The sequence below is a fragment of the Lycorma delicatula genome, chromosome 1, assembly GCF_047948215.1.
Source record: "Lycorma delicatula isolate Av1 chromosome 1, ASM4794821v1, whole genome shotgun sequence".
Lineage (NCBI taxonomy): Eukaryota > Metazoa > Arthropoda > Insecta > Hemiptera > Fulgoridae > Lycorma > Lycorma delicatula.
In genome coordinates, this window is record NC_134455.1 from 156,262,689 (window position 1) to 156,398,995 (window position 136,307).

The 136,307-nt window shown below is 30.6% G+C and overlaps 2 protein-coding genes across 2 annotated transcripts; one reads left to right on the plus strand and one right to left on the minus strand.

Annotated features, from left to right (window-relative positions):
* Nucleotides 1-1,317: 1,317 nt before the first annotated feature.
* Nucleotides 1,318-27,376, plus strand: LOC142324623 (uncharacterized). The gene is made up of 3 exons (XM_075365475.1): nucleotides 1,318-1,415; nucleotides 12,599-12,933; nucleotides 26,632-27,376. Exon 3 carries the CDS (start codon nucleotides 26,704-26,706, stop codon nucleotides 27,262-27,264), a length of 561 nt encoding a protein of 186 aa, XP_075221590.1. The 5' UTR covers nucleotides 1,318-1,415; nucleotides 12,599-12,933; nucleotides 26,632-26,703; the 3' UTR covers nucleotides 27,265-27,376.
* Nucleotides 27,377-56,174: 28,798 nt separating this feature from the next.
* On the minus strand, nucleotides 56,175-114,555 carry Mcm3 (minichromosome maintenance 3). The gene is made up of 16 exons (XM_075365485.1): nucleotides 114,419-114,555; nucleotides 112,967-113,079; nucleotides 111,316-111,524; nucleotides 103,211-103,341; nucleotides 100,911-101,010; nucleotides 98,674-98,812; nucleotides 97,808-98,041; nucleotides 95,823-95,987; nucleotides 81,863-82,061; nucleotides 77,289-77,437; nucleotides 69,848-70,000; nucleotides 69,337-69,487; nucleotides 66,454-66,594; nucleotides 61,443-61,565; nucleotides 60,338-60,504; nucleotides 56,175-56,916 (listed from the first exon to the last, which is right to left on the minus strand). Exons 1-16 carry the CDS (start codon nucleotides 114,485-114,487, stop codon nucleotides 56,715-56,717), a joined length of 2,445 nt encoding a protein of 814 aa, XP_075221600.1. The 5' UTR covers nucleotides 114,488-114,555; the 3' UTR covers nucleotides 56,175-56,714.
* Nucleotides 114,556-136,307: the final 21,752 nt, after the last annotated feature.

Sequence of the window (136,307 nt, forward strand, 5' to 3'; positions counted from 1 at the left end):
GAATTATACAGTAATACCATCTAAGTTACAAGGGAAAACCGTATTATTAGCGTATATCACTCACGTAGGAAAATCGTGAAATCGTTTAACAAGATAGACTGCATATGAGGTACGTATAAAATTACTGTTACTACATGTAAAAATGAATTGACTGAAGTTCAAGACTAGATCTACATTTATTACAAAAGTATTTGAGGCGGCCAGCACGATTTTCAACCTAATAAGGTCAATATACTAGTGATTATAGCTGTAATTAAATTGTACTAATGAACAAATCATCACTAAAAACAAGCAAGGTTTCATTTTCTCCTTTTTCCCCATTTACTTTAACGTCTTTAGCTAGGACAATATCCCCTTTTAACTGATCCTGCTAAGTATTTTTAGTACGTACATCAGAATATTCATTTAAAAAAAAACCTACCGCATGCATTTTTTATCGTTTTCTTTTTTTTAATTATATCCCGTGAAAGTAAAATTAAAGTAACTGTCAACTTAATAAACGTTTTTATACTCTAACCGTTTTGATCAAATATCATACAACATTTGTATTAAAATCTCCTGGTTTCTTTTTATAGTTTCAGATAAAAGCATAATATGAATTTTTAAAGCTCTAGAATTTTTTTTGTTTTTTTGCTTGATAAAATTCACTACAGAAATTCAAAACCTGTACGAATATGAAAATGTAATTTTGTAGCGTACGAAAAATGCCATGCCTGACCGGAACTCGAACCCAGAACCCCCGGATGAAAGGCTGAGTCGAAAGAAATATACTAACGTAAAAAGTTTGAAAAATTATTTCCAACCATCAGTGGGCCGATATAATAAAATTATATTTGCTCTTTCAAAACCGTGCACCTACATCCGACACTAATGAAACTTAAAACTCATTAACAGCTGATAACAAAATTTATAGTAAGAACAATACAATTTCTCAATATAGTATAGTAATTTTAAGCTCATTCACTCAAGTAGTTTATAAAAAATTACTTATTACACCATTATTACAAACATTAAGTTATATTTTCTAGAATTTCCAGCGAAAGTTATCGTACAATTAACCACCAATGTTGAAGTACTTCGTAAATTGGATAATTAAAAGATTTTAAACGTAAAATATAATTTTAAAAGCGGTAAATAAAATGAAAAACAAAAACCGTTAGTAAAATCGGCAGACAAAAAAATTATAACTACGAGTACGTAAAGATAAAGTATTAATAATTAAATCAATAACGTATGGTACGATAAGAGTAATAATAGAAAGTAGGTCGGTGTTTTAAGTGGATTTAAGCGAGTTAGGTATGAAGTCATGAGAGCTTGTTTGGTTTCTGAACTACCACCCTAGTACAAACAAGTATAAGCAACTAGCAGTAAGTGCAAGGGAAAGCTCTAAAGGCGACCACCACAGATTGATAGAGGTGAGTTTTAATAAAACATGCAGATATGAACACACATGCACATTAATTTACAAGATAAACGAACACGGCACATTTCGTAGTAAATATTACAGCAATTAGTAAACGATTTTCAATAAGATATTAAGAAAAATTCTAAGATAAGCATTAAAGTTTTATTTATCTTCTTTCACGAATATATAAGGCAGACTTCCTTAACATGTTACATCGACTACAATATCACAACTAAAAATTTAAGGTTACATTAAATAAAAGAATAAAGAAATACAATTTTTATTCTTTTTGTTTTGCGCATTTCTGCACAAGACCTACTTTTCGTTTCCGACGGCCTCTCTATTTGTAGAGTACAACGCAATACATACTTCGATTAACGAATAGACCCTACACAAAAGCATAAAGTTTCAACTCGCTCACCGTTGTGACCCACTGCATCAATGCATACATAAAATATCCATAACACAGTCAACATAACCTTAAACGTTTTCTTCAACCTTAAATTGAGCGTAACTGAAGGACTGAACCGATCTTCATCAAACTCTCACATGCACGACTTCATATAAACTACTACAGCATATTTCAATTTAAATGAAATCGAAATTGCAGTTTTGGAGATTTTTAAGCCACAAATAAGTTTTAAGCGAATGATATTTTCATATTCCTCATACCTAAAAACGTAAAGGAAATTCAATTTCACCTCCAAATCCCAACGTGCGACCGAAAGTAACAATCTTTCTTCGAAAAGTCGGAATTTATTTTTGTTTTTTATTATTTTATTAATATTATATTAAACCCTTTCATTTCATTTTAATTTTTACCTTAGTTGACCCCGTAAGGGAAGACACACTCCGCCACCCGCTCCGTTCCGAACCATTATGGGCTTTACCGGAGGTCATCTTAAGAAATATGTTCATTCGAAAAAATATCACTTCAAATAAAAAGATTTCGATCAATGTTTTCTACAAGTAGGTTTTTCTAATAAACTAAAAATTTTTGTAAGGCCTTTGAATAAGGAAAAATAATATTCCGTACACCAGGCCACATCTGGATAACCCAATACAGGATGCATCTTCTTAAATTTCTCTGATGTATACGATCCGAAAAATAAATCAAGTTACATTTTTATTTTTACAATGTTACAAAGTGACTTAGATAAAAACTGGATATATTAATAGCAGGAGTTACGAACTGACAATATTACTGAAAACACATCATCGCATTTATTCTTTATTTTAATAAGTGTGTGTTGCACCGATGGCCATTCACTACTGTGTCTGTAATTGAATAATTAAGGATTTTCTTTAACCGCCAATAAAAGTATAGAGCAGTGCGTTCGATGAAAATAAAAGCTTGCTTGCACGTGGCAGACAGTCGCTGCGCAGGGCATTATATTAACCCACCGGGTTGGTCTAGTGGTTAACGCGTCTTCCCAAATCAGCTGATTTGGAAGTCGAGAGCTACAGCGTTCAAGTTCTAGTAAAGCCAGTTATTTTTACACGGATTTGAATACTAGATCGTGGATACCGGTGTTCTTTGGTGGTTGGGTTTCAATTAACCACACATCTCAGGAACGGTCGAACTGAGAATATCCAAGACTACACTTCATTTACACTCATACATATCATCCTCTGAAGAATTATCTAAACGGTAGTTACCGGAGGCTAAACAGGAAAAAGAAAGGGCATTATATTACTCTTTTCTCGTTATATTAGGCTCATTCAGAAACCGACTATTCCGCAATACAGCGTTTAATTATTTTCATAATAACAGAAAAATCCTTACCATAATTAAAATTTATTATCATTGTTAAATTTCAGGAAATAATTTCTTTAAAAAAAAATATTTAGCATACTTAAAATCAACTCCAAAAATCCTTCCATCAACAGAGTCATAAAATGAAAATGAATGACCACAAATAAAGGTTATCAAAATATCTCATTTGAGTTTATTTATATGCGTTTGTTGTTATGGGTATTAGTAATGTTGATGTTTATAGTAATAAACATCATCGTTAAATAATAGAACTATACCGTACAAATTATAATTTATTAATAATAGCTTTGTCATGCACTACTATCCTCTACTATAATGTAAACTGCTGAACCAATTTTTATAAAATAAATGCCAAATATCATTTTGAGGTGGTATTGACAATAAGAAACCCCAGAATATTCTACAAAAAAAAATCCAAAACCATTCTCTCTTCAAATTTACTATCAAATTAAAATAACATATAGCTATATTTAGGAATTTTTAAAATAACAAAACATTATGAAGAAATGAAATAAAAACTAATTTCCGACGGTTAATTCATGGAAAATTATCACAATAAACATTGAAATATTATATTCGTACTATTTCCCTTGAACGATAATTATAAGTAATTTTTCATTCATTAATCTTTAAACAGAAAACAAAGAAATTTACATCGCAGAAAGTTTACTCAAGATGTAAATCAATAAAGTTTAAAATTTCAGTTTTCTTTTAATTCATTTTTTAAGTAGTCGAATTTATTTTCCTTGTTAAGTACACAATAAATATTTCAACGCCACAGTAAAGTCAAAACCCATTTTGATGCTCATCATAGTAGAGGTGCACGTGGTTACAGAGGCACGTGGCTGAAACGCACAAAGACATTGTTTAAAAAAACGTGATTTTTATTTTATATAACAGTAACTGGAGCGTATAAATTACATTTATTTTATTCTATTTGTTATTTATTACTTCTTACGACTTTATTATATTTATTTACAAACATATGTACATTCTTTATTTATATTTATTTACATTCTTTTACAAACCGAACACCTATCTGACCGACACATTTTTGATTTAGCTAAAACTTTTTTTACGTGTTCTATACGACAAAAAAGATATACCTATTCGAGGATTTTTTTGCTTTTCACTTTTTGGAAAATAGAAAGGATTGAAAATTTAAGAATTTGGTGATTTTTGGCTTGTAGTATATTTTTTTAACCAGTCAAATGACTGAAAACAAAACAAAAAAGTATATTTTAAAAAAATGCATAACTCTGGTTCTATTTGAGCTACAGATTTCATTTTTTTTTTTCATTTTAAAGGTAAAAGAACGAGCTTTAATAAAAAAGTACTTGAAAAAAAAATTATTTACAAATTGAAATTGTTATAAATAATTAAAATGTTTAAATCGATTTTTAACAATTGCCCCCCCCCCCCACGTATCAAGTTTTTAATATTTCTATCCTTTCGAAAACGCTTTTTTTATCGATGGGGAAATAATTATTACTATATGAAAAAAATTAATTACTCTAGCGCGGTTCGTTACATCGGCGTGCGGGTCACAGCGCATGCTACTGAATCGCACGAGGAGTACTGACAGAGCGGAAACGGCCAATACGCAGCTGATTCGAAGTACTTTTTTATTAAAGCTCGTTCTTTTACCTTTAAAATGAAAAAAAAATGATATCTGTAGCTCAAATAGAACCAGAGTTATGAATTTTTAAAAATATACTACAAGCCAAAAATCATCAAATTCTTAAATTTTCAATCCTTTCTATTTTCCAAAAAAATGAAAAGAAAAAATCCTCGAATAGGTATATCTTTTTTGTCGTATAGAACACGTAAAAAAAGTTTTAGCTAAATCAAAAATGTGTCGGTCAATTTTCGACCAAATCTGTACGGTTTGTAAAAGAATGTCCCATAGGCATGATTCCTGTAATAGTTTCGAGTTTTAAGTATCATGCGAAAAGTCATTCATTGCCTTTAATCTGCCTATCCAAAATTACAACCAACATAAAACAAAATTTGGAAAAGTACGGCGGGTTTTTTTGGCACACAATTTTTTGTATAAGTTATACTGTTATTAAAATTACGTTTTATCTGTTTTTAACTAAGACGTAAATTGTGCGCTTCAGCCACTATAACTTTAGTTGGTGTACGTGAGACGGTAAACCGCGTAAACATTTATCTCCAATTTTTCAGATTTTCTCGAATAGACTCAATGTTCTTTATAAAATGCGTAAATATTCAAAAAATCAAAAGAAAAACAAACTTTGTTTCACAAAACACAAATCAAGTTGAATCGCATTTTTACACTCGAGTGATTTTTTTTCAAAAATCTTCATTTTTAGAACAAGAGAAGATGAATTCTCAAAAACAAATTTTACAATTCATACCAAGGAAATAAAATAATTTAATGAATTTTTATTTCAAAAAATTTGTGAACTGTCACTTATTATCATAACTGAATTATTTAGATTAAGGAAACAATGTCTACCTCTACCTCAGTTATTTGCGTGAAATGTATTCGTTACACGCGAAAAGCGTGCTGAAAAACTTACACTTTTTAAGTTTATATCGCCCTTCTTTTTCAATCATTTAACAATGAAAATATTTCATCAACACGCCGTAAAACGTGCTACTAATACGATACTGACACGCAACTGCAAACAAACTTGCGTTCAAAATAAATATTAATAAATTGCAGTTAAATTTTCCTAACTTTAATTTTTATGTCCATGTTTTAAAAGGGACAATTCGCCTGAGCATCAATAGAAAAATATTTTTACAGAAACAAATGTACAATTTTCATACAAAAGGAAAAAACTGAAGAATGTTCTCTGAATGTAGAGGGAAAAAATAAAAACAAATAAAACGAGAACAATATTGGGCAGTTGGATATCAGGTATTTAGTTTCCTCGACCGTAAATAGAATTTATCGACCCGTGTGCTTGATAAGGGTTCACTAGATACTTAAATGCACTGGAAGCTCACTAGAAATTTCCCAACAAGGATTTTTCTTACTCTTACAAAAATTCTACATAAGGTTTACTCTCATAAATAAGAATAATTTAATTTAATTTAAACCTTCATTCCACCCAACTGATTAAACAAATAACCCGAAATTTTCTTTTTGCTGATGTTGGTTATTTTTATGACAAACTGTTGGATAAAAATAATGATTTTAGAGAAATAAATAATCATTCATCTATAGCATCCAAGATCAAAAGTACACTGAAAAATCGCAGAATAACGCTCAATAATCGTTTAAAAACAAAAACGAAAGATTAAAAAAAAAATGCACGTTTTGACTATCAAACAATCATGTTCAGTAGATACATAAAAAGTAACACAAAGACGAAATTTAAAACAAAAAATCATTATGTAAAACATATTAACCAAAAATTAATGAAATTACAAAAAAAACATATTTAAAAAACACCCAACTCGGACTATAATTACGGAGAGGATAAATAAATATTTTATTCTGAATTATACATAATAATTTATACAAATCACGTCTGAAATGGCTAGGTATACTATTCCATGAAAAAAGAACTGCGCCAGCATTTGTCTGGATGATTGAAGGGAAGCCATATTAAAACCTTAATGAGGTGTAAAATAATATATGTATGTGTGTAAAATAATTATAAATCACAATTCAAAAAGCGTTAATGAAAGTCATTTCATGCAGAATTTTTTCTGCATGAAATGTTGTAAACATTCACAACGATCAGCTACCAAACAACGTAGCACTAAATATAGAGCGTTCAAAAAGCCAAACCGTACTGTCAATTAATAAATGATATACTCACATAAAAGGAAAGACTGTTGCAATCATATAAAGGAAACACTACTTACCATTATTTTAATGCTGCGAGTGTTGGAACTTTTGTTTTAAATCATAATTTAACTATTCTAAACTTTTTATCGAACACTTCTTGTAAAGTCCAAGCACTGAATCGACTTTACTTTTAAGTGTGAATAAACGCAAAAGATTCTTTTCAAATACTTGATGGATTTTGGTCCGTCCTTATATGAAGCTCCTCAGCAAAATAATAGGGTGCAAGGGATCACGGAAGTCGAAAACCTTTTGAAATTGTCCGATTAACAAAGATACGACTTTAAATGATCCTATAAAATTTGAACGGTGTGCGCGGGAGCGCCATGTTATTACAAATATCCAATCAGAGTTCTCACCATCAAAGTTCTTCAATGAATCGAGATAAAATGCCTAAACAGTAACTTTTTTTATAGAACATGAGAGTCATACATCATAACCTTAAAACAAATATACAAACACTAACTTCTCAGAAAAGAGTAGCTGTTCGTGGATGACCTCTTTATTTCTATCCTTCACAGACGAGAGTTTTACGAGTTTGTTGCTTTTTGCCAGGGTAAACGAGTAAAAGAGTAAACGGTGAAAAGGGTAAAGGTAAAAAGGGTGAAAATGGTGTAAAAGTTAAAATCAACCGTGAAAAATCTCAATAAGAACTCATTTTGAAAATGAGACTGCTGAAAATCTAATTTTTAACTCGCAATATTACCCTCTTCGAGCGAACTGTCTGCTAAAATTCTCCAACCGCTAACACCCACTAAGAAAAATAGTTTTAAGAACGTTTTTTTTATTCTGACTCCTGCCTCTTGACCGATTTCCACAAAATTTGGAAGCACTTTGTACGAACCTATCGGAAATTTGGAGAAACTGATTGCTGGATAAAACATTGCGTCGAAGTATTTCCGTGAATACTAACGCCATTACTAACATTTTAAAAGATTTCCTCGATAATAAGTTTAATAATTTATTATATAGGTTGAACATGATTAACAACACTTTTAGCACTTGAACCCTCTGTATTTAGTACCTTTATCAGCTCATTTTTATTTACAGTATTGCAAAAATCTTTTTGCAGTTTTAGGTTAAGTAAGAAAGTAAGAAACCTAAAACTTCATTCTACTTTGGGTTAAAATTTGAGGAAATGTAACTTTTTCTTACTTTGGATGTAATAAAGATTTAGTCTACGCGTACAATAATTTGTTTAACTGTATTTTATCGTCTTTTATAGTATTTTTAACGAAAGACTTAATGTGAATGAAATGATCGGTGAAAATATTTGAGTTCTGCCAGAAATCGAATCCGAATCCCCTGGTTAGAAGCCAGTTTTACAACTGGGCAGCCTGGGCCACTAAATAGTTAAAACTGGGCAGCCGGTGAACAATTAATAATAGATACTTATCACTTAATTGCATCACCATTGTACTAGCAATGGGCAGCCGGTGAACAAAAATTTAATAATAGATACTTATCCCTTAATTGCATCACCATTGTTCTAGCAATTATTTGTGTAAGGCCAGTGATTTTATTTGAAATGGGGCGGGGGGGCCCTATCCCCTCCGCCTGGTAAGAGTAACACTTCATTTCTGTAATCAACGCTTTAGTTGATACCAGAGTATTTCGAGGGTAGATTAATGTTTTGAATCTTAGTATACAAACTGAGATCGCTGGCAAAGGCTTTGTAAGTTTTAGGACTGAACGGGTGTCGTATTGATTTGCTCTTCGCTCACGCAAATTAATGCTAGTTTTTGAATTAATGCTAAGATAAAAACTGTGATGACTAGGTTATTAATTTGTATGAGATTTTGACATCATAATTTTGGGAGCAAATATATGTCAGTCTAAATCTTGGGATAAAGGAGATGGCTGGTAGAGGTCCTGTAGGTTTATTAGTGAACGGGTCTCGTATTTATTTGTTCTAGGCCTAAGCAAATCGATGCTAGTATTGGAATCGCAGAATATAAACTGCCTTTGCTAGCTTATTGATTTGTGCGGGTTAGTTAGTGATGTTACGCGTTTTTGTTTGCTATGGTGTCGATTAAAGTATACATAAACGCTTCGTAATTGCACAAAATTTTCTTTGTCAAAATTATTTTCTTTTAAAACGGCTTTTAATTTTAAATCAACCGAACTATTTTCCAAATTGTATTCCAGTTTTATACGGATGAATATTGTCTATTTTAAATAAACCCCAAAAGAAACAGAAGCAGGGAATAAGCTCTCTAACCAAGGGCTTTTATTTTTGTGCGTAGAATAGCAGTTTTCTAAATTCAAATACAAGGTTTTTGATAAAATGTGGTTTGAATTTGTAATGCCTCCTATTAATATTGAAGAAATTAGATTTCGAATACGTTAGCTTAAGTCCAAAGGATCTCCAAGTTCCGATAGCTTACCTCCTTGTAATATACTCAATTTGGGCATTGAGTATTTTCTAGTAAAATTGTTTACTTTATTAATTGTTACCGACATTATCCGAAATCATTTTTGTTAAATCGTAAAACATTTACACCAAAACCAGGTCAGGCTCTAAACGATCCATGTTCGTGGAGGCCAATAAACATAAGTCCAATTTTGGCTCGCTGTATGCTGGATTCCTTGAGAATCGCATTCGATAGAGAATAAAGCTCAGTTCTTGCCAGGTAGGATTTATGCCTGATAAAGGTTTGTATTCTAATCGGTTCATTTTACATGAAGCAATCCGTGCAGCAAAATCGGAAAAACAGGAGAGTTTAGGTACGACAATGTTTGACTTATCAATCAAAAACCTTCGATACAGTTCCCCACGATGCTATTTTCAATAGCTCTGTCCACTCGTGAGTTTCCGCCAGTCAGCAAACCTTTCTTTCTTTTTACTGTTTAGCCATCGGGAATTAACGTTAAGGTATTACTTCTTAGGGTGAATCAGAATGATACATATCATCTGAGGCCAACCCGGTGGGTTAGTCTCAGCAAACCTTTTTTCCCTGTTTAGTCTCCGAGAATCACCGTCAGGTATTACCTGAAGTCTCAGGTAAACCTTCGTCTCAGTAAGCCTAGTCAAAATTATGTACACTGGCATGTCTACATCTTTGGCAAACAGAAAACATTCTGTTCAAATAAATAAAGGCCTCCAGCAGGGTTGTCTTTTATCCCACCCTGTTGTTTAATATTGTAACTGACCCCGATTTTAAATTTTAATATTTATATTTTAATATTTGTTCAAAATTTAAAACCGGTGAAGTTTGTGGTGCTATTTGTGGCTTTGTCGAGTTCTTTTGGGTAATGAACCTTCTCAGGCTCAAGCTCAATTGAGTGCTGCTGAAGATTTTTGTCGTAAAGTTGGGTTAAACTTAAATTTTAATAAATGTTTTACTGGTTTTATTAAATATAAAAATAAATCTTATATTGTTTTAGATTCTGAATGGGTAGCGGGTTCGTGCTTTGAGGGTTGATGAAAGGTATAAATATCAAGGAGTAGACTTTTTCTTACAGAAAGGTGCTCCTGAATAGCAATTAAATAAATTACTTGTTGTTAAATAAATTACATGTTGTTGTTTCCGCTCAGTTTGAATCTTAGACCTAAACAGAAATTAAATCTTATCCTTAATATATTTTTCCAAGATTTATATATCAATTAATTGTATCTCAACCTTTTATTAAAACCTTCAGTTCTGTAGAGGATAAACTTAGATTAATCATAAAGCAAATTTTACATTTACATCATTCCATTCCTCCTGACGGGTTATTTTATTCCCGTAAAATTGACGGTGGTTTACGCTTGCCTAGACTTCGTAATATTGTTAAAATAGCAGGATGGAAAGCTAAATCTAAGCTTATCAATTGTCAACATCCATTTGTCCAGTATTATATAAACGCAAGTTCTACGGCTGAAAAGCTTAAAGATGAATCTGCCAAACAGAATATTAATTGGACACCTTTAGTCGGTGAAATTGATCGACTGAAGTCAAAATTTAAACTTGAAGTTTTTAAGTCGTGGGAGCAATGTCCACTGATGAGGAAGAGGCATAAATCATTTTAAACATAATCAAATTGGTAATTCTTGGCTTTACGAAGTTGGTCTCTTAACAGATTCCAGATATATAAGTGCCCTTAATCTCCGGACTGACAAACTTGGAACTAGAGTTGTGTGCGCACGGGCTTTACCGCCGAAAGTAATATTAAATATAGAAATTGTGAAGCAATTGAAACTCTAGGTTGTGTTTTAGGAAGATGCTCCTCTAATAAAGCTAGTTACATTAAGAGACATAATGAAATCAAGAACTTGTCGATACTGTCAATGCTCGTGATAATGTTTTACTCGCAGTTGAACAAACGTTCACTAAAACGGCGGGATGTTTATCCGGTTCTAGTGTTGTTCTGTTAAAATTACAGTCGCGTAAGGGAGACGACTATAACTACTTCCGCAAAAAATCAGGGTAGTTCATATGGGAGTGCGGCTATTACTGATCTTGTTGAAATGAGAGTGCTGCTTTTAGATACGTGTCATTCTCCTTTGGAGGAAAGTTGTCTTAAAGATCAATGGGGGTTGGTTTTGTTGACGATCCTGCATATTTAGGGCGCTTAAGGGCTGATTTCATTGTAAAAGATGAGTCTGGTCTACACGTTGCTGACATTACTGTGAAATTCGAGTAAGGTAAGGTAATACATTAGAGGAAGCGGCTACTGAGAAAATCAAGAAATATAGTGACATCGTCGATGAAGAAGCTAGGGTTTTCAATTTTTCACAAAAGGTTACTTTGGTTTCGCTTGTGTTTGGTTCGCGAGGAGCGATACCGATTGCTACGGTACAACGTCTTCGTACTCTTGGCATAACATCGCTAAGTTTATTTAAAACAATTTCAATGATTTGTCTTACATCTACACTTTACATTGTTTTTTGACATACTGACCACTAATTTTTATTTATTAATTTTTAAATATGCGAGTAGACTTAAATTTATTAATAAATTTTGGGCTAGTAATATGTGGCCGGGTTAAACAGACCAGATTGCATTTTGTTAATTTAAATAACCTCTAAATTCAAAATTTAAATCCGACCCGAGAATTTTCTTCCGTTTATGTAGCCGTTGGTTTTTGTTTAGGAATTCAAAATTATCGATCGCATTAATTCACATCCCTTTATGTTCAGTACAATCCTACTAAAAAAGAGGACAGGATACGGGTTTAACTTTCATCGTTGAAGTTGCCCGGGGCTTAAAGGTGTTTTAATGTCTTCATCTTGGCCGGCCTACAGTGATGTCAACCTTGAAAGAAGCATATTCTCATTTGTTTCAATATGTTCTTTTACTAGCAAACAAAAATAAACTACGCTTAGGACTGCATCCAGCACCCGGCTGGTAGTGCTAAGCGCGGTTTTAGGTAGTCTCTCCCCGTGGCGATCCTCCGGAAAGAGACCGGTGTCTCCACTGTGCGAGCCCCCCAGCCGGCGGTTTTAACTACTTTCTACGGTAACAAACATAAATAAACCAACAGATTTAATAGTTATTGGTGGAATAAAATATTATTTTATAAAAAAAACACACCCCGACTAGATAATATAAATATTAGTCTATCTAAAAGTTACAAATAACGAGTTATGTTTTAATGTCTTTCACAGGTTTTTCAGAAGAATATCAGATGAAACAAAAAAAAATAACTCCGAAGAAGAATCCACCGAACGAGGAAAAGAAAAAACCTGAAAAAGTTGCAGCACCAGATTACGATGATGATATGAATTCGGGTTTTAGTAGCTGGTTGCAAACGGGAGACGGTATCGCTTATATGAAAGCGTTCGTAATAATAAATTCACTCATCGTGTTCTTGTCTATGAGTTGGTCTCAGATGTCAACCACGGTACGAGCAATAATATCTTATTTTACTGAAGACCAAGATTAATAACAACGCCTTAATCAAAACAGCATACAGCGTAAATAATCTTCCCGTTAAAGTGAGGTATGTAAAGTAATGCATTCTACTAGGGATTTAATTTGCATAATAGAAACCACCGTTATGGATATATTTCTCCTCGTTTAATATAGCGTAAGACACAACACAGATGCAATCCTTAATTACTTTACTTGTTTTTTGTATTACAGACTATAATCGTTCACATAACTCCTCCGTATATCAGTAATCCTTTAATATATACACATATACATATCAATTATCTGGAGTCTTTCATTATTAATAATGATTTATAGTTACAACACCACATAAAAACATCATTATTCACTAATAGTATACTCATACGCTAAACTCGCTATCGCGTCTAGTGAACTCATGTTATTCTTTAACATGTAAAAGGTTGTTTCCAAGCCAATTTTAATCGCTAAAAGGCATAATATAATATTATAACAATTCAATTAGATTAAAAATGAATAAAAGTGTATAGTCAAGAAAGTTACACCGCCTAGTCAAGGCTGAGCACTTGACTAGGCGGTAGCATAGGGCCGAGCACTTGACATAACAGTCTCCAAATCATTACCGTTTTATGTATTAACTAATTCCCAATATTGATCAATTTATTTTTTTTAAATAAACCCAATGCTCAAAAATAATAATAAAACCAATTCAAACAAAAAAAAAAAAAAAATGTAATAAAGAGTAAAAAATAATACTATTTTAAAACTTTATATATATCTCGAGTTTAGAAGTTGGCACCAAATTAAAGACAAGAATTTAAGAAGTGTCAGTACGTATAAACTTACTGACACTTCTGATTATACAAAATTTAAAGAAAATTGAAAAATGACGGGTTTTATTTTTTTTAGTTCATACTCCAAGAGTAATCAATCTTTTTAGCTTTATTTAAAATACAAGAGCTATAAACAAGTAAATAAAATTAAAGACTTAGAAATATCCAAAAGCAATTTCGAAGAAAAATATCTACTGCAGCGCCCCTGGCGGCTTTTAACTGTAAAACTAATCTAAGAACCTGCTCGGAGGTATACCTATATGTACTGCAATGAGATTATACATATGTAATGTAAAAAAACAGCGTCAAAATCGGCCCAACCGTAAAACTATGATCTATAGCCGTAAAACTAGTCTAAGAACCTGCTCTGAAGTGATACCTATGTAATGCAAAAACCGCATCGAAATCGATCCAATCGTTTTTGAGTAAAATAGTAACAGACATATATATAAATATATATACACACACACACATAAAACCTCTTCCCCAAACGCATATACCGTCTTCGTTCCGTCGTGGATAAAAAACCGTTCTTACGAATAGAAAATCGCAAGAAACACACAAGACGAAAAATTCACGTTTTGATAAAAATAAAAAAAGGAATGTAAGACTATAAAGTAACTCGACCAACATAACGCCTCTAATGTTTGCTTACCCTCGACACACTAGAGTGAAAATATAGGCTGTCTGTAATATGGAAGTTAACATTTTTTTACGACAAATTTTCTTCAAGTTTCGCGTGATAATACTCTGAATATCAGAATGACTTCAGGCTTTATTTATTATTAAGCTATATTAATCCAACATTGATAAAAAAAAAATTAAATAATATTCCGAAATTTATAATGAAGTTTCGTTAAAAAAAAAATCGTCCGCTTAAATTACTATCTACGTAAGTTGTGAGGGGACGATCACAGATTCTTTCTCAATAAATTAAACAAGAATCATCAAAATGGATATGGTCGTAAGGATTAATCATTCTTTTACAAAATTACAAAATAAATCTCCTTTTACTAAATTACAAAATAAAAGTAACTCGACCAACATAACGCCTCTAATGTTTGCTTACCCTCGACACACTAGAGTGAAAATATAGGCTGTCTGTAATATGGAAGTTAACATTTTTTTACGACAAATTTTCTTCAAGTTTCGCGTGATAATACTCTGAATATCAGAATGACTTCAGGCTTTATTTATTATTAAGCTATATTAATCCAACATTGATAAAAAAAAAATTAAATAATATTCCGAAATTTATAATGAAGTTTCGTTAAAAAAAAAATCGTCCGCTTAAATTATTATCTACGTAAGTTGTGAGGGGACGATCACAGATTCTTTCTCAATAAATTAAACAAGAATCATCAAAATGGATATGGTCGTAAGGATTAATCATTCTTTTACAAAATTACAAAATAAATCTCCATTTTACACTTAATTTTTGATTGATACCTCTAAAAAGGAGGGGGAGGTTCCCAGTTCGACCGATACATATCTTTTTTTATATTTAATCTTCAATTTTAACTAAATCGCTTTCAATGTTTTACGTTTTGTATAGGAGGCTCCTCAAACCGTTCCGTTTCATGTTTCTTTCTGATATGTAATTTCGCCAAAAAATTAAATGAAATTAGTTTGAAAATTTAAGCTGAAAACATAATATACTCCTACGTTTCTGATTTTAGAGCCTTACCTCATCCTAATATTAGTATCTCTATTCCTCCTCTTAGTTTTATCACATCGAAAATTTCTCGCCTTCGTGTTTCTTACTTCTTTTTTCCTGATTAGCCTCCAGTAATTACCTTTCAGATAATACTTAGAGGATGAATGAGGATGATGTGTATGAGTGTAAATGAAGTGTAGTCGTGTACAGTCTCAGTTCGACTATTCCTGAGACGTGTGGTTAATTGAAAACCTAACCGCCAAAGAACACCGGTATCCGCGATCTAGTATTCAAATCAGTGTAAAAATAACTAACTTTACTAAGACTTGAACGCTGGAACTCTCGACTTCCAAATCAGCTGATTTGGGAAGACGCGTTCACCACTAGACCGACCCGGCGGGTTTCGTGTTTCTTAATAACGGCATTATTTCGTGCGAACGGCGTAGTTTTTAACCCACTGAAATTTAAATAAAAATAAGACTAAATGTTTAAAACATAATCAATAAGGAAAAAGTAAAACGCATTTAAAAAACTAAAATGCATAACATATCACTTTTTAATAATTTTTTTAATTTCACTTCGAGATGTCGACGGTGCTAATTCAGTATTTTAAAGTCAAAATTTAAATAAAAACTGAAAATGTTATTTTTTATTATCAGTCCTTTTTTTAAGCCGCGGTTACCATTTTACGTCAAATCATCTATTCAAACAACAGATTATGAAAAAACGGAACGAAAACCAATGAAATTTCTGTAGCCTGAAAGCGACTCCAAGAAGCTTTGCGAAGAATATTATTTTTAACATTAATTTATAAACAGTATATCACGAAGTTCTCCCTACATTTTCATAACCTCTTCTATTCGTGAAAAAATAATGGAAAAACAAATGTATAAACAAGCAAAAAGCATCCTAAACAATGTATAAACAAGCATCCTAAAATCCTTCGTTTGCGAGTTACGGCTAGTGAAAGAATTCTCACAGATTTAAGCTACCCCGGTGAATTGAAGTCGTATGAAATTTTTAGGACGTTAATTAAGGGGCAAAATTAATAATTTTTTATGGTTTTTGATCTGAAAATCTATTAAAATAGGTCCCAGTATCGATCTGCTGTATTTTTTAAGAAATCTGGAGTGAAAACTAATAAATTCGATTGAAAAACCCCTGCTTTTTATGTTTAACGTACAATAAGTTTGTTAAATAAGTAATAAACATAAAATTTACAGAGAATTTAATTCTGAACAAAATGGTGTAAGTTGAATTCAATAAAGCAAAGTTAGAAAATTTCGAGCTTTATTTAGAAACAGTTCATTAATACATCTATCAGAAAAGTACAAGATGTACTGTTAAAAATTTAAAAAAAACTGAAATAACGCAACTGTAAAATAAAAAATTACTTAGATAATAATTGTTTTATTAACGACAGAAATACAATTATTTGAAAAACGATTATTTAAAAGTTTGCAATAAGGAAATCTCAGCTAATCAACAAGCGCAATACTGTATTAGTGTTTAAATCATCCTGTAAGGTACATTATAATTTACACTGTCGTTTAAAAAAAAAATGTGGCCTCATCACAAAAAAAAAGTTGTTTAATAATAAATTAGGATCTGCAGAAATATTGTTCATTATAATTTCGAAAAACTCAAGTCTTCGATGCAGTCATCTTTCATAAAGTTCTCGCATCAGACGAATTTTGAAGGATTTGAAATTTTCACTTTTTAATGTTCCAATAACTGAACTTTGGCTAATGTTATGTTCTCGTGGTGCTGTTCGAGTCGAGGAATGAGGATTCTCAATAATTCTTGCATAATCTCTAACGATTTATTATTCGTTGCAGATCTAGACCTCCTTGGTTTTCCCCTACTATAAATGTTTCCTGGTTCTTCAAATCTTTTGATGGTTTTTGACACTGTACCTTTTAAAGTAGGATTACAATTATTAGACGTTGCTCTGAACAACTTACGAACTTCATTATACAACTGACAACAACTTACAAATTATACAACAAAACCAAAGCCCTCGTCATTAAAAGCGTAACCTCCTTTTCATTAAGTGACATGTTGATAGCAATGTTAGCAAGTAGCGCAGAAAAAAATTAATTCACTAAAAAGCAATTAACAAAAAAGGTAAAAAAAACGTAAATAACAAAAGCGGGTAACAAATGCGGTAAAGGTAAACAAAATCAATTAGCAAACCTATCACAATAAATTCTCATAAAAAACTAACAGTACAGTAATGAAACACTCTAAATGGAATATTACACAACAATGAAGTAAGCTTCATTTTGTAACTACAAATGTAAGAGACCATCAACGATCAGCTGATCAGCATGGTTAGGTGACAATACTTTTACTTACTCATTAAATTGGAATAAAACAATTTTTTGTTAAAAAAAATATTTTTTTTAAATATTCCTCATAACATCTTCAATACACAGTTAAATATACTTTTTAAATTAAATTTTAATTTATTTCAGATACTTTCTGTTTATTTAATTTTATTATTTGAACTTACTAAATTTAATCATTTTCAAAATTCAAACTTTATCCCACAGCCATTTTGGGTTCAGACATCGCAACAAATTTTTGTTTTTCTTGTCTTAAAAAGGGCCTTAAAAATAATTTATCACACAAAAGATGTTACCGTTTAAAATATTTGAGTTACAACCCCTGGGCCACTTCCTAGTAAGGGGCTGAAATTCTATTTCTCGTCAAAAGGTTGACCGATAACTTACCCTGAAAGTTACAGTATTCTATCTGGAACGGTTTTACAGTTGTAGAGGAGTTTCCGTCCTTTTGACTCGCTCTATTTATTTATTTATATAATTTTGAGGCTGTAGCACTTAGTAATAAACATTTTTTTCTTACGTTGCTACTTGAAAATGGTTTTAAAGGTTTCAATATTTTTATAAAGGACTTTCCAAAACCCAAGATCATAGTCGAAATATGAAATTTAATTTTTTTTAAAAACATACCGCACAATACAAACCGTATGCGCACGCGCGCGCGCACACACACATGCATATACATATATATATATAGTTTTAATCTAGTTAATTTAAAACATTAGTTTTTCAGTTTGCAAAAAGGTGTACTGTTACAACATCGGTGTTTTAAATTCGTATATAACTCGTTCACTAGACATCTCTTTATAATCAGTAAAGAAAGATATCGTAACTGATTAAATGCTTAAAGTTGATAAATTCGCAAACTAATTTCAAAAGGTTTTAAATTAAAAGATTAACTGGTAAAAAGTAAAGATCTTACTATAAAATAACTTAACTATGAAAAATAAACTGGGAATTAAAAAATGTTTTTAGAACTGAAACTGTGGAAATTCCTTTGAAATATGAACTCTGCTAATCAGACAGCCTGTGTACTCGTAAGACATTACAGCAAACAAAAACAAAGAATATTAAATAAAATTAAAAGAGGAAACAATTTAAAGACGTTAGAAACTATACATAAGTTACAGACTCTATGAACGTTATCTTTTTTCATGAAGACCTTCAAAGACTCGCTAATTAATAATACGGCATAAAGGAATTTTATAACATTAAATAAATCCTTCGTTTCAAAACAATTTCAAAACAAGGGAAAGCGTTTAATTTCAAAATCCTATTGAAATTTCATCGATACTTATTTATTTGACTTTATCCAATTAGTTAACTACCTACACGAAACTCATAAAAAATTCGATTAAAAATTAAGCTATAATCTTCCCAATTATTTCAGCCATCGATTATTTAAATACCAAGGTGTCAATTTATCTTTTACATATGTCTTCAGGGTCGTATCCAGCTCAAAACGGAAGAACAGCTTTGAATTTAACTTCTGTCATGGGGGAAGGGTATATCATCAGAGGGGTACTATGCAATAATAACAATAAAAAAAAGTAAAATAACTAAAAAAAAAAAAAAAAACTAAATCTTGTAACAATAGTTTGCAAGGATTAGATGCAAACTGTCTAACTATAGTTTCAACGAACTGCTCCTTGTTAGCGAAACCCATTGTCGGTGAATGCTTAACCCATTTAACTTAAAATGCAGCTAATCTAATTTAAATGCAGCTAACCCATTTAACCTGTTTTCACTAATAGTGCTTCTTAGTCATATTTTAGTTCGACGAAAGAGCTTGATAAAACTAGATGTACAGGGCTGTAAAAGCAATATCAGCAGAACCTTTCTAGTAGTCGGGGAAAATGATTCGCTCTTTTTTAAAACCTCAATTATGTCTGGGCGCTTCCTGTACCACATTTCATATTTTGAACAATTCCCTTTTTCCTTCAATGCCTTCTAAATTGTAGAAAGATGTACTGAGTACTTTCACTCCATTCCTCCAATGAAACATCTCATGTTACTGGATGGAAATCTATCAATGAAAACGCAGGTGATTTGTCAGCAGAAACTCTGACTTCTTAAGATAATATTATGGAATCCAAGTAAAGGATTATTAGTAGAGATCTTTCCAAAATTCGGATGAATTTTGGCTGGATGTTGCTGCTATGTTTCTGTCGGCCAGCAATACAAGCGGAGTTACCGTTATATGTACATTCAAATGACTGCGATGTCGCCTATTTTTTTTTAAACGGCAGTCGTGACGTAATCCGCATTTTACCGATGAACTCGTGGTATGTCAAAAACAATTAAAATTTTCTGGTCGGCTTTGAGTAGACAAATGTCTTCAATTGAAGTGCATTTGCTATGGGTTCCAGTATTGCGGAATACTTAGCAATTAATGCTGCTGACACAGTAATGAAGATCTGCACGCCCCTGCAAGCATTGATAAGCATTTTTTCTTGTTGCTGCATTTTCCTGTTCAGCTATGGTCTCTAATGCATTAACAATAACAACGAAGTGATTCTTAAAAACACAGATGCTCTTGTATTTGTCTGACCGCCTATCTCGCGATAACGTGTATTGCACCATTGACAAAATGCACTACTGGACTCGGCGCTCAGGGTGGCAATATTTTTTTCAGCCGAGCATCCGATATGAGGACGGCTACTTTTTTTGTTGTCCATCATAGAATCTGTGGTTCAAACTTTTGAACCATTCTTTTTACAATCGTTCCGTTTGACGCGTTTTTCCGCCCAAATATACTACGTAATTTGTACAGTTTAAACACAACACAGTTCGTATTTTTATAAGTTTTCCCGATAGTTATGTTCTCCTGCATCGTGTATTTTTCCATTACGAATAACCACTACTAACCGGAATATGATTACTACATGTGCTTCAGAGAGCGGTGCCAACCCAACAGAAAAAATGGCGCGCAATTTAAATCCTATGTTAACTCTAAGATACCCTTTTTATATATGTATATGTACACACATACATATACTGGATGACTTAGTGCCTTTTTTTATGATTTATTACAATGATTCACTTTTTTTTTATTAAATTTAAAAAAAATTACACAAAAATATGAGTGTAATATCTTGTTAAGATATATATATATATATATATATATATTTAATAAGAGGGCAGTCCAGAAAGTAACTTACGTTTGTGACTACCTAGGAGATGTGTGGGGATAGAGCCGCCACGGCTCAAAACGTTTCTACACTCAGCACGCATAAAGCTGTCGTAGCGTGCGGACAGTGATTTTTCTACTTTGTTCGTTGTGAATTACTGGAATGTGCGCTTCAATAAAAAAATCCCGCGAGTTATGAAGTGTGTACAGCGATTAGTTTTTACAGGCAAAAAACCTTAAAACCAATTGAAATTCATCGGCAACTTTGTGAGGTGTACGGAGATGGAATAATGAGTAAAGGTGGAGTGAGGCAATGGTGCATTCAGTTTAAAAATTACCGCACCAATGTTCATGATGAGGAACGCAGTGCAGTGATAGGCCTATAAATTTAGTAATTTGCACTTACTAAATTTTCAACAGCGGTCTGTTCACTCCTACATTTTAATGTACGAATGAATTGAATTTTTGAATGCAAAGAGCCTACATTTTTTATAACTTTCCTTTTTAATTTCCTCGAATCTGAGTCGTTTACAAACCAGATTTGTTTATTACATACAGCACTTTTTTCGGCCATGAACTAAAAGAACTAGCTGCTCGTTTCCGGTGACAAATTATGTTGCAATACAAGTTGCACCTACCTTCAATTCTCGTTTAACCTACACAGCTTTAAAGTAGTTTTCCTCATATATTATAAATTTAGATAAGTGTTTCCAATGAGTGGTTATAAATTTCTTGGGGTCTAAGAGGTAAGGCAGCCTTGAGCTCCTATCGGAGCTCAAGGGAGCTATCGGGAGTTATCATTCATAACTCCCTCGGTTAATTTGGCTACGCCGATTTCCAAGTTGCAGCTCCACATTTCATCATGCACATTCAGACATCTATCGTTCCGTAACACCATTTCACAAACTCGTAGGAGAACATCGCTCTGGTAGCCGGTCAGTTATTAATCTTATTGGTTTTAAAATACGAAAAGCCGGCCAGACTTTCATTTGGGAAAGGTGAAATGGTGGTTACTTGGCGCCAAATTCAGGTAGTAGAGAAACTGAAAACTTCCCGTCCGTGATACTCGAGTAGTCTGTAGCGAACTTCATAGTGGATCTGCGAAATTGTCATCTAAGACATCCGACGCATTTTTTTTATTTCCAAAGCGCATTTCATAGTATACTATTTATATTATACTGTTCCGAAGTTCTAAGACCTCTGTCAACAAAATTATTGGCGGTTCCAAAACATTATAATCATCACTACAGATTCGACAATGACCGTTTGAGTTTGTTTAGCTCTTCAAATAATCGAGAGCGCATACACTCCTGTTCCTTTGTATCAACATTTTACAAATTTTAGCCTTAAATCGTATCGTCAAAATTTCACCAATAATTTTTTATAATAATTTTCATCGTAAAGTTCAAGGAATATCAAGGCTGCAGTCATGGATGAATTTTGTACGTTAATTAATTGTTTTGACTGGTGCTTTATATACAAATTATGGAAACTCAGCCGGAAAATCACAATCGTATAAAAAGGTTAGGTCTTTTGAGTTCAAAAACCATGGAAACAATGTTAATCACAAATTCGTTCAATTTTTTAAAAAGTTGATCAGTCACCGATCGAATTGCATTCCTCCGTTCTAAAAATCTGCGCACTCCTTTCCGGCACCAATCTTTCTTCTTCAAATATGAGAGATTATTGAATACGGACCAAATTTGAAAGGCAACATATTTGCCACCAAATTTTAACGACATTGTGTACTCACACTTTTTAACATAAATCTGATGTCGGTACAATTTGATAAAAGTAAAAATCACTTTTTTATAATATTTTCTAAATTAATACTTTATCTCAAACATTTACTTTTCTGTTATTTATTTTTAATATAATATTTTTCTACAACATGAGACATATTAATCTAACAATTTTATTGTCAACATCATTGCTTTTCGAGAAGATAGATGTACTAAGTTTATAGAGCACACCGTTCAATATATAAACCCCAACATATCATAACAAAACTGTTGCCACGGTAAATCCGTAATCAACTGACGACAGAAAATTTTGTTCTATCTAATGTCCGTTATTTTTAAATCCTATACATTTTTTAACCTCTTCCATCTTTGCTTTTTTTTCCTAAGTAAAACGATAAAACTACGCCATTACAAAAAATCTACTCCTTAAACTCAACTGTCCTGGGAGTAAACTATTTTAATTTGTTTAAATAAATCGGTACCATTTAACAAATGTATTGTTTTCTTTCGATTTATCTTTCAATACAAAAATCTGAGATTCTGTAATAGCATCGAAACAGTTTTAATCTTGCAACCACGTATAACTGCGCTAATTACCTTGCGGTGAAGTTCTGTAAAACAAATAGAATAATTTTCTAATAAAAAATGTAAAAAGCACAATTAAAAAGTTTTAAAAATCAACTTAATCTTTTTTCTTAATTCACGTTTTAAATACCTTTGAATCTAGAAAAGAAAGGAGCCTGTGCATGTGTACTTTGAGGCAGTATTACATAATTCACACTGATAAAGTACATCGTTAAAAAGCTAGTAAGAGGCTTCTTTCTTGTTTAATGTTCTCAGTGAATATAGTTTTCTGCAAACTTAAATCACCGGGAACTACACACGTGCTTGATGCGGTGAAATTGCGAAGGGTGTCATTGCAATGGTGTAATACTAATGTATGTAGTGTGCAAAATGCAAGAAGACTTGTACATTTGTAATATAACTAATAATGCATGACTATTCCGTTAAATAATGTTTGTTCGAATTTAAATTTGAGCATAAATATCATGAAAATGGACAGTCAGATTTCCATTCAGTAACGTAAACGTATAGATTACCCTATTAAATTTTACGTTCGTAAATTTCTAACAACTTTTAGATAATATTTGAGAGACATGGATTTATTAATATACATCCAAAGAAGAGTCTGTTTTGCAGTTCTGATTTCGAAATCATTAATAGAAAAAAAATTTGCCGATTATAATTTACAAAACGCATTAAGAAAATGCTTTAAATTCTGAAACATTATTAAAGAAAATAACTCAAATTACTAACGTTTAAACTCTTTTTTTCCCACACGGACAGCGTTTAATAGATGGCCTACCTACATTTAAAAAAAAATATGTAAACAAATCCTTATTCTGATCGGTACATAAAAATACATTGTATAGATCACGTTAATATAAATTATAGGTATAAAAATAAATTATAAGATACAAAATAGATATATTTAAAATCCACATTAATTATTTAAATACAAAACAATAAGTAATATTAAGGTAAATACATAAAATATAAAATATTACTACAAAATTATCCACAATTCAGAAGCCGCTGTTGAAAATTAGTTTAAGCACATATTTATGTATACGCTAATGCAGATAAAATGAGTTTTTGAGTTTGTTTTTAATTAAAATTATTTAAGAATTCATTAACAAAATAATATTGTTCTCGTAAAAGGGAATCTTTTAATTGCATTTTAAATAAATTAGCGAGATTTTCAAACGATTCGGCAATTTACTAAAAATGGCAAAGGAAGCATAATAAGGCCTCTTTCTCCTAAGCCGAAGTATCGTGTTGAGTTATACGAAAACGGTTCCGTTGTCTGGTAAAATATAATTACTTTAAAAAAAAACCCGCTTAAAAAAATTACAAATAAAACACAGATATTTTTTTAAAATTCTTGTTTAAATACTTACTTATTGAAAGGAGTAACTTAATTCAGGGTATTACAAATCTAGGCGACAGGGAACAATTCTTCACTACTTTCTCAAACTAACATCTTTCAAAACAATATAATTCAATATGATGAAATTTACTGTCAACAACTGACATCCACTCGGTCTAACAAACTTCCTTCTGCCGACATTTAACAAATCTTGTAGAGAATGAGAACATTATACATAGAATTAATTATATGCAAAATGATTTTACTCGGTAGAGAATTATGGAAAAAAGCATATTAGTATTCAATTTAGAGTTAAGTTGAATCTAGATGTAACCAAGTCCTGTAAAAAAACATCTACTGCAACAAATTTAAAAACATGTTTTTGAGTGTATTCAATACAGCCGCTTCTGGTTATTCCTGTCACTACAAGACTTGTGTGGTTCTGAGCCAATGTAATATATAAGAACCCAATATAGATATTGTAGGTTTACAACAAGATTCAGCTTACAGTAAAAGAAATATAATCAGTCTATGAGAATTTCATAAATGCAATTTTGAACTCCCATGTCTTAGTTTTTTTTTTCATTATTACTAACTTAACTTACTACTTTACTACTAAGTTATTCCTTAATAATTAGTAACTTAAAAAAAAATAAATAAATACGGAACAAACCAACTCAAAATCAGCTGAAAGTAAATGTTATCAAAAAGGTTTTAATAGATAATGCATAAGTATCATTTAAATTTAAAAATATATCAGGCCGGTTGAAATACCCTTGCAGAATTGTTACAACCATCATGATGAAATAAATGCTTAGCAGCAAAGTAAAATGATGTACAAAAAAATTTTGAACATCTGTGTACTAAACGAAATCCTGTTCGCTGGAGAAATAGTTATTTTTCTTCCGGAAGATCTTTTGGAATAAAAATTGAAAAGTAAATAAAGCATAACAGAGTTTAAAAAGTATCATTTTACAGTTATAATGTAACGTAACAGTACTGCTACGAGAATGGTCTGTAAGTATACATTTTAAAATAGTATCGGTTTAATTTTAACATCAGATAGTTACAATAATTAATAAAATATTACTAACTTGTTAACAAAGAAACTAGCAATGTTGTTCTAGTTTCATAAATAAATCAAATACAAATATAATTACAAAAAGCTAATATTAAAAATTCATTAACTCTATATCCCACTACTTTTTTGTAGTACTACAGTTTGGCAATAACATTAAAAAATTTAGAGATTGTAACCGGTTTTCAGTAAGGCACAACAACATTATACAATACTCATCGGCTTAAATGTCAATGTCCATCTAATTTTAATACTATTATACACTGGATTTAAAACCACTTTAGAGACAGATACAACACCGTTGATAAGGAAGTAGCTGTACAAGAGCTTCAAAAATATATTTTTTAGGCGCACTACCAAATACAAATAGTGAGCCATTGTTAAATGTTTTTTTTTTTGTTTTTTTTTAATATTATTGTTAGGCTTTCGAACCATCCATATAGAATTAGATTTTTTAGAGCTACTTAGCAGCACCTTCGTCAATGGAGTTCCAATGGTAGTGCATCTTGAAAGGTATCGACTTGTACACGGTATCTAAAACTCCTTAATATTTTTAAATTAGGAAACTCCTTTAGTGTGCAATCTAACAAAATATTTTACCTACATAGTGTCTGTTTTAATGTTTTTTTTTTTTTAATTTAGCATGTCTGTAAATTTCAAATCGGTTCTCTGATTATATGTGTTACAACATAAAACTTCCATCTTATTTCACACAGCATATGATAAAGAAAAGCTCCATATCCTTCAAATATATGAAATTTACAAAACTAAATTTTCTAAAACAAATACGAGGTAAATAAAATATATTTTTTGATTACACAATTAATGGAGTTTCCTAAATTTTTTAATAAATGAACCATTAACAATAACATTGCTACCAGTAACACAACTGAAGAAGTGCAGTTCCAATCGGCTCTGAAAGATTCGATTCCATATAATTTGAAAGCAATTTTTTATCGTTTCTGGCTGTTAACAAATTTTGTCAAGCGGTACATTTTTAAGAAATTATTATTACCCCGTTTAATTTATGAACAAAATATAGAAAAATACGATGTGTAACTTTTTTTGTTTCAGATTAGATCTCAGCAGTAACTAGACTTTATAATAACATATAAAATACAGAAAAAAAGAAACGCAAACGATACGATGGCATTTACAGTACCGGGTATAGTAGTTGTTATATTTGTATTATGGTACAGTTTAGGAATCTGGCGATCAACAGATAGATACTTTAGAGAAGAATATAGAAGACATTTACAAGAATATCCAAAGGATAGATATTTACAACAAGCTGAAATTAATGAACGATCCAAAAATGAAAAATCCGATAAATCAAACGGGATGAAAAATGATAAATTTAAACAAGATGAAATAAATAAGATGTTTGAAGATGATTCTCAACAAACATTAAAAATGTTTTCACAAAAATATGAAACCATTTCACACCTATTAAAACATAAAGAAATGACAGAAAAGACAGAATTAGCTGATAAATATAAGAAGTACCAAAATACAAAAATAACTGAAGATGACTGGGAAGATGATAATGTTCCACCTTATCATACAAATACTGATAATGATGAATGTTTATCAAAAAGCAAAGACTGTCAAGAAATAAACATGAATACTCAAAAAGATTTAAATAAGCAGCATGAAAGTGAAAATGATTTCTGTCCGATCACTAATAATAATGACTGTGGTAATTAATAGTGTTAATATGTAAGAGTATAGTACGTTGTTTATGCTTTATGTAAATTAAAATTGATATTTTTACCTTAAAAAATAAGTATTATAGGTGTAAATATAATTATTTCATTCATCAGAGTTCAATTCATTCTAAATAATGAACATTTTTTTAATTAAAAAGATTACAGAGTTTGCGAAAAATAAAATATAAGAAGTACAGTTATTGGAGAAAATTTTTAATTAATGGTCAAGATGTAAGGAAGTTTATTGTAATATAAATACGTGCATATATATAAATTTATTAATAAAAGTATGATGAATCTCATTTTAAACAATTAGCATTTATTATATTCTTACTTTTTTTAATAGGAAGAACAAGTTTTCAAAATGTTACAGTCAAGTTATCGTTACTGTTACATAATAGTCACGTTATTCACCACATAAATAATTTTTTAATAACTTAAAATGTTAATTCAAAAGAAGAATGATTTTAAATTAGACAAAGCAAAGGGGGCTGAAGATGAAATAAATTTTTCAGTGCATACTTCCTAAAAAAAAAAAAAAATAACTAAAAAGGAAAAATGTAAAAACACTTACTGTTGATGATTAAGATAGAATTCATCATATTTAACTGCATAACAGGATAGAGGTTTATAAGAACTCAAAATATGTTTTATAAAATTTCATAAATAATATAAACATCTTTAGATTTAAGACAGCATATTTTATTATTTCATAAAAAAATTTAATGTTATTCTTGTATAATAAAGTCCTTGTCTTGTATAAGTCCTCTTGTATAATAAACAAATTCATGGCTAATATAAGGCTAGAATAGGGAGAGAATCAATGTTTATTTAAGGATACACAATATATTATTGTGTAAGTCAGAATCTCTGTTGCACAGTAATAAACAAGGCCTGTTACTGGAAGTATTTTTGTTAAATTTCCATTTGTATCAATACAAATCCTAGACATAATTGTAGAATCAAACTACGATAGCCATTACCAGTATTTTACTACATCAGTACAAAATATGAAATACAAGAGAGTTATTTTAACTAACACTTTTGCAAGATACTATTCATAGTTTACCAAAAGATGTTTTCAAAGGTAAAATACCTGTTAGAAGAGGAAAATCTAGACCATGCAAAGTAGTATTTAAAATATTCTAATTTACCACATGGTTCATAAACTGTAAATTTTTTATTCTCAAGTCTAGATGAATTAATACAAGTTCAAAATTGCTGTTAATTAATAATTTACTAATCCCACTAATACATTATACATTTTCAAGTCAAGTAAGGCATTCCTAGTATATGTAGCAGAGACAAAATGAAAGATTAAATCATTAACTACTCTGCCTGGTTTTTAATTTTTCTAAAAACCTAGAGGTACGTTTTTTTTCAACATCCAGGCTGTCTCAAAGTCTATAAAAACTAATTGTAACTGGAGACTAGTGTAAAATCATATCACAAAGACCAAAAATATATAATATGTACAAACAGAACAAAGATTAAAAGTTAATGCACTACACATACTATAAAGATCATTGGCATATCTATTAGCAGTAGAAACTTCTGTTAAAAAATTGTTTACCCAAACCCCTGTTTTATAAAAATTTGAGATTCAATTATAGGAAAAACATAAACAGAAAATTTTGTTGCACATATGTCATTTAATAAAAGTACATATAATACAGCAAATACCACTGTATTACATTTCCCAGTCTGGCACTATGGTGATGTCTTCTTCTGTTAAATATTTCAAAAGTAAAATGACTTCCCATTCGGATCTCTGGGGAAAGCAGCAGAAGGAGTGTCATAGAAAAGACAAAGCAGTGAGAATAGTAGATGGAATGTAAGAAAATTATTCTCATCAGGTAAGTTGGAAAACTTGAAGAGAAAGAAAAAAACAAATAATAATAAATAAAATAGAGAAAGATAAAAATAATATAGGAATAAGCAAGGTTATCTGGGAGGGATCTCTGGGGAAAGCAGCAGAAGGAGTGTCATAGAAAAGACAAAGCAGTGAGAATAGTAGATGGAATGTAAGAAAATTATTCTCATCAGGTAAGTTGGAAAACTTGAAGAGAAAGAAAAAAACAAATAATAATAAATAAAATAGAGAAAGATAAAAATAATATAGGAATAAGCAAGGTTATCTGGGAGGGAACAAGTTGAGAAGTGGTGAAGTTAACTTATATTATTCATTAATTGAAAGAGGAAAAAATGAAGCAGGAATAGCTGTAAAAAATAGTGTAGCAAGAAGAGTACAACAAAAAGTAATTTATCTGGATGATAGAGTAATGGGGCTTTAAGGAATGGAATGCAGCCATAAGATCTAGTAATAGTTCAGGTATACATGCCAACATCAGAGTATAACAATGAAGATATTGAAAAGATTTACATTGAGTTATTAGAAAATGAACAAGACTGCTGTAAAATAATTGTGGGGGACTGGAACACTGTGGTGGGATTAGGCGAAGATTGAAAGACAGTGGGCAAGTTTGTATTGGGAACATGAAATGTAGAAGGAGACAGGCTGGTTGCATCTTTTACAAAGAGAATTGTTCATTACAAATACATTTTTTAAGAATCATAAATGAAGAAGCTATACTTGGACAAGACCAAAAGGTGAATTTTTCTTTTAGAAAGAACATTTTTTGGTTGAAAATAGATACAGGAATGCATTTAAGAAGGCAAATGGGCTTCCAGGAGCAGTCGTAGGAAGTGATCATATTCTGTTAATGGTGGAAATGAAAATAAGATTAAAAAGAATTCAAACTGCAATGAAGGTGAAGAAATGGAATATAGACTCTTACTCAAGGTAAGAGGGAAAATGAATCAACAAAGGTAATTTGATCAAGAATAAAATTACAAGGAGAAATTTCACAGAGAAAGAAATCTGTTTGTATGAAGGCACCTGGGTAAAGAAACCTCGGGTAGCACAAGAAATAAGAAAATATAAAAATAAAGAATACAACAGAGCAATCTATCAAAGATTGATTAACAAATTACAGAGAGAAACACATAAAACTAGGGAAAGGTGTCTAAAAGAACGTAGACATAAAAAGTTTAGAAAAAAAAATATGACATGTTACAAAAGAAGGCAAAAAATGCCACTTAGGATAAAAGAAATCATACTCATAAAATGGGAGAAATAGATAAAAATGATAAAAGCGTTCATAAGAAGATGAAATAAAGAAACAATGGGAAGATATATAGAGAATGATATATATGTGGGGAGAAGGAAACGTGAAACACAGGAATCTGAGGTGGAAGAAGTTATGGAAAAGAAGAAAGGCTCACTAATTTTGAGATCTGAAATTATACAACTTATTAATGACATGAAGAACAGGTAAACAACAGCAGTAGATGAACTTCCAATAAAACTATTTAAAAATTTACAAGATGAAGAAATAGATGAAATACTCTCAATTTATAATAAATTTATTATACTCAATGTGCAATACAATTTATGATACTGTATTATGGCAAGACGATTTTGTTAAAACAATAATGATACCAATATCTATAACCACTGGAACCAAAAAATGTGAAAAATTTAGAACTATCAGCTTAATATCACATGCTGCAAAAATAACGCTGAGAATTATGAAAAGAAGGTTGATTACAAAAATGGAGAAGAATACTGGGAAAGAACAGAATTCAGAAAAGGAACAAGAGAAGCTACAGGACTGATAAGAATGATTGGAGAGAAATATTTTGAGAGAGAATGAGGATTGAACTTATGCTTTGTATATGGAAAAGGTATTCGACAGAGTACAGTGGGAAAAGTTATTTGAAATTATGAAAGAAAAGAGAATTGACTGGAAAGATTGTAAACTAATCAGAGAATTGTGTATGAAGTAAAAAGGAGCAGTGGAAATAAATGAAAATCTTGCAAATTGGAGAGAATTAGCCAGAATAGGCAAGGCTGCTGTTTACTAGCAACACTGTTCACCCTATATGCCGAGGAAATATTGAAAGAAGTATTATATGGCCAAAATGGAGTAAGCAGAGGTGGAAGAAATATAAATTGTGACAGATTTACCAATTGTACAGACACTCAGACATTACAAGGAATGATGAAAGCAATGAAAGTGGGGATGAAGGAATACGGAATGAAAATAAATGTGAAAAAATAAACGTTATGAAAGCAAATGAGAGAGAAGATATGTTATCTTATGTTTAACGTACCTATGTATAACATTATGTTATGTTTTCCTTATGTTGTATTAGCAGAAGGAAAAATTGAACAAATAAAATGATACATATATCTCAGGACAGTACTAACTGAAGACTGAAGAAGTAAAGAAGAGATTAAGATGAGAATTGCAATGACAAAGGAAGCCTTTCTTAGAGAGAAAAACCTACAATGCAGCAAAATTGATCTGAACCTAAGAGTGGTATAATGCTATGTTTGGGGTATACTTTTAAACAGTAGTGAAACTTGGACACTGGGAAAAAAGGAAAGAGATAAGATTGAGGCTTTTGAGAAGTGGGAAAAATGGGTGGACAGAGTAAGTAACATATACGTATTTAGAAGAATAAATGAAGGTATAACAATATTGTCAACTATTAAACAGAGGAAAGGTCATCACTTGATCACCTCCCTTACCAATTCACTAGGTAAAGCAGTCCACAAGCTTGTGTATCCCTTCCTAGATGAAGGTTTTCAGTTCATTGCGAAGCCACTTTTGCATTGCTTCTGTACGTCTAAGTCTATGGGAAATCTACAACTTTGCAAAGCACCCTTGAATAGTCTAAAAAAAAAAAGAAAGTTGGAGGGAGCAAGATTTCTGGATTGTATGGAGGATGTTACAGTGCTTCAAAGTACAGTGATTTAAACAGTGCATCGAGCCATATGCAGGTGGGCACTGTCATAAAATAACAACTCTTTCTTCAACATAACAGAAGTTGAGCTCGTCATGGATGATTTGATGAGCAGAATTATGACTAATGTTCAAAGAAGGTGTTAATGGTGCAAAGAAGGCAAATAACACGATAGGGATCAAATTTCACACTATAAGTGTAGACTTTTATGTTGTCATATAAAATGTATAATGAATTTCTACAAGTGTTATTAATAAGCTCCTGACAAACTGTTCTTAACACAGGCACTGACATTCTGTTAAAAAAAAACAATTTTACTTTAATTTTTTGAATCTGAATCCTGAAATTTAACAGAAAAAATATCATAACAGTATTCAATTCAAATGTAAAAGTAATAATTAATTCTATATTAAGTAATTCTATATACTGTAAAACCTATGGTGTATTATCAGTACTACAAACATATTCTTAGCACAATGGCAAAATCACCTAGCACTTTGATTGTTTACACTACATTATTCTACAACACATTACATGCTTATAATTTGATTGTAATACTTTCATGTATCTTTATAATTTGTGGTTACTCAGCCTCTAAGAAGTTAATAACAGTATTTTATTCAAACAGAACTAAATGTAAATTAGTATTCGCTACAAAACAAAATATGGATCAAGAGTTCTCTTTAACTTACCGTAATGATGAACACAGATACTAGGTTGATTTAGTATATTAGTTTTAAAAATCACAATACTTCACTAGACTGAAATAGTAAATTCAACAAAGTTTCTGTATGATCAATTCACTTTAAATGAAACTGGTTTGTTTCTTGCTCACAAACATTACCTTATTTGGTAAACAAAACTTTTGAACTATAATTGAACTTATCTTCCTAATGAATAATGAACAATCATAACCTATCATAGAATTCAGGTAATTTACACCTAATTCACTTCAATGAACTTTAAACTTCAATCTAGCAATCTAAGATTGACTACAAACTTTGTCACTAACCAGCTTACTGTCATTAACTCTACGCATGCAGACTACATTAAACCAAACTGTAAACTGAAATTAACCTTTAACTACTTAACACTTTAAACTGCAACTTCATTTACGCCAAAATCCACCTAATTTCATATTTATTTATCTGGTCTAGCTGTAAAATGAGATCCACTTTTGGATATCTGAAAAGTTCATACGAACTTTTACTAACAAGACAATGATAATATTTCAAAACAAATCACATTAATACAAAAAATAACTTGACTCAGAAAAAAACAACCAAAACTTTAAAATACTTATACAAAAGTGTACAACTTGTTCAACAAAATTAAACGAACGAACTTTCAGCGCTTAACAAGTGCTTCACTTCGAACAAAAAATAAACAATAAGTCCCTCACGTTAATCCGCCATGATCGTTTACATTCTTTTGGCGGTATATAGAATAACGATAACTACGTAAATAGATCGCTCTCACGACAATTCTTGAATTATAATTTTTATAGTACTAAATTTTATCGAAAGTTAAGTTTTAAATCTAAAGAAATATGACCGAATTTTTTAAATAGCTAACTTATAAAATAAACAACAATCTATAATGAAGTATGTTTGTTGTCCATATTTGTATTAAGATTTTTACATAATTACAATTTTACTCATAACATCAATAACCTTAAGTTGCCCTAATTAATTTAACAATACTAATTTTTAACAAATTAGTTACGTTAGGATTATTAGAATCACTTTTCAAACAATATATTCTCACTTTTCCATTACCGATGATTTAAGCCTTTTTTTAAGCTACAGAATAAACAAACAACGTTCTACTTACACTTTCAAGATCTTAGTTTACCAACTTTATATATATATACTTGTACATAATACGAAGAAACATTTACTTTATTTTTTTTAACTATTATAGTATAAAAAGTATTTTATTATCGATTTTAGTATGTTTTTGATCTTATTATAATACTACATTTATTGTATTTTTGTTTATTTTCGGACTTTCTTAAGCAGCAATAATTAACCTCGTTTTATATTGAATACGTTTATCTACATTTTTCTGTGATCTGAGTACAGCTTGTTTTGAAAATGCAATATATCTGAAAACAACTTGTGTTTTAACTTTCTTTTGATGTTTAGCCTCTGGAACCACCATAAGGTATTACTTCAGATGATGATGTGTATGAATGTAAATGAAGTGTAGTCTTGTACAGTCACAGGACGACCATTCCTAACCCATCGGGTTGGTCTAGTGGTGAACGCGTCTTCCCAAATCAGCTGATCTGGAAGTCGAGAGTTCCAGCGTTCACAAGTCCTAGTAAAGTCAGTTATTTTTACACAGATTTGAATACTAGATCATGGATACCGGTGTTCTTTGTTGGTTGGGTTTCAATTAACCACACATCTCAGGAATGTTCAAACTGAGATGGTAAAAGACCACACTTCATTTACATTCATACATATCATCCTCTGAAGTATTATCTGATAGGTAATTTCTGGAGGCTAAACAGGAAAAAGAAAGAAGAAGGTCAATCTGTTTTTGAGAAGTGTGGTCAATTGAAACCCAACCACCAAAGAACACCGGTATCCACGATCTAATATTCAAATCCGTAACTGCCTTTACTAAGATTTGAACCTTAGAATTGTTAACTTCAAAATCAGCTGATTTGCAAAGACGAGTTCACCACTAGACCAAGCCACTGGGTTAACTTGTGATTTAGTTATAACAAAGGTATTTAAATGTACTCAATAGAAAAATTATGACACTCCTAGCACAAAGTGTATTTTTTTAAAAATAATAATAATTAATTTATTAATGTTGATGGTTAAATTCCAGGTAAAGGAGAAGAATTTTTTTCTTTACTTATACTCATCAGTACAACTTAAATTAATCAGCAGGTAAATTTTATCGCTAATAAAAAAAAATTACAAAACCGTAAAAGATTAACTATTCATGCTGTAATAGGTATGTAGATCATTATACAGAGGGTACAAAAAAGAATATCGGGTTTTCAAAGCTATTTAATATAATTCTCTTACCTTTGAATTACAAAATGAAAGATTAACTCTTACAGTTTTCCCCTATAAGTGTTCAATTTGAGCACCTATCTTCACATGGCACACATCCAACCGATAGCAGGGTTCATTCTGTGCTTTAACCAGCATGACTGGAGTAATAGAAGCAACAGCTGCTTCAATTGATGCCTCAAATTGGGTAAATCAGTAGGTAATGGTAAAGTACATACAAGATCCTTTATAAAACCCAAAGAAAAATACACACGAGTCAGAAGAATGATCTTGGAGGCCACACCAAACAAGCTCTCTCATCTGGTACATGACAACCAATTCAGCAGTTGGGGAAAATGTACAGTTATCCCAGACAAAAGGTTCACCATCTTATTGCCAAATAAAATTCTGTGGTCTATGTTGCAATTGAGGAAAGAGTCGTATATGCAGAATTCCTGAATAAATAATTCCTATTATGCTTGCTTCAGCAGAAAAGAACGACCAATAAATTTGTTGTTGGAATATAGCACAGAAAATATTTAATTTTGGGGAGTCCCATTCACATTTTAAGAGCTCACGTGCATTTTTCTAGAAAAAAATGTTACTTTTCCACTAAGATGAATTATTAATTCATCATTAAACACAATATTATCAAGAGTTGTCAGCTTGCAACATTTTGATTGTAAAATCAACAGTCTTAAAAAACTGTTAACGCAGTAGTGGTATGACTGCATATGTAATCATTTTCTTAAAGCATTCTTCCCTGTCATCACTAGTTCACAGCTAGCTTTCCTAATGAAGTTTTTAGGACTACGCAAGACTATGTATGACATGTTCAAGATTTTCTTGAGACACCCTGTCATCCATACTCTTCCCTTTACACAGACATTTGATCACTTCAAACTGACTATACCATAGACGAATGTTATTGTTGTCTGGAGGACCACAATTAAACTTCCTACGTCAAACTTTAACTATAGATTCACATTTAGTAAAATGCAAATCATGTAAGGCTTTCTGTTCAGTAGTCACCGTTCTTTCTAATGCTGCTGTCAAGTGGAAAGACAGGAAATCAATCTACAGCCATACATGCAACTAAAACTTCTTTTTGCTCTTTGATTGTAGTTTTAAATTGATACTGTTCACCAAACCCAAGAAATAACAAATTAAAACCTTGATATTCTTTTTGCACACCAAGTACACTGAGGTTTAAATTAACCTAATCTCAGAATGGTCGACCTGAGACTGTACAAGACTACACTTCACTTACATCCATGTATATCATCCTCTGAGGTAATACCTTACAGTGGTTTCAGAGGCTAAACAGAAAAAGAAAAAAGTATACTGAGGTTTACACTTTTACATAGTCAATGATGACTTTAAATATTATTTTATGCTGTTCATTTATTATATGGTAAAACATTTTTAATATGTTGCATCTGTTTATGTTATTTGTCGAAATGAAATTGGTAAAATTCACGACTTTCACATGTTGAATGTAGAATTACAAGTTTTGGTTAATATTTTTACATATGTCCAACTTTTAATAAAGTGTTCTGCAAAGGTTGATTCTAAATGTGTGTAGTATTTGTTTTTTTTTTTTTGTATTTGTGAATAAATATGCATCAATCCTTCAAAGAACATTTAAAAATATAACAATTATAAGATTTGTTATGCTAAACACATTGTGCACTGTTGTAAACATTACAAGCACACTGAGTACCTTTTATATGCGAGGTGTGACTATTAAATAACGGGACTAATGCTGCTACAGAAGAACTGTGCATGCGCCAAATTTGTACGATCAACAGTTGTGTAGCATGAAGCCTTCTCTTTCGATTGTTGCCATTCCAGTTTCTGAAGACATATTAGTCTGGCCGTGGCCTTCATTTGGATAACATTTGTTGTTCTTGTTTTGCTGAAAAAATTATACGTGTTTTATTACAGCAAAGAATTGTCATGAAATTTCATATGAAACTTGGGAAAACCGCTACTGAAACTTATCTTTAATTAAAAAAAATATATTGCAATGAATGTTTATCATGTGCATGAGTTTTAACGTTTATCATGAGTGGTTTAAACGTTTCCAAGATGGCCAAGAAGACATTGAAGATGATGTTCACCCAGGTCGCCCTTCCATGTCAAAAACGGATAAAAGTATTGAAAAAGTTGATAATCTGATCTGATCTGACCATTTGTGCAATTGCTGAAACTGTAGGAATTGACAAAGAATGCATAAGGCAAATTTTACACAACAATTTTAACATGCAAAAATGATGCCTAAAATTTTCACAATCGAACAAAAAGAACCTTGTGAAAATGTTTATTCTGACACTGAAAGCCATTGAAAATGACCCAAACTTCTTGGAAAGAGTGATAACAGGTGATGAATCTTGGTTTTTCACTTATGATCCAGAAACTAAGTGTCAATCCATGCATTGGAAGGCATGAGCAAATCAAAATTCAAAAGCGATGATGATTGTCTTTTTCAATATTCATGGGATTGTGTACCTTCACTAGGTTCCTGAAGGTCAAACTATAAATCAACATTACTACCTTGAGGTCCTTGCTCAACTTCATAAAAAAATAAAATAAGAAAATAACGAATGGAATTGTGGAAGAACAAGTCATGGGTTCATCAGGATAATGCAGTGGCTCACACTGCATTGTCTGTCAAGATGTTTCTAGCCAAATATAACATTCCAGTGTTAGACCATCCACCTTGTTTACCTGACCTGGCACCATGTGACTTCTATTTGTTCCCCCAAGGTCAAATCTGCATTAAAAGGAACAAGATTTCAGACTGTTGAAGCTGTGAAAGAAATAGCAGCACACATCATGAAAGAGCTCACAGAAGAAGACTTGGAGAATTCAATGGAGAAATCACACGGAGCATTGTAGTGATAGAGAAAGGGTTTATAAATATAATATATTATATATATATAAATATAATATATATATTATATTAATAGGAGGGTTATATAAATATGTGTAAATTTAAAATAAAATATTTCACAGCATTAGTCTTGTTATTAATAGCCACAAGTCGTATTACCAGAATGACATACTACAGTATTTCTGGTTATTAAAAGCAAACTAATTGAATAACTTGTAACTCATTTATATAAAAAAATTAATATATTTTAAATATTAACTCCAAGATTATATGAGTTGCTTATTTGTTTAACAAACTAAAGTTGACTAGTTTTCTCTAATGAGGTATTCATTTTTATCAATGCTGCATTGCCATGTCTTAAAAAAGGCTTGTATTTATTACAACCAACACTTGAGACATTTTTGCCTGCATCCCCATAAGCTTCTACTTGATAAATTGTAATCTATCTTCAAACCTTAATGAAAACTGGGTTTGCCAGTTTTTCTCTACTCACCTCTACGCTTATCTACTACAACTAAGGTTATCTTTAGTAAATATTAGTTTTCCTTTAAGTACAATAACTTCAGTCTTTAAAAAAATGAATTTACTTCCTTGTATCAAAATGTTTAAATTACAAAATGTTTATTGGTAGCATATAACAACAGAAAATGATTCAATATTACTAATATAATGTAGGTTAATTATCTGTTTCAATTTTATATTTATTAGCATGTTTTTCAAGTGGTAATTATTAAAAATATCAACTAGGAAACATATATGAATTGCTCAGGAGAAAGGAAATAAATCAAACTTTTTGCTATAATCACTAAAGATTTGATTTTTAAATTGTGCTCTGTTTTTTGACATATTTTCCATAAATATATCAAGGTTTAGATACAAAAAAGATTAAATTACATGCTATGAAATGTTATCAAACATTAAAAAATAAATGGCAAAACAATAATCTAAGTCTAAACATATTTATTTACTCTTGCTCATCACATAGAGTAAATAATTTAATTACACATTGTTGAAGTAGATTCTGTTATTACTGTTATACATTGGTCTATATTATTACTACCTTATATTGACTTAACTATTGACTACTTATAAGACTGTATATTGTGTTTTTTGAATTTTTTTATCTTTAGATGTAACAAAATTATAAGGAATGTAGCTTATTTTTCTCCTTCTTTGGTCCTATTATTTACAATCAATATACCCTTCCAGCTGTTCTATAAAATTTCACGTTTGTCGTAACTTAAATATAAAGATTATGACCCATTTCTGTTAATATTTCTAATAACAATAATTTTAAATATGGAATATGATTTCTCCAGGCCTTCCATTCAATTGTATCAAAACTATAATAATTTTTTCTACGGTTATCAATTGCAGACAATTTTCGTTATTACATGAGGTTTCAAAATTGTTTTAAAATTACGTGTATGAATTTACTAGGCATATGTTTCAACATAGGAAACAGGTCAAATCAAAATTTTAACCTCAGTAGTCTTGACAGTTAACAGAATTTCAGAATGTGTAGAGTGTAATAAATAAAGCAGAATCTGTAAACAATTATTCTCAAGCAATATGCTATTTGTTTTTCGGTGATTTAAATTCCATTCCCTGGGATCCTACAATTCAACCATCACTTATTATTTTAGGCTGTATACAAAATTATACATAACCAGTCTGAATACCCAGTTTACCGCAGAGACCTAAAAAATCTGTGTTTTTTTTAAAAACACAAAAATATAAACATAAAAATATCATCTTATATAAACATTTGTGATAAGGCTGAATCACATTATCAGATATAGTTCACGTATTTTCTGTATTAAACCAATTGATTAACGCTTTATTATTCTTTTTTGTTTTTATATTAAAGTCCTTAAATTTTTGTAGTAGCAAAATATAAATTTTGGTACCAATAAATTCAAAATTCTTTTGCTCAAGTTTTTGTAATATTTTGATAATAATATATTTTTATATTTGGTATTACTATAACATTTTCTAAAATCATCTTTTAATTTCTCATACGAGGGTAAGTCACTTATTATCCGCAATGCAGTTATAAATTTTATTTCAGTACAAATAGGAAACTTACATGTACATTATTTTTCAGCATAGTCCTCTTGCATTTCAATGCAGTTGGTCCATCGTTGCACAAGCTTCTTGATGCCCTTATAAAAGAAGGTTTTTGGTTGAGCTGTGAGCCAGGAATGTACCACTTCTTTCACTATTTTGTCCAAGGTAAATCGATGGCGCCTTAATGCCTCTTTCAGTGGACCAAACAAATGGTAGTCAGAAGGGGCAAGATCAGGACTATATGGAGGATGAGCCGGTACTTCAAAGTTGAGTTTCTGGAGCATTTCAGCAGTGTGGGCAGCAGTATGTGAACAAGCATTGTTGTGCAACAACACAACACCTTTCGACAGCAGTCCTCGGCATCTGTTTAAAATTGCAGGCTTCAGCTTAGCAGTAAGCATCTCACTGTAATGCGCACTGTTTATTGTCGCGTCCCTTTCCTCATAATGTTCCAGTACTGGACCTTGTGAGACCCAAAAACCCGTAAGCATCAGTTTTGAGATGCCTGAGAATGGTTGGGTCTTGAACTTTTTTTTGCAGGGTGAATTTGGATGTTTCCATTCCATACTCTGCAGTTTACTCTTCCGCTCGTAATGATAGATCCATGTTTCATCACCAGTGATGATTCTGTCTAAGAAGATGTCCCATTCGTTACCATAGCGATCCAAATGTTTTTGGCAGATATCCAAGCGCGTTTGTTTATGCAACTGTGTGAGTTGTTTTGGAATCCATCTTGCACAGACTTTATGAAACCCAAGTCTGTTGTGGATGATTTCGTAGGCAGAAACGTGACTAATTTGCAGACGACGTGCCACCTCAACAACAGTTACTCGTCTGTCCTGTGTAACACTTGTGCGACCAGTTTTGAATTTTTCAATCAATTCGTAGACACTCCGTTGCGGCAACACACTGTTCTCGTACTGAACCGATGAACTCGTACTTCGATGAATTTTGGCCCCTGATACACCTTCCCACCACAAAAAACGGGATCACTGAACGTTGCTCTTTTTTGGTGCAATCAGAAAGCGGAGCATCCATGGTTAACGGCAAGGCAGCGATAATGGAACTAACCTAGCAGCATCAAACCTGCACAGACATAAAAAAAATTAAAACACGCATGCAACACAGCAGTACTACCAACATAAGCAAAAATACAACTAAATTGCCGATAATAATTGACTTACCCTCATATATGGAGAGACAATTGAATTCTAAATTCCCAAATAACATATTTCAGAAAAAATGTTAAAAAAGTAGTATTTTTGGAAGGGTGAAAAAACTGAATTAACAGTTGTAAAAAATCAATAAAAAGTTTACTTTTTATTTGAAGTTGAATAATTGACTTACCCTCATACATGTTATTCAGACTAACAAATACAGTTTTTCACTGATAATACATTATTTTCTTGTTCGTAAATTTCATATACATTTCTATTTCTACAAAAAATTATTTTAGTTATCCTTTCCTGTATATTTTGTAAATTTTCTATTAATTAGAATTTAAATTTTGGAAAACCACCTCAACATTAATTTTGAATTTAGGTAACCTAATTCAGTTTCCTGTTAAAAAAATCTGATGTGGACACCATATGACTTCCTTGAACGCGTATTAAATTACATACACATATTTTTTTTAAAAAATGAAAAATATGTAAAATTTATTTCATTAATAACTTATGATATTTTTCCATTTTTTTTTGTTTGGACAAATGCAATAGATTTTAGAGCGAGGGTGGACTGTATTTTTGTTGTTAGATGATGATGATGATAAAATAAAACACGCTTTGTGGTTCTTGATGAATGGTTGTATTTAATTTCTTTTTATACATAAATTTAATTGAATAATATCAAGAATTACTGTTAATATATATACTTCAACATTATCAAGTAACACTAAGTCTAAGCGTCCATCCAGACTGAAACAAAAAATAGACCGTACTGTACGGAATTCAACTTCGAATGAAGGTCACCTAGACCTGTATCTTTCAATTTACTGCATCCTGAATTGCATTTCAACTATTTGTTTCAATTTTTTTTGCTGGAACCAATCCCCAATCCCTCGACAATTAAAAGGTACAATTTTTTCTAGACATTGTTTTATCTTTATTCGATTTAAGAAGATAGTGCTTGTGCTTCCTGTGTGAGTTGTGTAAACGAGCTCAGACGTTCTGCCTGCAGTCTCACATTTTTGTAATTAACTTATAACGCGGGAAATCTTTCGAGTGAAGTAAAAAATATTATATTTTAGATTCACAAAATTATATATATATATATATATAATTTACTTATGCTATGTATATAATTAATACAGTTGATATTGTCATCTTTATATTGTATGGGGTTTTAATGATTTTTTTTTAGTTTTGTTGTCATTTTGTGTTTATCGTTTATTTTTACTTAAAATGCACATTTCTTAGACTCCATAATAAGTACTAAGAAAAAGAAAGGAAAAACTGAAGATAAAAACCGTGGATTCAAAGAGGAGTGGACTGAAAACTTTGCATATGTCCAAAACTCAAATGGTCTTCCTACGTGTCTTATTTGTCAAAAAAAACTGGAACATAACAAAAGGTTGAATTTAGAAAGACACTTTACAAATAAGAAAGAAATATTTAGCATTAAATACCCGGTTGGTGATGAAAGGAAGAAGGTGGTTGAGGAGCTCCGAAGGGGATATGAAAGAACATTTTTTTTTTTTTTAATAATTGGGTTCAACCTTCTAACAATGCCAATCTGGCAACTTTCGTAATTAGTCGGGAGATAGCTCAGAGGGGGGATCCATACATGGTTGGTGAATATATCAAGAGCTGCTTTTTAAGTGCCTCTGAGGAGTTATTTAGAGATTTTAAGAATAAGGAGGACATAATGAAAAAAATTCGAGATACCTTCGTTCGCTAAAACAGTGAAGGACAGAACAGTAAAAATGTCTGAACATTATAAGCCAACAAATCGAAGATCTGAAACCAGTCACAAGCTTATCAATAGCAGTTGATGAATCATCTTGTGATATAAATGACACTGCACTAGTTTCCCTTTTTGTATGATTATCTTCACTTCGGGCCCCAAAGAGGAACTTTTGGGATTATTGCCATTCAAAGGATAAACGCAAGGACTTGATATAGCAAATGTTGTGATTGAGTGCTTTGAAAAGCATCAAATACAATTTGAAAAAATTGCCTCAATTTCAACGGATGGAGCAAAAAGTATGACGGGATCAATAAACGGCTTTGTAACTGTTATGAAGGAAATCGTTAATCACAAGATACTTTCCTACCGTTGTATCATTCATCAGGAAGCACTATGTTCACAGATGTTTCCTGAAGATCTTTGCAAGGTGATGGAATTGGTGATTAATATTATCAACTCTACCATAGCTAAAGCTCTTCACCATCGCCAATTTAAAGAATTTTTAATTGAGATAGAGATTGAACATGCGGATCTTCTGCTACACAAAAGGTCCAGTGGTTATCTCGAGGAAATGTTTTAAAACGCTTTTTTCACTGTTTACCGAAATAAAGGCGTTTCTCTTCAACAAGAATACAAACTACGCAGAGCTTACTAATGAACTATGGATCCAAAAATGTTATTTCATGATGGAAGTTACTGCCCATCTTAATCATAAATTACAAGGAAAAGGAAATACGATCTTTTCAATGTTAGAAGTAATTTTATTCAAAGATTTTGAAAGAGAAACCTTATATCAATTACCATACCTATCAGGTTATTGTCGAGAAAAGAAGGTTAATATTGACATCTGTTATTTTAAAACAATATTGTTAAGTATAAAAGAAGTCTTTCTCAATAGGTTTAAGGATTTTAGAAACAGCAAAGCAATGTTATCGTTTGTTATAAAACAACTGAATATGGCGGTATTGGAAATAAATTTCTCCCCCTTTAATGTTGATATTGGACGGTTTGAGATGCAGTTACTGGATCTTAAAAATAAAGAAACATGAAGCTCTAAATTCCAATGGTTGTGTGCAGACCTAGAGCTATTGGAGAAAAATAAATGTGAACTAAGTTTACAGCACAAGCTTTCTGCCTTAAAAGATCTGGAGAGAAAAGTTATGTTGATTTTTAACACCTGGAAAAGCATTCCCAACTCATATGATCAATTGAAGAAACTGGCATTTGGCGTTCTTTCCTTGTTTAGATCTACATATTTATGCGAACAATCATTTTCAAGCATGAACTTTATCAAAAGTAAATTAAGAAATAGGCTTATCGATGAGAACTTAGAATCGTATCTAAAGTTAAAACAACATCATTCAAACCCGACTTACCCCTACTTTCAAAGGGAATGCATGGACATCGTTCACATTAGAGGAGAATTCAAATTTTATATAAAGAGTGCCTTTTGGAATTTTTTAAATAAATATTATCTTTATATAATATCTATATGGTATCAATTTTATTTAACACGTCAATGCCAGAATGTACCACTGGTGGTATGCAGTTTTGATCAAAAATAAAGAATTACACTTTTTGACCCCAGGTAAAAATAGTGCAAAACTAAATTTTTACTACTCGTATAATGTCGATAAACAATATTACAATATTTTTAATAAGCTTTATTATAGAATTATGAGCCATGCTACTTATTTTTATAAGTATATATGGTGTAAAAGCCATTTTATAGGACACTTTTCTTGTTTATATCCCCGATTTTCAGATAATTTCCTATTTACATTTTTTTTTAAATCCCGCACTATATAAATCTTACAAACTGTTCCGGCATCGATGTGTTAATGTACCGTTGGGAAAATATAAACTTTTTAGCAAAAAAGCTAGAGAATGTACGTATTATCCAGATTATTTCCATAAAAAATTCTTTACAGAAGCAAAGTTTACATTTTAGAAAAATGGCTCTTTGAATTAATTTCAATTTTGTATTTATTATATTTGGCTGAAAAGTTTGCCAACCCCTGACCTAGACCATCATAACCGCTCCTCACGGTAATCTGTTGCAAAACAATCATATGATCCTAGTTTGTCAGTGAGCTCTAGTACCCACTAGATAGCAGCACCCGACGGCTAAAAGTGGAATATAACATTGCTATTGAATTATTATTTATTGTAAAACTTTTTTAACAATTGGAGGTTAATAATTATTAATAAATCTATATATTTAAATTAAAAAAAGAAAAGGAGATGAAGTGGGATTTCAACCAATATGCCTTTCCCTTGCAAGATCCAAATATTTCATTAATTAAAATTTTATTTGGCTATAACTCTGGAACTAATGAAATAAGTACCACTTATGAAATATAGTTGAAAAGATCTCAATGAGGACTTATTACTGCAATTAAGAAAAATTCCAAAGTCCAAATCTTTTGAATTTTGGGCTTTTTTTGAACACTTTTGGTCCAGTCGATTGCAATGAAAAGGAGCGGTGCACAATTAGGTGTTACAACAGTCATAAATCCAATATTTCAACATTCTACGGCTAATTGTTTTTGAGTTATGCAAGATACAAAGGCACATACATACATACATAGAGACATCACGCCGTAACTAGTAATAATGGATTCAGAGATGGTCAAAAAGAATATTTCCATTGATATTTGAAAACCGAAATTTATCGCGACACAATACTTACTTTACTTCGTACAAAGAAGTAAAAATTAAATGAGTTAGAGCTAAAAACAAAAACAGAATGTTACATTTGTTAAAGGTGGGGAATAAATTTTTTAAAAATTCTAAAAATATTCATTCACAGGTTAAGGTTTAATTCGATTTTCTCTAAATCTAACACCCCCGTCTAATAAAAAGTAAACAAGAGCGTAAAAATTTTCAAAATGCTTTTCTTTGTTTAAGATCCAGGGTTTATAATTTTGAAATTGTAGACATTTTTGATAGGCCTATATAATATGATACACAGAATACCAAAAATTTTTAAATGATATATTAAGACCGAAGGGAGATAGAGCAAAAAGACGAAAAAAATACATGTTTATAAATCAGTTTTAAAAGCTGGGGGTTGGTTATTTTGAAAAAAAGATTTTTTGATCTATTTTTACAATTTAGGTATAAAATCTGTCAAAGTAAACGTTTTTCTAAAGTGCCTCTGAAGAAAATCGAAAATGGTTTTTTGCGATATCCCCATCCCCTAAAAGAATTTTGAGAAAAATTTAACATGACCAATACTTTTCCTGGTTTCACCTTTAGGTGTGAAGTAAATAAAATCTGAACTTATATACTGCAGAATATTGTCGTAATTAACTTTCAAGCTGATGGTTTAACTTTCAGTTGTTCATAGTATGCCAAAATTCTAATATTTTTAACCAATCAGTCCATTCAAGGATCTTTGTTCCACTCAAACAACTCATGTCGTTAAAAGTAATTTACCAATCTCTTATGGTTTCATGTTTGCTGAAATGAGAAAATTAATTTTGCTTAGTGCAATCGGACAAAGGAGCACTTAAAATTAATTTTTAAACACAACCACAAACAGCTAAAACCGAAATGATACTTCAAATCAACAGATTCTAAATTATAATTTTCAATTAATATTAAAAAATCAGATATTTCACCAAAAATCTGATGTGGACACCATATAACTTCCTTGTACCCCTATTAAATTAAATAAACACATTTTTAAAAGTACATAAAATTTTATTTCACTAATAACTTCTGATATTTTTTCTTTTTATTCTTTTTTTTATGGAATATTTTTTATTGTAAAAGTTTTTTTACAATCACGGGTTAATAAAAATTAAATCAATATATTTAAATTAAAAAAAAAAAAAAAATGTTTAAATAAATAAAAAAAACGAGTGAAATTTGATTCGAACCAAACGAAAAGGGAACTATTTCGATTGTTTTAAAGGGAACTTCTTCCCTTTAAAATCCAACTATTTCATTAATTAAAATTTTTATTTTAATTTCGATTGCAATCAAAAAGGGAGGTGCACAACAAGATGTTACAACAGCGATGAATCCAAAATTTCAACATCCTACGGCTAATTGTTTTTGAGTTTTGCGAGATATGTATGTACGTACAGACATCACGCCAAGTCAAAATAGATTCAGGAATGGTCAAAATGGATATTTCCATTGAAATATGAAAACCAAAATGTTTCGCAATCACAATACTTCCTTTACTTCGTACAAGGAAGTATGCCTTTTGAATTATTTCTTCTTTTTAGTTTCTGATGGGCACTTGCTACTACTATGAACTTCTTTTAAATTAAGCAAAAACAGTACATCTGAATGTTAACATTAAACCTAACACACGAATTTCTAAAGAATGGAAAGCAAAATAACATTATAAATTAAAAAAGTTAAATGTACTTTCAGCAGCCTAATAATCATAGTACAACTTTTTTTTCTCCTCGATATATAGGGAATGACATCAAAGGCGAAGAAATTAGCGGATAGGTGGAATGATGGCTTAATTTCTACACACATTTGGAAAGAATTAAGCTTCTAAAACGTGAAGGATATTTTCACATTGAAATGTATAAAATCTTAGAAACTAGACTTATGAGAAACTTTAAATGGCAAACCCCTATTCTTTTGATGACATAAGAATTTTATTTCTGTATTTCTGATATCCCATTCATATTTTTTTTTGTAGAAAAATATTCTATTTTTTATTACATTTTTGGGTAAAAAAAATTTGACGATGTTCTTATTCATATAATTTTTTTAAACCTTTAATATGCTATAGCCAACTTCCTTTAGACATATATGAGGTTTTTGAAAGAAAAGAAGTGTTTAAGCTTTTGTTGATATGGTTTCTCTAACATTTCAACACCAGGTGTCCTGAATTTATTACTGCTAGAGTTAAATTTGAATATTTGGCAAATTCAGTTTCCTGACATTCTTTGTAAGTGGTCATCCATTTCTTATAATAGTCCTGTATTTACTAATTTTACTGTGTATACAAATAACCAAAAGAAGCAATATATTTTACTTAAATACAAGTAAACCACTGAAACCTCCAATTCAGACTGCCCATTATGACAATGTACAACTCTTACTTAGGTTGGATAAATAAAAATTTATCTCCAGAAAGATAGATATAACATGAACCTTAAAACAATTAATGAGATTGAAATTGTACAAAGTTTAAGAGAGGCTATTAAGAAAATAAAATAAGCTCTTGCAATTTAGCTCTAAAAATCTTGGTTTGGTGATGAAAAATTGATGAGAGCAGTTTACACAAACTGATAAAATTCATACAAAAAATTCTATTAAAAACTATTTTGGGATCATGGTGTAAAAAAAATTAAAAAAGATTTTAAATTAAGAAAAAAGCCATTATTTATGTGGCAATAGGAAACAAATATGAAACCTGTAGACAATCTTTGAAAAATGTATTATCAATGATGGTTCCTTCGTTATTTATATAATGAGTGATTGTCAATCTTGGGGAGATATTTCAAAATCGATTTTCAGTCATAATTAATTTTTAATTAACAAGTAATTGACCAAATATCTACTGATGGTGAGAATAAATTTTTGTAGTGTATGAGAAAATACCAAAGCTAACTAGGATTCGAACCTAGAATCTGAATGAAAGGTAAAGACATTATCACTCTCCCAGAAGTTGGCAAATACAGTACACGAAATGGACAAATAGGTTATTTACAAACCTACTTGTTCCATTTCAAACATACGTAGAACATTTGAATGTACGTAATCTTATTATATGGGACTAAGATTCTTGAAGAAATTTCTAAATGACACTTGTTATACAAAGGCTATTTATAAATTAAGCTCTGGTCAAGTAATAAAAAATTTACTATGTACAAAAGTTACATACAATTTCTGAACACAGTACTCACCAAAATTCTACCACTTGTATTATGACATCAGCTTGTCTATTTTTTCTTCAAAAAATGCCATCACCAAAGTACCCATCCATGAGTCCATTATAGTTTTTAAAGTGTAGAGTAGCCAGTCAATTCTTCAGTTTGGGAACAGATGAAATAATGATGGTGCCAAATCAAGGCTGTAAGGGGCTGGTCAAAATTTACCAATTTAACTTGTTTAGTACATTCTTAGCAGAAGTAGTGTGAGCCTGTGTTGTCGAGTAAAAAAATTATTAGCTTTGTTAGCATCCCTCACTGTTTATAATGTACTCCTCTCCTAAGCTTTGTCAACATTTCACAATAAACTTCTGCGATTGTCATCATAAATTCTTCCAACCAAATTCCTTTAGTCCCAAAAACACAGTAGTATTTTTTTTTGAATTGGTTTGCTTGCACTATTCTTTTCAATATTAATGAACAAAAATCCATGTCTCGTCCTGCAGTAACACTGGCAAAAAATTTCAATTTCTTTATTCTGGTATTGCTGAAGAAAAGTCAATGCCACTCCCATTTTTTAATATTTTATGGACATCGGTAAATCATTTCAGTATCCATCATGTACAGTACTTACGTAAATCCAACCAGTCTGGAACAATTCTATAAAGAGTAACCGTGAAATTTTTACCAAGTTCAGTTGTGAAGTAGCATTTATCATGAACATGTTAAATTTCTTCCAACATGTTTATCACTCAATGGAATGTTGCCCTTCTCCTTCCTTGCCATATACACTAGTTTCTCCTTCCTCATTCTCTACAGTACCATAACTAGTACAATTACCAAAAACTACGCACAGCAGATGGTGGATCTCGGCTGCAGATGTTCCTTCTACTTGAAAAAAATGAATACGTACATCGCAGTTGGCAGAAGCCACCACAATCATGTCTGTACTTCATTACATACAACTTGACCAGTTCAAAACAAACTGAAGACTGACAGTACGTGTGACAACATTTAGCTGATGTCTCCTGTGTATGTGCTATGAATAAAAGTTTGTTTGTGGTGCCAGACTAAAGGTTAATTTATAAATAGTCAATGTATATTGATTACATATATCAGCTGCTTCAAATGTAGATTTATGAACCTAATCAATTAATCTTGTAAATACTGAAACATATTATCCAGTTCAGCTTTAACATCATTATCGCAGGTTTACTTGTTCTTCCTAATGTGTCCTAAACTCAAGATATAACATCTATATGTGTAACTCTGACAACATATATAATTTATTAATGTTCCAAAAATTCCTGAAATATTTCTATAACTTGTCACTTCTCTAAGCAATATGTCTGAATTTCTGTTATTTGCTTATCTTAAGTGATGGTAATACTGCTTAATATTACAAATAAAAATATAATACTTATAATAAGTTACTTCAAGATCTCTTCAATCACTTTTTTTTTGTGACTATTGTCAGCGATAGGTAACAATAGTGTAAACCTAGCACAGTGATGTGGTATGTTAGCATAGACAAGTATTTAGAATGCACTCAAAAAATATGTAGGGTCACAAATGTGTTCACTTGATATATTGTTGCAATTCTGTATAAGTTATAACATTTGTTCGAGAAGTTCTCTTTTGTGTATGTGAAGAGTATCAGTTATTGTCGATATTGGAGTTTGCTTTTTTGAGTGGTTAACTCTATGCTACTACAGAGGACCTTACGTGTTCATTGTGAAGTTGAAACAATTCAATTTACATATTGTAGGGGCACTATGTTCTTTTATAATATATTGATGGTTCATTGTATCCAGCCAGATATTTTTAGAATTTATCTATTTTCCAATTTTCTCTTAGTTCTTATATATAAATTAACATGATGTCATGGTTGTTGATGAACCTTTGCTAAACTTTAGTGGTCTAATATAAAACCTTTCCACCACCACTCACTATCATAGCAGAGTAAAAACATGTTTAAAAACTGTGTTGTAGACAAGTTTTTAAAATGAAAAATATTTTTGCACTAGGTTTTTAGTAATTTGATTGTAATCCCCCATAACAAAAAATTAAGGAAATTTATTTATAATCTTAAGATAATAGGTGTGATAAAAAATTAAGACATTTTCAAATTAGTTCAATATGTCATGAGTTGACAGATGACATGTTTCATTATTCCTTGTTTTTCAGGAGGAATGGGGGTGGGATGAGCGATTTTTAATGACTGTTTGCAAAGATTGGACACATCATTTCATGCATTTTTTTTAACATCTATTCCATGTTTAGGCCAGTGTGTGTAGTTTTACATCATGCAAAGAGCAAAACACTAATTTGATTCTTGGAATAAAAGAACTGAGGAAATGCTACCTGTATGGCAACTGTACACCGCAGATAGTTGATAATGTCTAAAATAAGACAACTATATTTAATCTAAAATATCATTATGTATTGATGTTTAATACCATTATCGCAGGCTTACTTTTTCTTCTTAATGTGTCCTAAACTCAAGATGTAACATCTACATGTGTAACTCTGACAACATATATAATTTGTTAATTAGATGTATTCTAAAAAAATTAAAACTATGTCAATTATACTGACTAGATAATTTGATAGTGTGTTAAAAAATATATAAACTTTTCCTACATGAATTTTTAGGGATTACCTAGGATGTCACCTACCAAGTACTTACTTCTACTGTTATATATATCCTAACAATGATTCCATTTTAGGAGCAAACTTCAATTGGAATTGCTTTCAATGTGTACAAATTTATTTTATCTCATCAATTGTACCAAATCTTCAGACTTTTAATGATGAACTGATTTTAGGAAACAGAATAGCCTGTTTGGGCAGATTGGGAAAATATAGGGGTTGCAAAACAGTTATCTCATATTTCTTTTTTAACAAAACTTAGATTAAAATGAAGAAACAATGAGAAAGCACATTGCCATGCTGGAACACACCATGATTTGGGAACGCCAAGTCTCAGACCTCTTCCTGTTGACATTTTCAGTCTTTATAGAACTTCAAAGTAGTAATGCTGATTTACAATTTATCCATCAGGCAAAATATTATACTGAATGACACCTTCACTGAAGACAAAATCTGTCAACACATCTTCGATGTACTTTTTTTTGACAAACATCTTCTAACCAAAACAAGAGACTGAACTGTACTTATAACATGGTAACCACAAACCAATGAATTTAGTTTCCATGTGATGAAAAATGCTTCATCATTTGTTATAATATTATTTAAAAATATCTGTCATCACTAATTTGAAAAAATGCTATAAAATGATTGCATTCCAATTTTTTTTTTGGGAGAACCCCAAAAAAAATTTGGTGGGAGAACCATGGCATGAGCTAACTGAAAAATTACTATAAAAACTGCAATTAAAATGCATAAATTCTTTGACTTTTGTGAGATGAGAGGGGTCTGTTGATGTTTATTTATTTATTAATATACATAGTAACAACAGGCTAACGCCCTCTTACAGTTACTAGTGATAAATAAATCTTGTAGCAAGTGAAAAATGACATGTCTGACCATGATTTGAATCCAGGACCTCTGGATAAAAGGCTAAGATGCTACCACTTTGCCTCAGATCGGCATAAATGGAGATGATGAAGGGTTACAGATCACAGATTGTTATCAAATGATTCATACCCATTTTTAAATCATGTAAACAACTCATAACACTGTGAACAACTTAATCATCAATGCAAGCTTGCATTAATAATTCATATTTTCATAAACAATTTTCCAAGTTTCACACAAAATTTCAAATGGATAAATTGCTCATTCTAAAACTGTCAGCATTTATGATTTAAGGACATTTCATATTTTGGACCATAGTAAATGAACGTTTTTGTAAATATTCCAAATTTATTATTAAATAATACTCGTTATTTTTAACAATAAACAAACAGCTGAGTTTTTTTGGTGGTTAAGTAATCAAAAATAAAAAATGAACTCTTAAAAAATTTCAGATTTTTGTAGCACTCCAAAGAAAATTTCATGTTAAACTAATCAATTTGTGATTTAATCTATTCAACATTTCAGGACATCATGTTATGCAACACTGAGACATTGTAAAGTGGCCAATGCAACCTGAAACATTTTTAACACAGCTACCTCTTGAGGCCAAAATTTAACCAACTTAAGCTGTTCAGAACAGTCTAACAAGTGTGTTTCTATTCAGTTTCTCACATTTTTTTCCAGTGATTATTTGAAAACTTGAATTTTTAGAAATCTTTTAAAATTTGATGTCTACATTGTACTAATCAATGCAATGTATGTTTTATTTCAGAATAAACCCCTTTTTTACATTTATAAAATATATATTAAGATTACAATTTTTATATTTTATTACGTGCATTTTATACAATGAAACCTCTTTGCCTAAACATCTTGCTGCTAACTAGTTTTATCCATATAAAAAAATATTATTCAGGTGAGGTCAACCCAGAAACTGACAGCAAAATATTATTAATTCAATAGAAACCTATGAAAAATGATTATCACTGATTAACAATTTAGAAAATATTAAGTGTTTAATATTAAACATACACCCTGAAATGATCTAGCAGGAGTAATTTATAATTAAATATATACGAGGTGTGTGGACACATGACAAAAGCAAAGCTTCTTATGGAATATTATATGAATTATTAATAGTGCAAAATAATGTATACACAAATGAAATTTTTTATTAATAAGAAATATCAACTATGAAATACACATATTAAGCACATATATGCATAAGCAATGTATAAGAGTGAGCTTACCAAATACGCATGTTAGTATCTAAATATAGCACTTGGTAGGCATAATGGGGGAATCAGCTAGCAGGTGACACTTTTTTGTTTGACTTGTTTTTTCTGTTTACTCCTCATCCCAAAGCCTGTGTTAAGAAGTTTTGCTTCAAAAACAAATATACATGATAATTTTATCACGCACATCATGATACTATACACTATAATTCCACTATGAGCTATAATACAGAGATACTCCCATTTCATTTGATTTATGGAATATAGTTACTCAACTGGTAATGTCTTACAGCAAATGTTGGAAATGTCCCCCATTTTCCTGAAGGCAGGACTGAACACTTTGACCCACCGGGTTGGTCTAGTGGTGAACGTGTCTTCCAAAGTCAGCCGATTTGGAAAGCCGAGAGTTCCAGCGTTCAAGTCCTAGTAAAGCCAGTTATTTTTTACACGGATTTGAATACTAGATCGTGGATACCGGTGTTCTTTGGTGGTTGGGTTTCAATTAACCACACATCTCAGGAATAGTCGAACTGAGAATGTACAAGACTACACTTCATTTACACTCATACATATCATCCTCTGAAGTATTATCTAAACGGTAGTTACCAGAGGCTAAACAGGAAAAAAGAGAGAGAGGACTGAACACTTTGCACAGTATTTTTGACACCCTTCATAGGACATCAAAACTAATGGAATTCATCTAAGCAGTAATGGCTCTCTCCAGGTCTTGAAGAGTACATGGGTTTGCTCAATATACATATCCTTTCAAAAAAACCCCAGGAAAAGAAGTCTGGTGATCAGGGTATTGAGGGGGCCACAGACCTTTTAAGTTAATGCAATCACCAAACATTTCTTCCTAAACTTCTATGGTGTTTTAGGATATATGGCATGGTGCAGGTAACAATAGTGTTCATCAGGCTGGAGAAGAGCTACAAATTGCGTAATTATAACCTAGTATGTCAAGGGTTTTGCAAAAAAAAAATATCAGGCCCACTATACATCATTGAGAAATCGCTACCTTCTGTGAATTGCCACTGTGCGCAGCGGCGATTCATATAAGATGCATGTATTTTGTGGTGAATATCTTTTGTTCTGACTACTGATATAACTGTAAATGATGAAAATACACATCATCACTAAAAAACATGTTATCCAGTATGCCCATCCCATTAATTTCCTCCTGGTTGATAAACCACTGGCAGTACCTTATTCTTTTAACAGTGTTTGGGGGTTACAGTTCCTGTACGCAATGTATTCAGTAAAATTCTTTATGCATTACCATACAACATTCCTGTATGCGATGATAATTTACGCAAACCTTTCCTTGGAGACTGTTCAAGTAATGAACGTAGTGTGATAAAATATAAAGAATACATTCCATTACTTTGCAGTAAAGTTCCCCTTTCCCTAGAGCAGAGAGTTTTAGTGCGTTTAATAACAGTAATTCAAAAAATTAATTTCAATACTGCACATATACAAATTTCTTAAATTAATTTAATTTACCATGTAAGCTCCAAAGCTTGTGCAGGGGAATATGAAATATTCTAGTGTTTGAAAAATGGCACACTTGACCAGGATTTGAACTTGGGAACTCCAGATGAAAGGCAGAGACACTACCAATCCACCATGGAGATCAGCTCATAATAAATATTCTACAATATTATTAATAATATAATGTAATTTTAATATAATATTATTAATTATTGAAATCAACTTTCTGAAAATATCATATAGCCAATTGAGATTAAATAACTGTGTACTGCAAATTAAAGAAACATATTTTAAGGCAGGTAACACTTGAAATATGTAAAACAAACTGTTAGGGATACAGGATGTAGGGGGTATACTGAGATGAAACGAATGGCATTAGATAGGGAATCTTGGAGAGCTGCATCAAACCAGTCAAATGACTGAAGACAAAAAAAATACTTGAAATCAGCTTTGAATCATATTCAATGTTTTATTAAAGTATAATACTTTCAATAAGATCAATTTCGAAGAAAATAGGCTGAAAATAGTCACTAAGATTGCTAATGTATTATTTAATGAAGATTGGGCATGATCTGTGCTTTTGTGGCTACAACAGCTTAAGCAAAACACAATTCTAAATAATTCATCAGTAATTTATATCTTTACTGATGAGTAAATATGAAAAAAATCTATTTTTTTTTTGTTTTTTAGCTAGATCCAATCACTGCTAGTCAAATTCTTTTGGCTTAAGAGTATCTTTTCTCCGGTTTTTTTCAAAAATATAAAATAATATGTTATTATTATTATTATCATTGCAGTTTTTGTACAAATAAATAACAAAATACTCATAATATGACTCATCTGGAGGAGAATAAAAACTTCCAATATGGAAACAAATATATTAAAAGTTGATCTCATTTTATCATTGAAATATCTATTACACAGTTAAAATGATTTTTCCTCCAAAATTTTATAAAAATGGATATTTATTTCCATTTAAAAATGAATCTGTTAAAAAAATTACAATATAATTCTATTAAATGAGTTATTCAAAATTAACAAGAAATATGTTATTAATGATACAACGAAATGTAAGTGAAATTAAAAACCAGTAGTTTAATATAACAAATGATCTTACTTTAACTTTGTGTACATAATGTTGGAAGAGTTAGAAATTACAAGTTAATGAGGCACTATAATTAATAAAATCTAAACAGTTTTATTTAAAAATAAATATGCCAGCATTTTGCTCATAAAAAATCTATGATCAAAAATTATTTAATTTCTATTACAATTATATGAGGAAAACCAGATTATAAAAATGTACATAATCACTAACAGCAGAGAGTGTCAGAGCTATTTACTTACTGTCCACTATCATTATAAATATCAATCTCTTATCATTGGAAGGAATTGTTATTTGTAAAAATTTAATTTGAATATAGACCTATAAAAACAGTGGTTGAGTTCCAGAATAATAAAAAATGATGAAATTACTGTTAGTGAATAGAAATACAACTAAAAATAATTTTTACACGATAAAATAACCTAAATTCTACATTAAAATTTAATATATACATAGCAGTTAGCTTAAAAATGTTACAGTTGCCTCTTAAGAACTAAACATTAAATATAGTTCTAATACAACAAACTAACTAAATAAGGAATAACATTCCATCAGCATACATAATCTGATTAGCTTCACTCATGCGATGAATAGCAGCAGCAGCTTCACCTTCAGTAAATGGATTGACACTGTTCTCTGCATTAACAAATTCCATTGCACGAAAATAAGTGAGGGTTTCTGTTCGTTCTGAACGAAATAAATTTGCAATACTAGTCTTGAATGATTGGAACCTATAAGGATGACAAAAAACAATCATTTAGTTTTTAATTAGCTTTTACTATCCTACCATAACTGCATGTATAAAGATGCAAATACAAAGAGTCTACCATTTTAACAGATCTGATATTTGACACTTAACTGAACCAATACAATTTAAATTCAACACACTGCTTCGTCTTATTCAAAATATGTTTGATTTTTAATCCAAAAAAACTACCAACACTAACATCATTTGATGCCAAGATGGAAGCAGCAACCACAGTTGCTGGTGAAAGCCAGAAAGTATCTGAAAATATTCCAATGGGCTCTAAACCATTGAAATAAATAAATTTGGTTTGATTTCTAGTGTAACCAGTTGCAACATAATCTAAGAAAGAAAAAAATGATTCGCCAAAAGACAAAGAAGTCTTTGCTTAAAATTGAAAGGGTTATTAAAATAATTAAAGTTAAATTATATGAATAACCAGTAAAAACAATGTCCATTTGAAAAAAATCGTTTACAACACAAAAATAAAAATTTATCTTTACAAAAACAAGAAAAGGGATTATAAATGTATTACTGTTTCACTTTCAGTTTTCCAATTTTCTTTAATTTTATTTGAAAAATAATATCAAATTGCATATCATTATGTCACAGGAAAATTGAAAAATCAGGCTTATTGCAATGCGGCCAACTAAAATTTCCAATTAGTTGGGTGCATTGCACAATATGCCTGGTTTTTCAATTCGCCTATATTAATTAGTCTATAATAAACTGAATACGCAATTGATAATAAAAAATGAAATAAGAGAGAATCTCGTTTTTTTATATTGATTAAAATTATATCCACTTTTCAATGAGCAAAAAAGTGAAAAATAAAACTTATAACATAGAGTGGAAGAGCCCTGTACAAGATCTCAAAAGTCTTTTAGGCAAAATATGTTGAAAATAACAATTTTTTTATTTTTGCACCACATTATGTTTTTGATAAAATGCAAAAAAGTAAGAAAATTGAAAAAAGATAAATTTTTAAATAAATAGGGTAATAAACAGGCATAAAAACATTCAAGAATACAATACAATAGGAGCTTATGTTAAAGTACAAATCTTTACTCTCCACTCTAGGCCATCATGATGCATATGAAAAAGTTGACAAAAACATCAAATTTTTTATTTGAAGCTATGACTTTCACATAATCGTACATATCACTATCAAAGCTTTTTGTCAAATCCATTCTGAGATATTGTACTAAAATTATTTTTTATCTTTTAATGCATTTAAATGGTGTTTAAAAAAATTTTTTACATAGTTTTTGTATTCAGTGAAACTTGATTTCTCACGACAATTAGATACTGCTTGGTCAAAACAATGTAATATTGAGAGAGGTCATTATTCTAGATGTAACTGTTCAGAATGATATTGTTAACTTTTGACTGGACTCTAGAATACACCGCTTAATGGTTTGTAAACATTTGATGGATTCTGGTAGCAGAAAGTTCTTATGTACTGGAAAGAAAGCTGTGTCAATGCTTTTAAAGCTGTAGAGATACAAAAAACATAATAGTTTTAATAATAATAATAATATTATTATTATTAATTAGGTACTAAGATACGTTTGTTAGATACAGAATAAGTGAATGCTGTATTTTGTATATGAAATGTATGTTAAGTACCATAACCATAATGGTTATCTAACAAGATAAAGCCAATCCTAAAAAAAAGCACTAAAACCAGAGTAATAGGGTCCCATACCAGACAGAACATGAGGAATAAAGTGGTTCTTGTTACCTTCTTCTCAGAGCTGTTTATGAGGTGTGATAAAAAAGTATCCGGCCTTAATTTTTAATGCAGTAACCAGATATATCATGGGTGGAGGACCTTTGTAAAATGTAACCTAACTCATATCAGTTGCATATGATTTACCATTTTACAGCATTGTAGCCAGTTGCTGCTTAGCAGTCATGAAAGTAAAGTGTGAGTAGTGCTTGTTGTTATAGCTGTTCAAAATGAATGAACAGGTCGAGCAGAGAATCTGCATTAAATTTCACCAGAAACTTGGGAATACACAAGTAAAGACAATAAGGAAGATTCTGTATAAATAAAGGAAAATAATAAATAAATAAAATAATATAACCCGAGATGAAATAAGGGTCTATGACTATGACCCTGAGACAAAGGCACAGTCAACCTACTGAAAACTGTAAGCACTCTGCAGCAAAAAAAAATAAAACCGGGTAATCATGATGTAAAGTAAAGGTCATGCTGACAGTCTTTTTTGATTATGAAGGTGTGGTTCATCAAAAATATGCTACTCAAAGACAAATTGTCAATAAAGAGTACAACATACTGTTCTTTATCAGCTAAAAAATGCTGTTCAATGCAAGAGATCACAGCTTTGGGAAAACGGTTATTGAAATATTCACCACAAAAATGCTCCAGTCATCACAACTTATCCAGAGATCTTTGGCAGAATGTGGGATCAAACAACCTCAGGAGGCTCCTTATTCACCAGACACAGCTCCCTATGATTTTTGGCCCTTTCCTAAGTTTAAAATTCCATTTAAAGGAAAGAAATTTGAAGAGAGAAAAGAGATCAAAAGAAGTGACAAGAGGACTTACGCTGCTCACTAAACTGACTTTCAAAAATGCTTCCAACAGTAGAAACATCACTGGGATACGTCTTACATCACAAGGGGCCAAATTTTAAGGACACAAGCCGTTGTAGGTTAAGTATTTTTGTTTTTGAACTAAGTTTGGATACTTTTTGATCTACCTCACACAGCTGAATATCAGCTGTAACCTTATAACAAGGATATATAGGGGGATAACAAACTGGTCACTATTAGAAAAGAGAAGCCTTAAATCCATCAAATCATTCATTTTAATTTGTTTCATAAAATGCTCAAGTATTTAATAACCTCCAACAATTGCTATTCTCTCAATCATTTTTTATTTGTTTATTGTGTTAAGATTATTAATACAATTATTACAAGCTGTGATAATTAAAATTTTACAGCTTGCAAAATCTGCTGTAGGCGAAATCTTGAGATACTGAGGATGACCTTACTGTACAGCCTAACCTCCTTGACCTTTTAAGTTGAAAAATTTAATGACATTAATTCCTCATATATAGAAGTAATATGACAAATTTGGTCAAAATCGGTTCAGTAATTCTATAGATACAAGGAGTGCAAGACCAAACACACACATGTACATCCAGAAAATTTCCACCTGGTATTTTTGGTTCCTTAGGTGTCAAAACGTCAAGATTCAGTGAAAACCGTATATGCCCAAATTAGACCAATTGCAATACTTTCCCTTCTAAAGCTATAGCGCTAGACAGAAAAATAAAAATACTTAACAAACTTTGAGAAACTAAATGAAGTCATTTACCAGAAACATTTTGCAATTAAAATGGCTAAAAATAAACACACCCACTTTAACATCTCACCTTTCTGATGTGATAGATGTTGCAACAGCAAGAGTTTTAAATGGTTCAGCTGTTTCTTGAGTAGCTCGAGGGCGAAGTCTGGCAGGAGATCCATGTTCATTTTCTGGTTCAAAATCAAATGGGTCATGTTCGTCTTGATCAACCTGTTCTTCAGTGGTCTCTGCTTCCTGGGGAAAGATAGTGATCCTTTATAGTTAGCCTGATTACATACTGTAATGTTCAGTGTGTGAATATATTTACTTATAAGAAAATATGACTAAAAATAAATAAATTAACTTATTTGCAGAAACTAAAATTGTACAATTACTAATTTCTCACACATGGTTAGAATTAAAACTTAGTATATGAGAAAACATCCACAAAAGTTTAACACACATCAGACTCACACAGTAACAGTTTGGTGATAAATTACATTATGCAATTAAAATATATACTTTATAATTTTATGGAAATTCATTTATTTTTATTATCTTTTGGCAATTTCTGTATAACCTTAGTTTTCTATCTTAATGAGAGTTCATATTTCTTGAAAAGTCTTCTAAAACAAATTGTTCTACATTTTCTACTTTAATTGGATTTGTTCTTACCTGGTGAAGTTCAAAAGATTCATTTTATTTTTTGGAAGCTACTCAACTGTGTAGTTTTACTTGTCATCAACTGGCATTTTCAGCTTATTTTGTATCTTTTAACATAAATTACATTTATGTTTTAACAATTTTTCAAGAAATACTTTTCCTTTTCAATCAAAGAACCTACTGTATTTTTTGTTAAATATTTTTAGAACAAAAACTTGGGAAGTTAAGGTATTAATGAGTAATTAATAAGTGAAGAGAGAATTAATAAATGTTAATGTAAATTAGCAATATTAACTTTTTATTAATAAGTGTTAGTATTTGATTTAATTACATTTCTGTTGATTACATATGCAGGGGGTCAATAAAAATTTGATCTTTTTGTAGCAAACAGCTAATAATGATGATTAATGATCGATTAAATTTTCCCATCACTGGTTTAGTTTATTTTTTGTATAACTGATGACATGGTGTGCAATAGTTCAGGCTAAAACAGCTGAACAGTATATAACTAGTAAAAAGGAATTTCATACTCTTTGTCTGCGAGTTCTTTTAGCTGGCCGACCAGAATCAGTTTCTTCATCGTCCTCACTGTCACCTTCTTCTTCACTTTGATCTTCTGCTCTTCTCCTCTTTTTCTTTTCTCTTTCCAACACCTAAAATTATTTTTTTTAATATAAATATAGTGTTAAGAAATATAAAAATTCAACAATTGGTAATAAATAAAAAAAAAGATAGGAAAGTAAACACAAGAGGTAACTGATAATTAAATTTTATTAGGTCACAATCTGATAAAACTAGATTTAAAGTAAAGTATATTAAAGTTTACTAGATGTAAAGTATATTAAAAGGTGAACATTAAGCAAATTATTGTATATTAATCACTTCAAATGACAATGTAATTTCTAGGACTAGTGTTTTATACCAAGTTACCCTTACAACCTTTTTAGTTGTAGCAACTAACATACACATTAAGAAAATATTGAGAAAAAAATGAGTATGTTTTATCATTTACAATAACTAGGGATAATTCATATATTTTTTTCATATTGGCCACTGCTCATTCGAATTTGTTAATGACCATGGCATCAAACTTGAAAATATGAACAAGTGAACTAACTCGGTCTTCTACACTCTTGAGTAAATTATCACTGACATATTTGTAGGAACAAAAGTTGGCCTACTTAAAATAATGTTACAAATGTCATACATATTTTATATATTTTTTAATATAATTACCTACTGTAAAAACCAATAACAGGGATAAGGAAAAGGAGTGTGTGAGTAAGGATAAACTTATTCAGGATCCACAATTTTAGCTTTGCTTGTTATAAGTTGAAAACAATATGATGGATAATCAAGTACTTTATCTGCAGTAAATGAAGCAAGTGATAAATTACATAATAAAACATTCAATGTTTCATAATTTGATTTCAAATGTAAGATATATTCAATACTTTCAACATATAAATAGGTTGCTCGATAAGTCCATGTAAAAGTAACGAAAACATAATTCTGTAACAAAAAAAATCATTTGCATTTCTTAACTCCTTTCTATTGTGTACTTACTCCAACAATGTCCAAGTTTTTTGATCTTATCCTTATAGTATAATTTTTTATAATAGGCAGATGTTTCAACAATATCTTCGTCATTTCACACTTTGTATTTAAAAATGGATAACAGTATGAAGCTGCTAAATCTGACTAGCAAGGGGGAATGCGGAAAAAATTTGTAGTGTAATCTTAACAATTTTGCTATCGCAACTGCAAAGATTGAGTTGGTGCAGTCTCTTGGAAAAAATCCTTCTTTTTCAACAGGGATCTTTTTTCTTATTCCTCATTTAGAAGCAGATGCATAATATTGCCAATTGTTGTTTTACCTTTCTCTAAAAAGCCAATGAAGTCTGTTTTTCAATTTCAGGTTTGTATGTATCAGAATTTCATCAACTGTTATGAAACTCCGCAAAAATTTCTCTCGATTGTATTGAAACAGCCCCAAACCATGCTTATAAATGTTTACTCATTCATGCTAATTAGTTGTGAGAAAATATGGTAACCATCCTGTGTATGCAAATATTCATGTAAAATGATGCACTTGTTTATCTGATATGTCTATTGCTTTAGCAACTCTACATACTTCAATCTTCTATCCTTCAATACATCACAAAATTTGTCAATATTCTCTCTGCAATTGTACCAGGTCACCTGGGGCATTTAGTATCATTTGTACCCATATCTGCAGTTTGGAAATAATGACCGTAACACATTCTAGTCAATGGAGCTAATTCATCACAATATCTACCCAGCTTGGCTTCAGTTTCCTGTGCAGGTATGACATTTAAAAAAGTATTATTTGATCACCACACAAAATTTCAATTTGCCTATTTTTTACAAATCACACACAAATTCTTCACCAACTTAATCTGCCAACAACAGAATATTATTGTATCTGACTGAAACGTGGTGGGTGCTAGTAGTGTAGATTCAGGAAACTAATACTCACAACACTGATGAACAATGAATAAGTGCCATCTCTCATCTCTTAACTTTCGATGAACTTATCAAACACCCTCATACTTTATAAACAATAAAAAAAAATCTTTATAAAACAAAACCATTTTGTTTTTAACATTTTCAAATATATTAACAATTTACATTTATAAACCACAGGTCCTAAAAAGTTTACTTTTATTATTAAACTTTAGTTCATTATGTGATTTAATAAAGCTACTTACTTATTTCGCTTTTAAAATTGTACTACCTTTCGACAGGCTGAAAACCCAATTATAATTTAACAGTTAGCATTGTCCAGCCTCAGGCTGATCATTCATAAGACAATATCGTTATATTAAGAATTCAGGTTGGATTGTCCCCAACAACCAAATTCTGAAACTGAACCAAGATCTTGAAGCATCACAGAAAATAATAACACACGACTGACATTAATGTTAACTGCTCACTCAAATTGAAGTTTGGGTTTTTGGCATTCTACCATAAAATAAATGAATCCATAACTGTTTTACTTGAGTAACTAAATCAGATATTGACCACTGGCACCATTTTAAATACATTTGAAATTAAAAAATACTTTTAAATGTACTATACTTGCCAATATGTAATGTACTGTTCTGTACTTTAATTCTGAATGAAGAGTGCAATCAATATATAAAGTGTAATGCATTATTGAAAAGAAGTAATTGCATGCATTATGTTTGTACACTGCACAACGTTTTTAGAAGGCGTAAAAACAGAATCAAGTAGTTGCTGACAGTGAGTAACAAGAAAAGAGGTCTTTGTTCATATGTCAGGTAATAATTTTACCATATTCTTATCTTTTTGTATGCTTTTTTTTTAATTTGATTATGAACTATATTTTAAATATTGTTCAAGTAGGGTAGCAACAGATTTTGGATAAGTTTGTAGAACGAAGTTTTCACAATTAGTTTAGTTTGTTATTATGTCAGGAGAGGACTGTTCGGATTAACATTGGGTGCCTATCACTATCATTTATACACCTCTTATTTCTCCTGCTAGAATATACAAAACTTATGAGTAACCATAAATGAATTGTTTTTAGAAGTGGAACTACCTAAGTCTCTTCACAGAACAAAGCTATTTATGTATAACAAATGTTTAAGTGATTAATCCACAAGCAACTGTAAGCTGTCATTTTTTTTAACCTTACTCTAGTATACTTCCCTAAATGGAAAAAAGGTATTTATTTTTTTCTGCATGATTATTTTTCATGATAATAAAGTATTTTTTATATAAAAATAAGCTCTTTAGTAAGAACAATAAACTACAAATATAATTTTCCCCGCCTGAAACATTTTGTAACTAGAACAATCAACCAAGGGTCATTCAAATATAAACTGGAATTTTGCTGCACAGAGTGAGGAAGAGCAGTGAATGTGGTGGCCTGCTCAGGTAGTTAGTTGGATATATGTGGAAGGGGGAAAATGACCAGTGACGACCATAGTACAACATTCCTATGTCAATAGCAGAATGTCTGAGCAAGAGGTACTATCGTCTGTTGCACATTGAATTATAATCTGATTTCTAAAGTCAAATCTTCTGAAATTTTTACTCAATTCCGTGCAGTTTAGAAATGCTGCCCTACCAAAAACTCAAATGTTTAATTGGGCTAAAACGTTTTTGAAGTGGCTGTGATGCAGTAGAGAACAAAAGTGGGGAGATAGCACTAATCAAGGCCAAGAAACCCTTGTCAGCTGGAAATATTCTAGCAGCTATGTTTTGGGACTTGAAAGATGTGGTGCTGATTGAATGAACAAAGGATAGTAAATGCAGCATAATACTGCCAGTTATTGGATGATGACACGGCTACTTATCTCAACTAATGACATCGACAACAGATTTACACATCCTCCTTTTCAATGACAATGCATGGCCACATACAGCAACTCAGACTTGTGGTACTTACTAAAATTCATTGGACACCTCTTAAACACCCACTCCCAACCCTGTAGGGGGGAAGACACCCACCTTGTGATGTTACCAGTTGCCACACCACCCTCTCCGTTCCAAGCCCTGAGGGGCTTAACCAGAGGTTGTCTTTAGACCTTCTAACCGATTACATCTTACAATCAGCCAGGCCTGTCAGGATGCCACCAATGTAAATGCCTCAGCAGACATTTGCATCACTAAAATACATATCAAATTTCATCTTCACGTAAGCCTCAAATGGACATCTTTACATCCAACCTAACATGATTCCCTCAAAGTAACTGACCGAAACCGCAGAAGCATGAACCCTGCGCCTAGTCCAGATTTGACAAGACCATTTGTGACTGTGAACACCTAAGAAAAAAATGAACAAATTTACAGTTAAATCAGTGCTACACTCATACCAATCAAAATTATGTTTTACGCAACATAGAAATTCTGACCTACACCCAAATAAGTCAACCAATTTAGGTCACCTAACAAGGGGAATGCAACCTCATTCCGGTCCGCACAGGAGCTGCTAGACTAGCTTTATACATGCAACATGTATAAAGTATCAAATCAAGATTTTTAATATTACACATACTTGTGTAACATAAATGCAAATTTACTGGTACAGATTTTTTCTGAATTGTAAGCTAATGAACTACATTATAACTTTATTGCAGAAAATAAAAAGTCAAATGACATTCCTAAATATTATACTTACGTTAAACAAATCTTACATAAAAATATGGTAATAATAGTAATTTTTGAACCATAATCAACTCTTGTCCTAACAACTTAACTATTACTTATATAGATATTGCAAAAATATAATAACAAAAATGTAGTTATACTTATGAATTTATAAATACTAAATGGATGGACACACCATCCAATAAACATGAGAACTATTTGGGTGCTGAAGAAAAAAAAGGATTCTAAAGATCCTTTTTTCATCAGCTATAGTCTTGTTGTTAGTTACATCAGGTATTTTTGAATTTCAAATTTTGGAATATGACAACAAAAATTTAAATAAAAATTTGTATGACTTAAGTAAAACCCCACCTCCCTATAAAACATTAAGTTGTAACATACCCTTTTGAAGTAAGCAAACTGAACAAGTTGGATTGCAATATCAGCATCTTCTTTTTCAACATTTCTAGATAAACGAGCCTTAGCATGAGCTGTTGATAAACGAATGAGTGTTTCTAATGTTCGCACAGTAACTGGCTGGGTCTGTAATAATAATAAATATAAATTAACCATTATTTGTAAAGGCTTCAAGAGAAATTAATGTCAATTACTAATAAAGCCGTAGGGCTGAAATACAGTGTGTCTGCAGTCATAAGGATTTTCAGAACTATTTATTTATTTATTTATTTTACAAATCACTAAAAATATAAACTAAATTATAAAGCATCTCACAAAGTTTTTTTAAATCATACTTAGTATGATCTGATATGGCTTCTGTTTCTTGCCCTAAACTCATTTAAATCAGAGTCCAGTTCTTACATATACACAAAACACAATATTAGCATTATTGATTCTGCTTTTTAACATTCACTACCAATTATAAGAACTGTTAGATGTTGTATACTGCTAGATATAACTTCATAGATAAAAATCTGAAGTATGAGATCTCAAAACTGTGATGGCCATGCCTTCCCTTCCTACCTAGCACCATGTATATACCAAAATGCCATACTCAAAAACTCACAACCATAGTGCAAATTATATTCATGTCGTTACAAAGGAGCAAAATATAACATTTTCTCCTAAAATTTGGGGTACTGAATATAATTTCAACATCTCTGGTAAGTTTAAAGAAATTGAATCGTTTTAATTTTATCAATGTGAGAGCATACCATATATTCACTTTGGACCTGCCCTTTTTGTATTCAATAAAGGATTGTTGTTGTTTGTTAGCCATAACCTTGCATGTACAAGGTGCTATCCAAAAGTTCGGGGAATTTTACCATAAAAATAAAATAGCTTACCATAACTTATAATTTCCACTGTCTCCTTCAAAGTAATCACCTTGGGCATTGATATAGCGATCCCAGCGTTTTTCCCATGATTCCATGCGTCTGGAAGTCTGCAGCTGTAAGTGTTCAAAGCACGTTCTGCGTTTCTTCCTGAATCTCCTCAATTGTGTTAAAACAACGGCCTTTCAATTGAAATTTTATTTTCGAAAAGAGAAAAAAGTCACACAGGGCAAGGTCAGGCGAATAGGGTAGGTTGGGAATCACTACCCTTTTTTTGGAAACCATGAAATTCCGAATGGCTAGCAATGTGTGCGCGGGCGCTTTGTCATGGTGCAGAACCCAGCTGTTGTTACTTCACAGATCTGAATGTCTGCTTCTAATGCTTTCACGTCAATGTGTGCGCGGGCGCTTTGTCATGGTGCAGAACCCAGCTGTTGTTACTTCACAGATCTGAATGTCTGCTCCTAATGCTTTCACGTAACCGCTTCAAAACTTCACAAATAGAACATCCTTTTGACAGTTTGACCAAGGAGAACAAATTCCTTATGGATAATGCCTTTGATGTTGAAAAAAACAATCATCATGGACTTCACGTTGCTGCAAACTTGGCGTGCTTTTTTGGCCGTGGTGAACTTGGCAACTTCCACTGCGACAACTGCTGCTTAGTTTCAGGGTCATACCCATACACCCATGTCTCATCACCGGTTTATGATGTTGGAGATGAAGTTAGGGTCATCTCTTGCTGAATTTTTCAATTCACTACAGACAGCTACGCGATTTTGTTTCTGGTCGCTGTTCAACAGTCTCGGTATGAATTCTGCAGCAATGTGTCTCATGTTCAAATTGTCTGACAAGATGCATTGCACGGACCCATATGACATTTGTACAATTGCACAAACATCATGGATTGTTTGTCTACGATCTGCAACAATAGCCTCTCGCACTTTCACGATGTTTTCTGATGTTGCGCTTGTTGATGGTCTTCCTGAACGCTCATCGTCTTTGACTGTTGTTCGTCCATCTTTGAATCGTTTATACTACAAACACCACAAAAAGGTTTAACTTTTACTCATAGCATTGTCACCAAATGCTTCTACAAGGATGCAATGGGTTTCTGCACCAGTTTTTTTAAGCATGAAGCAAAATTTGATGCAGGTTCTTTGCTCTTTAAAATCTGCCATTTAGAACTTTGCCGAAGCAGTATAACACAACGTTACACAACCGCATGAAAGTCAACAATGCAGCCTCTCACCGTCACAGCTGTTGGAACACTGATTCACAAAGAGTACTGTTAGCTACATCTAGCAGCAGCAGGTCGTACCAGCAATGGTTTGTACGCGAAATTCAAATTTCCCGAACTTTTGGGTAGCACCTCATATATCATTGAACACAACCAGGCACATGAAATTAGGCTACCACAATAAGGCCAATTTCACACTAAAAATTATTTTCTCTAACAACTTTGACAACTCTTTCTCACTGGGCATGTTTATAAAATATCTTTTCAGGTTAATGTGTGTAATATCAAGTCTTTTTCAGAACTTTGTAAAGGCGATAAAAAATGTCACAAATGAAAGTTAAAATTTGATTTCTAAGTCTATTGTTTGAAAATGGCTAAGCACCAATCTATCTTAACTTCTGAAGTACTTCTCCTATACAGCTTCAACTGACTTGGCCAGCTGGAATATCTTGTTTCTAACAAAACATTGAAACGAGTGATCCCTTCTCGTTTTGTCCGTTACATGGTGTAGTATTACCACTGCTGACTCCCTATGCACATAACTGAAGCTCACTAATATTTCAAAACTAAGTTTCTCATGGCTTAAAAATATTTTTTGTAGGCTACTTTAATAGTTTGAAACTCCAATGAACTTTACATATTTAAGAATATTTTTATCATTAAAATAATATAAAATTAAATCTCAAAATACTATTTTTAAAGGTATATACATTTGAACACTTAAATTACAGCTTATATTTGGTTGCAACTTACCCTAGCAACATCTGACTCAATCAGATCTTGTGAACGTAATCGAGAATATTCTTCTGCTATTACTTCTGATGCCTCTTCTGTCAAAACTGGTTTAAGAACCTTTGCAATATGAATGTATTTTCGCATAAATTTCAAACTAAATATCTGGTCACTAAGAAAAAAAGAAGAAAATGATAACCATAAGTCTATCACATAATAATAATAATAATTCTCATAAAATTATTGTAATAAAATTTCCTTACTATCTACTATTTTTTATGTTACCAGATTTTGCTTTTTGTTCTAAAATGTAAAGAGCAATGTTATAAATTCCACATATGTATATCTTCACCATCTCAAAACTAATATTTAGAGCAAAGAAATAAAATAAATAATAATCAACAAAAAATTGCAATTAAAAACCATCATACTCATAACATTACACACTTTTATTATTGATATGATTTTGCAAATTTTTTGTTATTTACTACAAAAAACATTTTTTTAAATCAGTTAAAGCATAAACACATACGTCTTTTTACGTGATGAACCATGAAGTAAAGGATCATATTTTTCAAAAGTAGGAGTATCCATTTCCATTTCAGAAGTATCTATATTCTGTGTAGCAAGCATATCAATAGATGATCCCATAGGAAGAACTTCTCCATCTTGCTCACCTGGATTTCTGAAACCAATTACCACCTCATTACAATTGGAATTTTTTTTTAAAACAGAGAAAAAAACTAATGTGGATGTTAGGAAAAAATAAATTTATAAAATTTTATGAAATTTTTTTTTTAGTTTCTAAATAGTAAGTTTTAGTTAGAAAATGGGTTTTATTTTTTTAAGTGTTAAGCAGAAATTGATTTTAAACGGGTGAACAGAGAATACTTTTCTAAATATTTATGCAACTTTTTTGTATAGGTAAAAAGATTCATACCCACTCATCTACAAATCTATTCTTAACTAAGATCTTAATTACTGTTTTTCAGACCTTACATTCATGCAAATCCGTAGATTGTTGTATAACAAGAAAAGTCATATAATACAACTATTGGATTTTATGCTAATGTGAATATGTAAAGAAAAGCAGTATACACAAATTACATTAATAATCCACCATGGCCCATTTACTCCTTTCACTGTCTTAAGGATACAGACCCTCACTGAAAAAACAGCTTAGCTGTTCCTTGCTTAGCACACACTTAAATATGCCTACATATAATAGAACTTATTAATAGAAGCAGTCTCAAAGTTCAGAATACCCAGTCTACAAAATCAGTCTATCTGGACTGAACCAAACATTCAAAACTTTTAACAGTAATTCTGAAGAAAAAATAAAGAGAAGTATAAAAATAATATCTTGAGTGCTGTGTGCCTTTCAATTTAATTATTAAAAGCCATCAATAACATTACCACCAAAACCATTTTAGTAGTTATTTAGTTAAATTTATTTTAGTAGCCTAAGTGTGTAGTAGTGGAAATTGTAATGCAATTCTATCTTGTAATAGGTACCAGATTATTTTAGAGGAAAAATAGTTTTCAGGTTTTATTTTAAATTTTGTGTGGTTAATTAAGGAATCTAATAAATTAATCTCAAACTGGATGACTAAATAAAACAGGGACAACAAACATTACTTCTATTAATGTTAATCTAGACTAACACAATCTCATCAAGTCTATATTATACAGTTCCTACAGTATGCAGCATTCTGTTAACACAAGGTTTATAAATAAAGTAATGAGACCAGTTTTTTTGGCAGCCAAATTGGCAACACTGTAAAGTTACAAGTAAACATATGGTTATATGAACAGCTGATTTATATTAGGTATATATTAATTTTTAGTCTATTGTTGCCACATGAGATGTAAACAAACTTTTTGTGAAACAAGTTTTTGTTGTGCATTACAAAAATGAGTGATACAAATTATGAGCCAAATTGTGCAATCAAATTTTGTGTTAACTCTGAGAATGCTACTGAAACTTTTTTAAAATTGAACACATTGAGATAACGCTATGTTACGAGTCCAAGTTTTCAGGTGGTATAAAGCATTTTCAGATGGCCAGGAATCAGTTGTGGACGATCCACTTTCTGGAAGACCATTAACCTCAAAAAGTGACGATAATGTTGAGCAAATCAGAGACTTGATATGGTACGACCGGTGAGTGTCAGAATGTTTGCAAACAATTGAATTTGAACCGTACCACAGTCCATCAAATTTTGAAAAATGAATTGGGCAAGAAAAAAATTTGTGTAAAATTGGTTCCAAAAAACCTCTCTGTTTAACAGAAGAAAAAAAAACCGGGTGGAAGTGTGCCGTGATCTTCTAGGGCAAATTAAAACCGATTCTGATTTTCTGAAAAAATGTTATTACTAGTAATGAATCTTGGATATTTGAGTACTACCCAGAAACAAAACGCCAGAGCAAGGAGTGGCACACTTCACTCACCACGTCCCAAAAAAGCAAAAATGAGCAATTTAAAAATCAAAACCATGCTAATTTGTTTCTAAAAATAGTAATGGCATTGTCCATAAGGAGTTTTTGCCCACGGGACAGACTGTAAATCAATATGTTTTCTGAGAAATTCTTGAAAGACTGTGAAAAAGAGTTGCCCGTGTGAGACCAGCCATCAAAGACAACTGGATGCTGCATCATGACAATACACCTTGTCACACTGGACTCTTAATCAATGAGTTTCTCACAAAGAAAAACATTCCTGTAGTTTCTCAACCACCTTATTCACCTGACTTGAGTCCCTGCGACTTTTTCCTGTTCCCGATTTTAAAAAAACACTCAAAGGACACCATTTTGGAACAATAGAAAACAAAAAAACTTGCAACTGACCATCTGAAGGATATTCCAGTTTCTAAGTTCTAACACTGCTATGAAGAGTGGGAAAACCACTCTTCAGAGTGTTGTGTGGCTTTCCAAGGGAACTATTTCGAAGGTGATAGAGTCCATGTATAATTGCAGTGTAAATAAAAAGTTTTTCTGAACCAGTCTCATTACTTTATTTACAGATCACATATGTTCACTACCATGCCAACAGTTTGCACGTGGGTGAAGAATATCATTTATACTTGTTATACTTGCAAATTTACAGTCGAGTTATTCTTGTTATCTTATCTCAACTGGAGTGTTGGGATAATTTTTTGTTATAATGTAGCTTTCAGGGAAGTCCAATTTATGTTACTATGTCACAAACCACATTTGTGGTTTTTAAATATTTTTTTAACAAATTGCTTAATTTCACTAAAGAATATTAGTAAATTCTCAACCAGATGAGCGTTTTCCTTAATAATAATTATTTTCTATCAATATTTTGGAGTTAAATTAAATTTTTTATTTAATATGGTAGAAGTTGTCTAACCATTCATGGTCTGTCTCATATTACAATGTTTATTCCCTGCATGTCACTCCTCACTCATGACAGTGGTACTGTCTATTACTTTCTACAAATCACCCACTGCTACTACTTAACTCATAATATTTAATTCATCTGTCATTCAGAAAATGTGAAAAAAGAGTATATTTATAAGAAGATAAGATATGCTAAAAATTTAATCGCAAAGTTCAAAGCCAGTAAGATTATTTTCATAAAAGTTACAATAAAAAATACTTTTTCCCATTTTTTTAATGATAACAATAAAAATGTTTACAAATGTTTCTCAAAATAATTTTTAGTGATAAAAATTAAGGACATTTCACATTCAAATGCAAACACTTGTAACTCTCAAACATCTGCAAGTAGGTTTTATGTTTCATTTTTAATTGAGAAAGGAAAGAATGACAAACAAAAGTTTTTATTAAAAAAAAATATTATAAAAAATAATGGTTGTGCAACTGTGTCTTTGTTTACTGTCAGCTCGTACTGCGAGGCGCCCGTACTTGAACACACACACACACACACACACACACACACACACACACACACACACACGTCCTATCTGCTTCCATCACCTTTCATTACGTTGATCAAACGATTTGGTCAAATGTAGTGCTGTAAGTGATTAATTATCTTTTAAGTGTATTAGTGTTATATTTTTTTTATTTCCTGGAATTAGTTATATTACTAAAATTAATTATATTAACAGTATCATTTACTGGAATTAAAATAAAAAACTACACTTTTTAATGTCTAAATTAGGAAAAAATACAAGTGCTTCATGTGCAGAATAAAGAAATATTAATGAATGTGACAGATCACATGACCAAACAAGCAAAAAATGGACAATATTTAATTAATCCAAAAAATGTTCTTTAATGTGTGTCAAAAACAACAAAGGTATTTGTTACAACACTCAAAAGAAATAAATCTGAAGGGAAAAAGGGGCAAAATCAATCTTTTGCATTACTGCGTAAAAAAAATTAAAATGGCATAAAAAAGTTACAGTCAGATAGTTTTGATATGGGCGCTATTAGACAGTTAGTCTGTAATTATTATTTAAATGAACATCATGTTCCTACACTAAGAAAATTCTGCTGAAATTGAAGAGAAGGAATGTTTTGTGGAGGTAAAGATAGTTTAAGAAAGTTTTTAAGGGCAGAAAAGGAAAACATAGATATCTCCTTATAGAAAAGCACCACACAAAATACAAGCGATTTCAATTTTTGCGTGTTATAAAAAAGAAGGCCGTCCTATTGTCTACACATATGAAACCTATATTCATGCAACTCACATGCATGCCAAAGATTGGAGTCTAATTAACAATAATGTAAAAGAAATGAAAAGTCCATATTCAAAAGGATCTAGGGCATCAAAGCAGAGACCTTGAAATGGGATTCATTCCTGGCTGCTTGGCCATGTAGAAGTCAACATCAAAGGCTGGTGATTACCACAAGAAAATGAATTTCCAAAATTATTCTAAATGGATTAAAGAAAAGGTAATGCCAAATTTGCCAGAAAACAGTGTGCTAGTAATTGATAATGCTTCTTACCACAATGTGGAGTTAGACAGGGCCCTGAGTTCATCTACTAAAAAAACTAAATGCAGAAATGGCTAAGAAATCTCAATATTTTCTTTAGAGGATATGCAAAAAAAATTGGATTATACAAAACAAGGACCATCACAAGCATTATGTTATTGATGAAATTCTAGCTGAAAAGGGATATACCATTCTTCGTCTCCACCTTACCATCCTGAATTAAATACAACAGAGTTAATTTGGGCTGTGTTGAAAATCTGGGTAGCAGAGAACAACATTACTTTTAGACTTGATGACGTACTGTATCTGTGCGAAAAAAAAGTTCTGAAATTGGAGCAGCAAAATGGAAAAGAAAGTGTGTTCATACTAAGGAGGTTGAAGAAGAATATTGACACGATCAGGGAATTATAGAAAACATGATAAATCGTTTGTAATAAATGTGGAGAATGAATCAGACAACTCCAGCTATACAGAAAACAGTGAAGAAGATGATGATAACAATGACCTATCTGGATCTGAATTGATGGAAGAAACATTGTACAAATTGTTACGATAAGATAAAATATGCATATTTTACTAGTTATACTAATTAGAATATAAAATAACATAACATAAAAAACAATACTATTAGAAGAAAACAATAAGTAATGTAACTATAATCACAAATAGAATGTATACCATAACTTTCATAGTGAAATTCTTTTAAAATCAGCCTTGAATATTTATTACAATATTCAGTGTAGATTTAAATAAATTAAAATCATTATAAAAATATTGAAATAGATTACTGGTATTAAATTAAATAATTACAAGTTACTGAGTGTTACTAAGATAATTATTTTTACACAAAAAAAAAAAGGAACTATTGATACAAGTTTAACTTTAACAATAAACAAGAGAAGGAACTGCTTATATTTAAGATTTTTTATAAACATAATGGCAATAACAAAACTGGTATAAAAGTGTGTGAAACCTTGCAGAGCTAACATATGACTAGTTTTTAGTTGGCCATACAGTACCGAGTCTCAGGACTGACTAGTATGGAAGACCACGAGTGGATAGACAACCTCTATTAACTGGCTTATTTGTATTTCATAAATATTTATCCTTTTTTCATATTGTCAAAATCTTATAATAATGATACAAAAACAAACAATTTGAACATCACAACTTGGATTTATTTATCTATTATTATACATAACTATACCTAGCAAAAAGCAAAATAATTTAAAGCTTATCTGATGTAAGCTTTTAGTGTTAGATTTGATGGTGAGTGAAAGTTACAGTAGTTAAGTGTATTTGTACGTTTTAAGTTAGTAAATTTACAAAAGCAGTCATCCTTTTTCAATATATACCTTATTAGTTTTAATAGGAATGTTTCTCAATTTGTAAAAAAAAGGAAATAGATTTTTGGATACTATTACTATTATTATACTTTATTGGCCATTTGAACACAGAATATTTTTTTACATTTTTGTTGGGTAGGCTGAATCATTGTAAGGTTTTGTCATTTCTTCATCCAATGTAATAACCTACCTGATTTTAACTCTATTATTACTTGAAGGAAAAAAAGATCATTTCATGCATTTTCTTATTTTAACATTATTCAAACACTAAACTGCATATTCATATAAAAATATGATTTATTTAAAATCAGTGTATTATTAATGCCATACTTTATAGTCAAAAATTCTCATTGCTATAGTAGAAACTTTTAATGTACAATTACAATAATTGAAACACAATTTTATTGCACTTACTTTTACTGTACAATGTATGAAGTACTAAATCTTGTAAAATTATAAGGTGTAGGCTACATAAAAAATAAAAATAAGAAATTATCACATAAGTCTATAGTTACAGGAATATATATAGTATATTAGTGTTTTTTTCAAAAACTGAATTCGCACCACAAGTATGGTTACCCCAAACAAACTATAACATATTTTTTAACGAATATATTATCATGTGTTTGCAGCTTGACAAGGATACTGAGATTAACACGTAAAAATTTCTTTAAAAATAATTTATTACTCTCAATTTATGAAATAAAATAAATATGTAATATATAAAATAGCAATTTAAAATAAAAACAAAATTGATTTAACAACAAATTATAAATACCAAAAATTAATTAAAAGTTTTATAATGACTAACAGAAACTAATACTAAATTTATTTTTACTTTTACAAAAGAGCTGTCGTACACTTTAAAAATGAATATAATATAGTCACTTTCACTCCTGTTCACCGAACAGCTTCTTGTTTTCAATCACTGTTCAAAATGGATAGTGATGCATTCTTTACTCATTGTTACCAAACACTTTCTGTTATTGCTTTTACTGCACACTGCACCAAACTCGATCTTGAAAAAACTAACTCTTTGCTGGTCCCCAGCAGTATTTATACCTCCTGACCTGCAGTACCAGTAACCGATCCATCTTTTTGATTGTTCAAGTGTAATAATTTTCTTTGCCATTCCTTGTAGATTCTTTTTTCTTTATTTTCTCTCTTTCTTCTTTCTGGAAGCTTCTCCACCCACTACAATATTTAGTTTTATGTAAATAACAAACTAAACTGTATTGCAGAGATTTCTGCCATAATGCATTACTGTGTCCTCTAATTGTTCACAGTAAATCTTCCCATGCTGTAGTTATTTAAATTCTGATATTTATAACATTTTTAGTAAAAACGTATGCGTTATTGCACTATTGTGGTTACAACACAATATGTAAAAAAGGTTAGTTAATCATTTAACTGAAGGGTAGGTACAAAAAAATCCCATTTAATTTTAATTTCCAATTTAAATATATATATTAAATTTATTTTACAATGCATTTTTGTATTACTGTACTAATTTAAAATAAAAAATTTAGACCATATTACTAACGAAAACGAAATTTGATTCTAACATTTCACAGAAAATTTAAATATATGAATTTAAAATATTTAAATATTGGCTTACAAATATCCATATCAAACAGGGGTTTTACTATTAGTATGTAAAATATCAAATCAAAATATTAAAAAAAAATTTAAACCAACCTGTATCTATGCATTCGAACAATGTGCTCTGATATCATATGATCATGCTCTTTGTCCACAAGATCAAGCATCACAAACAACAAATCAAAACGAGACAGCAGTGAATCTTGTAAACCAATATTCTCCATAGGCGTCTTATACTGGTCATACTGTAATAATTTACAACGTATCTAATATTACACTTTTCAGTAAGATATAATAAAATATTATTTTCCATTAAAATGTATAATTTAAATAATGTAAAATATAATTAACAGTTGTTGCTGTTAGTAAACTGAAAAAAAAAGATAAAAAGTATACTTCACAAGGAAAAATAATATTCTGTAAATAACATTGAAACAAAATTTCACTTTTTGCTAGTTTCAAGAATGTTAATTGCTGAATTTTGTAATTTTTTTTATGATGATTTCAAATATGTAAGTGGTTTCTTTCTGTTAAGCATAGTTTGTTTTTTTTTTTAATTACCATCTTTTGTTGTAAAAAAGAAAAATCATCAAGACAGTACTATAGCTATATTAAACATGCAATTTCTACATGCCTAATGTCAGCTTTTTTTTGGGGGATTTTCTGGTGTTTGCAATGGGTACACCATCAGTCTTGAGATTCCATCAGTAGTCAGCCAGCATGCTTGGGTTCCATTTTCCCTAGTAGCATGTTTCCATTGTGGATATATTCCTGGTGAAAGTGTTCTTCATGTTTGTTACTCACAGCTCCAAGGTTGGTGGGAAAAAATCCAAATGAGAATCTATGAAGTGGATCTTTAGTGACATTACATCATAGTGCTTTATAGTTTTTAAGAAATTCAGTTATTATTTTTTTTTTTTTTTTGTAATTAACTGCCTTATGATTTCCAAAGAAATTGCTTATAAACGTTTCAAAAGATTTCCAACCAGCAACCTAACAAGTCATTCAAAATATCTTCAAATTCAATATCATTCATTAGTTTCCTTATTTGTGGTCCAACAAATATACCTTATCTTATTTTATGTTAGCATCACTTATATCAGTGAACTTGTGTTTTAGAAAGTATAATCCAGTTCCATCATGATCCATGAATTTGCTTTAAAATTTTTTTTCATAAATCTAACTTAATGTGTACTGGCAAAAGGTAAAATTTTCACGTTTTATTAATGCTGGACTCACAATGTTGTCTCCTACAATCAATGTTTCTCTTTTTGGCCACTTTTTTTAACATAATGATTCTTTCTATCTTTGCTGTCCCACTAACACAAGAAGTAATAAAATTTTGTATGGACCCAAGTTGTAAACCAAATAAACTATCATTTTCAGATTTATACAAATATTTCTCACACTGAATCACATCCAACTCAAGCTTCATATTTTCATATGACTCCTTCATGTGTGCTGCACTAGCTAAAGGAATTGATGGGATATTATTTCCAACATGAAGAAGAGCTGCTTTCAAACTACGCTTTGTAAAGTCCATAAAGATGTCAACCACCATGATTGTGCATATGTCCCACAGCTTCTAGTAAAGAATCCACATCATTACAATAAATTATATCCACATACTGGAATAAGTAACATTCAAATCCACACTGCCTATCGTGCATTTATTTTAATATTATTATAAAAGATTCCATCCTTTCAGTTATGATGTGAAATTTCTGACTGATTCTTGAATAAATTTATATCACTAACAAGATCATTTAATTCTAACTGATTAATTGTGATTCAGTATCTGTATTTTCTAAAAGGTTTGGGTCTCTCCTTTGTTCATCATCCAATAAATCTGCACGATTTTTAACATCAACAGCTTCATCTTCATCTAATTCCCATGTTTTTGGTGGTACTGGAATTGGAAACTGTGGACTATGAGACACTGGTCTTATAGCAGAGAAAATATTAGATTATTTAATGCCTAATCTTAGCCGTTATCCCTGATATTTTCAAAAACAATAGTCTGCGAAGTGATCCTTTGGTTTTCTCCAAACCATTGGAATTGCAAATGTCATGTGACGAGATCCATTCAACCATCCTATTAACAGCATTACCCATGAACTGCAGAAATACAAGGAGCCCAGGACCAGTCCTGATCACCTGCATTACAACCAAAATATAATTCATATGATTTGTTTTTAAATCAATGGAGTTATATTTCTCCTCTGAGCTTTAATGTTACCTCACCACAAATGTAGCAGAAACTGTCTGGATAGTTACCGCAACTGTGTGCCACTACTATGAAAAAGATCACTGCAATATACTAATAAACATGTATTATAAAAGTTTAAATACTCTATACACACATTAATATATATATATTGATATATATTTTTATTATTGATATATTGATAATATATATATATATATATATATTGACTTTAAAGGGGAAAATAAAATCACATAAATGTTACAGTAATGAGAGCTTGCGCTTGATTAATGTAGAAATTTTTCTTAACTAGCATGATAATTTTGTCCAAAACAAAATTCATATACACTGTGCAATGTGTAAGATACCACGTGACTAATGAGTGACATAATTACATTTTGAAAAAATACATGAATCATATGTGTATCATTTTAATTACTGTGTTCATAATAATAATAATACTTATTTTTCAATTTAAAAAATTATTGTTTATTTAGCAACTTAAATGATGCAATGTACTGTATGTTCAATGTTCATGTACATGTACTTGCTGGAAAATAGTAATTACAAAAAAATGAGAACGATAGGAAAATTCTGACTTCATAATCAGAATCAGCACCAAAAAATACATAAGATTCAGCAAACCATGACCATGTAATAAAATCTTGTTGACCAGTCTAATTACAAAAAAAATTATAAATAGTTTTTTTATTTTAAATAATGTTTGTTTTGCTCTGTAAAATTGATTCACTTACGGGAACGTTCTGAGATTTTTTTCTTTATAATAGTTTATCAAATCTCAAAATTCTGATATCAGATCCCATATCCTACTTGCATTTGCACTTTTTGCTTCAAAAAAGAAAATATATGTGCTAAACAATGTAACCTTGTCCACCGATATTTTTTTGAAATTGTATTAATAATCAGAGGTATTGTTTTCATTGTATCATAGACTTATTAGCATCTTCTCTTTTTGAATACCAAATAATATTACCTTCTCTTTAATTGTAAACTGTTTTCTTTGCTCAGTCTATGAAATACTAATAAATTCTAGCTAACAATTACATTTCTATTTTAAACATAAATAAATTCAACACTAAACAGCAAATAATTTTAATTAAAAAAAATATGGGAAAACGGAACCTCAAAAAATGCACATGGATAAGAGTGAAACCGAAAACAAATACAATAAATGAGACTCTAATAATAAAACAAAGACTGAATAATTTATATACATCAATATTACCAGATGGAAAAACTGAATCTGTGAAAAAATGCAATATTTCATTCAGTTTCAAAGTACAATCAGGTATCGCCAACTATAACAAATTTCTTATACTCTACTGAATTACAATTTAATTTAAGCATTTAGTATCTATTCTATCTATTGCCATTATGAATATAACATCAAACAGTATATTAAAAAAGAAATATAATTTAAGAGTTTTAGATGTATTTCAATTCTTAAAAACTTGTCTTAATTTTAAACTGTTACTTAAAAAAAAATCTTAAATGGAATATCTAATACAAAAGAGAAGAAAATGGGGTGGTAGGGGAATAGGAAAGAAAAAATTGCACATAATCACTTCTGTATCCAATCATACATTTCATAAAGGTTTTAATTTCATAAAACTAGATTCGAAATGTAGCAAATAAAACAGTTCAAAATTTATCGTTTCTACTTTTGTTACTTCAAATATATTTAAAGAAAAAGCTGAATAATCTATTCATTTTATCAGTACACATACTACCACAGTTGTGACATTTTATAAACAATAATGAAGACTATCGCATAAGACCAGATATCTATACTCCTAAAAGTAAATAGCATACAAAATAACATTATATAATGATTAGAATATATAGTTTACCCAACATGGCTATGAAATATGAGAACTGCATAAAAAATTATGCTTAGTGAATTTTACACATAGTAGCCCAACAAATAAAGCTATAAAAATTATTTCACTTAACTACTGAATTTGCATTATCAAAAATTTGTTAATCATCTTAGCCCACAGGTTAAACATTACAGTGATCATACTAAATGGTAACTGTTTAGTTCACTTTCCATAACGGGATGTTTTTTTCACATTAAACAATCCAGACTTACTTGCTGAGGCTGTAACTCAAGAATATATACTAAACAGTCAAATGATTAAAATGTAAATGTACAGCAATTATTAACATTATAACAAATTAAGAGGAAAATGTTAATATAAGAAAGACAAAAAGATTATATGATACTGAAAAGATTGATAAGGTAACAGCAGTAAAATTTTAACTTATTAATATGCAAACATTGCAATAAATTATGCAGAGAAATAATATCTAGGACTAACAATTAAAAATCCCGAATGTTATACAGTAACACAGAAAAGATTTAAAAAGAAAATCAACTTTTTACAAATTCTCAATGATCATCAAATGGTAACTAAAATAATAATAGATAAAAAGAGCTAACCTTTCCATAAACAGGATTAGCTGCAGCGAGAACAGAACAACGAGCATTTAGTCGAGCTTGCACACCAGCTTTAGCAATAGTAACACGACCCTGCTCCATGACTTCATGTATTGCTGTACGATCCATGTCAGACATTTTGTCAAATTCATCAATGCAAACAACACCTCTGTCAGCTAATACCATAGCTCCAGCTTCCAACCTAGTAACAAAATTCTTATTTGAATCACACAAACTTGATTTTAACAGTCATCTACATATGAAGTACAAGACCCATCTTCAGAGTCTCTGAAAATTATGTTCACTAAACAACCAGTATCTATGATAAAAATATTAAAGCTATCACTTATTAATTTCAACATCACCACTATATTTTAGTAGACTAGACGCTCACACTTAGTACTTTCAGGTCAATGAGGAAAGCAACAGAAAGCCACATATCAACCTATACCTTGCGTACTTAGTAATGCATGAGATGCATTGAGTGTGGGTTGCCACTCACCATCTCAGAAGTAGCTGACATGAATGAAAATAAACACCTGCTTTTAATGAAACTTACTGATTAAATTAATCTTGGCTCTAATTTGAACTTAATAATATTTAAAAAATATACTAAGACCATCAAACCCCTCTCAGAAAAGGATTTTTGCAATTTTCTTACTTGAAAGTAATTTTATTAAAAATAAAAAATAAATTAACGACAATTTAATATCCATAAAATTAAATCTTGTCTAACATAATTTTTCTTTTTAATAAAAAGAAAGAAAGAAAAAAGAATTTTTTTTCACATTTTTCAATTATTGTTATATTGTTTTTACACACACACACATATATTTTAAATTATATTAATATAAACTACTAAATACAGAATACAAGTAGGCTAGTACAGAATACTGAGATAAGATGTACGCGTATATCTTAATTTTATTATGAAAGTACTTCACAGGATCCTTATCCTAAGTTATGAATGAAATATTTAATTAACTGCTTATTAAAAATACTAAAATAAACAATCTACATGCTGTAATGTTTGTTATTGTACTGTAATATTATAATGAAAATTGTGTATTAATTTATTATATGTGCTATCTGTTCAGTTTTTATAAGACTGTCTCCCTTAAACACTATCTGATAGTATATCAAATGAAATTTTGTCTGTATTTCAATATGTAATATTTCTCTAATATATTTCATGTTTGGTCATCTTTATTAATTTCTAGATTTGTGTTAACATCAGAAATAGAATGTTTACTGTTTATTAGATGGTCTGCCACATTAGATAAACCTAATTTATTATTTTTGTAAGTTCTACAATAGTTAAAAAACACAAGGTCTCTTCATAAAATAACTGATCATTTTTAATTATGTGCCAACAGAGATATTTACTGACTTGCCATTGGCAGCATTGTATTCCACATAACCTTGCCTGTAACCAACTGTTCTTGAATTGTTGATATCCTGTTGATATTCTCGTGTTATTGTTATTTGAGCAACATGTTTAAGCATGAGTAGCAATTTTTGTAATGTGCAATTTTCAAGAGCAAACATTCAACGTAAAATTTTGCGTGAAACTGGGGAAGACTTTCACAGAAACATTTCAACTTTTGGAACAAGCTTACAGAGATGATGCTCTGGGTTGTAGGCAATGTTACAAATGGTTTTCATGTTTTAAAAATGGTTGTCAGTCAACTAAAGATGACCATCGACCAGGAAGGCCTTCGACTTCAACTGATGACACCCACTTTCAGAAAATCAATGATCTGGTGTGTGCAAATTGCCACTTGACTGTCACAGAACTTGCAGAAGAGGTAGCATCTCAATTGGATCATGCCATGACATTTGACTGAAAAAATTGAACATACATCTAATTGCAGCAAAGTTTATTCCTTGTTTGATGATTGTACAGCAGAAAGAACATCAAGTAGATGTCTATCGGCAACTTCTTGAACAAGCCAATGACAAAACATTCATGCAAAGAATCATACCAGGGGACAAAAGCTTGGTTTACGGCTATGACATCAAGACAAAAGTTCAATCATCACAATTAAAAAAATTGGCAAAAGATCTTCTACACCCCAGAAAGCACATCAGTCTCAATTCAATGTCAAAGTGATGCTTGCTCTGTTTTTTTTTTTATTTTAATGGAATTGTGCATTTTGAGTTCTTACCTCAAGGTGAAACAGTGAACCGTGCACACCATCAAGGCTTTTTAGAATGGTTATGTGAAAATATCCACAAAGAGGGACCAGAGTTATGGCAAGACAACTTATGGTTCCTTCATCACAACAATGCACTCTTTCACACTCAGCTTTGTCAATTCGTCAGTTTTGTGAAAAAAAATCAGATGACTGTCCTCTCTCAGCCTCTCTACTCACCAGACCCTGGCTCCTTGCGATTTTTTCTTATCTCTGAAATTAAAATCGGTGATGAAAGGATGCCGTTTTGAGACTATTGATGACATTAAAGCAAATTTGTCACAGACCTTAAAGGCCACTTCAAATTAAGTTATCCAGGACTGGTTTGTGAAGTTGAAACACTGCTGGGTGTTGAATTAAGTGTGTGAATAGGGAAGGGGAATACTTTGAAAGGGAAAAGAACCAATAATCTGTAAAATTAATAAAGATTAAAAAAAATAAAGTTCAGTTTAAGTAATATCATATCCATTTTCAACTTGTATATGTTTTATGTTTATTTCATTATTTAACTTTCTGTTATGTGTGTATTTGACTGCTCTATTAATCATATCTGTATATGTATTAATTTTATGAGACCGAGGATGATTTGATTTTTTATAAATTGTTATATTATTAGATGCAGGTTTTCTACATAATGTCACAATTTGGTTGTCCTTGTTTATTTTGATATTGACATCTAAATAACTTAACACTTTATTATTATCTATTTAAATGTGAATTTAAAATTTTCATTACAGGAAATTAATCTGTTTAATGTTAGATGTTCATTGTTCAAAACGGGGTTAATGAGAATATCATCAACATACCATGTCTGGATATTATATGCAAGAAAATACCTTACCTAAGTTTTGACATACTCATGCACTCAGTAGCACTCATGTAATAAATTAATATGCAGTTTTCATTATACGTATTACAGTAATAGAAAAAACATTAAACCGCGTACAATGTTTATTTTATTACTTTTTAATATGCAATTTAATTAGATATTTCAATCATAAGTAAGGATATGAGAGTACTTTCATGATAAAATTAAGGTAAGATATGTCTTACCTCAATATTCTGTACTAGATTGTTTATATTAATAGAATTAAAAATATAATTTAAGAGTACAGAGAATATGAACCTTAAAAAGCATAATTTAAATTTAAAAAAAAGTGTATATATATATATATATATAAATAATAAGCTGACAATTTGTTAGAATGCAAATATAGTATTTAAATTAACAATTAATAAAATCCACCTTACCAGCACATTGATATGTTTGGCTTACTTGAAAGCCATCATCAGGAGTTAAAATTAATGTATTAAAGTCAAAGTTTAAAAATCGTAGTTAAAATTTAAAAACAGTCATGACTTTTTAGTATATACCCTAGTAGGATCATGACTGTTTTTAAATTTTTCCTATGATTTTTTAAACGTTGACTTTAATGGATTAATTTTAACTCCTGATGATGGTTTCCAAGTAAGCCGAAAGATCTAAAGAATATTTCAACGTGGTGCTGGTAAGGTGGATTATATTAAATTTTAATTTATTTATTTAACATATCAGTGGTACCATATTTGAGAAATTAAATATAGTATTACTGATTGCAAAATAATTTAGATTTTGGAAGTTTGTAATAATAATAGAAACATTAATACACTCAAGAAATATTGCATTTATACATATAAAATTATGAACCACCAGATCACATTCAGATGGTTTAATTATAGAAACAAAATAAAAATACAATCTAATGACTGGCAATAATGATGAGAGCAAAGGAAAATGTGAAATATTGCATCATTCCAGTACTGGACAGCAGAATTTGCATATTCATAATAAATTTCAAAACTTTTAAAACAGAAATCAATTTTGACAAATTATAAAAGATATATATTTCAATGTAATTTCAATACAAAGTGTACAATTCAATACTAAGTGAAAATGCGGGATCAAATGAAAACTATTATTAGAAATTAATATGTTAAGTTTAACTTATCTAATTTCTGTGGTTTGATGGTTTTTATTTCATACAATATTAAAGATATACATATAATATAATTTTACTAAAATTTATCTTTTTACAATTCACATTATTCTTCTATATTACACTTTATAATACAATACATTCAATAAATTTAAACAAATAATACCTCAAATTATATTTAATTCCTAAATACACAACAGTAAATTGAACAAATTCCAATACGATAAAGCCATGTTAAAAACAAGAGAATTTGCAGAGATTCTGAATAAACCAAGAAATTAAATAAGGATACTGCATGAAAAATTGTATGAACACCGAATTATAAAATACACACTAAAAATTACAAAAAAGTTTAAGACACTCATTTTTGATTATACAAGGAATTTAATTGAAATTAATATAGAGAAAATAAATATTAACTAAAAAATACTCATTAAATAAATATCATTATTTGATCAGAATTAAAAATTAAAATTTTAGTAATTATGATGAAGAATTTATTAAAAATGCAAGTAATTATGATGCATAATTTATTAATTAGAAACAATATAATAATAGTAATAACAATTCACATAAAAATAATTTTAAACAGCTTCAAGAAAGTTTGGGTAATAACATAATACATTTTTACACTTAACAAATGTCAATTTTAATGATAATAGAAAATTAATCATTACTAATGTATTTAAACTGAACGTAAATGATACTAATCAAGTTAACATTCTTAAGAACATCATCATAGATCTAAAATAAATTCAGACAGAATGAATCCTACATATAAAGGGCAATTATGTAATATCAGATACAATATCCAAAAAATTAAAAATTCAAAATCTACTAATAGACCATTCATCAATAAACAAATAATTTACCAATTAAGAGACAACTTAAATCCAATCTTTTAATAGTAAAATCAGATAACACAAATATATCAACTATCACATCAGTTGAAAAATATAACTTAATGAACCAACTAACAAATTTCTAAAACTGGCAAAACGATTAATAGAAAAACTCAGATCAATTTTTTAGTTATAATAATAATTATTTAAAATATCATTCTAGATTTTATCCTTTTGAACCGATTACCCTAAGTTAACTACCAAATATTCATAAATTAACCATCCCAATGTGACCTTGAATCAATTGTACATCTGCTTCCTGTTATATCCAAAATAATAGATAAAATTCTAAGGAAAAAATAAATCTACCTAATACAGTTAATCCTTTGCAGGTGGCGATGTTTTATAGCTGTGGGTGGAAGACATTTTAAAAAAAAGTTCATATAAAAACTATTTAAAGTAACTTACAACAAGCATTCATGCATAAAAACAATATATAACTTGTGTTTTTGCTGAATTCTGCCACTAATCTGGTTAAGCAACACTGTTTAATTATCTTGCAAGACAAAGCTTATGTGAAAACAGCCGTCCCATTGAGCGCACTAGAATTTGGAAACTATAGGTGATGATTTTGGTTACGTTACATTGAGTTCTTTTCATGTAAAAGACACTGAATAATAACAATGATGGTAAAATAATGACAATAGCAATTTTGAAGAAGTAGTGCACCTAGGCAGGGAATAATATAATATGGTTTTATTATTATAACAATAATATAAATATTTTTAATCATTTCCTTCTGAATTTTTGTCTCAAAAACCTTTTTGGAATTCAATCGAAGCAAGCCAAAAATGAAATTTTGGAAGGAACAGTTTGTAAACAAATTACTTAAAAAAGAGCGAAAAACACGGAAAAAGTAATGCATGCGTCTTGTTACATACACACGGCCAAAATGGTTCCCAATCATGTTGTATCAGGAATTCATTCCCACCTCAAAATGATTTTAAAAAAAACATCTCCTGGAATTTGTATGTAACTACATGAAGACAAATAGCTGATCAGATTCAGAGACTCATATATGGGTTTCCAACCTCCAGCACAAGTATAGGTAGCCCGTATATGGGTTTCTGTCTGCAAAGGGTTAGTATAAAAAAAAAATGGTTATGAATTAGTAAATAAATTAAAATGTTTAAGCGTAATTACAGACACTAGGATTGTTATGGCAATCCTAGGATTTAGTTATGACATAAATAGCATGTATCCTAGTGTACCTATAGAACGTATCATAGTAATAATAAAAAATAAATTAAGACGTAACTAAGTAAATCCAAAATTTATTAAAGGTATCATCACTATTATAAGAAATAAATGTCAACAAAACTATTTTGAATTTAATTAGGAATATCATACACAAAGAAAAAACTTACTTATAGATTTCCACTACCAGCAATTATGTCAAAAAATATGCACTTGTACACATAAAGTTTTAATACGGACATGGTATATTGAGGATATTTTCATTATATGTAATCCAATAATATTAAAAAAATTAAATTCCCATAATGAAAATTTAAAAAAACACATTTGAAACAAATAATAGAATGTTAAATTATTTAGATGTCAATATTGAAATAAATGAAGATAACCAAATTGAAATACCAGTATATAGAAAGCCTACATCTAATAACATAACAGTTATTTTTTTTGTCTTCACTCATTTGACTGGTTTAATGCAGCTCTCCAAGATTAGCTATCTAGTGCTAGTCATTTCATTTCGGTATACCCCCCCCCTACACACCACATCACTAACAATTTGTTTTGCATATTCCAAACGTTGCCTGCATACACAATTTTTTTCTTCTACCTGACCTTCTAATATAAAAGTGACGATTCCAGGATGCCTTAATATGTGGCCTATAAGTCTGTCTCTTCTTTTAACTATATTTTTCCAAATGCTTCTTTCTTCATCGATTTGCCGCAACACCTCTTCATTCATCACTTTATTTTTAACAATCTCCTATAACACCACATTTCAAAAGCTTCTACACAATCCTGACAGAAAGGTCGTTTCGCTGTGCTATTCGGCATTTTATGTCACTCCTGCTTTGTCCATCTTTAGTAATTCCACTTCCCAAACAACAAAATTCTTCTACCTCCATAATCTTTTCTCATCCTATTTCACATTCAGTGGTACATCTTTGTTATTTCTACTACATTTCATTATTTTCGTTTCTGTTCTTGTATATTTTCATGCGGTATTTTCTTGCGTATGACTTCATCCATGCCATTCATTGTTTCTTCTAAATCCTTTTTACTCTCAGCTAGAATTACTATATCATCAGCAAATCATAGCATCTTTATCTTTTCACCTTGTACTGTTACTGTGGATCTAAACAGTTCTTTAATATCATTAACTGCTAGTTCTATGTAAAGATTAAAAAGTAACGGGGATAGAGAACATCCTTATCGGACTCCCTTTCTTATTTCTTCAATTATTACTGTTGCTGTTTGGTTCCTGTAAATGTTAGCAATCATTCTTCTACCTCTGTATTTGAACCCTAATATATTTAAAATGCTGAACATTTTATTCCAGTCTATGTTATCGAATGCCTTTTCTAGGTCTATAAATGTCAAGAATGTTGGTTTTTTTTCTTTAATCTTCCTTCTAATACTAATCTGAGGCCAAAAATTATTTCCCTTGTCCCTATACTTTTTCTGAAACCAAATTGGTCTTCTCCTAACATTTCTTCCACTCTCCTCTTAATTCTTCTGTACAAAATTCTAGTTAAGATTTTTGATGCATAATTTAAGCTAATTGTTCTGTATTCTTCACATTTATCTGCTCCTGCTTTCTTTGGTATCATGACTATAACACTCTTTTTGAAGTCTGACAGAACTTCCCCTTTTTCACAAATATTACACACCAGTTTGTATAATCTATCAATCGCTTCCTCACCTGCACTGCGCAATAATTCTACAGATATTCCATCTATTCCAGGAGCCTTCCTGCCATTCAAATCTTTTAATGCTCTCTTAAAATCACATCTCAGTATTTTTTCTCCACTTTCATCCTCTTCGACTTCCTTTTCTTCCTCTATAACAGCATTTTCTAATTCATTTCCTCTGCATAACTTTTCAATATATTCCACCCATTATTAGATTTTAATTTATGTACCCCAAAATTTTCCTTAACTTTCCTGTATGGTCCATCTATTTTACCAATGTTCATTTCTCTTTCCACTTCTGAACACTTTTCTTATATCCACTCTTCTTTCGCTAGTTTTCACTTCCTGTTTATAGGTTTTTATTATTTCTTAATTGTCTATAGTTCCTTTTACTTTGTTCATCACTAGCATTTTTATGTTTTCTATGTTCATCCATCAATGGTAATATATCGTCTGAAATCCAAGGTATTCTACCAGTTCTCTTTGTTCCACCTAAGTTCGCTTCTGCTGATTTAAGAATTTCCGTTTTAACATTCTCCCATTCTTCTCCTACATTTTCTACTTTATCTTTTTTACTCAGATCTCTTGTGTTGTCCTCCTCAAAAATCTCCTTTACCTCCTCTTCATCAAGCTTCTCTAAATTCCACCGATTTATGTGACATCTTTTCTTCAGGTTTTTAAACCCCAATCTACATTTCATTATCACTAAATTATGATTGCTATCAATATCTGCTCCAGGGTAAGTTTTGCAGTAGACGAGTTGATTTCTAAATCTTTGCTTAACCATGATATAATCTATCTGATACCTTGCCGTATCGCCTGGGTTTTTCCATGTCTCTTCTATTATGATTCTTAAACTGGGTATTGGCAATTACTAAATTGTACTTCGTGCAAAACTCTATAAGTCGGTTCTCTCTTTCATTCCTTTTGCCCAGCCCGTATTCACCCACTATATTTCCTTCTTTACCTTTTCCAATGCTTGCATTCCAATCTATTCCAACTATTATTCCATATCCAACTATTATCAAATTTTCATCTCCTTTTATGTGTTTAATTGCTTCATCAATTTCTTCGTACACACATTCTACCTCATCATCATCATGGCACTTGTAAGCATATAGACATTAACAATCGTTGTCGGTTTAGGTTTTGATTTTATCCTTATTATAATGATTCTATCGCTATGCATTTTGAAATACATTACTCTCTTCCCTATCTTCTTGTTCATTACGAAACCTACTCCTGCCATCCCATTATTTGAAGCTGAGTTAATTATTCTATAATCACCTGATAAAAGTCATTTTCCTCTTCCCACCGAACCTCGCTAATTCCTACTACATCTACATTTACCCTATCCATTTCTCTCTTTAAATTTTCAAACCTACCAACCTTTTTTAGACTTCTAACATTCCACGCCCCGACTCGTAGAATGTTATTTTTTGATTTTCTGGTGACCCCTTCCTTAGTAGTCCCCACCCGGAGATCCGAACAGAAGACTAGTTTACCTCCAGAATATTTTACCAAGGAAGGCACCTCCATCATTGCTATATGAAAATGCAGACAGCTACATTTTCTTGGAAAAAAAGCAGCTGTAGTTTTCCATTGCTTTCAGCTGCGCAGTACTCAGAGGACTGAGTGATGTTGACATGGCCATTTAAGTCGTCCTGACCTACACCCTTAACAAATACTGAAAGAGCTGCTGCCCTCCTTCAGGAATCATACCTTAGTCTGGCTCTCAACAGATACCTCTCCGATGTGGTTGCACCTTCGGTCCAGCTACTCTCACTGAGCACTCAAGCTCCCTCACCAACGGCAAGGTCTCATGATTCATAGAGGGAGCAGTTCATAAAAAATCAAATCACCCTCCATCTCATAAAATTAACACATAAATGATTAATAGAGCAATCCAGACCACACATAAAAACAAGAAACATTAAGTTACAAAATAAGCATATAACAGTTGAAAATGAGGATGATACTACTACTACTCTAATTAATAATATTAAAAAAAAAATCAAACCATAACACACCAAAAAAAAACTTACTACCTTACAACCAACACACAAAAAAGTGAAAATGAATTAATAAAGTATTTATACACAATATTACCAAAAAATTACTAAAATTTAAACCAGCATACAAACCTAATAACCACAAAATAAAATATTTAAAAAACAAAAATAATAATAAAGTAAACAATCTGTGTGAAATTTATAAAATTAAATGTAATGACTGTGATGATATTTATATAGTAAAAACAAATAAATCAAGTTGATTATTTTAGTACTTTTAATTTTTAATAAATAGTTTAATTAAATTTTTCAATCATAACTTAGGATGTGGGATCCTACACAATAGTTTCATAATTTAATAAAGGCATGAAATGTCTTATCTCAATCATATGTACACTAGGTAGTTTATGTTAGTAGAATTTAATGTGTAATAGGTATATAGTGGTATGTATGTATGTATGTGTGTATGAATGTGTATATATATATAACTGTACTGCTAACATATCTATAACACTGGATCCTATCTATCTATAATTGATACATTACAATTATATTTGCATATCAAGAAGAATAAATAAAATATTATGTATGACTTAAGAAGTAAAACATAAAATAAGAAATAAAAGCTTCATTAATAGTAAATAATATCTTGTGGTATACCAAGTTCTCTTCATATCCAAAGTCACTTCCAGAACTAAGTTGGCCCTTTTGGTACTAACATCAAGATATAAGGATATTCATAGTTTTATCAGGAAATATCAACATTTGGTTATCAGGATATCTGTAGTACTGTCGAGTAATACCAACATCCTGTTATCTAGATGTTTCAATTTTTTTAGTCAATATGCTATCTATTGAGGAATTGGAAGAAAATTACTGCAGACAAAATGTTTGCATTTATTTTAATGCTACTGAGTATGGATGTAAATAGAAAACCTACACTGTCCTATTACTGGAATACAAAGTCTACTAAGAGCACGCCAAGGTTCAGACAAATGTTTAGCTTAAGTCAATTTCAGTTCATTTTAACATTTTTCCATATTACAGATACCAAAGACATCCCAAAACCTGGTGAACCAAAATACGATCCTTGTGCAAGAATTCAGCCATTAGTTGATCACTTCAATAGAACATCTAAACATTACTCCTAATAAATTTATTTCAATTGATGAACGCATGATCACACGAAAAACTCTCTCAGCTGCTTCAATATTTACTGGAAAAAACCAACAATGGGGAGTTAAGTTATGGTCAATTTACGACTCTCTTACTCACTGCTGCCTAAGTTTTTTGTGTATAAGGGAGCTTCTAAGGGAGAAGAAAAAACATTATAAAAGCAAATGGGTTACGGTTTTAGGTTGTAACAAAATTATTAGATAAGTGTGGATTGTTCAGGAAAGTTTTTCATTTATTTATTGACAATTTTTTTCCATTCTATTCCTTTGGCTAAACATTTCTATGAAAATAGTACTTTTGTGATCAGAACTCTAAATAGAAACAGAAAAGGAATCCCAAAATGCATGTTAGAAAAATGTAATATTGGCCAGAAAAAATACCTGTGAATGCTTGGATTTAGAGAAAAAAATCTCAGAAACACCAAGTGTTACTTTTGTCTTCTGATGCTAAGACAGGCACTGACCAAAGAACAAAATCATTTGAAACATAAAAACAAATAGCAAAAAAAAAAACAAACTATGATAAGAAATTACAATGAGTATATATGGAGGGGGGTAAATTGATGCATCAGATCAAATGTTCTATCACAATTTAAAAGAAAAATGTTTCACAAAGGCTTGGGAAAAAATCACTTTCAATATCATTGGTAGAATGATGTTGAATTGTTACATCCTATATAAAGAAAACACAGACAAACCCCTTAAAGATTAGATTTTATTTTTCAATTATTGAAGAATTGTCGCAAGATAGGCCGATAAGTAGAAGTGAACAAAATTCTCTAATTAGTACTGGCAGGGTTGTTGCAACGCCTAATATGTTAACAGATGGAGATGCCGGATAAAATATTAATTTTTTTTGGAAAAAACACTGTTATAGAGAGAAAAGAACTTTCAGTTTGCAGTGCAACTACCACCAAAGCTGGTAGAAAGAAAAAAATCAACCTTTCAATGTATAAAATGTAATGCAGGTGTGCATCCACTATATTTGCCACATCATACTTGGTAAATTTTTGTGTAGGTTTATACGAAATAATTTAGGCTAAGAATTGTTTTATGGTACTCAATTTTTTGTTATCTAATAACTTTGAAATATGTGTTTCCCCTGTAATGCTACACAAGTAAATGCAGCCTGTAATGCTAATACAGATAAAACACATTTGAAGAACTGAAAACTCAAAAACCTGGTTTTTTCAACGTTAACATATGACTTTTTTATTCTTCATCAGATTTCCTTAAAATTTTGTGATTGTATATAGTTTTTTGAAATAAAATGTATTATGCCCAGCAATTTTTTTAAGTGCATTTCAACAAGTCAAATATATTTGGCGAGTCATTTCTTTATATTTTTATTTGCTTTTTTCTTTTGTTAATAAATTAATTATTATAACAGAATATTTATTTATGCAAAATGTAAAAAAAAAAATCAAATTTTGCTAAAAATATTGGTTTTTAGAGGAAAAAAATGTAAAATAGTGACTAACAGCCAAAATCGGGTCTGGTATTTCTCAGTAGCCCAATCACAAAATTCGCTGGTGATTTTTTGGATTTTTTTTCACTCTGGTACCAAAAGGGTTAAATGACTTCTGTATTAATGAAATTTCAAAACTTTTCTTTCTCTTTTATCTAAACTATTCAGTTTTTCTTTTAGTATTTTTACCTTTTATTTATTTTATACATTTAATGCAGACATTTTAACTTACTTCACATTCTTCAATTTCTTGGAGGCTACTCCCTGAAATGTTTGTAGCGCCATCAGGTTTTCTCAGAAATAAGTTTTAAACTTTTCTTTATTTTTTGCCAATTTATTTATACTGTTATCTGCAAGTTATCTTATATGAATTGTAGCATTATATGATTCCTTAATGATAGATTCTGCAATGCTAAATATACCAAGCCTGACCAGGATTTGAATTCCAAATATTTAGGATAAAAGTTAGAGAGACTACCCCATCATGTCAATAAATTATTTTTCAAAGAATTCTATTTTCATGTTAAATTTCAGATTTACGACTGCATTAATGATGTTCAAATTTATATCATTTTTGTTAATATTTTTACGATTACTTAACTAAATTATACAATTCTTTCTCTCTTTTTTATAACTGCTTTGAATTTAATTACAATGCAATAATGGTATTATCAAAAAAGCTTAGAAAGCTGTCAACACACAGAATGGGATGGATTACCAGAGGGCTTCTGGCTTCCTATGAAGATTATTGTGGTATACTACCCCTTCACTGCAATATTAGAAACATCAACACTATTTCAGAAACCCAGGTGTGATTACTGGACACCTACATGGTTACGCTTTCTAAAGTTTTACATGTAATACGTATATTAGAAACACATCAAACATTTTTTTATTTGACACCCAATTTTATGAGTTGGATTTTGGTTTCTCAGTTAATAAAAGGTTTGGTATTACCATAATTTTTATTTCTTCCAATTAACTTTATATGAAATGTTGGTCCGTTTGTAGCTGTAAGAAGCAACCAAAGTACCCAATTATGAATATGTTCATGATTAATGTAAGAATGACCATGTCTCTCCTTACCGAATTATCCATCAACTTAATTTTTTCTTTCCCCTAAAATGCACTTCTTATATAAACAATAATATTTATGAACTTTCTAAAAGAGATTACTATGGCCTTTGTTGAAATGTCAGCTAAATTTTATCATAAACATTTGATAAAGCTGAATCTCTTGTTTTTAAGGAAAATCCTGGATGCAGATCCATGAGTAGCTACGTGTATACATTTATTTTTAATGATATATATTATTGAAAAGTAATGTATAATAATCACTATTTATGCTACCTTCTCTCTCCAGTCTCCTGATCAGTGGTAACAGCAGCAGTCAAACCCACACCACTGCTGCCTCTACCTGTAGTAGTAACTGCTCGTGGAGCAGTAAACAAGACATATCTCAATAACTGAGATTTAGCAACACTAGGATCACCAATTAATAAAACATTGATGTCTCTGAAATTCATAAAAAATAAATTATTATAAAGACTGAGAACAATACAGAAATAAACATTTAAAAGTAAAAGAGGAAGACTGCTTAATATTATAAGACCAAGTGTGAAGAAAAGGTTTTTAAATAATAAAACATTTACCAGGGCATAATGTTTAGGATCAGACTGTAAATTTTCTCCAAAATAGCAACTTTAACAAAAGCCAGATTGAGGCTCCACAAGGTGCACCTTAATATATTCAGAACAAATAGGAGAAATTTGTCCTGTGAACTGAATCTAAACTTCACAGCTTCATTTATCATCAAATCACACTTATCTAGATCACATCTAGAGTTGTACCTTGGGACCCAGTCCCACCAAAGGTGACCCCTTGATAAAAGGTCTTTTAAGGAATACTCCATGGCTGAACCAAGCAACATCAGAGTTCAGTGAAGGCAGGATTTGGACATGGTGGGCTGTCACTTAGAAGATAACATGCAACTGGAAGCAATGGAATGCACCAGCACTAAGTACATGAACAAGAAAAATAAAAAGTCCAAAATCAAACCAAAGCAAATCACACGCAATGTAAACTCGCTCATGCAGACTGGTAAACTAAAAATAATAACTGATCTAATGAGCCAACACAAAATTCTCATCATGGGTCTGTAGAAAATAAGAAACATTGACCAGGACACCATGGAATCTCAAGGATACAGGCTCTACAAAGGTATACCTGGGAAGAGAGTGATGAAAGATGTCCTGCATTTTAGAACAGGTATTTTAGTCAGCCTCAAAATAATAAGCTCCGTACAAGAATTCAAGTCACAAACACCAAAAATCTCAACACATCCTAAAAGCATATAATAAAATGTACACTATAATAAATATCCATGCACCCACTAATAATAAAAATAACTCTCCAAAAGGCCGTAAAGAAACAGAAAAGTTCTGGGATCTATTCAACATGACTATAAATAACATCCCAAAAACCATGTTAAACAATTAATCAGACTTCAATGTTTACTGCAAATAAAATTGGCATCAAATATCATTCAAAGACAGAGATTATGTCCCAAAAACCAACACGATTAAAAGAAGTCAACATAAATGATAATAAAATCAAAATTGTAACCCAATTCAAATACCTCGGAGAAATAACAAACAACCTAAATGAAAAAAACCTTGATCTAAACAAGAAATGAATTAGCTAATGCTCAAAAATTAACCTGGTACACTTACAATAAAAAATGCCTATCAATAAATGCAAAAACAAGACACTACAACACAGTTATAAAGTCAGAAGCCACTTATGCAGCAGAACTCTTCCACCTGAATGAACAATCAAAGACAGATGACTCCAGAAAATCAAAATAATTGGAAAAATGTGCATCAATAAAAAGTATCAGAAAGACGGAGAGCGGTGGATTGTGGCCAACAAAGTCATGTACAAAAAACTAGAACCCATCACCGATACCATGTGTAAAAGGAGACTAGGTTTCTTTGGACATATTATGAGGATGCAAGATGCATATGGATCAGAGAAATAATAAAGAATCTGAAGGAAATTGGCCTTACATAAGAAGACAAGAGAGATAAAATAAAATTAAACAAGAAAATTAAGAACAAAATCACACATTTCACACTAACAGGAAAAACTCACAACACGAACAATTTCAACATTAGAAAGGACACAAAGATCGGAACATATGAAAAAGTACTCGAAAGACCGCAAGGTTCAAACAGTCCTATCTAAAAGATTTGGATATGGACTGATGAAAGTAATCCTATGCGGTCATAAAAGACAATAATAGTAATAATAATAATTTAAAAAAAAACATTTACCCTCTTAGTCTAGTACCATTAGATAATATTTTTTCTACTCCTCCAAGTAGTAAGCAAAGAATAGCTTTCTTAATGAATTCATGACCATGAATTGAAGGAGCAAGTGATTTTGCCAAATGATCAAAAATATCTGATTTCTTAGCCAATTTTCTACATTTTTTAATATCTTCTCTTGTTATATGAAGATTTGCTTCTTTACTAAGAAGTGAAACATTATTTGCAATCAATATAGTCCTAAAAAAAAGAAATGTGCATAAGTAAAAGAAAAAACAAAAAGTAACTATTCTAGATTTAAGATGATTATAAACATTTCAAATTTCAAAATTTATAATTAAAATTTCAGATGAAACTTTGAAAAACTTGCAGCACACTGGATGCCACTTTCTGTTACTTTAGTAACAGTTTAATCGTTTTTCAGGTGGTAAATGTTAATGTAAATTTAATGGATTTGGTTATATGGTAAAATCTACTTACTTTTACAAAATTATTTCTATCCCAAAAAGAAAAAGTCTGTTATTGTTAAATTCATCCATTAAAAAAGAAAAGAAACAAATATAATTTGTCACAGACTAAAATAGTAAACAAAATGCTCATTCATATTATTTGACATGTTTTTTCCTTTAATGAAAAATTTTTTTTTTAAAAAACCACTTATACCTGGTTTCTTACTGCTCTAACATTAGAATATACTACCTAATTTATATTCTTTCACTTGTCCCTCAAGAACTAGTCTAGTGAATAAAATTGTTTTATATAAATGGCGCAGCACTAATTTGAAAACTTCAAGAATGTTAAAAAAAATTTCTCTAAAATTAATGCAATATGTTTTTTCTTTTTATTAAGTAATATTTTTTAATTAAACTTACCTGAAAGTACCAGTAGTAAAGCTACCTTGTTTTGCAGGGAGACATCGATAATTACCAACTATTTGCACTCTATCACCTGGCTTACATAAGTCAACTAAATCATTATCTACAACAACATCAACAGACCTTGGCAACTGTCCTACATATAAAATAATTGATCGCAATTAGTAAAAGTTAAAAAAAAATTTGTACAGTTGGTTCCTTAAAAAACAAAAGTATGAATTAAATTTAATAAGACGTTTTAAAATAAAATTCAAATAAAATTAAAAAATATATAAAATAAAATTGAAGTAAATAAAATACTCAAACATCGACATGCTAAATGTCAGACACAGTTCATATCCTGTGTACCATTCTGAACGCATTAGTAAAAGTTAAAAAAAAATTTGTACAGTTGGTTCCTTAAAATAAAAAAGTATGAATTAAATTTAATAAGACATGTTTTAAAATAAAATTAAAAAATATATAAAATAAAATTGAAGTACATAAAATACTCTAACATCGACATGCTAAATGTCAGACACAGTTCATATCTTGTGTACCATTCTGAACGCATATAAAATACATACAAAAAAAAAATTCATTTGTTACTATCATGTTTAAAACCACTAATCACAGACGGAAGTTTACTTCACACATAATATCAGACATTTTTTGACATAAGAGAACAATTTCATTACAGTTTGACAGAATTAATCATAAAAAATCATTTAGAGCAATTTAATTTAATTTGCCAACAAATTTTTCATTAGAATGAATATAGCTGGCCAACATTCTTCAACATGAACATTTGTTCATCCTTCTCAAAATGAATGGTACCACGTCTTACTTTAGTGTCACTTATAATATTTGGCCTATAAACCTCATATATTCGCCTGTAGATATCAGCCGCAGAATTGTTTTTACCGTCAAAAATCAGATTACTCCATATATTTCACACTTGGCAGGATCATGTATTGTACCACTCATTATAAATTAATGAACATAAACAACAAAATGACTAAACTACTGTTGCTAATAGCTGACAATTGATTGAGAAAACCAAGCTACATAAATGCCATCCGTTTACATTACACAAATAGGCAGAAAATTCAAAACTAACCTTCAAACATGTCATATACATAAAAGGCAAAATTAATTGGTACAAATGGTGGTATTTTTATCCTCAGGGACAAAGGATCACTTAGTTTTCTGTATCCATTGCACGACCTTTCCGAACAAGAGGATTAAATTGACGTGTAATTAATTAAGTGTAAATTGAAGTGGTTCAAACCCGATAAAATTATTGGTATTGTAAAAATTGGCCAAGTTTTTCAAATACTATAACCCATTAAAAATACATGAGATTTTAGTGAGACTAATTACATAATAATATTACATGTAATAGTATTATGTATAATTTATGGAATATTTTTAATTATGTGGATTTCCCTGCCTTATTTCTTTACTATTCCAATCAGCTTTTACTTTGGTTTGGGAAATGGGAATTTGCTACTATACTTTTTTTTTCTTGTCCATTTTATATCAATTGAACTTTTGGGTTGCTCCAGGGGCTCCATTATTTTGAGTATGGATATCTTCAAACCAATAGTTATCCAGTTGCTGTTGTCAAGTTGGTTATTTTTCTGACAAAACTAATTTTAGGAAATTAATATGATAAGGGTCTTAAATAAATTTATTTAATAATCATCTTTCTTTCACACATCAGTCTGATTAAAAAAAAAGAAAAAAGAAGTTATAATGACAAAGTTCAATTAGTTCTCTTCTCATTCCTGAATTTCTACAAAAGATCTGTCAAAGAAAATTCACTTTAATGAATAGATTTTTGTTGAGGTTTTCATTAACATGAAGTTCAGCTCACTATAGAAATTGAAAGGCTTATATTTTCACATTTATGTACAAATATTTTATCACAGTACAAGCAAAATGAGTTATACTTTAAAAATATTAATAATTTTAAATTATATTTTACAATACAAAATGTATATAAATGAGCTTTTTTTTGTTACAGAATATATTTCCTTTCCTGTACTCTACATTTACTTTGAACATAACTAAAAATTATAATCAATAAACTGAATACAGAAGCCCTCAAAGACAATAAACATTTAAATAATTTAATTAGGACTAGATAGGTTTAAGGAGTATTAACTACAAAAATAAATACAACTGTCAAAATTAAAAATTTTCACTTATTAAAAATTTAACACTACAAAAAAAGTAAATAAACAAATTACCTGCGGGTGCTCGCTCAGGCATTTCTTGAATAGTCAATGTTTGGTGATCCTTATACGAAGATAAGCCATATTCAGTTTCTAATGGATTTCCATCATCATCCTAAAACAGTAAATAAAGTAAAACAAAAATATTCTCACGAAAGTATAACTCGTCAATATGCAGTATATTGGAAATACTTCCAATATTTCCTTATAAAGAGTAAATTAAGTTAAATACAGAGTCCACTAAATACAGACCAGACAGTGTAAAAAGATAAGTATTGTGAACAAACTCATTGTTATGAGACAATAAAACATCAAAAAAAATTTAAACAGTTTATTAACATTAAAATATTTCAAAAATGATGTTATACATTGAAAATCAAGGCAATTCAGATGTTTTTTTTTCTTTTCTGACATAGTTATGTTGAAAATAGAATTTTCAACTCAACTTTAATCAAGAGTATTGATTTGATAATTAGTTGCATTTAATATTGAGTACTTCAACTTAATCAAAATAATCACAAATTTTAACAGTTTCTTTATTAAGTCTTTGATATAATGAACAGATGCAGCAAACGTAACTCCCACATTTTGAAGGTTTATTTAAAAAAAACCTAAATGAGTTACAAAAAAATCTTTTCATTATGATAAAATACATATAATGCTGTTTTTTAACTTTTTACCATTTTTGCAAACGTCTCTGAAATGCCAACCATCATTTGCGATACATTGTCAAAGCCTTTCTTGGGAGTTATTCAATACTCTCCAGTATATCTTGAGAGGAATGGTGGTGATTTCTGGTCATATTGCATCCTTTAAATGAACTTTGAGGACAATCTCCAAACACTTTTTTTTAAATATCCCCATGGAAAGAAATCACAACCGGTCAAATCTGGTGACTGTGCAGGCCACAATAATCCCCTTGTAAAGAGATTAGATGACCAGGAAACATATCTCTGAAAACTGTGAGCAAATATCAAGAAATGTGAGCTATGGTTCTGACCTGTTGGAATCAAACATCTTGAATTTCCATGTTCATCTAATTCAGCCCAAAGAAGGCTCTGTAGAATCTCTACATATCAATCTGAGCTCAGAGTAACTGCAACACTGTTGTCTACAAAAAAAAAGAAAAAATTTGGGTCCTATACATTTATGTTATATTGTACACCAAACAGTAACCAAAGTACTGTGCAGCGATTTTTGGTGAAGTTTGTGAGGGTTTGTTTTGATCCAGTAACAAAGATTTTGTTTATTTACACTGACAGGGAAATAAAAATGTGTTTCGTTGCTAAACATCACAATAGCTGCAGATGCCAAAATTCATTACACGAACTTTTACAACAATGCAGTCCCTCTCACTTAATTCTTGTGTGGCTACCATTTTATAGGGGTGCATTTTAAGTTCTCTGTGGAGAATTCTTCATACACTTTGATCAGGAATCCCAAATGCAAATTATGTTGACATATGGAACCTGGGGGGGGCGACCGGAACGTCACTAGGCAGGTGTCTTCCCCTACAGGGTTGGGATGACCAATGGAACCTGTTGAATATTTCTCGACCAAAGCATATACAAAAGGCTCACTGAGTTGCAGTCGCAAGTTCATTGTTTTTGATAAACATTTCAACAAAACCATGTTCTCCCATCCAAACCATGGTAGCAACTAAAAATAGCAGGACTGCCATTAACTAGGGAGACTCTGCCTATCTAAGTATCCCCACCAAATACGGCACAGTGACATTTTCAAATGTGGGAGGTAATTCTGCCACACCTTATATTATTTCAATTTTTCATTGCTTTTTAGGATGATCATATTTCTGTTGGTAAATTAACATTTTTTGTTATAATTGAATATTTCCACTTATAGTCACAGCTCCACATATGAACCAATTGTAAATAATTGGCAAAAATGAAGAAAACATATAAAATAAAAATTGGGAGCAAAAATAACAAAAAAAAATTTAAAGATTACTATAAACACTAAAACCACAAAAAAAAAGCAGGCATATTCAATTTTTTATGGAACAATCAAATTTTCTATGATACAACAAAAATATAAAAGAAAAGCTTACAAATCTATTAAATTTTTAATAAGAGAATTAATTGAATAAGTACAAATCATGAATGATCAGCAATTCTGCAAAGAACCTGATTGAAGGTATAATTAATTATACCTATGTTACAAGTGCTATATTTTTGATAAGTGGAGTTTTATTAACAGCTCTGCCCTCACAAATGTCAGTCTGTGGAACTGAAAATACTGTCACTGAAATATACTTGTAGTTTTATATTTTAATACATACATGTACCCATACTCACTTTTGTAGGGTAGACTGCACTTGTGGGAAATGCTTCTAAAGAAGTTAAATCTGTATAATGGCGCTCCATAATTTTCTTCGTCACAGGACAATAGTGTACACTTCGAACAACTTTCGGTCTTATCAGAGAGCCTTAGAGAGAAAATAAACAATTTCTAACAAATATTAAATAAAATAATTACTTTAAAATATATATATATATATAAAACACAATATAATTTGTTTGCAAGCATTCAAGATTTACTTAACATGTTGCCTTACAAACTAACACTACCTTTCTTTTTAACAAGCAATCTCGTATAAGTATTTTATAAATTTGAACAAAAGGGGAAAATAACAGAAAAAATAATAATGTACGGCTGAGTTCATAGTTATACGTGTGACATGTCTACTAGCCTTAATAATACATGTTTTCAGCAATGAAAATAGGGTACTTTATTATACAGGAAAAGTAGCAAAAATAGTTATGGAATTTTACTGGAATGCCAATAAATAATTTTCTCGACATTTAAAATGTGAATTTTTATTCCGGGCATTAACAACTGATTATTTAGACAATGAGAAAAGTAATAAACAATAAATATCTCATGAAAACATTATTTGCACTCAACAGTATTATGAATCTAAAAATAACCACCAAAATACAGTTAAAGAATGCAAAGGTTATAAAATTACCTTCTGTGGTTAAATTAACCATCATAAAAAAAAATCATGTTAATTTTTCTAATTATTTGGAGAGATCAGTCTCATTAGCACTCATTTGGTTGACCATTCATTAATCACTTTATAACAGATATAAAACAATTAACAAAAATTTCTCCTTATGCAAAAATATGCTAAACTTAACTAATCCTTGCCACTAAAAAATCTTTAAAGATATGTCTAAATCTCTTTGTAGATTTATTAAGCAAAATCTAAGGAAGATGGTTGGTTTCTAACCAGTTACTGTCTGCTAAGCAATTATTTAAAAATGATCATTACTGAGTAAACACAAAACACAGAATATGCCACCAACATTAATTGGCTTTCATGTCTGAAATATCAGGGTTCCCACTAAATTTTAACATCTACTTTTCCTGACTTTCACGGACCAATTTAGTAAAGGTTTCCTGACTCTCATAATCTATGCTATTGCCATTTACTCCGCAAAATATATAGATATTATTTTTTTGCAGCCTCCACCATCCCCATAGCAATTCACCTCACAAATTTTTTTTAATTTATTACATTCATTTTTAAAGTTTATTTTTTAATGAATTTTTTACAATATACATTTAAAATTACACTATTTTTTTTTTATAATTGTTTCAGTAGATCTAATTGTAAAGTACAAAAAAAAACAACAGTATTTAACATTTCTTGTATGAAAATGAACATCTTGGTAACTCTAAAAGTAACAAAGATAAGAAATAAAAACTAAGGCAATTTTTTAAAAATAATTGGCTCATACCTAAGATTGCTAAAAATTTTTCACAAAACCTAGCCTACATTATTTTGCAAAGTAAACAAACAAAATTTTTAATAACTTGGTTTGGATAAAAATGCTAAGAAACACAGATTTCAATTTAACAAAGAATATATGTATGATCACAACTTAATGGAAAACTAAAATCACTGTCACTAAATGTAATGCAGATAAGATAACTAGAATAGAATACCTTATTTTATAAATAAATAAAAAAAAAATGTTATTAACATTTATTTGAAAAATATTGTTACTTAATTAATAATTAAAAAACCCACTTACCAACAATTCTTTTACACATGTTCAAGCACTTTCAAAATAAAATTCCATCATCAGCAACTAAAAAGTTTTTTTTTGTTATAATTGCATTAAAACTAACTTATTTTTCATGTGAATTTGTTTCCATAAAGTAATAGAAAATAACAGTGCTCGTCATAGTCTAAAATTGTGTCTACCGTTATGATATAACGGTGGAGACATTCACAATAACAGGACGTTAAGTCGACACAATTTTAAACTTTGATGACCACTATTATTTTGTATTACTTTACATAAAAAAAATCACACAAGTAAGTTTTAGTTTTAATAAGATTATAACATAAAAAATGTTTAATTCCCGATGATGGAATTTTATTCTGAAAGAGCTTGAACAAGTACATAAAAGAATTGTTGGCAAGTAGGTTTTTAATCACACCAACAGGCCATGCTTGATAAAATTATTATATTTTATTACATTTATTGTAGTTTATTTGCAGAATGCCATCAAACTGTGGTGCAAGGCATACAACTATCACAAAACATAATTTAAAAAGTTGCACCAATATCTTCACATGAATTTAAGTATAACTTATTTTGTACAAAATTGAAAACCCACATAATCTTAGCCTTAGAAACACTATCTTTATAATAAAAAGAAGCAATTGTGTTGTCATTTTGTATAAATGAAGTTCAGGATTCAAATGTATCATTTACTACTGAAACAATAATAGAAACAATATTACTCTGACTAGAAGATCCAGGCAAAGAACACACAGATGTATCACAACCACCATTCTCACAATTATTGATCAAAGTTTTGGTCTGCTAAGTAGAAGTACCACTGGGAGACAAAAACATTTTCAGTGAAGGCTGAGAATTCCTTATGTTAATTATTTCATTATGCTGCTTTCTTTTATCATGTGAAGTCACTGGCTTTCGGCCCAATCCAAAATGTTTTTTACACAAATCACAAAAAGCGTGGTACACATCTGTCTCTTCTGAATCAACTGTATTCTGGGTGTAAGTTTATATCTAACCACTGGTCATTAACAGTCTTTTTAGATATCATTTAAAAGCAATTAATTACCTAAAATAAAAAAAAAAAAAAAAACATGGTGGTTTGAGAGAAATCCCAAGAAAACAGTTAAACTTTAAATTTTTCAATTGTAATTTTTTGTTAAAATTTCATTTCACCAGTGAAAAAATTACCTGCAATTTTAAATATTCCTCCTTTAATAGAAAAGAATAATTGGGGAATGTAGTAAGAACAGGACATGTTAACAGCTGCTTGAAGTATGTAGCTGCAATGTGCTGGGCGATAGGGTTGCCACTTCTTGACGCTGGGAAAGTATATCAAATATATTTTGGCATTACTTAAAAAATATTTTATTAATAATTAACATAATCTTAATTCGGTAACAAAACTGCAATTCTCTGAATTTTTTTGCAATTTTTCCTGACTAAATTTATATTTCCTGAAATTTACTGCTTGTGGGAACCATGAATATTAGATAATCCAAAATCAAAGAAACAATTTTTGGAATACCCTCTATCACATAAAGATTTTGAATTGTCTTGAAAAGAACAGAACTAGAATTAAAGAGCAGGAGTGCACAATTTTTTGTTCTTTTATCTAAGTGTAAATCACTACCTTTATTCCTAATTCGATATCTATTTCATAAAAAAATAAATAAATAAAAATCATAAGTAATAATTTTAATTCTGTTAACTGCTTTCACTTAAAGCATCAACTATTATCAAAAACAGTTCCACGGGGTGAAGCATGACTAATACCTTCTTTGAAGTCAGCACAGCACTGGAAGAAATGAGATGATTTTACACCATGGTGTTTATACACACTTTGTATTTAGTACATGTAATGGGTAACTGAAATAACATATCATATGTTTACAGTTAATTCTTTTAAAAGGAATAAAAGAATGATACTAATTCAGCAATCATTTTGGTGACTGAGACAGGGGGCCAAACTGCAACACCAAAAACAATCCTGCTGAGTAAGAAAACTGAACAATAGTTTCATTGCATAATTTGAAAATTAGGCAAGTGAATATTATTCACACGTTTAAAACACTGAACATATAAAAGCTGCCACATTCATAAATCCAACTCATTCAATAAAACCTTCACAAACTTTAAATTAATATAACCAACAAACTATATTATGATAAAATAAGATTTTGTGTGTACGTTATTACAAAATCAAACCATACTGTTTTGCTCTAAAATGCCTTAATACAATGCAAAGCTTTCATTATTATTAAATATTTATTTTACCAACATAATTATATTCCCACATAAAGTATGTCATCTCTTGAGGCTCCCTCAAAAAGTCAAAATGAATTTTTAAGAAACAAAAATGGACTGTCAGATCATTATCTAGCACCCTTAAGTATGAATTGTGTAGACCAGTGATTCCCAAACTGTGCGCCGCAACTTCTTCACAGGGGCACCGTGAAATGTTATAAAAGCTTCATAATTAATTGAACCAAGACATTAACATTTGGCCTAATTAAACAAAAAACAAAGTGAGAAGCTAAAAATATCTTAATTATTTTTTAAGTGGTTTGTTTTTACTTGATCCTGTATAAAAGTAAAGTCACTGGCGCAGAATATTCTAGCAAATGCAAGCCAGCAATGCTGCGCCTTCTCAATCGTGCCACATGATCATGCTAGACATGTCAAAATGCGTAGACCCTTCATGACAGATTTCGACTGTTCTGGAAGATCTTGCAGAAAGTATATAAGCAAGAGTTGCCAGCTCGATTCAGTCAATCAGTTTATAATCTAAGTCTAGTGAAATTAAAGTCAGCACTTCATATAAATAAACAGTGATTTAAATTAGTTCTTGTAGTATAGTTAGTGTTATATTACTTCTTGTTGTTGTCCTTGATGAATAGTTTTGTGATTTTTGCTCTTCTATTTTTAATGATGGACCGACTTTTGAACAGTAATAAACATAATAGTGCAGATAAAGAAAGTATGTCTTCAACCAGTGGCATGACTGTGAAGAAACAAAAATATCATAAATATTATGATGGTTATTTAGAGCTTGGTTTTACATCAACAGAAATTAATAGTGAAAAGAGACCACAATGTCTATTGTGTATGAAAGTTTCGGCAGCGGAGTGTATGCTTCCAACTAAATTGAAGAGCCATTAGGAAACTAATCACCACAGCATGGTTGGCAAACCTCGTGATCTTTTTGCCAAGAAGTTAAAAGAACTGAAAAAATAAAAAAATTCTTTTTTTAAGACTGCATCAACACCAAACAACACTCTGCTAGCATCTTGCAAGGTGGCTTACAGAATCGCGAAATACAAGACGCATCATACCATCACAGAACTTATTCTACCAGCTGCTATATATATGGTGAACATCATGGTTGGTGAGGCTGCTAGAAAGCTGCTTTTAAAAGTGCCTTTGTCCAATAACACAATTAGTCTGAGAATACAACATATGGCAGAGGATATCAATCAATTAATTGAAAAAATTAAAGGAATGGAATTTGGATTACAGCTAGATGAGGTTACACATAATAATAAGGATGCTCATTTGATATGCTATGTACGGTTTATGGATGGTAATGATACTAAAGAAGACCTTCTGTTTTGTAAAAATATCATTGCAGGAGCAAAGGTTCAGGACCTATTCGAGATTCTTGATACACTCATTTCTGAAAATAATTTGAATTGATTTAAGCACATTGGTACTGATGGAGCTTGCTCTATGTCTAGCTGCTATGGAGGATTACAGGCACTTAGTCAAAGCAAATCACCAAATGCACTTTGGACCCATTGCATTATTCATAGAGAAGTGCTTGCATCAAAGCATCTGAGTCCTGCACTGAATCAGGTGTTAGAAGGTGGTGAATGTAGTAATTTTATAAAATATTGTCTGTTGAAAACAAGGTTTTTTAAAAACTGTATGAGGATATGGGAGCAGAACACTCATCTTTGTTGTACTATAGCAGGGCACAATGGTTCTCTTGTGGTAATGTTTAACAAACCTTTCAATTACTGCAATAAATTATTATTTTCCTTAAAGAGGAAGGATACAAAGATGCAGAAGATTTTACTGATGCCAATGATTTAATAAAACTGGCATATGTATGCAACATTTTTGAAAAGCTGAATTCTCTTAATGTCTCTCTGCAGTCAACGGAAAAAATATCAGCTTTTATAAAAATAAAAAACTCAAACTATGGAGAAGAAAATTGAAGGCAAAGATTGTTTTTTAATATTGCTGCAATTTTTGACATCAAATGAACTTGATCTTTCTCAAGATATAAAAACTATGTTTGAAGGGTACTCATCACAGCTAATTAATTATCTGGTTTGAGAAATACTTTCAAAATGAAAATTTCAAGAGGTTTGCATGGATTCAAAATCCATTTAACACAAGTGCTCCGTCTGAATTTACTTCTGCAGAAGAGAATCTTATAGAGTTATCTTATGACAATAGTTTGAAAGCAAAATTTGGCTGCATGAAATTGACAGAATTTTGGATTTCAATAAAAGATGAATATCCCTTTCTGAGTGATAAGGCTCGGCAGATTTTAATTCAATTTTCTACATTGTATTTGTATAAAGCTGGGTTTTCAGCAGTCGCTGTAATAAAAAGCAAGTATAAAGCAAAAATCAACGTGGAAAAGGAAATGAGGGTGGCCATGTCCAGTTTAATTCTACAATTTGAGAAAATGTGCAGTGATTTTCAGGCTCATTCACCACATTAATTATTAAAATTTAATGTTAATAAAGTAAAAAAAAATTATTAAATAACGAAGATACAAGAGTTTTTTATTTTTATCTCTTTCTTACGAGTAGTCTACCTTTACTTAGGGTAGGGTGCAATGGAAAAATTTTAATTGAAAAAAAGCACCGTGACAAGGAAAAGTTTGGGAATCCACTATTTATAAAATTAAATGTAAATTTATTTATGTGTTTATATCAATGAATGTGCAATCTTTTTTTAAAAAGAATGGTCATTTATTTTTTTTAAATACAATTAAAAGATTTTCTTTTATGAAAACAATATAACTGTCAATGAATTTTTAAATACTATTTTTAAAAACAACCTGATTTTTAAGCATACCATTCAACATTCACACAAATATATATTCAAAATAGTTTTCAATAGCAGTTTTCACCTTAACATTATTATTTCATATGTATTTATTTTGATATCTTATAAACTGTTTTTATATTTATAATTTATTTTATAATGACATGATCTATATTATTATCTTCCAGTTGGGATAAAAGACTCTTATTTACTTAAGTAACTTACATTTCTGTGGAAAAAACCCACAACAGAATCCAAACAAATCCACTGCTATTTAAGGCAATTATTGATTTCCAATGAGGCTAATTTTCAAATCTCAGGGTTTGTTAACAAAACATAACTTTTCATTTTTGCTAAAACACAAGCCAGAAAAATCTCCATGATTAACCACTGCATTCAGAGAACATTACTGTTGGTGTGCTATTAGAGAATATTTTAAGAACAGTAAAGAACATTTGAACCAATTGAGTGAGATGGCCGAGTTGAGTTTCACAATTTCTTTCAACTTCAACTTCTTCCCCATGATCTTTACAATGCCCAGCTTCAATAAAATGGTGGTAAGGTGTATAAAAACAAAGCATTCTGTCTCACAGAATGGAAGCTCTGTGTGAAATGTAAAGAATCACTACATTTCACGATCTAGTGATGTGCAATGGCCAGCAAGACCACCTGATTTGTCTCATACAGAATTTCTAATAGAGATACCTTTCAAATAAAGAGTGCTCTCAAAGCTCCTCAACCAAACAGCTAAAGGTTGGAATTACAAAAACAACTGAAAATATCACAAAGAAATGCAACCAAATGTATAAAACAGGTTTGTTCAACTATAAAATATGTAAAAAAAATGTTGGATATCTTCAATACATTGTTTTTAAAACAAAATCAGTAACAAGTTTCATAATCCAAAAAGTTCTTGATGAGGTTAATAAATATAAGTAGTTAAAATAACTACATGTTAAATAAGTACCTACCTTTTCCTCACCTGTATAATTAAATACTTCATACATACTGAGCGCAAAAAAGCTGTAATTCAGAAAAATATATTAACTAACTATACGACCTATAATTCCAGGTGAAACAGAAAACAGAAGAGGGCTCAACTGAAAAGATTTTTTCCCAAACAGAAATCACTTTCTCATGAAAGGATGTGACCTGACATACAATCCTCACAGATCACACAATCTTAATCAGATAATTTTACATAAAAGTGAAGATAAATACATCCAAAGAGAACGATCAAAAGAATACACTGAAACATATTATTGGCTTAGTAAAGCTTTAGTTTAGTAAGAAATACTTACATTTTGTAACAATGCCTTCAACACAAACAAGATTGCCAAGAAACCTCGAAGTAAGAGTACGAGGTGAAACATGTTTGTTACCAAAGCTGCCTTCAAAAGCAATAAAGAATTCTTCATGTGAATTACCATAATCAATGTCAACATTTGCTATATAATCTTTAAGAGCTCTTTGGAATGCTAGCTGTTCCTCAAATGTATTATTCAAAAGGCTGAAAATAATGATACAAAAGCAATTACATAACTTTTATATACAAGATGTTTTTTTAATTATGACAAATGAAATTTTTTATACAAAAGTCACTGAATTTGTTATCAACAACGAATTAACTCTCACTTAAAACCGATTTCACTCAAACTTGTGGTTAGATATGCCAGTAACGAGTTATAAGATGTTAAAAAGGGTTTATCACCAGATCTTATGAGTGTTAAAAAAATACATATTATGTTTTTCATTGCAGAATCAAATGATGTTAAGAAAGTTCTTTTGTTTGACACCAAATGACTTGCTTGTACACCTATTAAATTACATATACACATTTTTTTTACAATCAGAGGTTATTAATTATTAATAAATCAATACATTTAATTTAAAAAAAAAAAAAGAAAAAGGAAATAAGTTGGATTTGAACCGATATGCCTTCCACTTGTACAATCCAAATATTTCATTAATTAATATTTTATCTGGCTATGACACTGGAACCAATGAAAATAAGTATCACAAATACTGAACCAATGAAAATAAGTATTTTCTTTGATATGATATATCAATGAAAAGTTCTCAATGAGAACTGATTAACTGCAGTTAAAAAAAGTACAAAATCCAAAAAAATTTTGATTTTGGACACTTTTGGTCCAGTCAATTGCAATAAAATGGAGGGGTGCACAATTACATGTTACAACAGTTCTAAATCCAAAATTTCAATATCCTACCGCTAATCGTTTTTGAGTTACGCAAGATACATACGTACATATGTCATGCCAAAACTAGTCAAAATGAATTCAGGGATGATCAAAATGGTTATTTCTGTTAAAATCTGAAAACCAAAATTTTCTGCAATCACAATTTCTTTACTCATACAAGGAAGTAAAAGGACAAACTCTATTTCAAAACCTGTTTTATGTACAATCAAATAACAAGACTATTAAAATAGGATTTAAAGGAACTGGAATTATTTGTGCACATAATTAAAATAAAACAAAATATTTTAATTATTTTTTGGGGTTCACCTCCTGCTTTAATAGGAGCACAACAAAATTAGTTGAATCATATTTGATAAAAACCTAAGAGTACCTAACTTTTGCATAGAGTTCTGTAGTTTTATCTTAATGTAATTATCACATACATTCTAATTAGTTCAGAAAATGTAAGTTTTAAGAAATTAGAGATATAATCAGGGAAAAAGGACAAGAGATGTTTACATTCTTTTCAGATTTCAATTAAACACTACCAATATTGCTGGTTTAACCCTAAATTAATTTCCAAACGATAATGGGTATCAAACCATATCAACGGAACCTTACAAACCTCAAAAAAATTCAGAAAACTAGTAGATATTATCACTGTTGACAACAGAGCCAACTTAGCCAGAGAAAAAAATTCCTGATAATTATTTATAACTAACATAATAATTTGTTCTTCTGAATTACTTACCTGGTCGCACGTTTTTGATTTTTTCTTCTTAACTCATTTACATTTACCATAAGTCGAATTCTTTTATCTTCTATCATATTTTTTACACGTTTTTGGTATACTCCTTGATCCTCCTAAAATTTCATGAACAATAACATTCAATCTATCATAGCACAACACAATACTGTAGCAAAAGTATACTGTACTATATTTTATGTTAATCAAGAAAGTTGTTTTGTTAAGATTTTTAATGAAAGAATAAAAACAAATTAAATTAAAACTGTATCTTATTACTATACTGAATTTTCTAACGTGGTTGGGCATTTAATAAAACATAATATATTCATTTAAATAAAAATGTGAACATTTTTTAATTAAAAACTGCAGAACAAGAAATATTCAGTCAGCAAAATATTATGCTTATCTAAGAAAATGGTTTTTGTATTATGACATTTGCTCACTGTACATAAATATAAATCATAAACTTATCTATAAACATTATACATATTCAGCTGATGATGCACTGTAATAATAGTGGAAAAGCTATTTTTCCAGACAGATTTTTAGATACTTAGACATATCTTCTGTTTCAAGCATGCTTATAATACATTCACCACCTATTTAATCATCAATTTCACTTTTTCACATGAAGGTACACAGCTCAGCAACATATTAATTTTTACACCTTAAAAATAACAGATATTAGTAGTGACCAAAAATGTAAGAAAAATAACCAATCAAATTCTGAGAATATAAATATAAAAAAATTGTTCCATATGTTATAGGGACCAACCCCAGATGTAGCCTGTAAAGTAGCAGACACAATTCCCAAGCATCCATCCTTTGAAGAATGAAGGATAATTAAAGGGATGCCAGAATAAAGGAACAGTCATTCAAGAAGGAGCTACCTTTAATTCCAGTAATTATAGTGTATAAATGTAATTATCAGTGGTTAAAATTAAATCTTACTTTCTTATAAATTTATAATGCATATTGAGAATGTCAATCATTAAAAACTTCACAAATAATTCATAAGTAGACATTAAATAAAATACATTATACATCTAAGCAAGTGTGGGGATTTGTAAGTGACAAATCTTCTCTTAAAAATCCCATTTCTCAAAAGAGACTAATAAATTAACAGGGAACAAGAATGAAGTCAAATGAAAAGCAAATTATAATAATTTTTAATAAGATGAATGTAGGTAATATTATGACGTCCTTTATTAACAAAAACTTCCTTGTAAGTTTTATTTTTTCCCAAAATAAATTATGCATATTAATAGATAAAATTCTCCAAAAAACTAACTACCATAAGGGTTTAACTGTATCAAAAATTAATCCAATCAATCAAACCAAATTTCATGATTCCAATAAGCAACTTATACAACTCTTTGATCTTCTTGTAATCTGACTATTAATTAATAAGATGAATACAAGTTACACTTAACATTAATCTGAAATCATATTTACCTCATCATCCAGGAAATTTAAATATTCACTTTGAATTTCACGAAGACGCTGATCCAAATCCTCATCCATAGTTAAAATCCAAACTCACAAACACCAAAACAAAAGCGTGAAATACGAATACGACTAACCTAGAGTGATGGCGCCAAAATTATATGACGTAACGCGGGAAAGTAGCCACAGCTAAATTAATTTCTTACCTCTAACCGACGTAGAGAAATAAAATATCAATCATTTTTACTAATTAAACACTCCATCAAAATTATATTATCAAAACAGTCCATCAAAAAATAACTTAATTTTGCTTAACAAGATAGATGATAAAATTATAGCTTCACAAACAGACAAAGGAAAAAGGAAAATAAACGCGTCTCAATAAAAATTCTAGATTTAATCAGGGTAATAAATTATTTTATTTTCATGAAATGACATATGTTTTTATATCATTGCAAAGATATATGTTGCGATTTAAGTATGAAAAACAATATTTGGCATATATCCCTCACAATTTGCTCTGTATTTAGTTACTCTACCGATGAAATTCATGATAATTTTTGACATACTTCTCAATTTGGGGGATGACACTTCGAATTTCCCAAGAGATCTGGATGCGGCTTTTCTTCATTAACCTGCAGTTTTACAAACACTCAAAGGGAGTGATCATGTGTCAGGTCTCAGTCCAGTCCTGGTCTCCTTTACCCGATTGCTCGGCACCGAAATTCTCGTGCAACAAGACAATTGTCACGTCGACGGTGTAGCTGCAAGTAGCACAGTGTGCTGGAATCACAACTGTGTTCGATATCCAGACCATTCAAAAAAAGCCAAAAATGTATTCACTATATTGCGATTACTTTTCCACTCGATTTCATTCCACCAACTCAGATTATACACCAAACAGTGGCTTGTTACGGATTTCTCAAGGGTTAGATTTTGTATATATTTTTTATTAATTTTTTTTTATATTTTCTTAAGGGTACATTTTTATAGATTTCTCAAGGGTTTTCTCTTGCCCAAATGCGGCAGTTTTATTTTTGAACGAGGTTGCTCAAAGTGAAAATGCGCCTTGTTACTAAAGATGATTTTCTTTAAAAATCGTCGTTCTCATTTTGACTACTAAAAACCATTCAACAAACTGTTTCCGTTGTTAATGATCATACGGTCTTTTTGTTGAGTTAGCTGAATTTTATACTAATGTGGAGATTTTTAACGCCAATTCGATACAAGGAGCTCCTCGAAATACCCTACCGTTGTGTTGGACTCTCATGAAAATTCACGCCCAGTGGGATGTTTTCGACCAGTTGAAGAGTGCCGGTTGGTGTCTTTAAATGTTTGCAATCGAACTTGCTTCAAATTTGTTGATGAACCTACATGCATTATGACGACCGAAGACCCCACAAACCTTTCAAATAGCCTCTGTGTAATAATCACCATTTTTTTTTATCCAAAAATCGTTCTATTGATTAAAGGTCATTTACACTAACTGCAACAAAAAAACAGACAGCAGAATTAATCAGAATAGTGCTGTCAAACCAAAAACAAAATAATGGTAGGTATTTCAAATCTGGTGCTCTTGTTGGAATATTTGTTATGTTTCTCAAAAAAAAAAAATGACTGAAAACATGTATTAATACAATCATGATGTAATTGCTGCGTAGATTATAATCTATTTCCAATATATTTAGCACAATTGTCAAAAAAAGCGAATTTGATTGTATATTCTTCTCATTTCATAGTCACAGAATAGTGGTTATCACCAGTCCAATTTTTGTCTGTGTCAGTAATGCTTTATAAATAACCCTTTTTTAGTACCACCATAAAGATTAAGGATTAATTTAAACAAGCACCAGGAAGTTTTAATTCCATCACTAATCCTGAAACCAATATTACAAACGTTTGACATCAGAGCTGATAAATGTCTGGTCATCTGATTAATATTGGAGGTGGCTCCAATATTTTTCTGAACTTGCAGAGCCTCTAGTGTACATGTATGTATAAACTCAAGTGACAGCCGTCGTCAGTTGTGTCTATTATATAAATCAGGTTAAGGTGTACTAGGTGGGTTATGTTGATGTGTAAAAGTTCATACATTTATAACATCAAAACTTCATACATAAAAAAAAAATTAATTAGTTCATTCAATTTGTATTATAAAAACAAAAAATTAGAGAAATTGTTAAGTCAATGGATCACTCTGTACATCCTGCATCCACCCTCTAGGCCATCCTCGTCTTCTTGTTCCAAACATTTCTCTTCTAAGTACAGCGTTGGGCATTCTATCACTCTCCGTCCTCGCCATTTGTCCCAACCATCTTATCCTGCATACCTTGATGTTTCACACTAAATCCTCTTCACCAGTATAGCAGATAATCTCTTCATTATTCCTTATATGCCACCTTCAGTCTTATATGCTGTCCTCAGTTCTTACAGATCACATAATTCTTATTATGATCTTTCTTTCAAAAATCCGTAGGGATGTCTCACATCTCTTTTAGTTAATCTCCAGGCCTCTAACCCATATGTTACTACAGACTTTATAATTTACATCCTTACAAATTGGAGAAGGTAATTTGTCCATTCCTATGAATTACTGGTCCAAGAACTTGGTGTAGTATATGTTGAATGCATGTAAATTTTGTTATTTGACATAATTGGCAGTCTTCAAGTACTTATTTACATAACTTGTGGAGATATTTTAATAATTTTACACAAATGTTACTTTATAAAGATTTTTCAACAGTTTGTAACTTTTTTTTGTTGATTGTCTGTGCTCTGATTATCAAAATCTGATTTCTCTCCAGTTCATTATCCTTTTCATCTCCATTCTTTTTTTTTCATTTTCCTTTTCTTTCTAGTTCAAGTAACTTTTTCCCGGTTTTTTTTTTTTTTTTTTTAATAGGGCCTTCTGTCGGTTTTTGGAAAAGTATGAACATTATAAATAGCTTCACATGTCTGGCTATGCATATCCTAATTACCATTCTATGCCCATTTAATAATCACAATTATAAAAGTGAATTAAAAAAAAGCACTGAACATTTTTAACTTTCACTTATTGATACCAGTTAACAGCTCAAATGGCTATTATAACACCATTGATATAGAGGAGAAATGTAGGCTTATCATATTTTTTTGGGTCCAACGCAGGACATATTTTTGAAATTACTTAATAGTTTACTGAAACATTAAACTTTAATTATTCAGTTGTATTTTTCACTAGATTTTTTTTTCAGAAATGGTTTGTTTGTTTAACTACATCATAAAATTCATAACAAGAAAGTTCTGTATTAATTTTAACATTTAACTGATGTTCTGCAGTTCTGCAGAATCAAATATTTCTTGTAATTGAAAAAACTCTCTCAACTGCAGTAGATGCCCCAGGCAAAGACATCGCAAACTGACCACTTTAGAAATATTGCAACATGAAATATCAGTCTTTTGAAACACCTTAAAAATTACTTTCCACTGCTCTTCAATAGTATCTGGAACTTTTTCAGAACTTGAACCACAACCTACCCTTTGGTTTTGAATTAAATGGTTCAACAATGTATGTCATCAATATTTATGGAATTTTTTTTATAATTTCATTAACTTGTGCACTCTCTTCTAAATCAGACCAGGCATCTTCAGTTCGTAAATTTATTCACTGAAACCTTATCAAAATTGGTTCTCCACAACTATAAGTACTGAATACTAGAATTATAAAAATTGTCTACACTTGAGAAGAATTTTTGTTCCTGAACATCATTATTTTCTTTTAGAGTGGACAGCAATTCTTTGACAGAAGATGGTATAAATTTGTCAGTTTTTCTTTCCTGAAGTTGACAAATTATTTCAGAATGTGTCTGAAATGCTTCTGTTGCTGTGATAGAATTAGCTTCCAGTTTCAGAACTATATTATTAAGTATCACATTATATTAAGAGTACCAGTATAAATATTAAGAGTACCATATAAAAATTTTAAAAACAGTTCACTTTCTAGATTTTCAAGAAATCAAATGATAATTTTGGGCATAGAAGTAAGAAGAAGTATGATTTCAGGCCATCAAAAATGGAAAGAATTCTTTCTATTTCAGATAACAAACTAAGGAACCTTGTGCTGCTATGAGATAATACTTTTTTGTAATCTGTTTCCTCAAATTCACAGAACTCTTTAAGTTTCGTTACTCTTACTATATATATATGTGAAAATATTTATAGATTTTTATAACAATAACTTCTACATCCAGGGGAAGAGAATCACATGCTGTTTGTATTGAACTGTGTACAATGTGGGCTGAAAAACCAATTCCTAAATTAGGTCTACCTAAATCATTTTGAACTTTTCTGAACACATTTTCATTCCCCTTCTCTTCACACCGCCAAAATTATTGCTAGTGTTATCAGCAGTATAACAAACAAACTTTTCTTCAAGTTTGTATTTTTTCACATACTGCAAAAGATACTGAGTCAAAATTTGAGCAGTTTCACCTGACACTTCATCAAAGTTTAAAAGTTTGACTTGAATTCCCTCCTTCCGACTAAAATATCTTACAACAATTGGAACAAGTTTTACTTCACTTCTGTTTGAGCTATCCATCATTACTGTTACATAATTAATGTTTTCCAAAGAATGCAACACATTATCAATTATAAATGGGGAAATAATGTTAACAATAATTGCCTCAGTTTTGGTTCTACGAGATTAGTTTGCTTGGCATTTCTCTTGCCACCACCCCATTTGGTCACCCTAAAGCATAATACCGAATGCCTGTGCCACAAATGGCTACTGAGCCTCGAAACAGTTTAGCGACCAGAGTCCTAAATAGCTCCTAGAGCTTACCTAACGCATGAGCAGACTAAGCGTGTGCCGTACACCACCAGCTTACATGTCCCAACTGCTCACTTGTCATATATTTACTAAAATGGGTAGGCACACCCCGTCAACTACTAAAAATATATATGACATTCATAAATTAAAATTTACTTCATCTAGACAGCAATTTGCTGCTACGCCTAGGTTGCTGAATGCCAGCAAGGACCTGTCCACCATATTAAAGCGCTTGGAGCCTTAATTGGCTGGTGGTCAGCCATATATCTGTAGGTTAGCTTCCTACAGCAATGCAGTAGAAGTCTTTCCCTTAAGTAAACTACTGATGTTGGTTGATCAAAGCAACCGCATCAAGGAACTCCCACACGGCAGCAATGTGGCTCTCGCCACATTGACTTGCTGCTTGTGAGTTGCCAATTTTCCACTTGACCTTTAAGTTCCAGAATGGCCTGAGTTCTGGTCCCCACCAAGAGCTGGGCAGTCGAACACCATTTGTTCATTTGACTGGATCTCCCCACACACACACACACACACACACAGCTCATCAGCTGCCAGGTGGAACCAAAACAAATATTGGTTTAAATTTACATGGTTGTAGAACACTCGAGCTTCTGTTGCCCTTAAAAACGAAGGATAGGTATACCATCCCCCAGATCCTGTATAAATCTATACAAGAACCTTCTTAGTTGTGGTGTGCAATTCTTGCTGCCATGCTTCCATCGCGAGGCTGTAAAGATCCTCTGCAGGCGGGAGATGGGCAACTGAACAAATTTTAGATCCGGTGCATTGTGAACACCATTTTGTTCCCGTACTGGCCCGGCCCAAAACCACATCCCAAATACCTTGGCCTCCTGACCTTTTTGCAATCTCCACATGGCTGCCTGAACTTTCACCACTAAATCGATTGGGAGAGCTTTTCCCAATATGATGATAGCCTTGTAGGTGGTTGTTTTAAAAATACCAGTGCATACAACTAAGACTCTGTGCTGGGCACTCCTTAAATTTTGAACTATTCATATCCAATATAAATAAATATCTATTCATATCCAACTTATGCACCCAAATGGGCACTGCATAAGAGGTTATGCTTTCAAAGACACCTCGGTACACCATGTACATTTGACAGCCAGACAATGCTTAGTCCTTCCAAGCAGTCCTCCTAAGATTGTGCATCACTGAGACGGCATCCGCCGCTACTTGCCTAATGTGGTTGCTAAACAGCAACTTCTCATGAAACAAAACACCTTGGTACTTATGAAATCTCACTCGACTGATTACACAGCCTTTATACCTAATGTGGGGTTTCGACTGTACGATAATTTGTCTGCACCCTTGAGAAGCATAAACTTCATCTTGAGCACAGAAATCTTTAAATTTTGAATATCCATCCAACCCTCCGTGGTTGACAAGGCCACTTGCGCTTGGTCTTTCAGCTATGGTAATGAATTACCACGAACTAAAAGGAGACAGTCATCGGTGAAAGCCTGGGGTGTGACCCCTTCTGGGAATTTCAATCCCAGAAACCTGTCAAATACCAGGTTCACAGCAGGGGACCAAGAACAGAATCCTGCGAGCTTCCCTTGGTGACGGATTTTTCCACAACTAGGTGCGCATCTTTAAACAGAGCCGTACGATTAGACAAATAGTCATGTACTACAGCCTGCAGGGCTACGAGAACATTGTGGCGTTCCAACTCATAGAGGACAGAACTCCAGAGCAAGGAAGGAAATGCTGCTGCCTCTATGTCTACAAAAATTGCCAAAACATATTTCCAGTTGGTGCTTTCCACCTCGGCAAGAGCATTTAAGATGCAATCCTTGGTTCCAACCCCTTTCGTGAAGCCGTACTGGCCTCGATTTAGAAAACAGTTCATCTCAATGCTTTCCCAGCCAGAGTTGTTCCACAAACAGCCTTTCAAGCAACTTGCCAATTACCGGCAAGAGGTTGATGGGTCGATAACTGCCGACCTCACTAGGATCCTTTCCTGGTTTTAAGAGCACCCTCACCAAAGCCACTTTCCAACAAGTTGGGAAGCAGCCCCAGCTAAGGCACCCCGTGAACAACCTGGCAAGCGGCCCTCTTATGACAGGCAGCAGACCTGCCTGTCATGGATGGTAGAATATATCTGGGTCAAGTTGGTTAATCCCTCCTGGTGTCTTTTTCAGTACCATTCGAGAAACCACTCGGTCTATATCTACAGGATCCACAGCCCGTACGCCAGGGAAGGGTGTTAGGGCCTCCACCCTATCACCGATCTCTGTTTCACCCTCCGGAGCATCTGGAAACAGATTGGTTCTAGGAGATGAAAATCAGTTTAGATGAAACTCACATCTAAACCAATTTAGATGTGCAGTCTGATGTTTTGAAACTGAGTTCGTGTCTAGCAGTGTGGTATAAAAATGTAGCTTCTTTAGCAGCACACTCCAGATCACTGTTATTGTTATTCCCATTTTTGGCTTTAAAAAATTCTGTTATGTTGCTGAAGCAGTAGCATTAATAGCACTCCTATGTTTAGCTGTTTTCATATGGTGTTCAGTATCATCATTTCCTTTATGTACAACAGAAAATTCTCCAGTACATACTGTACAATAAACACGTTCATTGTACTGTCATTACACAATTTCAAAAATTTGTATTTTTGTTGCAGGTTAACATTAAACACACCCATTGCTAAACGATAAGACTAAAAACAAATAGAGATAAAATGATCAAAAATGTGAAGACGAGTTACTTCAAACATGAAAACATCATAAACACATTGCCCCTGTTGTGTTGCCAAATGACTAAGGAAAAAGTTGTGACAAGACCGGTAGCCACATCTCTCTCAAAATTGATGTCAGTGCTTGCTCCAAGGTTGGCTGAAAGACGCACGACCATAAGGGAATGTTTAAAAACGTGATGCTGAACAAATACATATAGGTCTAAAATTAAAAAAAATCCTTGCCAGTCATAAAGTTCTCAAACCCCAGACAGCATTAAAAAACCAGGACTGTCTGGGCTAATCCTGGACATATGGTAAGCCTAGAAAAATGATAAATCATCTCTTTCTGTCCCCATTGTGCATACGGCTAAATCACTGCATATTTGACTGAAATACAAGTAGACCTTTTTGTTTTTAATCAGAGCTGGTTCAAAGACAATTCCCCTTCCAGCATATTCTTTAAGGATATGCTGGCTCTTCAGATCCAGTATGGAAAACCAACCATGAACTTCAGACTTGTTCCCAGAACTGATGATGAGCAAGAAGGGATCAAGGATAAAGAAAAATGGAGGGTGATAAAAAAAGTGTTATGTTACATTAAAGGAACTCTTGATTTGAAATTAGTTTATTGTAAATATTCTATTACTGATATTATCAAAGGTTTTGTAGAAGCTGAGTGGGGTGGTGACACCACTGACAGAAAGTTCACCAGTGGAGATTGTTTTAAAGTTTTTAATTGTACTGAGTCATGGTGTTCAAAGAAGCAATCTTCTGTTGCACTATTTTCCACTGAGGCAGAATGTGTCAGTGAGGCTTGTTGTTTCAAAATATTTTAATTGAATCGATATGACAGAAATTTAATGATCTAGATGCACTTTTAGTTGAGGACAATTTGTCTGCTATATGAATTATTAAATCTTGTGAGCAGTCTAAATGATTAAAGCACATTGAACATTATCATTTTATACAAGAGAAAATTAAAGAAGGTATAATAAAAGTGTTATATACCATCTATATTTAAAGTTTACCAACTTAATATTAATAATAAGAACAAAAATAAATAATAATTACAAATAATTATAATTATTTGAGCAAAGAATTAAGTAAATTTATATTTGATTAGATTCATTGCATCAAAATTTTAATATTTTTTTTGAAGCTAAACTTACGCATTATTATTGCATTTGTTTTATCTGTTTATGTTAAATTCTGTTAAAATGTAAATACACAAACTTATAAAATATCAACTCAATAATTATGTTTTATAAACTTTTTTTAAAATTATTTACATGATTGCCCAAATGAGTGTAATTTTTTTTATTACATGACTGCCCAAAAAGGAGTGTAATGTTTTTAGGATGTTTGTATGTATGTATATATGTTTGTTTCTGCGTAGCAGCTCAATGGCTGAACCGATTTGGATCTATGACCCCACGTTAGAATCCTTACATTACAGGGAGTGTCATAGACTATAAAAGTATGTTTAATAGTAACTAAAAGGTCACAAAAAATCATATATACGATTCTAAATCCATAATCGATAGCATTTTCTGTATTGATTTATTTGTATCGAAAATAGTAAATTTTTAGGATCTGCTACGATATTGGATGAATGAATTACAGTAGCAAGAATTTATTAATTTATTTTATAATTATTATTACTGTTATTTATTGTTTACGAACATTTAAGAAAAAAAAATCTTGTGATTTTTGACAGGCAGTATGTTCGATCATATAAGCATGTTTTTTTCTTCTTGCTCTAATTTGTTGGTGTTTTTTTCTTTTTCTGTTTAGCCTCCGGAACCACCGTAAGGTATTACTTCAGAGGATGAGTGAGGATGATATGTATGAACGTAAATGAAGTAATCTTGTACAGTCTCAGGTCGACCATTCATCTGGAGGTCCTGGGTTCAAATCCCGGTCAGGCATGGCATTTTCACACGTGCTACAAATCATTTATCTCATCCTCTGAAGCAATATCTAACGGTGGTCCCGAAGGTAAAAAAAAAAAAGGTTGACTATTCCTGAGATGTGTGGTTAATTGAAACCCAACCACAAAGAACACAGTTATCCAAAATCTAGTATTCAAATCTGTATAAAAGTAACTGTCTTTACTAGGCCGTTTATGGAAGGTGCAATGAAGTGATCTTATAATATCTCTACAAACAATTGTCCGATTTTCAAAATTCAAATGATATTATCAAGAACACTGTCGATCTAACAGATCACGGTAATCAAAAATGTTGTTATATCTTATATCTTCACAACCAATCTTCCAATTTTCAAAATTGTAATGGGGTATTTGCTAGTATAATACAAAATCACAATGAAACCTAACCAGAACTAACAAGAAAAAATAAAATTAAAACTACATGTTAATTTAGATATTGTGGTTACTTTAATGTTCATAGAAAAAATACAGAAATAATGAACAGTTTACAATGCATTGTAGATTAATAATTATATTACTGTACAGTAACATATATGAAATATATACAGTAAATATTAGTAATATTGGGATTACAACAATAATATTACTATATTGATAAAAATAATAATAATAATTATGACAATTTATAAACATCTAACTTTTTATTTCACACTTATATTATAATTAAACAAAACATGAAAATTTTTCTTTATTTTTATTAAATAACATTCTGGGTTAAATAATACAAATTTAAAATTAACTATCATACATCAAATTAATTACATTTTTCAGATGTAAAAAATATCATTTCAATTAATTGTTAGTTGATTATTATTTACAGTAATCACTATAATACAAAGGAAAAATAAATAAAAAGTAAATAATATAACATTCTACACATCTATCAATGCTACAGTTGTTTTTTAAAGATACATTTAATATATACTAATATTAATCTCACAAAAAACATTTTAATTATGAATATGAAAATATTTTTATACCACTTATAGCTATTATTTAACTTTCATCACTAGAAAATTAATATTAGTACATTAATTTTATCCATCAAGAGCATAATTGAATAACATTTAAGCGTACATTTTTGTTCATTTTTTTATCTGTAAAATCATCTATACATAACACATGGCTTGTAACATATTATGAGTCTTCGAAATGTATATAGAAATTTCTGTAACTACAGATAAATTGTAATAAGTTCAACTTTTTTTTTGTCAGTGTATTTTTATAGTTCTAGTAACAGCATCTAAAAAATATAATTAAAATATAAGTACAGGTTAAATTATTTTATATATATAACTAAAGTAAACAAAGAAAAAATATATATATGAAATTTATCTCTTGTAAAAGTAAAAATAAGATTTAAAGTAGGGTGTCTATTGGTCTGACAGCTGAATGAATGAATCACCACATAATAGTTTAATACAGAGAATTTAATTATCTATGTATTATGTAAATAGTATGTCAACCTAAAAATATTTTTAATTATGTATTAAATTATTATTAACATTAGCACTTTACTTCATGTTATCAGTTAGATCTTCTACAAAATTAAATAAAAATAATTCATAAAAAATTGTAGATAATGCTCAAAAGAAAATGAAAGCAACAATTAAAAGTAATTAATGAAGTAACCAGTCTTATTAATTAAGCAATCATAAAATGAAAGACTTTTCATTTGCTTAGAAAAAAGAATAAGCTTTGACACTAATTAGGAAACACCAATTTTAGTCAGGTTAATCCTATTTTTAAGACAGAAAATCTGGTATAAATTAAAAAAAAAAAACACTTTCTCAGTGCTAGGGATCTACAAATTATGAAGTTTAATTTGTACAGTGCATAAACTCAATTTACCATATTTATAAAATAATAAATGAAAAATAAAAGGAATTGTGATTTCTTCTTTATAGGTCAAAACTTTACAAGATTTCTGTAATTAAATAAATAAAAAAATAAACAACCTTTTCCAATGCAACATTAACAAAATTTATGCTAAGAAAAATCATCTCATTAAATAGCTATACTAGATATTCTTCATATCTATTCAATATCTTTATGAATTAGGATTGATCTGGAAGTCTGGTTTTACCCACTAAGGACATCATCCCAGGTTGGACTTTTTGTATAGGTGCCAAAGTAGGAAACAGAATCTCTAAAAACATCTTTAGGTTGAGTGAACCATCCCACCAGACCACACAAAGCTAAGGATAAATTACTTCTACAGGTTCTCATATTCTTAGCACAGAACCAGTGGGCATGTAGTCAAGAAAATAAACAAAATATCCCGGGAAAAAGGCATCAAGAACAAGGAAAAGAGTAAGTAGGGGATAATATTAAAGCAGACAGATGATGAAACAAGATTAATAAACAACTCAAACCAGTGCTTCAAGGGGTAGTTTAGTCTTCATGGGTGGTTGAATGCATCCTGTTCACAATTTTTCAGGAGGTCAATATATCTTATCCATGATAAAAGCAGCATATTAAAGGTTGTTGACTTTGCACCTACCAGTTAATACAGTATATGCTCAATTTGGATTTCCTTTGTAATATTAAAAAGCCATCTAAGAAGTATCAGGCTTCTTTAAGTAAAACTCACCAAAAATTGTGTGGAACATATAACTAAACTGTAGTCCATTCACCCAAATCCCTACTGGAAGGTAAACCTAGTGCAGGTGGAACATAAAGGAAATTTTGGTATTCCATGGTTTAAAGTAACTCCAGTTTTGAGGAGAGCCAGGGTATGTAGACTGTGTATTGCAATTTGGAGGAGGCACAGAATCAGTAGTTTACTTCTGAAACATAAATTTTTTATTTCAAGAATTTTGTGGTAGCTGCTTATAAATGTCACATGTACTAATCAAAAATGGTCCTGGAACTGACAAAGTTATTAAAGATTATTCTAAAATAAATAACTTCTGTAGAAAAGATTTCAACTGCTAAGTGTCCTTAAAATCAAAAGAAAATGCTGAATTTTACCACAACATTGTAATTTTGTTTTAATCTAATACTTAAAATTGGTTAATTATTTAACATAATGATAATACAAAGTTACCACATTTAAAGTGTTAAAACATTTCAGTGTTTAACTCCTGACTAGGAAGTAATGCTTAAGAGCAGTGTTTAAAAAACTTCATTAGCTTTTTAGAAATTAATTATAAAATTTAGTATGTTAATTACATGAGTACAATCATCTTAATATTTTTCAGAAATGATCGAGGCATAGAATTAATTTATACTCTAATATATATATTAAAATAATATATAATATATTCTCACATAAATAATAGACAGTTATATGTTTAGGATAGCTTCTGATTCACTTTATACTCAGTACAATCACCAGGGATAAGAAAAAGATACACACAAATGCAAATGCATATGCATAGATGTGCAATAATTGAAATAAATTTGTATTTATATTATTCAAGAATGACACAGTAAAAAGAAATCACATGTAAGTAATGAAAGTGTGTGTATGTATAATGTTATTACTAAATTGTAAAATTTGATATTCATAAAAGTAATGGAAACAGCTCATTATAATTTTAAGTTTGTAAATGTTTAACTAAATTGTATCATTTTATTTCCACTAAGTGGGATTCAACCTATTCACTTATTTGTAACACAGAAGCTGAAACTATATACAGATTTCAATTAAAAACTTTTATATTATTGGGATAAAATTCCAATAGTTTGGTATCTGACTCAAAAAAATAAACATAGTGAGTAGTATAACATTTTTATTACATAAAATGATTAAATAAAAATATTATTTCATAGAATAATAGCATTATTCTGAATTATACATATTAATAGTAACGTGTTATTAACAAGTGAACAGCAGTGTATAATGTCAACAATATAAATGAACTATTTATCAATAAGCTAAATATTTACAAGAGTTAATATTTATGAAAAAAGATTAAAAAAATAAAATTAATTAATAGTATTTATGTTAAAACAATTAATTGAACTATAATCATTTTTCTTAATTTTGTATTTTTTTATTCTTTTTTTTTTAAATAACCTGTTTCAATTACACAGCCAAGAGTCACTTATGTATAAATTATACAATATGTAGTTATATAAATATATATTAATAATAATTGACAATCATTGCATCATAATACATGTAATATAAATACTATTTGTTAATAGATAGAACATCAATAACATAATTTATTTTTAGCTGTATTGAATTTATATTTTAATACATTATTATAATTTACAAGTAATATAAATATGTCTAATAGTGTTTCATACAGTTTTTTATATGGTACTTTTTGTAAAATTTTCTAGTAATTAATAATGTCATGTATTTACACATTTTGTATTCAGAGTGTTTAAAATATATATAAGTTCCATTTGAAAAAATATAATACTTTAAAATAAGTTACTTATAGAAATAAAATATATTCTTTTAAAATAATAGTAGTTAGTAATGGAATCTTAGAAATGTATAAAAAGGATAATTATTAAAAAAAACAAGACTCACAGATTTTTTATAGGAGTAAAGATAAAAAAAATTATCTCTATTTTGAAATAAAAAAGCAAAAAAAGGAACTCTTGTCAATAGTTTATCAATATTTTATACTTAAATAAAAATCATTTATATTTAAAAAAAAGACAATGCAGGTTTACAATTAACAGTACTAATGAGAATTTCTTTTTAATATATCAGACAATGGTAAATCCAACAAGTAAATTTTGTTTTCTGCATAAAGAAAGAATAATTTTTCTATCAGGATTATTTTCATGTTAAATTTAATTATTAAAAGAGTATCTTAGTAATGATAAAATTACATTTTAGATTGTAGTGACACATGACTTGGGAGCTTAAGTACAATTTGGAGGGAAGAGAATGCAAATTCTTTACATATTCATATGGCTTTACAATCTTTTTTCTTCTCCAGAGATGGTAGTTTATATATAAACTTGTGATAATTTTATAACAAAAAAAAAGTTTTTAATTCAGTGATAAAATACTTTAATTTTATCAAATTCAGATAAGTTAAATTAAAGGATTTTCTATTTAATCTGTTTAAAATCCTCTTTAATATATAAAATAAAAAAAAAGGTTAATTGATTTAGCATAATTTTCTCAAATGTTATATCTGTGCATAATAAAAATACCATTAAAAAATTATGCTACAAACTAATTGTTTCTAAATATGCAGTTTCCTGAATATTTTATTAAGCATTATTTTTAGTAGCACCATAAGAGTACACCTAGAATTTATGAGCATCATTGTTTGAACTGAAGTTACAGTTTTCATACTATGAAAGAACTTTCAATAAAGTGATAGCCTTTTTTTAATTAAAGTTTTAAATGCGAATGCTAAATAAAAAACCAATGATGGCATGGTAAAATAAATCTATAGTTATTTAAACTTCAATTAAAACGTTTTTATTTGGATAATATAAAGTCCTTCATCAGATCTGAGTATAGTGTGTCTATGTACAACAAGTGAGCAAACATTTAGTTATCTTTTATAATAATATTTTTGTGCTCATTATTTCTATGGCAAGAAAGAAATGAATGTTGGAAAAAATTAATGGAACTCTGCTGCAACTATAATCTCTGAATGGAACTCTGCTATGTATAGTATGCTGAATATAATTCTGGATAATACAATGTTAAACATAATAAATATAAATATAATTCAATAATAAATAAATAATAATAAATATAATTTTGCTTGGAAATGAAAGTTACTTTTTGTATCTGTAGGTTCTATGTGTCACTGTTAAGTATGATACAATACTAGATAAATTCATTTCCAAAAATAAATTTATATCCCAATATATGTTAACCCATAAAACCAAGCTAAAGAAGTCAATTTATTTTTGTATGTGTATGGTTAAGTGCCATAACCATATAGTTAAAGACAACCTGACACAAATCACTCCTGAAAATGAGAAAGCAGTTTAGAGTAACAAGCATATCATGCTAGGTTTATTAGGGAAAACGAGGAGTGAACTGGTTTCCTGTTTGTTTTTTCATTGAGCCAAATATATGGTTGCATATCAGTGAATTAAACGAATCAATATACAGGTGAACCTCAGTCCTCTGCGACTCCTGAAAAAAGGCAGTATAATGAAGATTATTCTCAGAAAAAACAGTTCTGAGTGGTGTCTTTTGAATCGTACTTTCGTAAGAAAGGCTGGAACAGACAATGAAAAGCAATAAATCAAAATATTCCTTTCTGTTGTGAAACAAAGTGTTTCGATTTATACACTACTTTAAATCAGCAGGGGAAATTTTTTTGTCGCAACTATCACTTTTATGCTATAAAATCTTGAATTGGCATTTTCTGCAATAGTTTAATCTCATTTACGAAAATACATTTCACTCAAAATCTATTATTTTTTAAATAAAAGTTATAAAGTCCTTTTACTATACAGCCATATTCAGAACATCTTCTGCTGACTAATGTTACTGAAAAAATTGTACTGATAGATGCTTGAATAGCTTACATAATACTTTAACTTTACACACGGTCCATATAAGGTAAGCACAAACTGAACTTTACTGTGAGGTAGTAGGGTCTATATTTTATCATGGTTGTTTGAATATCGCAAATGTACATTCCATTTTAATACTAATTGTAGTCTCCAACTATACCCATAGATAAAAATACCAAAAGCTGAGCTACAGATAATTAAATAATAAATAAATTAACAATTTATTTATTCATTCTTTCTGGCAACAACAGTCTGACACCTTATCAGTCACCTTGCCATTTTTATGATGAATTTTATGGTGTTCGAAAAATGCCTGGTCAGACTTGAACCCAAAACCTTCTAAATAAAAAGTAGACACTATAAAGTGATGAAAAAGAAAATTTGATGAGAAAAAAGCAATCTTTTCTTAAAGGGATTATCATTTTTCTGATTATTAACAATAAATATTTAACTGAAAAACATAAATAGTTATAAATATTTGTTTACAAATATTAAACAGTAAATTTAAATTATATCAGATTACATTTTGTGAGGTTTAAGAAAATGTAAATGCCCTGTAAATAAAATGTACAACTTTCTCACTTAAATTATGGTAAACAGTTATTGTCTTCAAGAGATGTAATCTAATCACCTGGATTTATTACTCTAGCATATTTATCTATGATCCTAGTTAGTAGGATAATAAAGAAGTTTTATGTAAATGTATACTACTCTGTGAATTTTTAAAATAAATTATTGTCAATACACAGATGCTAAATACAACAGTTACTAATAAGACAATTACTAATAATTAGGAAAATGAGTTTTATCTGCTATGGATTGATCTGAACATAATTGACCTCAAAATCAAAATATTACTGGTATAGTGATTGACATATAGTTGTGCACATTGCGTGCACGAGAGAAAGACTGCTAGGACAGGTGGAACAGTTAGTCATTCCTTTACGAAAATATCTTGTTTAGCTCCGTATACTGACATAGTATAATTTCAATACCTATCCTCCAGAGTGCAGCAGTTCCTTAATGCTCTGACATACTAGTGCAATCTTTCGGAGCAAAATTTAACCAAGTCCAACAGTATGATTGTATCAGAAAGAAATTGGAGGGAAACCATAACAGATTGCTTTACGTTCTTGTTTGTGTGTGAGTAAGTACTGAATACAATTATTTTGGAAATAATGGAAGAGGACGCTATTATATTCCTGACAACACTTCTACAGAAGAAAGTGAAGGTAAGCTCATTTCAGTTAAAACATTATAATACCAAGGCATATAGGTTAGGTTGTATCATGATTGTATTTTAATTTACTTATTTATTTTTTGTGAAACTACTGTGACATTAGCAGTGACTTAATAAATTGTGTAATATTGTATTATTATTATTTGCAGATAGTGGAGAGGCTTACAAGAATAGTAGTCCTAATACAGCTTCTGTAGCTAAGCCTACTGTAAAATGGTCAAATAATGCAGATGGGAAAAATGAGATGGATAATGCAAAATGTGCAAGGAAGAGAACAGAAATGAAGCTAGCTGGAAGTGGAACTCAAGGAAAACACTGCATAACACTGGTCAAGAGTATGTAAACAAGAAAGGTAATAATGCTCCAGGGAAAGACTTTGACCCAGAATTTAACTGTCATTGTTCATGAAAATGTAAGGAGAAAATCAATGTCAATGATCATAGGGATGCTTTACACCATTTGGAAACTTGGAGATTTCTCTAAGCAAAATGTGTATCTTCATGGCCTTAAAGTGCAACAGAAGCGTCCACGTGACAATACTGAAAGTTCTAAATCAAACACTTTCAAATATTCTCTCAGACTGTCTGATGAAAGTGTAGATGTGTGCAAGAAATTTTTTCTGGCTGCTTTTCAATTCAGTAGGGGAAGACTTTATAGGGCTCTGTCAAAACCAGAAGTATTTGCAGTGACTGACAGTTGTAGGAAATCATCTTCAGTTAATGCTATTGATGATTCAGATGTTAATCATATACTATCATTTCTTGCTTTTCAAAGTCATTCTTCACGTAAAGATATCCCAACAGGAAATATCTCAAACCGGATCTCAATGTACGAAAAATGTATGATTTATATATGGAGAAATGCCAACAGGAAAATAAGACCTGTGTAAAAGAGAAGTTTTATTACCATGTGTTCAGTACAAAATTTAATTTACACTTCAAGCCAACTTACACTGATACTTGTCAAACGTGTGATGAACTGCAGCTGAAGATCTCAAATGAAAGGGATGAAACAAAGAAAGCAGCAATTAAACTAGAAAAAGACCTGCACTTAGCCGGAGCTCAGAAATGTAGAGATTGTATGAAGTTTGATAAGAAAATGGATCTAGTGAATTGTATGTGGTTACATTCGATTTACAGAAGACTTTGCCATTCTCTAAACTGACAACATCTACAGCATATTATAAAAGAAATATGTATGTTTACAATCTTTGAATTCATTCTTTCAACCAAACATCAGCTTGTATGTATTTATGGGATGAGACTGAAGCAGGCAGAGGATCTCAAGAAGTAGCAAGTTGTATTACTACTCACTTGAAGAAATATTCTTCAAACCACAACCACATCGTACTTTATTCTGATATATGTACAGGACAGAATAGAAACATTAAAATGGCATTGAGTCTATTAAGGTTTGTAGACGATCCAGAAATAAAGGTAAAAATTATAGACCACAAATTTATGGTATCTGGTAATTCGTTTCTGCCTAATGATATTGACTTTGCTTCACTAGAAAAAGCTGCAAAGAAAACATAACATAATTATGGACCAGATGATTGGGCTAATATGATAAAATCTGCAAAACAGATGGCTTCAAAATTTGAAACTGTGTCAATGAAGCGAGAGAATTTTGTATCCACTTATAAAATGGAGCAGACCATTACAAATGTAGAAAACAAATTACTGACTGTGCAGGAAGTAAACTGGCTTAAAATCCGTTGGATGAGATTTCAAGGGGGTATCCCTTGACCAAGAAAATTAAAGAGAGACTAAATGAAGTGATAGATTTCAGCGAGGTAAATTTCATGAAGAGGAAGGGGAATTCAATACAAATATTGGCTAATATCCCATTGGATCTACTCTACAAGACTAGACAGAAAAAAAGAGTGATATGCTTGATCTACTGAAATTTATTCCACCATTACACCATGCTTTCTATCAGAACCTTCAAAGTATTGAAAGAACCAGAAGGTTACAAGCCAGTAATCAAGATGTGCAGGAAGAAGATGGTTCAGTAAGTGGGGATTAAGTCATATTTGTGTAAAACAAAGATTGTAAAACCTGCAAACTAAGGTCATGTTAACTTAAAAATATAAATTAATATAATTATAGTAGTAATAATAAACATGATTTGCTGAAAAAATTAATGCATTAAGTTCAGTGCACTGGTGGACCAACCCTAAAAATTGGAATATAAAATTTAAAAAGGGAACTTAGATAAATTATAAATTAAGTTCTTAATGAATGTTAAGTTAGTTTGAATTCCCCCTCTGAGATGTAACATAAATAAATATTGTATAATTAAGAGGAATTAAATGTGTAGCTTTAACTTTGAATCATTTTTTCTTTTCAAAAGAGTAAAAAGTGAACTTGCTCTGACCCCTTTTTAATTTATATTATAAGTTTATAATATAAACTTATATCCTTTATTTATTAAAAAATACTAATTATAAATACTTTACATTTAAGAACGACTACTGTACGTAGTCTAAACATATCCTAATTACTTTATACATTTCAAAACAATAAAATGAGATCATTTTACGCATGACAAATTTTACATATTATTTGATAACAGTATGAATCAGTTTTTAATTTTATTTGTATTTATTAGTCAATAAATTTTATGTGTGAAATGCTGAATATTCATGGCATGTTGATGTCATGAATTTGAAGTGTAGTAGCATTACACTTTATACAGTTCAGTCTTGAGACAGTATTAACCACACTTGTGCAACAATTTCACGTTCTTGTTTTGTTTAAACCATATAGTGAACGTATAGGCATAGTGAATGTGTTAAATTTGGTGTCTGTCATGAGTGTTTAGTTAAACCTGTATATTAATTAAAAATTAAATTACGGTATTTGTTATTCAATAATCACAGAGGATGTTCGTTTTGTATCACAACTTGGAGGTAAGTGCTTCATAGTCAGAGTAGGGAAATTGTTTGGAGAGTATATAACTTTATGAAAAAAGAGGTGTCAACAAATGCCCCAATGATCTTACTAACAAAAGCTCAAGATCAGGCTGCTGAAGCCACTGGTGTTTTAACCCATCTGATTATGGAAATGAAAAATGACTGCTTTCAATTCCGCTTCTACAATTCGGACAATCAAGTGTTTCATAATACCTTTTCTCAGTTGTTCGTAACCCCTAACAAGCACCAGGAAAAATGAAGGCCAATAACTGGATTGCATGATTTTGATAAATATGTTGTTTGGAGACTGGTGTATAACTTTTACATAATAGAAAATTGTCTTCCGACAGCCAAGTTATTGCACGCAGCACTAAAAGACAGGATTGACTTTAACAGTAGTGAAAACAGAATTCAAATTAAAGATCTCAGTAAGTGGCAAAAGACCCAAGATAATAGTTCTGTACTGGCAAGGAAAGGAAATTAAATACAGGAAAGGAATGATAAAGTAATTGGAAAGGAATTATATATAGGACAGAAGGATAAAGTATTTGCAGGTCATAGAGTACTACAGAGAATCCAGCCGTAATACTGTTTACACGGATGAAACTTATGTCCTTAGTAATGATGTTTCTGGCAAGTCCAGGGGAGACTGCTCAGGAAAGGTTCTTCAACAACCAATCTCTAAGAGAGAGTATTTAATCGTTATCCATGCCGGAGGAGAAAGAGGATTTGTTTCTAATGTTCTCACAATGTGGCAGACTAGTCACAACCAAATGAAGATAGAAATGGATCAGTGAAAAACTATTACCTAACCTTCCTAAAGAACCAAAAAGGGTCTTGTAATTAATAATAACTTCTTACCGCAATGTTTTAACTGAAAAGGCACCGACATCTACCAGTACCAAAAATGAAATGATATCTTGGATTCAACAAAAAGGAATAGGATTTTGTGAGAGCTTCCTTAAACCATAATTATATGAAATAATAAAGTCAAACAAACAGAGATTCGCGCGCTACCTTTTGGATGACATGTTACAAAAAGGCCATAATGTAATACATTTGCCTCCATATCATCCAGATTTACACTCGATATGATAACAGAAATAGATAGAAATGATATAGTACAAAATAAAACAATACATTCGGAATAGAAATACAGAATTTAATATTGAAAGAGTGAAAAGTCTGTGAGGAACAAACCAATCTAATGGGACCATAAGACTGGATACTGAAATGTGATGATGTGATAGGCATTGAAAATGAATATTGATCACGAGACCCTTTAATAGACAATGCTTTAGAATCCTTTACAATAAGAAATAATGATAGTAACATTTATACACCTATTAGCGATGAATCATTAAGTGGTTTTGAAGAAATCTTTGGCGGATGCCTCATACATGAAAGGTAATTAGATTAAAATAACGGTAATAAGCAATTTATGTTAGTAATTATAATTAATAATAATAATTACATTAATAAATTGCAAAAAGAGTAAATGTTGTTTAAAAAACAGCAATTAAGTTAGTATAAGATATTTTCAGAATAGTTAATAGCATGGTAAACCAGTAGTCAGCCTATGTTCACAGCAATACGTCACCTGCTATAGTTTGTTCAAATGATAATGTTTTACAAATTTTATGAAGTTTTTTAAAATTAAATCTGTGGCTTGATGCAAGAAGTGCCCCAATGTCTTATTTTAGTGGTTTTGAGTTTTATGATTACATGTATAATAAAATCTAAATTTTTTGTGCAAAAACTTCCAATGTCTTATCTCAATCTAAATATTAAAAACTGAAAGTTGAACACAATGCCTG

Coding starts and splice junctions, on each gene's coding strand:
- Mcm3 (XM_075365485.1), bottom strand. CDS start 114,487: ATGGATGAGGATTTGGATCAGCGTCTTCGTGAAATTCAAAGTGAATAT. Junction 70,001..77,288: donor GTTCGAATGCATAGATACAG/GTTGGTTTAAAT, acceptor AATTGGTTTCAG/AAATCCAGGTGAGCAAGATG. Junction 56,917..60,337: donor ACATCTATCACATCAGAAAG/GTGAGATGTTAA, acceptor TCATCCTTATAG/GTTCCAATCATTCAAGACTA.
- LOC142324623 (XM_075365475.1), top strand. CDS start 26,704: ATGGCATTTACAGTACCGGGTATAGTAGTTGTTATATTTGTATTATGG.